At 45.7% G+C, this 144,179-nt stretch overlaps 1 protein-coding gene across 4 annotated transcripts; it reads right to left on the reverse strand.

The window, feature by feature from the left end:
• Positions 1–29,069: 29,069 nt before the first annotated feature.
• Positions 29,070–81,492, reverse strand: caly (calcyon neuron-specific vesicular protein). Of its 4 annotated transcripts, none has more exons than XM_063070308.1 (5): positions 81,077–81,492; positions 57,617–57,770; positions 49,007–49,126; positions 48,800–48,913; positions 29,070–34,457 (listed from the first exon to the last, which is right to left on the reverse strand). In XM_063070308.1, the coding sequence occupies exons 2-5, from the start codon at positions 57,743–57,745 to the stop codon at positions 34,254–34,256; spliced, it is 567 nt and encodes a 188-aa protein (XP_062926378.1). In that variant the 5' UTR covers positions 57,746–57,770; positions 81,077–81,492; the 3' UTR covers positions 29,070–34,253. The 4 variants fall into 4 exon arrangements, with proteins under 4 accessions (XP_062926378.1, XP_062926380.1, XP_062926381.1 ...); XM_063070310.1 differs by lacking the exon at positions 81,077–81,492 and adding an exon at positions 80,944–80,962; XM_063070311.1 differs by lacking the exon at positions 81,077–81,492 and adding an exon at positions 80,547–80,748.
• Between the last annotated feature and the right edge of the window lie 62,687 nt (positions 81,493–144,179).

The raw sequence follows: 144,179 nt of genomic DNA on the forward strand, positions 1-144,179 counted from the left end.
GTGCGGATATTCAGACCAGTTCAACAACGTGAACAATAACAGGGCAGAATGTAGCTGGGGACATGGAAACAATCCAAGAATGCTTACTTTAATTTTTAAGATCTATGAGAAATTGGATTACTACAAAAACTGCTGACAGGACCTATGCACTACAGAACATTCAAGGTCAATTCATGATTAATTGGTCGATTAATCTGGTTGTCTATCATATCCGATGATGGCAGTTAGATTTCAGATGAAGTGAATTGCACGAAGAAACCTGTGCGGGAGAGTTTTTGAAGTGGAAAAGCCATTGCTCTAGGACAGTGCTTCCCTCTCGACCTCAGAAGTCCAGGTCCAGTGGTACGAACAAGAGTCACAAACTGGGGACTTCCTTGGTTGGAGTGGATGACCGTGACATCTTCTGTGGCTGGTCCAGCCCTTCGCTCTCCACATGGTGTTGCAGAACCATTCTTCTGGCTGTTGGATCTCACAGTTGCTCTCATCCACCCAGTCTGCTGGAGTTGACTTCACATGCTAGGACAGACATGTCCTTATCTCACCGGGTATGAGGCCCACCTGCTACCATCACCTCATTTAGCCCACCTGTCAGAGCGGTGTACCGGGCTTTGGCTGCTGTCACATGTAATACAGGTGAGAACTGAGTGTCCAGTGGGGACCAAAGCTGAGTGAGTTGCCTCAGAATAGACACGACAATTGAATTGAATTGACTTTATTTCTTACATTCTTCACATACATGAGAGGTAAAAATCTTTACGTTATTTCTCCATCTTAATATGCAATGTGCAATCATAATTTATAATAAATAGAACAGTCAATGTAATATAGCTCAAATCAATGTGAGTTCATCAATCAGATGGCCTGGTGGAGGAAGCTGTCCCGGAGCCTGTTGCCTGGCTTTTATGCTGTGGTATCGCTTTCCAAATGGTAGCAGCTGGAATAGATTATGGTTGGGGTGACAGGTTTCCAATGATCCTTTGGACCCTTTTTACACACCTGTCCTTGTAAACGTCCTGAATCATGGGAAGTTCACAACTACAGATGCGCTGGGCTATCCGCACCACTCTCTGCAGAATCCTGTGATTGAGGGAAGTACAATTCCCATACCAGGCAGTGATGCAGCCAGTCAGGATACTCTCAATTGTGCCCCGATAGAAAGTTCTTAGGATTTGGGGGCCCATATCAAACTTCCTCAACCATCTGAGGTGAAAGAGGCGCTGTTGTGCCTTTTTCAACACACAGCTGACGTGTACAGATCTCGCGAGGTCCTTGGTGATGTGGCTGCCGAGGAACCTAAAGCTGTTTACCCTCTCAATCCCAGATCCATTGACGTCAATAGGGGTTATCCCATCTTCATTCCTCCTATAATCCACAAGCAGCTCCTTTGTTTTTCTGACATTGAGGGAGAGGTTGTTTTCTTGACACCACTGTAGGACACCTCGTTATTATTTGAGATAAGGTCAATCAATGATGTGTTATCAGCAAATTTAATTAGCAGATTAGAGCAGTGGGTGGTGATATATAGTCATGGGTATACTGAGAGTAAAGGAAGGGACTCAGTACGCAGCCCTGAGGGGCTCCTGTATTGAGAGTCAGAGGGGTGGAGGTGAGGGAGCCCACTCTTACAACCTGCTGGCAATCTGACAGGAAGTCCAGGATCCAACTGCCACAAGGCAGGGTCAAGGCCGAGGTCTCTGAGCTTCTTGTCGAGCCTGGATGGAACTATGGTGTTGACTGCTGAACTGTAGTCCAAGTACAGCATTCTCACATCAGCATCCTTCTCCAGAAGTGTAAGGACAGTGTGTAGAGCTGTGGCTATTGCATCATCTGTTGATCGGTTGTGTCGGTAGGTGAATTGTAGGGGGTCCAGTGTGGGTGGTAGCAAGCTGCAGATGTAATCCTTGACCAGCCTCTCAAAGCATTTGCTTATTATTGAATAGGATGTCAGTCGTTCAGGCATGTTACCTTGTTTTTTTTTGGTACAGGGACAATGGTGGATAATTTGAAGCAGGAGGGCACTCTACACTGGGGGAGGGAGAGATTAAAAATGTCTGTAAACATCCTGAGTACTCGCCCTGGGATGCCATCCGGTCCTGCAGCCTTGTGACTGTCCACTTGTTGGAAACACCTGCGTACCTCAGCCTCAGAGATGGCCAGGTTGCAGGTTTGGTGGAGGACGAGCACCCCCTCCCTGGACACCCCTTATTTCCCAAGGTGCACTTTGTACAGCGACATCAAACCAGATGAAGAAACACTGTCTAAGATGAAGTTTCTGCAGCATTTAAAGGCAGTCTTTGGCTGTCTTTTGCTCCACTTTGCCCATGCTCTCTGCAGTTGGTACCAATCTATTCCTATCCAGGACTCTGTCCTACATAGCAGCCACCCAGCCTCCTGTGGTTGTGCACACAAGGACGAGCTGGTCTCCTGGCTGATATTGTTGTGGACATGGCACGCCTGATAGTCCTGATCTATCTCCTGAGAACAACGTAGGCAATGCTGTTTGTATAAAGCAAATGCATCAACTGAGTACCCAAGGAAAACGCTGTTCTGCTCTGTATTGCTTTATGAACAACATTAGCCCAAGGAATGGTCCACACTGGTAACAAATGGAGTTATTACGGAGAGTGGGCTATACTGGCAGGGCGTGACAGCTTATAATGGTGGTTGATTATTGGGTCTGACGATGACAGGAAACCTGCAAAGTGGAAAAGCCACTGATCTGAGGCAATTCCACTTTCTCAATCTCAGAAGCCTGGGTCCAGTGCTACAAACAGGCGTCACAAACGGGGATCTTCTTTAGTTGCACTGGATGACCATGACACCTTCTGTGCCTTGTCCTGCCCTTCGTTCTCCACGGAACGTCACAGAACTGCTTTCCTGCTCATTGGATCTCACTGTAGATCCCATCCGTCCAGTTCACCAGAGCTGACTTCACCTGCCAAGACAGGCATGTCCCTATCTCAGGGAGGTGTGAGGCTACCAGCTACCCTCACCTGGTATAGCCCGCCTGTTGGAGTGGTGTAACGGGGTGTGGCCGCTGTTGCATGCAAACAGCTTATGCTGTGTAACAAGAAATCTGACCATGAGACATTGTCTAGAGCAGACTTGGGCTATTCAGCCCATCAAGTCTGCTCTGCCATTCCAGCATGGATGATTTCAAAGATTCAAAGATTCAAAAAACTTTATTGTCATTCTAACCGTACATCAGCTCTGCAGGGCAGAATGAGACAGCGTTTCTCTGGAGCAGTGCAATCATAACATAACAAACGCAACACTAAATAATAAATATAACAATAAATAGCAAAACACAACAGCCACATGTCAGATAAAATCAAGTTAGAAGTGTCCAAAGCAGAGTCAGGTGGAGCAGCTATTTAGCAGTCTGACTGCTTGTGGGAGGAAGCTGTTTAGTAGCCTTGTGGTTTTAGTTTTGATGCTCCTGTAACATTTCCCCTCTCAAACCCACGCTCCTGCTTTCTCTCTGTAACTTACTAATCAAGAACCTATAAATCTTCACTTTAAATATACCCAGTGACTTGGCCTCCATGGCTGTTTGTGGCAATGAATTCTATTGATTCACCACCCTCTGGCTAAAGCAATTTCTCTGCATCTCTGTACTAAATAGAGGATGTTCCTCTCTTCTGAGGTTATGTCCTCTGGTCCTAGACTTTCCTACTAAAGGAGACATCCTCTCCACATCCACTCTATCGAGGCCTTTCAATGTTCAATAGGTTTCAATGAGATGTTCTCTTAGTCTTCTGATCTTCAGCGAGCACAGACCCTGAGCCTATGTGTTGGAATGCTTAATGCATACGTAAAAAATAAGCAGGGACTTAGTAGAAAGGTCTGAGATTCATAATAGGCCATTCAGCCCATTGTGTCTGATAGTTCATTGAAAATATTTATCCATTTGGATTCACGTAGGATCTCATCAAAATGGTAAGCCATAGAGTCACTGAATTCTAAAGCACAGAACCAGGCCCTAATCTATGCTGAACTATTATTTTGCGTAGTTGAATTGACCTGCACCCAGACCATAGCTCTCCATACCCCTCCCTGTGTTTTGATAAAGACAGGATTCACAATAAAACTGCCAGTAAACAATTATTTTGCTTCACCTGTGGGTCTGAAGATAGCAATGTTCTCATTTACTGTCCTGATCACAGTGATCCATTTACTTTCCAATCTGACTTGTAACTTGAAAACCCTGCAGACTGGTAGTTGCTGTGAGGACACACTCTTTCTGGCAGCCGTTTTGAAAATAAAGCAGTGATGAAGCTACTACTAAAGTGCGTGACCATGCATTTTCCAACATTTTATTTCATTTGCCACTTCCTTGCCCATTCTCCTAATCTGTCTAAGTCCTTCTGCATCCTACCTGTTTCCTCAACACTACCTGCCCCACCACCAAACTTCATATCATCTGCAAACTTGGCAACAAAGTCATCTATTCCATCATCTAAATCATTTATATACAGCAGAAAAGGAAGCGGTCCTAACACTGACCCTTGCGGAACACCACTAGTCACTGGCAGCCAACCAGAAAAAGATCCTTTCATTCCCACTCGCTGCCTCCTACCAATCATCCAATGCTCTAACCATGCCAGCAGCTTTCCTGTAATACCATGGGCTCTTAACTTGGTAGGCAGCCTCATGTGTGGCACCTTGTCAAAAGCTATCTGAAAGTCCAAATATACAACATCCACTGCATCTCCTTTATCAACCCTACTTGTAATTTCCTTAAAGAATTCCAACAGGTTCATCAGGCAAGATTTTCTCTTCAGGAAGTCATACTGACTTTGTCCTACCTTGTCCTGTGCCACTAAGTACTCCATAACCTCGTCCATAACAATTGACTCCAACATCTTCCCAACCACTGAGGTCAGGCTAACCTGTCAATAATTTCCTTTCTGCTGCCTTCCTCCTTTCTTAAAGAGTGGAATGACATTTACAATTTTCCAGTCCCCTGGTACCATGCTAAGGTCCAATGATTTATGAAAGATCATTTCTAATGCACCCACAATCTCTACGGCTACCTCTTTCAGAACCCTAGGGTGCAGTTTATCTGGTCTGGGTGACTTATGTATCCTTAGGTCTTTCAGCTTTTTGAGCACGTTCTCCCTCGTTATTATTTCTCCAGCCTCATTTTCTAGTGGTCCTATATCCACTCTCATCTCTGTTTGATTTTTGACATACTTGAAAAAGCTTTTACTATCCACTTTGATATTGTTTTCTAGCTTGATTTTATATTTCATCTCTTCCCTCCTAATGATTCTTTTAGTTGCTCTCTGTAGGTTTTTAAAAGCTTCCCCATACTCTGTATTACCATTAATTTTTGCTTTGATGTATGCCCTCTCTTGCTTTTACATTAGTTTTGACTTCCCTTGTCAACCACAGTTGTACTATTTTGCCATTTGAGTATTTCTTTATTTCTGGAATATATCTATCATGCAACTTCCTCATTTTTCCCAGAAACTCACGCCATTGCTGCTCTGCTGACATCAGTGCCAGCATCTCCTTCCAATTTACTTTGGCCAGCTCCTCTCTCCTATCACTGTAATTTCCTTTACTCCACTGAAATATTGCTATGTCAGACTTTACTTTCTCGCTATCAAATTTCAAGTTGAACACAATCATATTGTGAATCCTGCCTGCTAAGGGTTCTTTTACCTTAAGCTCCCTAATTGCCTCTGGTTCATTACATAACACCCAATCCTGTATAACGGATCCCCTAGTAGGCTCAATGACAAACTGCTCTAAAAAGCTATCTTGTAGGCATTCAACAAACTTATTCTCTTGAGATCCATCACCAACCTGATTTTTCTAATTGACATGCATGTTGAAATCCCCGATGAGTATCATAACATTGTCCTTTTGACAAGCCTTTCCTATTTCCCATTGTAATCTGTGGTGTAATCCCGGCTACTGCTGGGAGGCCAAACTGTCACAGCAACAACCTGGCACTCAATGTCAGTAAGATGAAAGAGCTGACTGTGGACTTCAGGAAGGGTAAGACGAATGAGCACATACCAATCCTCATAGAAGGATCAGACGTGGAGAGAGTGAGCAGTTTCAAGTTCCTTGGTGTCAAGATATCTGAGGATCTAACCTGGTCCCAACATATCGATGTAGTTATAAAGAAGGCAAGACAGTGGCTATGCTTCATTAGGAGTTTGAAGAGATTAGGTATGTCAACAAATACACTCAAAAACTTCTATAGATGTAGTGTGGAGAGCATTCTGACAGGCTGCATCACTGTCTGGTATGGAGGGGCTACTGCACAGGACCGAAAGAAGCTGCGGAGGGTTGTAAATCTAGTCAGCTCTATCGTGGATACTAGCCGACAAAGTACCCAGGACATCTTCAAGGAGTGATGTCTCAGAAAGGCAGCGTCCATTATTAAGGACATCCAGCACCCAAGGCATGTCCTTTTCTCTCCGTTACCATCAGGTAGGAGGTACAGAAGCCTGAAGGCACACACTCAGCGATTCAGGAACAGCTTCTTCCCCTCTGCCATCTGATTTCTGAATGGACTTTGAAACCTTGGACACTACCTCACTTTTTTTTAATATACATCATTTTTGTTTTTTGCACAATTTTTAATCTATTTAATATATGTATTGTTACGTACCCCGTAACTGGGTTGCCAAACCAGCAGAAATGGATCACTCAGTTGGAGTCTGGATTACTAGAACTAAGAAAGTTTTATTAAAGAAACAAGCAACACAGTACTCTAATCAAAAGGATAATGAATGCAACAGTTCAGCAATGATAAACATACATGTCCACAGAATTAAGATAACAGGATCAATCAAGCTCTATCGTTGTCTAGGGGTAAATGACCAGTTTCAAAGTGACGCAAAGTTCAGTTCAATTCAGTTCAGTTCAGTTCGCAGTAATCGCTGCCGTGGCGATGGACAGTGGGGGGAAGGAGAGAGAGAGCAAAAACGAATGAATATTCAAAACGGCTTCCACACAGACCTTCGCAGTCAGCTTTCGGGCGAGCCCTTTGTGATGTCATCTGAGGTCACCGACCATGACCCCTCTGTTTCCTGATACGATCGTTTCCCTGTGGTGAACCCGGCACCCAGGCAAGGGTGGACACACACCAGGTTCCCACCGACTTGTGAGAGGCGCACCGCTTCCAGGGTCTCGTTACCTCGGGTGTCGTGTGTGCCTTTCCACCCTGAGCGTCTATGGCTTGATCCCGCGACCAGCCATCCAAAAGCTTCCACCGACTTGTGAGAGGCGCACCGCTTCCAGGGTCTCGTTACCTCGGGTGTCGTGTGTGTCCTGCCTTAGCGAACCTGTCCCTTTTTATCCCCCTGCTGGGGTATCGCCTGTCCATCACTTCAAACAGTTCAGGGTTCAAAGGGCGAGCCGCTCTTGACAGCTCTCTCCTTCTGTTACTCTCTCTCCCGTCCCTTCGTTACACATCTCCAAATGCTGCTCCATTGTTTTCCTTATCTCTCTCTCTCCTGAAGACTGGTGGCAGACCAACTGCTGATCCCACTGGTGCCAGCACAGGACAGCTACATGGTAATCTATGTGTATTCTTGTCACAGTATATTGTATTTGATTTACTTATTTATTACTATTATTATTATTTTTTCTTCTTCTATATTATGTATTGCATTGAACTGCTGCTGCTAAGTTGACAAATTTCATGACACATGCCGGTGATAATAAATCTGATTCTGATTCCGATACTATTCATCGGGGTCCTCTTACCCTCGCAGTTTCTTAATTCAACCCACAAAGATTCAGAATTTTCTGATCCCACGTCACATCTCCTACTGATGTGATGCCATTCTTTACCAACAAAGCCATGCTACCTCCTCTGCCTACTTTCCTATCCCTCTGATACAATGTGTAACCTGTTTTTCTGTTTTTTGCATGTTTTTAATCTATTCTATATATGCATACTGTAATTGATTTACTTACTTATTTTTTTCTCTTCTAGATTATGTATTGCATTGAACTGCTGCTGCTAAAAAAGGGGAGGAGGGGTGGCATTACTGGTCAGGGATACTATTACAGCTACAGAAAGGGTGGGTAATGTAGCAGGATCCACTTTCGAGTCAGTATGGGTGGAAGTCAGGAACAGGAAGGGAGCAGTTACTCCATCGGGAGTATTCTATGGGCCCCCTGGTAGCAGCAGAGATACAGAGGAGCAGATTGGGAGGCAGTTTTTGGAAAGGTGCAAAAATAATAGGGTTGTTATAATGGGTGACTTTAACTTCCCTAATATCGATTGGCACCTGATTAGTTCCAAGGGTTTAGATGGGGCAGAGTTTGTTAAGTGTGTCCAGGACGGATTCCTGTCACAGTATGTGGACAGGCGGACAAGGGGGAATGCCATACTAGATCTAGCACTAGGTAAAGAACCAGGTCAGGTCACAGATCTCTTAGTGGATGAGCATCTAGGGGACAGTGACCACTGCTCCCTGGCCTTTAGCATTATCATGGAAAAGGATAGAATCAGAGAGGACAGGAAAATTTTTAATTGGGGAAGGGCAAATTATGAGGCTATAAGGCTAGAACTTGTGGGTGTGAATTGGGTTGATGTTTTTGCAGGGAAATGTACTATGGACATGTGGTCGATGTCTAGAGATCTCTTGCAGGATGTTAGGGATAAATTTGTCCCAGTGAGGAAGATAAAGAATGGTAGGGTGAAGGAACCATGGGTGACAAGTGAGGTGGAAAATCTAGTCAAGTGGAAGAAGGCAGCATACATGAGGTTCAGGAAGCAAGGATCAGATGGGTCTATTGAGGATTATAGGGAAGCAAGGAGGGAGCTTAAGAAGGGGCTGAGAAGAGCAAGAAGGGGGCATGAGAAGGCCTTGGCGAGTAGGGTAAAGGAAAACCCCAAGGCATTCTTCAATTATGTGAAGAACATAAGGATGACAGGAGTGAAAGTAGGACCGATTAGAGATAAAGGTGGGGAGATGTTCCTGGAGGCTGTGGAAGTGAGCGAGGTCCTCAATGAATACTTCTCTTCGGTATTCACCAATGAGAGGGAACTTGATGATGGTAAGGACAATATGAGTGAGGTTGATGTTCTGAAGCATGTTGATATTAAGGGAGAGCAGGTGTCCGAGTTGTTAAAATACATTAGGACGGATAAGTCCCCAGGGCCTGATGGAATATTCCCCAGGCTGCTCCACGAGGTGAGGGAAGAGATTGCTGAGCCTCTGGCTAGGATCTTTATGTCCTCGTTGTCCACGGGAATGGTACCGGAGGATTGGAGGGAGGCGAATGTTGTCCCCTTGTTCAAAAAAGGTAGTAGGGATAGTTTGGGTAATTATAAACCAGTGAGCCTTACATCTGTGGTGGGAAAGCTGTTGGAAAAGATTCTTAGAGATAGGATCTATAGGCATTTAGAGAATCATGGTCTGATCAGGGAGAGTCAGCATGGCTTTGTGAAGGGCAGATCGTGTCTAACAAGCCTGATAGAGTTCTTTCAGGAGGTGACCAGGCATATAGGTGAGGGTAGTGCAGTGGATGTGATCTATATGGATTTTAGTAAGGCATTTGACAAGGTTCTACACAGTAGGCTTATTCAGAAAGTCGGAAGGCATGGGATCCATGGAAGTTTGGCCAGGTGGATTCAGAATTGGCTTGCCTGCAGAAGGCAGAGGGTCATTGTGGAGGGAGTACGTTCAGATTGGAGGATTGCGATTAGTGGTGTCCAACAAGGATCTGTTCTGAGACCTCTACTTTTCGTGATTTTTATTAACGACCTGGATGTGGGGGTAGAAGGGTGGGTTGGCAAGTTTGCAGACAAAGGTTGGTGGTGTTGTGGATAGTGTAGAGGATTGTTGAAGATTGCAGAGAGACATTGATAGGATGCAGAAGTGGGCTGAGAAGTGGTAGATGGAGTTCAACCCAGAGAAGTGTGAGGTGTACACTTTGGAAGGAGAAACTCCAAGGCAGAGTACAAAGTAAATGGCAGGATACTTGGTAGTGTGGAGGAGCAGAGGGATCTGGGGGTACATGTCCACAGATCCCTGAAATTTGCGTCACAGGTAGACAGGGTAGTTAAGAGAGCCTGTGGGGTCTTAGCTTTCATAAGTCGAGGGATAGAGTTTAAGAGTCATGATGTAATGATGCAGCTCTATAAAACTCTGGTTAGGCCACACTTGGAGTACTGTGTCCAGTTCTGGTCACCTCACTATAGGAAGGATGTGGAAGCGTTGGAAAGGGTACAGAGGAGATTTACCAGGATGCTGCCTGGTTTAGAGAGTATGCATTATGATCAGAGATTAAGGAAGCTAGGGTTTTATTCTTTGGAGAGAAGGAGGATGAGAGGAGACATGATAGAGGTGTACAAGATAATAAGAGGAATAGATAGAGTGGATAGCCAGCGCCTCTTCCCCATGGCACCACTGCTCAATACAAGAGGACATGGCTTTAAGGTAAGGGGTGAGAAGTTCAAGGGGGATATTAGAGGAAGGTTTTTTACTCAGAGAGTGGTTGGTGCATGGAATGCACTGCCTGAGTCAGTGGTGGAGGCAGATACACTGGTGAAATTTAAGAGACTGCTGGACAGGTATATGGAGGAATTTAAGGTGGGGGGTTATATGGGAGGCAGGGTTTGAGGGTCGGCACAACTTTGTGGGCCGAAGGGCCTGTACTGTGCTGTACTATTCTATGTTCTAAGATAATAAACCTGATTCTGATTCTGAACGTTGGACATTCAGCTCCCAACTATAACCATCCTTCAGCCACTATTTAGTGATGGCCACAGAATCATACCTGACAATCTGTAATAGTGTAACCAGATCATCCACCTTATTTGTTATATTCCATTGTTATATTCCATTGAGATATAACACTTTGAGTATTGTATTTGCTATCCTTTTTGATTCTGCATCCCTAATGCACTGATACTCACCCTGCTGGCTACAATTTTATTCTATCATCTGCCTGCCCTTCCTGACAGTCTGACTGCACACTATCTTTGTGCAGTTTTTTACCATCTGTCCTATCCTGAGACCCTACACTCCAGTTCCGATCCTCCCTGCCAAATTAGTTCAAACCCTCCCCAACAGCTCTAACAAACCTGACTGCTAGAATATTGGTCCCCCTCGGGTTCAGGTGCAACCAATCACTTTTATACAGGTCATACCTCCCCCAGAAGAGATCGCAATGATCCAAGAACCTGAAGCCCTGCCCCCTGCACCAGCTTCTCAGCCACGCATTAATCTGCCAAATCATCCTGTTTCTACCCTCACTGGCACATGGCACAGGCAGCAATCCAGAAATTACTACCCAGGAGGTCTTGCTTCCCAGTTTTCTGCCTAGCTCTCTAAATTCTCTTCTCATGACCTCTTTGCTTTTCCTTCCCATGTCGTTGGTATCAATCTGTACCGAGACATCTGGCTGCTCTCCCTCCCCCTCCAGTTCATGGTCCATTCCATCATGAATACCAAAACACTGAGATTTCTCAGTCCATCCTATCATGAATACCAGAATACTGAGATTTCTCTCTGTCTATCCTATCATGAATACCAGAATACTGAGATTTCTCAGTTCACCTAACAGCGAATACCAAAATCCTGAGATTTCTCAGTCAATCCCATCACGAGCAACAGAATACTGAGCTTTCTCAGTCGACTATTGTTCTGCATTATTGTCTTTCTCGATTGGACATTGCTTGCTCTCATCTCATTGGTCTGTTCCTCTGTTTCCGTAGCAACTGTTATCTCCAGTGAGTTTTGTTCAGAGTGAATTTCCCTTTTCATCTCCTACCCTGCCACACATTTTCCCATATTGTCACGGCAACACTAATTCATTTTATTTTTCCTTTCTGACCACACTGTTGTTTTAATGTCTCTGTGGCTCATTTTATCCTTTTACCTGTGAAGAATAAATTACTGTTAACATCTGTGCACCCGCAGCTGCTCAAGTTGCAGTATTTGCATGACTTCACCCATTTGGTATGATTTACCTCCAGAACACAATCACTCTCAGCTAATCTTGACAAATCTCAAGTCAATTCCATAGTACAAGAACACATGAAGCCAATTCCTGTTTTCTGTTTAATGTGGAATTCATGCATTGGGCATTGTCCAGAGGGATTTACCACTTAGTTGCTTACATTGGATTCCTTTCCCACACCACAGCCTCCATTTTCCCCCTGGACATCAGACTCCATTTGACATACTTCCCCTCAATAGAGAAAGGAGGCACTTGGCAAGAATCTTGCTATACCTTTAATTTCATCATTTGCTGCCAAAGCCAAACTCACAGCCCGCCTCCATAGAAAAATAATAAAAGCCACAAAGGAGGAACAGGAAGTTGATGAGGGAGGAGAAAATGCAGAAATGGGACGTGGAAATCCAACAGCCAAGAAAGCAAACATGGAGAGCAATCTCCTCCTGGCAAAAAGCCCAAATTGGAAACTATGTAGGTTTTCATTAATGGTTTGCATTTGACCCAACTTGTCTGAACATCAGTCACAAAACTAGGGGAGGATCATCTGCTTAAGTTATTGGCTGACACTAAAAAGATGTCCCAAAGCGAACTTACCCCATTCCTTGGGGAGGAAATAAGAAATTAAATAGAGAGCAAATTGAGGAAAGACTTAAATAAAATGAATGAACAAGGCAGGAAAGTATGCTCCAAAAGGGCTCATTTCAATGGAATGAATGTATTAGTTGGTGATTTCTCATTTCTTGCACATTGTTCCCCAGTGAGTGTTTATTCTCCATGTTACCCAGTCTCACTATTACACATGGACTGAAATGCAAGAATATAAGTCAGAGTTTTAGTTAAACCTTTCAACCAGATCCAATTAATTCAAACATGTCAGGAAATAAACGACATATCGCACTCATGTAACCAAAAACTTCAACAGAGCTAGCTACAACTTGTAAAGACTGAGATGTGAGAACTGAAAGTGCATTTGTACCATTGTGTCATCAGGGACTCCCAGCATCCAGGCCATGCTCTCTCCTCACTGCTGCCACCAGGAAGAAGGCACAGGAGCCTACAGTCCCACATCAACAGGTTCAGGAGCAGTTATTACCCCTCAACCATCGGCGTGGATAACTTCATTCACCATATGTATTTACATGGATTAGAAATCTGTTAGTCAGGGGCCAACAAAAAAGCAGTGACATTCAACAATTATATGGAATATATTAAATCTAGAGTTAGAGATCAAAGTAGGGACACAGAATTAAATGTGCAAAATATATTAACACCAGCATGAAGCCAATCTAAGGAGATGATTGACCATGTACAAGTATAGTTAAGAAACTCTTTTAGGTGATACAGTAGACTTCGTAAGGCAGATCAGGGGGCAGGCGATGGAGACATGAGACTATCACAGCTCACGGTGTTGGAGTTCGGAGTTGAATTCCTGCGTCCTCAATACATCCTCCCTGTGGAATGCAGGGGTTCTCTTCGCACCCTCCAGCTTCCTCCCACTGTCCAAAGACGTACCAGGTAGGTTAATTGTTCATTGTAAATTGTCCCGTGATTAGGTTAAATCAGGTTTTTTGGGGGTGCAGTTTAAAGGGCTGGATGGGCCTGTGCTTGCTGTATCTTCAAATAAATGAACAGAATTGAGCCAGGAGATGGCAGATGATGGAAACTGGAACTCAGCATGTCAGGTAGGAAATGGACAGTCAGGTCAGGACCTTCATCTGGACCAGAATTGAGCCGGGGTGAGATCGTTAACCAAACTAGAAGAGTTTAGTCTCCATTGTCCGGTCTGAACTCTGTTGTCCTCGTATTAGATAAACTGGACTGACAGAGTACATGACAGTAGAACTCATGCATGCAGCACATCACACTGGAATGGAGATACTTGGACTGGTTGTGTACACCTCATATTGCCTGCTTTACAAACTTAGCCTGAGCGAGCACATGATCCTCACCAAATATTAACTGTTTAACCATGTAATCCCTCCTGCCACTCAGGGCATTGTTGGAATTTATTTTAATCATTTCACTGATGTCTCAGTTACTGAAAGACTCCTAAACAAAGAATTATTTGTCGTTATAAAAGCAGTAAGGCTACAGGAATAAAAAAAAACAGAGGCAGCCAAGAACAGGGTATGAAGCAAAGACAGGAAGAAGAAGTGATGGCTGTTTAAGTTTCCAGCTGCAGACTGCAGTCAGCAGTTACTGTGCAATGTTTGAGTCCAACAGATACTGTATTTAAACTATTGTACAGAGCCCTGGAGTAATGATTCTGAGATTTTAACTTCAGATGGTGCACTAGTCATCCTGTGCTGGGTACCATGGTGGTGTAGCAGTCAGAGCAACTCCATTAAAGCTCAGAGCACTGGCGTTCGTAGTTCAGTTCCAATGCCATCTGAATGTCCTCCAATGGAATGTGGGGTTTTCTCCAGGTGCTCTGGTTTCCTCCCTCAGTCCAAAGGTGTACCGGTCAGTCGGTTAATTGGTCATCATAAGGTGACCTGTGATCGGGCTCGGGTTAGACGGAGGTTGCTGGGTGCTGAGCTCAAAGGGCTGAAGGGCCTTTTCCATGCTATATCTCAATCAATCAATAGAAACTGTTTGAGAATTCAGATCTGTTTTGTTAAACTAATTAGTGACATGACTTTGCAGCTCCTGGATTACTGGCTAAGTTCTGACCAGGCTGCTGGTGTCAGTTGGGGAAGGGGACCTGACTGGACCCAGCTGGGTCTGATCCCATGAATCTGAGGGACATGTTCCTCAGCCTTGGGAATACATGAATGTTCTCCTGCCAGATGCAAACCACAAACTGCTGGAAAAATTCTGTACATCAGGCAGCATTTGTGATGGGAAATGGATGGCTCATGGTTCAGGTCAAGACCCTGCCTCCGGACAGGCTGAGAAGGGGTAATGCCAGAGATGGACTTCTGCCCATAGTTGATGGAAAGGTAGGTGTAGCTGAGACTCCTGGCACATTTTGAAGGATCTGAGAGGAGTTATAAGAGAGATTTCGGGGTAAGCACAGGCTCTGTCAGATGGAGGAGGGTCATAGTAGAGAGGGAGACTAGTACATGAAGATAAATTTTGAAAATAGTCCTGTTAATTATATATGTATACACTAGGAATTATATACACACTATATAAATGCTCTGGTAATTATATACACACTTCTAATCCAGTTTAAGATAACGCTGCTGAAGACGTGTGACAGCTTTCTGGTAAATCATAAGGCAAGAGACTTGACTAAAGCGTTATTACAGCATCGTTTCTGAAGGAAGTGTGGTGAACTCTTGGCACAGATGTGCGGAGTTCACTGGAGGTTTGGGGGATGAGCCATACTGAGGCACACTAGGTTCACACTAGGCACACCGTGTTCGAGCTGCAGGGGCCACAGGCCCGGAGCTGGTATCGCTGCCGGAGATGGAGTGAGCGATTTGGAGAGGTGTCGATGTGGAAGAGCTTCGATGCCCGTCCTCCTCACCCGGGTGCGAGGTTGAATCGCTCCAAATGCTGAGCCGATTTGGTGAGATTGAGAACAGCTTTGGGCTGTGTGGCCTAAGCATACTGGGGTGCTGGGATCCAGGTCCTAGAACCTGGCACTGCTTGGTGCTGTGACAAGTTAAACGTCGGCCCAGAAAGACTGGAAGTCTGATTGTCAGTACAGAGGTAAGGGTCGGGCTGATTTCACTCACTCTCCTGCAAATGTCATTCCCTTCTTCGCGGCACCGAGGCTGTGAACTGATCCTGCAGGTGTGTGCTTTTGACCCGCTGGTTTGGTGAAATGGGAACCGAAGTTTGGCTTGTGCCTGTGCCGACTCCAGCTGCTCGTGTGTGTGTGTGTGTGTGTGTGTGTGTGTGTGTGTGTGTGTGTGTGTCTGCGTATGTGTGTGTGTGTGTGTGTGTGTCTGTGTATGTGTGTCTGCGTATGTGTGTGTGTGTGTGTGTGTGTGTGTGTGTGTCTGTGTGTGTGTGTGTGTGTGTGTGTGTGTGTGTGTATGTGTATATGTATGTGTGTGTGTCTGTGTATGTGTGTCTGTAACTGTGTGTATGTGTGCCTGTGTCTGTCTGTCTGTCTGTCTGTCTGTGTGATTCTCTCTCTTTCTCTGTGCTGTGGTTTTTGGTCTCTTTTTTAATTGGGTTATTTGGGTCTCTTGCTTTGTGGCTGCCAGTAGGCAGACAAATCTCACGGTGTATAACTTATACACCCTTTGATAATAAATGTACTTTGAATACTTGAATAAAATATACACTGTTAATTTTATAAACACAGGGCCATTCTTCTTAAACCTGGGCACCATCCCAAAACCTAACACCCAACATCAAACACATATTAACCAGGTTGACTCAGTAACTCACATTAACCAAGCTGACCCAGTAACTCATGTTAACTAGGTTGACTCAGTAATTCACTTCAATAGCTCACATTAACCAATCTGACTCAGTAACCCCCATTAAAAGGATTTACCTGTGACAGTCACACACGTAACTTTCTCAAGGATTCCGGATGAATCCAGCATGCCAGTGAGACTCCATACCTTCTCAACACACGACAGGTCTGTAGAAAATAGTCATAGTCATACTTTATTGATCCCGGGGGAAATTGGTTTTCGTTACAGTTGCACCATAAATAATAAATAGTAATAAAACCATAAATAGTTAATAGTAATATGTAAATTATGCCAGTAAATTATGAAATAAATCCAGGATCAGCCTATCGGCTCAGGGTGTCTGACCCTCCAAGGGAGGAGTTGTAAAGTTTGATGGCCACAGGCAGGAATGACTTCCTATGACGCTCTGTGTTGCATCTCGGTGGAATGAGTCTCTGGCTGAATGTACTCCTGTGCCCAACCAGTACATTATGTAGTGGATGGGAGACATTGTCCAAGATGGCATGCAACTTAGACAGCATCCTCTTTTCAGACACCACTGTCAGAGAGTCCAGTTCCATCCCTACAACATCACTGGCCTTACGAATGAGTTTGTTGATTCTGTTGGTGTCTGCTACCCTCAGCCTGCTGCCCCAGCACACAACAGCAAACATGATAGCACTGGCCACCACAGACTCGTAGAACATCCTCAGCATCATCCGGCAGATGTTAAAGGACCTCAGTCTCCTCAGGAAATAGAGACGGCTCTGACCCTTCTTGTAGACAGCCTCAGTGTTCTTTGACCAGTCCAGTTTATTGTCAATTCGTATCCCCAGGTATTTGTATCTCGTATTCCTCGTATCCCCAGGAAAATGATGAATTTCAAACCACTGCTGACACAGGCGATGTTCTGCAGAGACCTGGAGGTAGCACTGAGCTATTGCGAACTGGAGCAGGAGTCAGCATGTGCCAGTCACAACATCTGCTGATCGCACAGGGAGCACATTGGTATTCCGTGTAAAGTGAAAATTAGAAGCAGATTGGGCATTTTAAAAATAAACTGACACCACCGATAACGGGGCTCTGAAATGTGTGCATGAATGATTTGTAATTTGTATTCCAAACTACAAGACCAATTTAAAAATAATATCCAAAGTAGTGCTTGGACATGTTTCTTGTCGAATGGTAGTCAAGATGGTTTTCCTTTCTGATATGGTGTTACAAGCAGTAACTTACCTGAATTTCTAAAGAACCAGGCTGAAGGTCTGCTGGAGTTTCACACCCACTGCAGAATCATTGGATTTGGCACCTTGATTATTGTCTTCAAGAAAGAATCACATCAGCCAGTTCCATTGCAGGGTCTAGCCATCACCACCATTGAAGAGATCTTCAAAGACAATGCCTCAAAACGGTGGTATCCATTAGTAAGGAACTTCACCATCCAGAGTGTGTCCTCTTCTCATTGAAATCATCAGGGAGGAGTTACGGGAGCCTGAATACACACACTCAATGTCTTACAAACAGCTTCTTCCCCTCTGTTATCAAATTTCTGATGGAATTATGAACCCATAAATATTCCTCACTCTTCTGCTCTCGTTTTGAGCTACGTATTTTTTTTATACTTATTGTAACTTAGAGCATTCTAATGTCTTGCACCATACTGCTGCTGAAAAGCTACAAGTTTCACGACATACCTCAGCGATAATAAACAATTCTGATTCTGATTCTAAAGGAACCGGGGGAGGATTAGAGGTGGAGAAATATCCAACACAGAGTTTGGCCACGCACAAAGACATTTTCAGGGTGCTATATCTGTCCTTTCAAGACCCTAAATAGTCCTTCCAGGTGAGCAGGCACTTCACTTGCAAATCTGTTAGGGTCATCCACTGTATCCAGTGCTCCCAGTGCTCCCAGTGCAGCCTCCTCAACGTTGGTGAGACCCGATGTAGATTGGGGGATCTCTTTGTCAAGCACCCTGCTCCACCCACAAAAAGTAGAATTTCACAGTGGTCAATAATTTCAACTCCTATCCCTATTTCTGTTTTGACATGTCAGTCCATAGCTACCCACAGCTCCAATCTGCTAATTAAATTTGCCGATGACACTACATTGATTGGCCTTATCTCAAACAATAACAAGGTGGCCTACAGGGAAGAAGTCATCTCTCTGACACAGTGGTGTCAAGAAAACAACCTCTCCCTCAATGTCACAAAAACAAAGGAGCTGGTTGTGGATTACAGGAGGAATGGAGATGGGCTAACCTCTATTGGCATCAATGGATCTGGGATTGAGAGGGTAAACAGATTTAAATTCCTCGGCATAAACATCACCGAGGACCTCACATAGTCTGTACACACCAGCTGTGTGGTGAAAAGGCACAACAGCGCCTCTTTCACCTCTGACGGTTGAGGAAGTTTGATATGGGCCCCCAAACCCTAAGAACTTTCTACAGGGACACAATTGAGAGCATCCTGACTGGCTGTATCACTGCCTTAATCGCAGGATTCTGCAGAGAGTGGGGCGGACAGCCCAGCGCATCTGCAGTTGTGGACATTTACAAAGACAGGTGTGAAAAAAGGGCCCAAAGGATCACTAGGGACCCGAGTCACCCCAACCACAATCTATTCCAGCTGCTACCATCCAGAAAACGGTACCACAGCATAAAAGCCAAGACCAACAGGCTCCGGGACAGCTTCTTCCACCAGGCCATCAGACTGATTAACTCACGCTGATTAGAGTGTATTTCTATGTTACATTGAATGTTCTATTTATATTAAATTTCTAGACAGAGGTGGAGCGAAGTGACAATGGTGTTAAACGGCGACTCCTTCGCTTGCATCTCCAGAAACAGCTCTGTTTCCATCTTTAATATCTTTATCTTTTCCTTTCAGGGTTCTTTTGAAGACCCTGACCTGGAGTTACACACTGACTTCATTTTTTTGCAGGAATGGGACCTGCTCTCGGGGTGTCATGACTGGCCATTATCCAACGTGCCAAGGGTGCGGCCTATGAGCTCGGCTCACCTTTGGAGACCTAGGATCTCGAGACTCTGGAGACGAGTGGATCGAAGGTCGGTGTCCCAAACCAGTGTGTCGTGTGAGCCAGGAGATGTTTGGTTGTGTGCCCAGAGACCTGAGATCTTTGGGCACAGAGCTCAAAAAAAGCAACGCATTGGACTTTTAACATCATAAACCAGCGAGCTGTTTGTTATGTCTACCCCTTCGCTGTGAAATGGAGACATTTCTTTCTCCCTTATTAGGAGAGAGAGAGCCTGTGGTATGTTGAATACCGGGTGAACAAGTAGTCTTTGGAGTACTGCAAATCTATGTCTTTGCTGTTGCTTTGCCCACACTTGAGTGCTCGGTGACAGGTGCCGATGCTTTTTTTCCGGTGTGGGGAGGTGGGATTGTTGCTTGCTGTGGCTTACACATGGGAGGGAGGGGAGCTGGAGGGTGGGAACTTTGACTGTCACTCGTTCTTTGGGACACTCCTCTGTTTTCATGGATGGTTGTGAAGAAAAAGCATTTCAGGATGTATATTGTATACATTTCTCTGACATTAAATGTACCTTTGAAACCTTTAATTGCACATTGCACATTTAGACGGAGACATAACATACAGATTTTTACTCCTCATGTATGTGAAGGATATAAGAAATAAAGCCAATTCAATTCAATTAAGCCTTCTCTTCTACAATGATGAAGGCATTCTCAGGCTGGAGGAGCAACTCCTCATATTCTGTCTGGGTAGCTCCAACCTGTTGCCATGAACATCAATTTCTCCAACTTCTGGTAATTTTCCCCTCCCCCTTCCCTCTTCAGTTCCTCAATCTGGCGTCTTCTCCTCTCCTGCCTATAGCCTTCCCCGGGTTCCTCTCCTCCTTCCCTTTTTTCCATGGTCTACACTCCTCTCCTATCCGATTCCCTCTTCTCCAGCCCCTTACCTTTTCTGTCTATCACCTCCCAGCTTCTTACTTCATCCCTCCTCCCCCACTCACTAGATTTCACCTATCACCTTCTAGCTTGTCCTCCTCCCCTCCCCTCCCCTCACCCTCTTATTCCGGTTTCTTTCCCCTTCGTATCCAGTCCTGATGAACTTCGGCCTGAGAAGTGCACGTATGTTACCACGTACTACTTTGACATTCATTTTTGTAGGCATTTACAGGAAAATAAATAAATATAATAGAATAAATGAAAAACTACACCCAAAAATGACTGACAAATAACCAATGTGCAAAAGAAGGCACACTGTGTAAATACAAAAAATATAATACTAGGAACGTGGGTTGTGGAATCCGTGAAAGTGAGTGCATAGGTTTTGGGAATTGGTTCAGGAGCCTGATGGTCGAGGAATAATAACTGTTCTTGGACCTGGTGATGTAGGGCCTAGAGCTCCCGTACCTCCTATCTGATGGTTGTAGGAGAAGAGAGCACGGCCTGGATGGTGGGGTCCCTGCCGACGGTTGCTGCTTTCTTTTGGCTGTGCTCCTTGTAGACGTGCTCAGTGCTGGCGGGACTGGATGATGGCCTGGACACGTTCTGTAGCCTTTTCTTTTCTTTTGGCGCAGGCCTGCGTGCGTGTGCGTCTGCGTGTCCGTGCGTGCGTCTGTGATGATGTCTTTTTCATGGCTTTTACCAGGCGCGGAGCGAGAGAGAGACTGTGTGGCCCGCCACACCTCACACAGACACTTTCGCAGTATTTTCCCTTTATTTTATGAGGTCGAGTTGCGATCTCGACACTCAACCCGGCGCGGATGGAAAGCGTACTTGGGAGCGGACCCGACTAGTTTCAAACGCGGGAACCTCTGCTCCCAGGTCCGGCGCCGATGTCGTTGCGCCACCAGCCGGCCCTCTGTAGCCTTTTCTGTTCCTGGTCATTGATGTTCTCCGCATAGTACTCCACGTAGGTGTACTCAATGGTGGGGATGGCTTTGCCCATAATGGACTGGGATGTTTCCACCACTTTCTGTAGCCTTTTCTGATTCTGGGCATTGGCGTTTCCATACCAGGTCATGATGCAACCAGTTAGGATACTTTCCACTGTGCACCTATAGAAATTCATCAAAGTTTTAGGTTAGACACCGAATCAACACAAACTTGTAAGAAAGTGATGAGTTGAATTTTGGCTTGTGCTTACGGTCATGTGTTGTTTATTTTGTGCCTATAAGCTGTGTGCTTTGTTGTTTATACGCAAACAACAGGAATTCTGCAGATGCTGGAAATTCAAGCAACACACATGAACATTGACTTCTCTAACTTCCGCTAAGGCCCCACCTCCCCCTCGTACCCCATCTGTTACTCATTTTTATGCACACATTCTTTCTCTCACTCTCCTTTTTCTCCCTCTGTCCCTCTGAATATACCTCTTGCCCATCCTCTGGGTCACCCCCGCCCCCCCCCGTCTTTCTTCCCGGACCTCCTGTCCCATGATCCTCTCGTATCCCCTTTTGCCTATCACCTGTCCAGCTCTCGGCTCTATCCCTCCCCTCCTGTCTTCTCCTATCATTTTCATCTCCCCCTCCCCCTCCAGCTTTCAAATCCCTTACTCACTCTTCCTTCAGTTAGTCCTGACGAAGGGTCTCAGCCTGAAACGTCGACTGCACCTCTTCCTATAGATGCTGCTTGGCCTGCTGCGTTCACCAGCAACTTTGATGTGTGTTGTTTGTTGTTTATATCTGTGTTTCTTGTATTTGTGATTTTAGCTACCTGTTATGGATTGTACAGCACTTTGGTCAACATGGGTTGTTTTTAAATGTGCTTTATAAGTAAATTTGACTTGACTTGACTTGACGACTTGAATGGCCAATTTCTCTGCTGTAGCTTGGTATGATATATCAGCATAAAGTCAGTGGGTTTTGACCTGAGGAGCTGAGGCAAGGACAAGTTGTGGACCCAGTGGGTCAACATCCCTGGATGAACAGGGTATAAGGATGGCTTTCCATAACCAGAGTGAATAAAGACCGGGGGTGAGTGAGGAGTGAAATGGACAGTACCCCAGGCAGCCAGCAGACTCTTCACGTCCACCATACGACCCACACAGCTGGTGTAAGATTTCATATTCAAATGAATAAAACCCCTTGTGGTCAACCCAAGATTGTCTGCTGTGTGGATTTTAATTTAGCAAGTTAGTTTTTTTTGTTTGTTAACACTTGCAGGGATGATAATTATGATATTTTATTAAACATTCACTTAATCAGAAAAAACAGATGTTTGTAGAAAATCTTCAGAATATTCAGTAATAAAGATGGTAATCTGATTTCAATAAATTGAAAATGATCTTGTTCACAATATTGACTAGAGGTGAACAATGTGGCAGGTTAACATTTCGGAAGCATTTTTAATTGATGTTACGTTGTGCAGCAGAAGAGTGGTTTTGTTCTGCTGGGTGGTGTGATCGTCCAAGATCGTTCAGTGATGGACTGAGTCTGTTCCAGGGTGCCCGGGCTGTGTCGTGCCTCATGGTCTGTTCAGTGATGGACTGAGTTTGTTCCACAGTACCCAGCTGGGTCGTGCCTCATGGTCTGTTCAGTGATGGACTGAGTCTGTTCCAGGGTGCCCGGGCTGTGTCGTGCCACGTGGTCTGTTCAGTGATGGGGATTGGTGGGGCAGCCTTCAGAACACAGAATCGAAGGGTTACCCTCAAAGGTGGAGATTTATCAGTATATAGGAAGGAGATTGAAAGTCTGGTTGAATGGTGCTACAACAACAACCTCCTAATCCATATCGTATCCATTAAATAGGGGCCGTGGACAATTCTGATTTGATGGAGACAGACGCGAAAGCACAGAGGAACATCTGGAGAAATTTCTGAAACACAGGTCTGCTGCTGTTGTTACTGTGCGGTCGGGAATCTTCCGGAGGGAAGGCCTCAAAATCTTCGGCTTTGCCTGCTGTTGGTGACCGAGATTGAGGTCGAATCGTTCGGATAGAGATGGTGCTCGGCACTCAGTGTCGGAGGGCTGGTCGGAGGCTCGAAGTTTTTGGATGACTCAGAGTCGGACCGTGGTCGGGCATGGCAGGGAGAGTTTCTCATCCTTCTCCTGTCTGCTTGAGATGTGGGATATTTGAGAGACTTTGAACTTTTTTACTGTGCTCATGGACTGTTCTTCATCAAGTTATGGTATTGTTGCACTGTTGTAACTATATGTTATAATTATGTGGTTTTGTCAGTTTTTTCAGTCTTGGTTTGTCCTGTGTTTTGTGATATCACACCGGAGGAAATAATGTATCATTTCTTAATGCATGCATTACTAAATGACAATAAAAGAGGACTGAGTGTCTTCATAATCTAATCAATGTAGCAAAACCAAAGAGCTGATTATGTACTGCAGGAGGTAACAGCCAGAGGTCCGTGTGCCAGTCCTCTTTAGGGAATCAGAGGTGGAGTGGGTCAATAGCTTTAAATACTTCAGAGTTAGCGTATCAGAGGATCCTTCCTGGGATGCAGTAAGTGCTATCACAGAAAGCATAACAGCACTTCCACTTTCTTAGAAGTTTGCGTAGATTTGGCATGTCAACCAAAAACTTTGACAAACTTCTACAGATGCACAGTGAAGAGTATCTGGACTGGTTGGATCATGGCTTGGTATGGAAACACCAATAACCAGGAATGGAAAAGTTTACAGTCCAGTTCTTCACAGGCAAAGCTGTCCCACTATTGAACACATTTACACAGAGCACTGCCACAAGAAAGAAGCATCCATTATTAAGGACACCACCCCCCCAGTCCAGATCATGTTCTCTTCTCACTACTACCTTTGGGTAGGATATACAGGAGCCCTTGGTTCCACACCACCAGGTTCAGGGACCTACAACCTACAACCATAAGATTCCTGAAAATCGGTATGGATAACTTCATTCACCTCAACTCTGAACTGATTTACACAATATGTCTTGCGAAATAAACAAAAAAGAAAAGGTGGATATTATGTACTTGGATTTTCAGAAGGCTTTTGACAAGGTGTCACACATGAGGCTAGTTAACAAGCTAAGAGCCTTTGGTATTATAAAAAGGTACTAACATTGATAGAGTATTGGCTGATTGGCAGGAGGTGAAGAGTGGGGATAGAGGGAGTCTTTTCTAGCTGGCTGCCAATGACTGATGGTGTTCCACAGGGGTCTGTGTGCGGGCTGTTTCTTTTCACATTAGATGTCAACGATTTAGATGATGGAATTGATGGTGTTGTGACCGAGTTTGCAGATGATATGAAGATAGGTAGAGGGGCAAGTAGATTTCAGTAAGTAGGGAGACTACAGATGGATTAGACAGATGAGGAGAATGGATAGGGTGGCAGAAGGAATAGGGTGTTGAGAAGTGTATGGTCATGCACTTTGGTAGAACAAATAAAAGGGTTGACTATTTTCTAAATGAAGAGAAAATTCAAAAATATGAGGTGTAGGGGACTTGGGAGTCCTCGTGCAGGATTCCCGAATAGGTAGTAAGGATTCCCAAAAGGTTGATTTGCAGATGGAATCGGTGGTAAGGATTCCCGAAAGGTTGATTTGCAGATGGAACTGGTGGTAAGGAAGGCAAATGTGCCATTAGCATTAATTTTGAGAGGACTAGAATATAAAAGCAAGGATGTAATGTTGAGACTTTGCAAAGCACTGGTGAGGTCTCACTTTGAATATTGTGAGCAGCTTTGGGCCCCTTATCTAAGAAAGAATGTGCTGACATTGGAGAGGGTTCAAAGGAGGTTCGTGAAATAATTCCAGGATTGAATGGCTTATCATATGAGGAGCTTTTGATGCCTCTGTCCCTGTATTCACTAGAATTCACAATAATGAGAGATGACCTCATTAAAACCTATCAAATGTTGAAAGGCCTAAATAGAGTGGCTGTGGAGAGGATGTTTTCTATGGTGGGAGAGTCTAAGACCACAAGACGCAGCCTCAGAATAGAGGGACATCTTTTTAGAATGAAGATGATGCGGAATTTCTTTAGCCAGAGGGTGCTGATTCTGTGGAAGTCATTGGGCATATTTAAGGCAGAGGTTGATAGATCCTTGATTAGTCAGGGTATGAGGGAATACAAGGAGATGCCAGGAGACTGGGGCTAAGAGGGAAAGTGGATTGGCAATGATGAAATGCTGGAGCAGGGTCGATGGGCCAGATGCCCTAATTCTGCTCCTTTATCTTAAGGTCTAATGGTCTTCTTTCGCACATTGGTTGTTGGTCAGTCTTTGTTTCTACACAGTGCTTATAAAAAGTATTCACCCCCCTGGAAGTTTAAATGTTTAATTGTTTTACAACATTGAATCACAGTGGATTTAATTTGGCTTTTTTTGGCACCGATCAACAGAAAAAGACACTTTTGTGTCAAAGTGTAAACAGATCATAGGTCTCTTGGTGGTCTCCCTCTCTAGTCCCCTTCTTGCATGGCCACTCAGTTTCTGAGGACAGCCTGCTCTAGGCAGATTTACAGCTGGCCATATTCTTTCCATTTCCTGATGATTGACTAAACTGTACTTTAAGGGATATTCAGCGACTTGGAAATCTTCTTCTGTCCATTTCCTGACTTGTGCTTTTCAATAACCTTTTTGCGGAGTTGCTTGGAGTGTTCTTTTGTCTTCAAGGTGTCGTTTTTGCCAGGATACTGACTCACCAGCAGTTGGACCTTCCAGATACTGGTCTCCATTTAACTGATTACGTGACTTCTAAAACCAATCGGCTGCACCAGTGGTGATTTGGAGTGTCATTTTAAAGTGGGGGTGGGGAGTGAATACTTAGGCAATCAATTATTTTGTGCTTTATATTTGTAATTAATTTAGATCGCTTTGTGGAGATCTGTTTTCACTTTGACACAAAAGAGTCTTTTTCTGTTGATCAGTATCAAAAAAAAGCCAAATTAAATCCGCTGTGATTCAATGTTGTAAAACAATAAAACATAAACACTTCCACAGGGGGTGAATACTTTTTATAGGCACTGTGTGTGTGTGTGTGTGTGTGTGTGTGTGTGTGTGTGTGTGTGTATATATATATATATATATATAGAGAGAGAGAGAGAGAGAGAGAGAGAGAGAGAGAGAGAGAGAGAGAGAGAGAGAGAGAGAGAGAGAGAGAGAGAGAGAGAGAGAGAGAGAGAGAGAGAGAGAGAGAGAGAGAGTGCACGCGCGCGCACTGGTAGGCAACCCACACAGTCATGGTGAAAATCTACAAGCTCCTTACTGGTGCTGCCGTGTAATTCCGGCCACTACACTACCGTATAAGAGCTCCAGATGATGGAGCGCCAGATCTGACTGCGATGCCAAAGATAGCTAAGCCGTTTGAGAAGTGCTGGCAGCCTCCTGTTAACACAGCGGCAAAACCATAAACAGTTTGTCAGCCCATAATAACACCAAGAAACTTCCAGGTCAGATTTACAGGAAAGCAAAATTGTCACTGCCTATGGTTTGATTTTGCTAGGGTTGTGAGAGTACTGCAGCCAGTCGTTCAGAACCCTTGAGATCTCAGAGTAGGCTATTGGGCAGCTTCTGTTTGAACTAATTAAACTGCATTACAACAGAAATACAGTTTATATCACTCCTAATCTGAACGGAAATCTCAATTAAAAAATAGCACATTTTTCCTGCGTTTCAGGAAGTCTTTTGAAGTCCAGCTTCCAAGTTTCAAAACACCTTTTAGCTACTGATTATACAGGAACGAGATTTCCTTCACCTCAATGGCATGCTGATTGAGGGGAAAGATCTGATTAAAAGCCCAAACCAGACTTTATTCCTGCTGTAGGAGCAGGTGGGTTTCCACCGTCACGATGTGCGCTGGCAATATTGGAAGCCAAGAGTGGAGTAAAGGCAGACTGTGATGTAGAGATGGTGATGATGAGGGTTTTTCATAATAATGCCAAAAGAACATTGATGACACAGCCGAGCGACACAGTGAGAAGTAACATTCTCAAACCTAGGACCCTGTGATTAGAACTTTTCCGGCATCCGCTTAAATAATACAAAGAACACAGAACCCCTGAGCCTATCAAATAAATTTAACAAGCCTAAAGGGAAAGCGCCAGGAGACCACATTATAAAGAGCAAGTCACTTGAGAAAAACACAGGAAACTCTAAACTATTAAAGACTCTTGTTAAACAATAATTAACCATTTCAGGTGCTTTAAAAACCTCGGAGCCCAATGTTCTCTGGCTCCCTGCACAGGCCTGAGGCACTCAATACGGCAGCAGCTAAGGAAAATGATTTGTGTAGGTGAATAACAAAGAATGACTTGCATCTATTTAGCCATTCTTATAAAACATAGAACAGAGAACATACTATGGAATTTAAAAATAAAACAGTACAACGGAACCCTTTAAGCTACTCCAAGATCAATCTAACCCTTCCCTCCTACACAGTCCTCCATTTTTCTATCATCCCGATGTCTATCTAATAGTACAACACCGAACAGGCCTTCAGCCCATCACCTCTGCACTGACCGTGATCCCAATTAAAACCAATCCTACTTTCTTTCACATGTCTGCATCGTCCATTCCCTGTCTGTATAAACGCCTCAGTGTAGTTCATGAATGCAATATATGCTTATCCAATACCCGATACCCACCGGCCTCAGTACCCGATACCCGCTGGCCCCGGCGCCCGATACCCACAGGGTTCAGTATCCAACACTCACCGGCCTCACTACCCTATACCCACTGGCCTCAGTACCCGATACCCGTTGGCCCCAGTGCCCGATACCCACAGGGTTCAGTACCCGATACCCATTGGCCTCAGTGCCCGATACCCGCAGGCTCCAATATCCAATACTCACCGGTCTCATTACCCTATACCCACCGGCCTCAGTGCCCGATACCCGTTGGCCCCAGTGCCTGATACCCATCAGCTCCAGTGCCCGATACCCACAGGTTTCAGTACCCGATACCCACTAGCCTCAGTGCTCGATACCCACAGGGTTCAGTACCCGATACCCACCGGCCTCAGTGCCCGATACCGACAGGGTTCAGTGCCCGATACCCATAGGGTTCAGTATCCGCAATCCACCGGCCTCAGTGCCCGATACCCACTGGCCTCACTACCCTATACCCACTGACCTCAGTACCCGATACCCGCAGGCTCCAATATCCAATACTCACCGGCCTCACTACCCTATACCCACCGACCTCAGTATCCGGGATAGTGAGGTGTGGGTTGGATAATTTTGCTCCTTCTTCCGTGAATGTTTATTCCTTTCTCTGCAGTGTCAAAGCTGTGAACTGATCCGCTGCTGCCCATTTCTGCCCTGCTGGTGTGATGAACTGGGAATTGAGACTTTGGGCCCACTCCAGGACTGGATCCTGGACTCTGTCTGGTTGAGAATGTTGTAGGCTTGCTTCTATTGTTTGCCTGATGTGTGTGTTTTCTCTCTGCACAGTGGGTTTTGGTCTTTTTTTTTAGATTGAATTATTTGGGTTTCTTGCTTTGTATCTACCTGTAAGCAAGCTATATAATTTATACATTCTTTGATAATCAATGTGCTTTGTAATTTTGAATCATACACAAGAACAGCCACATGTCTCTGAGGGAACTACAGTATACTTGGTGGCTGTGTAGTCAATAGCCTGGGCAGAACCTGAACAGTTATGTCGGGGACCAGGCCATCTATCCCCCTCACATCTCTACAAAGCTTCCCCTTCGATGTGTTGACGAGTTGCTGACAAAGGGCAGCCATTTTGTGCCCTTTACCTGGAGTGTCAGGTCAGTAATTCTGGCTGCTGCTTCACGTGGATACTAAGAGTTCTGGAGGAGCAGTTCCTGCAGATTAATAAACTGAGAGACTCGTATCTGAAGAGAAAACTGTTGATTTATTTTACTGGTTTCAAAGCAGGTAATCACTATCTCCATTTGGCACTTTAAACACTCCAATGTGCTGGCAGCAATGTGAAAGTCACAAGATCTATAAATACATACAAAGTGTTGCTAAATTAACAGTGTCACACTGTGAACATTGCCGGTACTAAGGACAAGTGCTGATAGAGGTACCACAACAGTATTACAACATTCATTATACTTATTAGAAGCAACCTCATTAGATTTTTAGACAAACCAAGGCAACCTGCTGCAACTTAATTAAAATCCTGTCGGTTCTTGTACAGCTCCTTGCAGGCGAAGGAGCGAAATGTTTCTGTTCCACGGCAGCTCAACCTGATGTTCATGTCATGATGCAGCTTGGCCATTTCTCCAGACTGCATGCTCCTCATGGCTGCCTGGATCACAGCTGTCCAGTTGAGGTCTAGTCCCCAACCTGTCTTGAGATGTGACGTGCCAGAGGTGTACAAGATGATGAGAGGCATAGATAGAGTTAACAGCCAGAGACATTTTCCCAGGGTGGAAATGGCTAATAGGAGAGAGCATATTTTAAAGTGATTGGAGGAAAATTTATGGGGATGTCAGAGGTTATTGATTTATTTTACACAAGAATGGTGGGTATGTGGGTCACATGTGCTGGAAGAGGCAGATACATTAGGGACATTTAGGAAACACTTAAATAGGCACACGTGGCGCGTGGCCAAGTGGTTAGGGCGTTGGGCTCACGATCTGAAGGTCGTGGGTTTGAGTCTCGGCCGAGGCAGCGTGTTGTGTCTTTGAACAAGGCACTTAACCACACACTGCTCCAGTCCACCCAACTGAAAATGGGTACCGGCAAATGCTGGGGGTTAACCTCGTGATAGACTGGCGTCCTATCCGGGGGGCAGTCTCGTACCCTCAGTCGCTTCACACCACAGAACCCCGGCATAAGCACCGGCCTGATGGGCCACAAGGCTCGGGACAGACTTTAACTAAATAGGCACACAGATGATAACAAAAATGGAGAGCTATGTCAGGGTTAAGTTGTTTTTTCTTTTACACAGATGGTGGGTGCGTGGAATAGTCTGCCTGTGGTGGAGGCGGACACGATAGGGTCTTTTAAGAGACTTCCGGACGGGTACATGGAGCTCAGAAACATAGAGGGCTATGGGTAACCCTAGGTAATTTGTAAGGTAGGGACATGTTCGGCACAGCATTGTGCCTGTATTGTGCTGTAGGTTTTCTATGTTTCTGCGTGGGAGGTAAGGGTTAGATTGGTCTTAAAGCAGATTAAAAGGATGGCACAACACTGTGGGCCGAAGGGCCTGTACTGGTCTACAAAGCAGCTGCTAGAGGCTTGCAGAGGTGTGGGGTTCTGTTTTCTCAGATACCCACACAATGCAGTCTGCTAGTCTTTGGTGATCCCCAAAGCCACCCAGCTGGTACTGTCCGTGTCAGTAGGTCCAGCGGACCCATGGAAAGCCAGCTTAACAAGACTAGGCAGAGTGCAGTGCTGATTCCAACTTGCACACTCTTGCAAGAACTAGTGTTGAATTCAAGAATCTATGCTCAGAGCAGCTCCAAGTGATGTGATCGATTGACCCAACTTCGTTGAATCTAATTATTTGGGAACGTGAAGGCTATGATCAGGGTCAGGGCTGTCTCTCTACCCTATAGCACACAATTGTGTTTCTTTGGATGGTACCTTACTCTCACCTCTGTTCCTAAACCTGCTGTTACACAACAGTGTCCTTTACTTTTCTCTTTTGTGACAGAGATACTGTTCTTCCAGAGATTTCCCACATGATGGAATTAACTCCATTGTATATAGCCTTTGTGAATCTACTGTGAGAACAGTTATCAATTCTACTGGAATCTACTTGTAGACATGTTCACATGAACCATATCAACCATATCACCCATCTACAAAAGAACTCACCAGCTCACCTGTACAACATCTGAAAGGTGGAATGCCTACTACTTTGTGTGAAAGCTAACACATCTAATGCCTATTGAGGTCCAGGAGATCTGTACTCACCCCTAGCATGGCTCAAGCAAGGCCATTACTGAAAGCTGTGCAGTGGAAACATTGAAGGAAGAATGCAAAGCCGTGGAATGGAAGTGGTCATGTGGTAGACTTCGCTGTCTCTGTAGAAACATACAGGCCGGTAACACAGATGCTCCAGCCAAGAATGAGGAATACATCCCCTCATTTTCTACATACACATGGAAGGCAATAGCAGTGACCGGATTCACAGGGAATTAAACAAAATACAGAAACACTCAACATTGCAGGCCGTATCTGTGGATTAAGGTCCAGAGTGTGTCCCACAGCCCTGAGCTTCACTTCACAGCTAAATGACGAGAGTGTGTCCCACAGTCCCAATGTGCACGTCACAACTTGTGTGTGTTCACTTGTTGGCTCTATCCTCCTAACAACCCCATTAACTTTATCAGCCAGATGCCTGATCCCCACAACCATGAGCTCCCTGACCCACTCATCTCTCTCCAATCTCTGCAATGTAAAATTAACCTGTGTTCATTTCCTTTCCTGGTATTGAGAACAGGCCATCCTTGAGAGTAATATCTGTTCCTTTTCCACAGACACTGTTAACCTGCCACCTTCCTGCAGCTTGATTTTATTTCCCGTTTCCACCACGTGCAGCTCTTCTAATCTTGAAGAAGCATGTTCACACGAGAGGTGAAACCCAAACTTCCTCCACATTCCTCCTTACTCCCAACAGATTCCAATTTAAAGGCAAGGAATTTGGAAGAGAAGGATTACCAAATTATCCAAATGATGTCAAGTCCTAGTTTCTGCTGAGACTCAGGAAATGGAACTTGAAATTAATGAAGAACAAAATTGCTTTTAAATGTTAAATACAAATTACTGCAAACCAATGTCTTGTTGCTGATTGGCTGACATGACGAAGGCACAGTTAGTAACTCACTGGGATTCTGACTTTGGACCAAAATGTTAATCCCTATGTGGTGATCCAGCCACAAACCACAGACCAGTTACCAAGGGACATTAGCTCATTCAGTGGGAAAACTAGAAGGGAAAATAAAACAAATAACATCAATTATTTCAATGAAGGAATAGGGTAATAAAGACAAGTCCAGAGCAACATGAAAAAATTCAGAAGGAACTCAGCAGGTCAGGCAGTATCTATGGAGAGGAATAAATAGTCTATGTTTTGGGCCGAGACCTTTCATCAGCCCTGATAAAGGGCCTGGTCTGAAACGTCGACTGTTTATTCATTTCCATAGATGCTTCTTTTCCAATCCTGATGAAGGGTCTCGACCCAAAATGTTGACTGTTAATTCCTTTCCGTAGATGCCGCCTGACCTGCTGAGTTTCTCCAGTATTTTGTGTGTGTTGTTCGGTTCATACAGAAATCCTTTGCTTACAAAGAGGTAACTCTTTATCCAAGGTTGTCAAGCCAAGGGGTGGTAGTAGGGAACAAACTCCCACTACCTAAAAGTGCTCCTCGCGGCATGCACCTCAAATAGCCTCTGACAACCAAGTCCAACTCCTGGCTTAGCCTCTAGGCCCAGCGGAACTGCTTCTACTGACAGGAGAAGGGACGAAGGCAGGTCCTGGCGCCTTAAAACCAGTGCTTCAGGTAGATGGAGCAACTCAGCCTGGGAAGGCAGTCCACCTAAGAGAGGAAAAACTCTGATTTCAAACCTGCGCTGCCTTGCAGCCATGCCCACTCATGGGAAAGGCTTTGGGAGTAAACCCTGAGGACAAATCTGGAGCTGGAGTCCCTAAGGCAGTCCGACGTTGCCTTCAACCTCGTTCTGGCAACTCCTGCGACGACACCGGTGCCAAGCTGTATCGGCCCTTGCCCTTCCCTTGGACAACATCGGTGGCATGGAGAGGCGAGAGTTGCTGCTTGGGCAACTGCCGGTCTTCCATACAACGTCGCCCAGGCCTGCGCCCTGGAGAGACTGAAGCAAGACTTTCCAGGCGCAGATCTATGGTCTCACGAGACTAATGGCCATTTACAATTCTTGGCATCTCAGGACTAATGAAGGATCACGGCGCAAAACGTCGACTCTGTATCCCTTTCCACAGATGCTGCCTGAGCTGCTGTTCCTCCAGCACAAAGGGTTAATAAACATTATTTACACACTTTCTCCAGCATCTGCAGTGCCAGGATTCCATTCACTGTTGTCCGAGCAAATCATTCTCTCCCACCCTTGTAGCCGTACTATCTGTGGTTAGCTCAGTTACCAGGGCAAGGCCACAAGGGATCTGGCTGGTTGACTGAAAGCTTTCTATCTGGGGCTCATCTATGAATCAATGGATGATTCTCTTTCAACCTCTGGGTGTTTATTTCAGACACCATCTCATCCTCTGACAGTGGGCTCCAAAGGGAGAACAAAAGTTTTGCCATACAATAATAAAGCTGGGACTTAAGGGGAAGTAACCAAAGAGCATTGGGAATTGGAGTCAGGTCAAACAATGCAAACAACAAACAATCATTACGCAGATACGTTAGAGTGTTAGAAACAGCTAACATGGCCACAATGGGAAAATGTGCTCAGTTTCACGGGCCTTTTTCAGACCTGGTCCCTAAAGCCAATTTACAGAAAAATGTTTTAACAGTACTGCCCTGTTATTTTGTTACCTACTGAGAGTTGGATTTGATTGTTCAAGAATGAACAAATTAACCTTCACTTTAACCCCCAACAGCAGCTTGGAAAAACCAACTAAATTTGATTATATAATGCGATTTGATTGTGGTTGTCTCACCCATCTCTCTGTCTCTCACTCACTCAGATACACTGACATATATTCACACAGACTCAAGTCAACAAAAATACACGTGGATAGATACTCAAATACTCTCCCTGTCTCTCTCACACTCATACATACACAAACATACACTCTCTAACATACATGTATACACACATGAACTCTCTTTCATACACACATGATTGCACAAACAGAACAAATTACCATACACACTATGCATGTGTGTGTACATCTCTATTGTACAGTCGCAGAGATAGACCCCCACACATGAATATGTACATACACACACACACACATACACAGGCACACACATATACCCCGCCACCCCCAACAAGAGAAAGACTTGTCCTGCTCAGGACATTGATATAATGCTTGAGTATTTCAATAACCAATGAGATGAGTTTATTTTTCTTCTTGACTCTTCTATTGCTGAGGCTTGTTAGGCTCCTCGTTTGACGACGCAGCTCCTTTCAAGGCAGGAATGCCCGGTAGCCATGGTGATGAGAGATCAGGAATGGTTCTCTTAGCCTGACGTAAGTGGCTAATGGCTGTGTAGAGGCTTCCGCGGGGCCCTGCCTCTTGCTCAGAGTAATACATCTCCAGAGCGGCAGGGGTGCAGTGTTTATGCTGCAAGAGGAAACAGAACATACCATGACAACCGCTTGGCAGGCAGAATTATCCCTCCCCAGATCTCACAGAGTGATTCCCAGGAATTTTCCCATTCTGGAGAGGGAAAGTATTTTTATCCATAATAAATTTCATTCATAATAAAAAATGTTTAGTAGAATAAACCACGCAATGGTTTTTCATTCTTACATACAGAGACAGAGAGCACTACAACCCAGAACAGGCCCTTCAGCTGATCTAGTTCAAGCCAAACTGTTGTTCTGCCTAGTCCCACTGAAGTGGACCATATCCCTCCATACTCCTCCATCCATGTACCAACACAAACTTCTAAATGTTGCAATCAGACTCACATTCACCACTTCTGCTGGCAGCTCATTCCACACTCTCACTGCCCTCTGAGTGAAGACATTCCCCCTTATATTTCACCTTTAACCCTTAACCCATGACTTCTAGTTAGAAACATAGAAAAACCTGCAGCACAATACAGGCCCTTTGGCCCACAATGCTGTGCCGAACATGTACTTACATTAGAAAATACCTAGGGTTACCCACAGCTCTCTATTTTTCTAAGCTCCATGTACCTATCCAGTAGCCCCTGAAAGGACCCTATCGGATCTGCCTCCACCACCGTCGCCGGCAGACCATTCCACGCACTCACCACTCTCTGCATAAAAAAAACTTACCCAACCTCAGTGGGAAAAACCCTACTTGCATCTACCCTATCAATACCCCTCGTAATTTTGTCTACCTCTATCAAATCTCCCCCCATCTATGTTCCAGGGAATAAAGTGCTAACCAACCTTTCCCTATAACTCCAGTCCTCATGTCCCGCCAACATCCTTCTAAATTTTCTCAGTACTCTTTCAATCTTATTGATAGCTTTCCTGGACATAGGTGACATACCAAATCTCCTCAAACTCCCAATGAAATCTAAAGCTGCAGAGAATACTCCAAATTTGGCCTCACCATTGTCGTATACAACCTCAATATAACATCCCAACTTCTGTACTCAGAACTTTGATTTATGAAGGCAAATGTGCCAAAAGACAATGCATTAATCGACAATTCATTAGGTAATATTTAATTACATTTCTTGAAGTTTCTTAACAGTCCTTGATGACCCAAATGGCCTAACCTGCTCCTATATCTTATGAACTTAAAACCAAAAGCACCATTGGTACTTCATGTGCATGTGGAGTTGGAACAATAATCGAGAGGCTTCCTCACCCAACTTGGCCCCTCCCTGTCTAATAGTGGTAGACCATGGTGTTAAGAAAGTTGAACTAGCTTTGACTCAGGTGAAGCTGCGAAGATCTTGCCCAGATTTCCCGCATTCAATAGGTGAGAGACCTGTTACAGGTGCAGGGTATGCAACTGATCTAGACATTATATAAACTTCTCATATTTCCATATCACAGACAAGCCCAGCTGTGCAAAGGGCGAGCGGTTTCAAGTTCCTGGGTGTCAATATCTTGTGAAGATCTATCCTGGGACTAACATACTGATGCAATCACAAAGAAGGCAAACCAGTGGCCATGTTTCATTAGGAGTTACCAAAGACTCTAGCAAATGTCTACAGATGTGGAGAGTACTCTGCCTGGTTGCATTACGATCTGGTATGGACGGGCCAATGCACAGGATCAGAAAAGGCTGCAGAGGGATGCAAGTTCAGCCAGCTCCATCATGGGCTCTAGCCTCCCCATATGAAGGACATCTCCAAAAGACAAAGCTTCAAGAAAGCGGCATCCGCCATTAAGGACCTTCGCCCTCCAGGTCTGCTCATTACTACTATCAAGCAGGTGGTACAGGAGCCCGAAGATGCACACTCAACAGGTTCTTCCCCTCTGCCATCAGGTTTCTGAAAGGCCCACGAACCCCCGAACACTGCCTCACTACTTCTGCTCTTTCTGTACTACGTATTTATTCGTATCTGTATTTTTATTTGTAATTTATAATGTATTTATGCTGTGCTCTGTACAGCTGCTGCAAAACAACAATTTTCATGAGATATATCAGCAACAATACACCTGACTCCGATTCTGATGCCATTTGGCCACCCAGTCTCTACTGTCCATATACTTGATATAACTACACAAAAGATGGACAATATTGACCATGCAAACACGAGGAATTCTGCAGATGCTGGAAATTCAAGCAACACACATCAAAGTTGCTGGTGAACGCAGCAGGCCAGGGAGCATCTCTAGGAAGAGGTGCAGTCGACGTTTCGGGCCGAGACCCTTCGTCAGGACTAACTGAAGGAAGAGTGAGTAAGAGATTTGAAAGTGGGAGGGGGAGGGGGAGATCTGAAATGAAAGGAGAAGACAGGAGGGGGAGGGATAGAGCCAAGAGCTGGACAGGTGATTGGCAAAAGGGATATGAGAGGATCATGGGACAGGAGGCTCAGGGAGAAGGAAAAGGGGGAGGGGGGAAAAACCCAGAGGATGGGCAAGGGGTATGGTGAGAGGGACAGAGGGAGAAAAAGGAGAGAGAGAGAAAGAATGTGTGCATATAAATAAATAACAGATGGGGTACGAGGGGGAGGTGGGGCATTAGCAGAAGTTTGAGAAGTCAACATTGACGAAGGGTCTCGGCCAGAAACGTTGACTGTACCTCTTCCGAGAGATGCTGCCTGGTCTGCTGCGTTCACCAGCAACTTTGATGTGCAATATTGACCATGATAGTAACACAACACATGCATAAGGGATTTTGTTCTGATGCATTGTGTTTGAACAACAGCATTGCAGGAAATCTCACAACACCTCCCGGGCACCCACTAGCATACCAGTCACACGACGATATCGCAGTGTTTGCATTGACACCAACAGGGCTCTTGTCCCTGAATAATTTATTTATAAATTTACGTTCCAGAGGTAACTAGCTCGCTCACCCTGTCATCTGTTACACCACTGTTGCCATGGTGAATCATGAATTTTCAAACAGTTTCACGACACGACACATCTCATTGCTGTGTGAGTTGTAAAAGAACGATGTTAGGAAGGCTCTGTTTTTAAGACATGAGAATACGATGCTCTTCTAATCCTTTATAGTATCTCCTTCACTCTCGCTCAACCAATCAGATGGTGCAACAGTGAGATGCAGACATTCTCGTTTAGCACAGCTCTCTGACTGAGAGGCAATTGGGGCTTTTTGGAATGCTGCTGAGAGAGGACGATAACACACAGGAGCACAATTAGGCCATTCGAGTCTGCTCTACTATTTCATCGTGGCTGATATATTAAACCTCTCAACCCCATTCTCTTGTCTTCCTCCCACATCCTCTGACACCCTGACTAACCATCAATCTCGAAACTATCAACCTCTTCTTCAAATATACCCAAAGACTTGGCCTCCATAACTGTCTGTAGGAATGAATGCCACAGATTCATCACCCACTAGCTAAATAAATTCCTCCTCATCTCTGTCCTAAATAAACGTCCCTCTATTCTGAGGCTGTGCCCTCTGGTCCTAGACATTGCCACTACAGGAAGCATCCACTCCATATCCACTAGCGAGGACTTCTTATATTTGATAGGTATCAATGAGATGCCCTCCGCATTGTTCTAAACTTCAGCAAGTAGACACACACAGCAATCAAATGCACCCCACGCATTAACCCATTCATTCCAAAATATACTGGGCTCAGGGAAGGAGCTGCAGATGACGGATTTGTACCATCACTTCTGCAGTATCCCCTGATCCCACTCCACCCAGCTCACACACTGCACTGAAACCGTCAGTCCGCACAGCTCACACACTGTACTGAAACCGTCAGTCTCCCCAGCTCACACACTGTACTCAAACCGTCAGTCCGCCCGGCTCACACACTGCACTGAAACCGTCAGTCCCCACGGCTCACACACTGTACTAAAACCGTCAGTCTGCACGGCTCACACACTGTACAGAAACCATTAGTCCGCACAGCTCGCACACTGCACTGAAACCTTCAGTCGTCACAGCTCACACACTGTACTGAAACTGTCAGACTGCCCAGCTCACAGACTGTACTGAAACCATCAGCCCACACAGCTCACACACTGTACTGAAACCGGCAGTCCACACAGCTCAAATACTGTACTGAAACCGTCAGTCCCCACGGCTCACACACTGTACTGAAACCGTCAGTCCGCCCAGCTCACACACTGTACTGAAACCGTCAGTCAGCCCAGCTCACACACTGCACTGAAACCGTCAGTCCACACAGCTCACACACTGTAGTGAAACCGTCAGTCCACCCTGCTCACACACTGTACTGAAACCGTCAGTCCGCACGGCTCACACACTGTACTGAAACCGTCAGTCCGCACGGCTCACACACTGTACTGAAACCTTCAGTCTGCCCAGCTCACACACTATACTGAAACTGTCAGTCCGCCCAGCTCACACACTGTACTGAAACCGTCAGTCAGCCCAGCTCACACACTGCACTGAAACCGTCAGTCCACACAGCTCACACACTATACTGAAACCGTCAGTCCGCCCTGCTCACACACTGTACTGAAACCGTCAGTCCGCACGGCTCACACACTGTACTGAAACCGTCAGTCCGCACGGCTCACACACTGTACTGAAACCGTCAGTCTGCCCAGCTCACACACTGTACTGAAACTGTCAGTCCGCACGCCTCACACACTGTACTGAAACCGTCAGTCCCCACAGCTCACACACTATACTGAAACCATCAGTCCAAACAGCTCACACACTGTACTGAAACCGTCAGTCCGCACAGCTCACGCACTGCACTGAAACCGTCAGTCCACCCAGCTCACACACTGTACTGAAACCGTCAGTTGTCACAGCTCACACACTGTACTGAAACCGTCAGTCGTCACAGTTCACACACTCTACTGAAACCGTCAGTCGTCACAGCTCACACAATGTACTGAAACCGTCAGTCCCCACAGCTCACACACTGTACTGAAACTGTCAGTCCGCCCAGCTCACACACTTTACTGAAACCGTCAGTCCGCACAGCTCACACACTGCACTGAAACCGTCAGTCCACACAGCTCACACACTGTACTGAAACGGTCAGTCTGCCCAGCTTAAACACTGTACTGAAACCGTCAGTCCGCACGGCTCACACACTGTACTGAAACCGTCAGTCCGCACGGCTCACACACTGTACTGAAACCGTCAGTCCGCACGGCTCCCACACTGTACTGAAACCGTCAGTCTACCCGGCTCACACACTGTACTGAAACTGTCAGTCCGCACGGCTCACACACTGTACTGAAACCGTCAGTCCCCACAGCTCACACACTGTACTGAAACCGTCAGTCCACACAGCTCACACACTGTACTGAAACCGTCAGTCAGCCCAGCTCACACACTGCACTGAAACCGTCAGTCCACACAGCTCACACACTGTAGTGAAACCGTCAGTCCGCCCTGCTCACACACTGTACTGAAACCGTCAGTCCGCACGGCTCACACACTGTACTGAAACCGTCAGTCCGCACGGCTCACACACTGTACTGAAACCTTCAGTCTGCCCAGCTCACACACTATACTGAAACTGTCAGTCCGCCCAGCTCACACACTGTACTGAAACCGTCAGTCAGCCCAGCTCACACACTGCACTGAAACCGTCAGTCCACACAGCTCACACACTATACTGAAACCGTCAGTCCGCCCTGCTCACACACTGTACTGAAACCGTCAGTCCGCACGGCTCACACACTGTACTGAAACCGTCAGTCCGCACGGCTCACACACTGTACTGAAACCGTCAGTCTGCCCAGCTCACACACTGTACTGAAACTGTCAGTCCGCACGGCTCACACACTGTACTGAAACCGTCAGTCCCCACAGCTCACACACTGTACTGAAACCGTCAGTCCACACAGCTCACACACTGTACTGAAACCGTCAGTCCGCACAGCTCACACACTGCACTGAAACCGTCAGTCAACCCAGCTCACACACTGCACTGAAACCGTCAGTCGTCACAGCTCACACACTGTACTGAAACCGTCAGTCGTCACAGTTCACACACTGCACTGAAACCGTCAGTCGTCACAGCTCACACACTGTACTGAAACCGTCAGTCCCCACAGCTCACACACTGTACTGAAACAGTCAGTCCGCCCAGCTCACACACTGTACTGAAACCGTCAGTCCGCACAGCTCACACACTGCACTGAAACCGTCAGTCCACACAGCTCACACACTGTACTGAAACCGTCAGTCTGCCCAGCTCACACACTGTACTGAAACCGTCAGTCCGCACGGCTCACACACTGTACTGAAACCGTCAGTCCGCACGGCTCACACACTGTACTGAAACCGTCAGTCCGCACGGCTCACACACTGTACTGAAACCGTCAGTCCGCCCGGCTCACACACTGTACTGAAACCGTCAGTCCGCACGGCTCACACACTGTACTGAAACCGTCAGTCCGCACAGCTCACACACTGTACTGAAACCGTCAGTCCACCCAGCTCACACACTGTACTGAAACCGTCAGTCGTCACAGCTCACACACTGTACTGAAACCGTCAGTCCCCACAGCTCACACACTGTACTGAAACCGTCAGTCCGCACAGCTCACACACTGCACTGAAACCGTCAGTCCCCACAGCTCACACACTGTACTGAAACCGTCAGTCCGCCCAGCTCACACACTGTACTGAAACCGTCAGTCCGCACGGCTCACACACTGTACTGAAACCGTCAGTCCACACAGCTCACACACTGTACTGAAACCGTCAGTCCGCACGGCTCACACACTGTACTGAAACCGTCAGTCCCCACAGCTCACACACTGTACTGAAACCGTCAGTCGTCACAGCTCACACACTGTACTGAAACCGTCAGTCCGCACGGCTCACACACTGTACTGAAACCGTCAGTCCGCACAGCTCACACACTGTACTGAAACCGTCAGTCTGCCCAGCTCACACACTGTACTGAAACCGTCAGTCCGCACGGCTCACACACTGTACTGAAACCGTCAGTCCGCACGGCTCACACACTGTACTGAAACCGTCAGTCTGCCCAGCTCACACACTGTACTGAAACCGTCAGTCCCCACGGCTCACACACTGTACTGAAACCGTCAGTCCGCACGGCTCACACACTGTACTGAAACCGTCAGTCCGCACGGCTCACACACTGTACTGAAACCGTCAGTCCGCACAGCTCACACACTGCACTGAAACCGTCAGTCCCCACAGCTCACACACTGTACTGAAACCGTCAGTCGTCACAGCTCACACACTGTACTGAAACCGTCAGTCCGCACAGCTCACACACTGTACTGAAACCGTCAGTCGTCACAGCTCACACACTGTACTGAAACCGTCAGTCGTCACAGCTCACACACTGTACTGAAACCGTCAGTCCGCACAGCTCACACACTGTACTGAAACCGTCAGTCCGCACAGCTCACACACTGTACTGAAACCGTCAGTCCACACAGCTCACACACTGTACTGAAACCGTCAGTCCGCACAGCTCACACACTGTACTGAAACCGTCAGTCGTCACAGCTCACACACTGCACTGAAACCGTCAGTCCGCACAGCTCACACACTGTACTGAAACCGTCAGTCTGCACAGCTCACACACTGTACTGAAACCGTCAGTCCGCACGGCTCACACACTGTACTGAAACCGTCAGTCCGCACGGCTCACACACTGTACTGAAACCGTCAGTCCGCACAGCTCACACACTGTACTGAAACCGTCAGTCTGCCCAGCTCACACACTGTACTGAAACCGTCAGTCCGCACGGCTCACACACTGTACTGAAACCGTCAGTCCGCACAGCTCACACACTGTACTGAAACCGTCAGTCCGCACAGCTCACACACTGTACTGAAACCGTCAGTCGTCACAGCTCACACACTGCACTGAAACCGTCAGTCCGCACAGCTCACACACTGTACTGAAACCGTCAGTCGTCACAGCTCACACACTGTACTGAAACCGTCAGTCCGCACAGCTCACACACTGTACTGAAACCGTCAGTCCGCACGGCTCACACACTGTACTGAAACCGTCAGTCTGCCCAGCTCACACACTGTACTGAAACCGTCAGTCCGCACGGCTCACACACTGTACTGAAACCGTCAGTCCGCACAGCTCACACACTGTACTGAAACCGTCAGTCGTCACAGCTCACACACTGTACTGAAACCGTCAGTCCGCACGGCTCACACACTGTACTGAAACCGTCAGTCCGCACGGCTCACACACTGTACTGAAACCGTCAGTCCGCACGGCTCACACACTGTACTGAAACCGTCAGTCTGCCCAGCTCACACACTGTACTGAAACTGTCAGTCCGCACGGCTCACACACTGTACTGAAACCGTCAGTCCCCACAGCTCACACACTGTACTGAAACCGTCAGTCCGCACAGCTCACACACTGTACTGAAACCGTCAGTCTGCACAGCTCACACACTGTACTGAAACCGTCAGTCCACCCAGCTCACACACTGTACTGAAACCATCAGTCGTCACAGCTCACACACTGTACTGAAACCGTCAGTCGTCACAGCTCACACACTGTACTGAAACCGTCAGTCGTCACAGCTCACACACTGTACTGAAACCGTCAGTCGTCACAGCTCACACACTGCACTGAAACCGTCAGTCCACCCAGCTCACACACTGTACTGAAACCGTCAGTCCGCACAGCTCACACACTGTACTGAAACCGTCAGTCCACACAGCTCACACACTGTACTGAAACCGTCAGGCTGCCCAGCTCACACACTGTACTGAAACCGTCAGTCCGCACGGCTCACACACTGTACTGAAACCGTCAGTCCGCACAGCTCACACACTGCACTGAAACCGTCAGTCCGCACAGCTCACACACTGTACTGAAACCGTCAGTCGTCACAGCTCACACACCGTACTGAATCCGTCAGTCTGCCCAGCTCAGACACTGTACTGAAACTGTCAGTCCGCACAGCTCAGACACTGTACTGAAACCGTCAGTCCCCACAGCTCACACACTGTACTGAAACCGTCAGTCCACACAGCTCACACACTGTACTGAAACAGTCATTCCACACAGCTCACAGACTGCGCTGAAACCGTCAGTCCACACAGCTCACACACTGTACTGAAACCGTCAGTCCACCCAGCTCACACACTGCACTGAAACCGTCAGTCGTCACAGCTCACACACTGTACTGAAACCGTCAGTCGTCACAGCTCACACACTGCACTGAAACCGTCAGTTCCCACAGCTCACACACTCTACTGAAACCGTCAGCCCGCACGGCTCACACACTGTACTGAAACCGTCAGTCCGCCCAGCTCACACACTGTACTGAAACCGTCAGTCCGCGCAGCTCACACACTGCACTGAAACCGTCAGTCCACACAGCTCAGACATTGTACTGAAACCGTCAGTCTGCCCAGCTCACACACTGTAATGAAACCGTCAGTCCGCACGGCTCACACAGTGTACTGAAACCGTCAGTCCGCACGGCTCACACACTATTCTGAAACCGTCAGTCGTCACAGCTCACACACTGTACTGAAACCGTCAGTCGTCACAGCTCACACACTGCACTGAAACCGTCAGTCCCACAGCTCACACACTGTACTGAAACCGTCAGTCGTCACAGCTCACACACTGTACTGAAACCGTGAGTCGTCACAGCTCACACACTGCACTGAAACCGTCAGTTCCCACAGCTCACACACTCTACTGAAACCGTTAGCCCGCACGGCTCACACACTGCACTGAAACCATCAGTCCGCCCAGCTCACACACTGTACTGAAACCGTCAGTCCGCGCAGCTCACACACTGCACTGAAACCGTCAGTCCACACAGCTCACACACTGTACTGCAACCGTCAGTCTGCCCAGCTCACACACTGTACTGAAACCGTCAGTCCGCACGGCTCACACAGTGTACTGAAACCGTCAGTCCGCACGGCTCACACACTATTCTGAAACCGTCAGTCGTCACAGCTCACACACTGTACTGAAACCGTCAGTCGTCACAGCTCACACACTGCACTGAAACCGTCAGTTCCCACAGCTCACACACTGTACTGAAACTGTCTGACTGGGTGGCTCAGTTCTCCCTGTAACTTGGAAGGCATCTCAAACCCTGTCACCCCTGGGCTCGGTACTTTAACAAGAGATCCTCCGATGAAAAAATTCATAGTTCAAAGTAAAATTATTCTCATAGTATATATGTATATGTCACCATATACAACCCTGAGATTTATTTTCTTGCAGGCATTCACAGTAGATTCAAAGAAACACAACAGAATCAATGAAAAGCAGCGCATGACAGAGATGGACAACAACCAATGTGATAAAGACAACAACTGGCAAACACAAAACGAAAATCTGAAAAATAAATAAAGCTATTAATATTAAAAACACAAGTTGTAGAACCCTTAAAAGCGAGTCCATAGGTTGTAGCATCAGATCAATGTTGGGGTGAGTTTTGGTTCAAGAGTCTGACAGTTGAGGGGTATTAACTGTTCCTGAACCTTATGATGTGAGTTCTGGGTTTCCTGTACCTTCCTGATGGCAGCGATGAGAGGAGAGCATGGCCTGGGTGCTGGGAGACCCTGTTGATGGCTGCTGCCACTCTCCTGTAATGACTTACCTTGTAAATGCTACCCACCTTCATCCCTACCCATTTGTCACTGTTCCTCCTGTGACTTTAGCAGTCCCTCTTACCATGAAGAGTGTAAATCATGATGGCAAGAAATAAAGTAATTAGTTTTACTTGTCACACGTGTCGAAATAGAGAAACATACAGTGAAATGTATCGCTTGCATCAAATCAAATGAAATCAGCCAGGTTGGTAATGGGCGGCCCACAAGTGATGCCATGATTCCACTGCTGACATAACATGCCCACTGCTCAGAAACCCCAACCGGAATATGTTTTTGGAATGTGGGAGGATACAGGAGCACCCAAAGGGAACCAACGCTGTTATGGAGTGAGCAGACATCAGTGGGAATTGAAGCTCCATCTTCCAGCAAACACTAAGCAATGTAGTAACTGCTTTACTGCTGTGCCACTCCCGCCTTGCACAGTTCCTGCCACAACCTCATCAGTCCTTCTTGCCACGAACACTGTGAACCACAAACTCACAACATAAAGAGGTTGAGCTTTATTTCTCACATCTGCATTGAAACACAGTGAAATGAGTCGCTTGGATCACCGACCAACACAGTCCGAGGACGTACTGGGAGCAGCCCACAAGTATTGCCATGCCTCCAGTACCAGCGTAGCCTGCCCACGACCCACTCGTCCGTATGCCCACGACTCACTAGTCCGTATGCCCACAACACACTCGTCCGTATGCCCACAACTCACTAGTCCGTATGCCCACAACTCACTAGCCCGTATGCCCACAACACACTCGTCCGTATGCCCACAACTCACTAGCCCGTATGCCCACAACACAGTCGTCCGTATGCCCACAACTCACTAGCCCGTATGCCCACAACTCACTAGTCCGTATGCCCACGACTCACTAGCCCGTATGCCCACAACTCACTCGTCCGTATGCCCACAACTCACTAGTCCGTATGCCCACAACTCACTAGCCCGTATGCCCACAACACACTCGTCCGTATGCCCACAACTCACTAGCCCGTATGCCCACAACTCACTAGTCCGTATGCCCACAACTCACTAGTCCGTATGCCCACGACTCACTAGCCCGTATGCCCACAACTCACTAGCCCGTATGCCCACAACTCACTAGTCCGTATGCCCACAACTCACTAGCCCGTATGCCCACAACACACTCGTCCGTATGCCCACAACTCACTAGCCCGTATGCCCACAACACAGTCGTCCGTATGCCCACAACTCACTAGCCCGTATGCCCACAACTCACTAGTCCGTATGCCCACGACTCACTAGCCCGTATGCCCACAACTCACTCGTCCGTATGCCCACAACTCACTAGCCCGTATGCCCACGACTCACTAGCCCGTATGCCCACAACTCACTAGCCCGTATGCCCACAACTCACTCGTCCGTACGCCCACAACTCACTAGTCCGTATGCCCACAACCCACTCGTCCGTATGCCCACAACTCACTAGTCCGTATACCCACAACTCACTCGTCCGTATGCCCACAACTCACTCGTCCGTATGCCCACAACTCACTAGCCCGTATGCCCGCAACCCACTCGTCCGTATACCCACAACTCACTAGACCGTATGCCCACAACTCACTATCCTGGATGCCAGAGCAGCCCCAGGAAACTCATATGGACACGGGAAGAATGTGTAAACTCCTTACAGACAGCGGTGAGAATTGTACCCAGGTCACTACTGCTGTAAAATGCTACTCTAGCTGCAATGCTACCATGCCATCTTATCGACAACAACTCCAAGAAAATACACTCACAACTTTAATGACATTCAGTGTAGGCAGTCTACCCCAAATCTAGGACACGTCATCCTTCAAGGTTAGCTCAGAAAAAAAGCCCTTTTCCATTGGCACCAATGCTAATTTGGACTCTCGGCCTGACCTGATTCTGCAACATGGTGGAACCTCGCTCTGGTGGGGAGTTCCTTCAGTTACCTGCAGTAAATCTATGCAGAGACAAATTGCAGGTGGAACAAGTGCTACACCTCCTCCCTCACTACCAGTCACGGCAGCAAACAGTCCTTCCAGGTGAGGTGACACTTCACCTGGGAGCTTGTTGGGAACATCTACTGGATCCGGTGCTCCCAGTGTGACCTCCTGTACACCAGTGAGCTCCAATATATATTGGGAGACTGCTTCTCTGTGCACTAGAAAAAGCAGGATATCTCAGTGGCCACCCATTTCAATTCTACTTCTTATTCCCATTTCGACATGTCAGTCCATGGCCTCCTCTACTGCTGCAATGAGGCCACACTCAGGCTGAAGGAGAAACACCTTATATTCTGCCTGCGAAGCCTCCAACCTGAACATTAATTTCTCAAATGCCAGTAATTGACACTCCCTTTCACTTCACCATTCCCCCATTCCTGTTTCCCTCTCTCACCTTATCTCCTTACCTGCCCATCACCTCCCTCTAGTGCTCCTCCCCTTCCCTTTCTTCCATTATCTTCTACCTCCTTCTGCAGCCCTTTATCTCTTTCACCAATCAACTTCCCAGCTCTTTACTTCACCCTCCTCCTCTCTTGGTTTCACCTAGCACCTACCACCTTGTCCTTCTTCCTCCCCTCCTCCCACATTATTGCTCTGACTTCTCATCTTTTTTTCCGGTCCTGATGAAGGGTCTCGGCCCGAAACCTCGACTGTACTTTTTTCCACAGATGCTGCCTGGCCTGCTGAGTTCCTCCAGCATTTTGTGTGTGTTGCTTGGATTTCCAGCGTCTGCAGATTTTCTCTTGTAGGCACTATCTTAGTTCCTTAATCTCTCTCGTTGCATAGTGGACCTCCATCATTATCCGTTCCACTTTCTTTTGTTCTATCAACTCTTAATAAAATGATTGTGAAGCAACTTGTTTTGTGCCTCTTTCCTGACTTCTGAAAGAACCTTGGATTTAAACATCAAAATCCAACAACCTGTAATGAAATGAACTCCTGTATATTTAGATAATCTCACAGGACCTGGGGGAATTAAACCCAGGTGATAATAGCCAGCTTGGATTCATTCTGTCTGTGGAATAGAGCATCAGGATTTGGGAATATGAAATGATCCACCCAACCACAAAGATATGAAAAGCCACCGTGGTCTTAATTCTCAGTACTCTGAAATGGCTATAACGGAAGAGGTCGTTATTTGGCAGGTAGAAAATACACAGAGTACACAACACGGTAATGTAGTGATGTTATCACAGCTCGGGTCATCGGGGTTCAGAGTTTTATCCCAGTGTCCTCTGTCGGGAGCCGCCAAATGCGTTCCTCGTGGAATGTGTGGGCTTCCTCTGGGTCCTCCGGTTTCCTCCTACACTCCTGAGACCTACTAGGTAGGTCTATATTATGGTACACTATAACACACTAGACACAGTTCACTATTTTAATGAAACCTTTCTCCACAGAGCCCTGTCCTCCAGTTATCTGTTAACATGCTCGTGTTGTTCTGCACTAATCTGCAAGAGGTGGATAAACTCCCTTAGGGTGAATGGCTAGGATCCCGCAATCCACTGTCCTCTCTACTCATGACGTATCTCACCAGTGCGTGGCTGGAAGAGTTAGCTATGTACGAGAAACACATCGTACAGACTTCTGGATCTCTTCGCATTGTTGTGACAGACAACTGAAGTATCTGAAGATTTTTACTGTGACAACATGCCCTCGTTCCCTACAACACTGCCTAATGATATTTCCATCATCCCTATAATCAGTACTGCAACGTACGAAATTAGCAGAAATGCTGACAGTGCGCTTACCTTAAATACGAAACCTTCGGGGCAGCTTAACTGATCGTACCAGAATGCCTTGTACATGACGAGCATCAAGAGGCAGGCGAGGAACGCCATGGTGATGATGATCAATCCCGTGAGCTGTACGGATCAAAGCAGATCTCCCGTGAGGAGGACACAGAGCCATTCAACAGGCAGAGAATGAGAACCAGGGCAATGAGCAGTGTCACCTACCTTGACTTTCTCAGAGACTTCATCATAAAGATTAATGTTCAGCTTCTTAATCCCCGGGATGTGCAGCTTCCTCTTCTTCTTCTGCTGGATCTGATACTCAGTCCTGGTCTTCACTACCACCTGGGCAGTGCATGAAAGCAAGAGAGATCAGGAGCAGATTGAGGTAGCAGCAAAGTGAAATGGGACTCATTAAGTTCTCCTCACTCTCCATATCTCTATGAAGCAGTCTTCACTTTCTGTCTAAGGGATGCGAACATAATAGATGGGCTGAATGGCCTCTATGCTAGTACTATTTGACCCCATGAATCAGTGTGACATCCTGCCGCAGCCATTAGTTAGACGGAGAGGAAGGGAGCTTCAGTGCAATGCTTTTTGAAACTGTCTGTTAAGTTCAGACAGAGCAGACAGGACCACAAGTGCACAGTTCATTGAAAGTGTTGTCACAGGTACCGAGGTGATGGAAAAAAGCATTTTGTACGCTGGCCACCATCAGTCAGGGCACTAAGTGTAAGAGTTGAAACATTATGATAGATGATAGGACACAGCAGCAGAATTAGGCTGTTTGACTCCTCAGGTCTGCCCTGCCATTCAATTATGGCCGATTTCCCTCTCAACCCCATTCTTATGCTTTCTCCCTGTAACCTTTGATGCCCTGCGTAATCAAGAATCCATCAACCTTCACTTTAAATATTCCCAGTGAGCTGGTTTCCCTGGCCATGTGTGGCAATGAATTCCACAGATTCACCACTCCTCATTTCTGTACTGAAGTGATTTCCTTCCTTTCTGAGGCTGTGTCCTCTGGTGCAAGATTCCCAGCATTACTGAAGACTCACAGTATTTATTACAGATGTACAAGTTATTAGTGAGGCCACACAGTGCACAGTTTTAGTAAGCTTGTTATAGGAAAGTAGTGGTCAAACTGGAACCAATGAGATAAGATTTTCTCGGGTGTTAGCAGGATTAGAGGACTTGAGTTTGAGGGAGATGTTGGCCAGGTTATGTCTTAAGGAAATTCCTTGAAATGTAGGACAATGAGGAGTGACCTTACGCAAAGATAAGGTGGATGGTACAGGCTGGGGGCGGGGTATAAAACTAGGGGCCATTGATTTAGTGTGAGAGGAGAAAATTTAAAAGGGCCCTGAGAGACAACTTTCTTCACACAGATAGTAAATACACGGAACGAGCTGTCAGAGGAGGTGGACAAGGCAAGTCCAGTAGTATCATTTTGGAAGCATTCGAAGAGGCAAATGGAGGGGCAGGGCTTAGAGAGGTACCGGCCAGGCACAGGACATTAGGACGAGCTGAATGGGTACTGTGGTCAACACGGAGTGGTGTGGCCAAAGAGCCTGTATTACTCAGGTTTATTACCACTGACTTACAAGATGTGAAATATGCAGTTCTGTGGCAGTAGAACAGTGCAAACATGTAAAAATCACATGAATAAATAAATAGCACAAAGAAAGGGATGAGAAGGTAATGTTCATGGGCTCACTGATTGTTCAGAAATCTGATGTTGGAAGGATGAAGCTGTTTCTGAAGCTACCTCTGACGTAAGACCATAAGACATAGGAGCAGAATTAGGCCATCTGGCCCATCGAGTCTGCTCCGCCATTCAATCATGGCAGATCCTTTTTTTTCCTCCTCAGCCCCACTCCCTTGCCTTCTCCCTGTAACCTTTGATGCCTTGTCCAATCAAGAAACTATCAATCTCTGCCTTAAATACACCTAACTGCCTCCACAACTGCTTGTGGTAATAAATTCCTCAAATTCACCACCCTCTGGCTAAGAAATTTCTCTGCTTCTCTGTTTTGAAAGGGTGCCCCTCTATCCTGAGGCTGTGCCCTCTTGTCCTAGACTCCCCCATCATGGGAAATATCCTATCCACATCTACTCTGTCTCGGTCTTTCAACATTCGAAAGGTTTCAATCACATACTCCCTCATCCTTCTCAGATCCAACAAGTACAGAGCTATCAAACGTTCCTCGTATGATAACCATTTCATTCCTGGAATCATCTTTGTGAACTTCTCCTGGACTCCCTCCAATACCAGCACATCTTTTCTAAGTTGAGGGGCCCAAAACTATTCACAATACTCAAGGTGAGGCCTCACCAGTGCCTTATAAAGCCTCAGCATCACATCTCTGCTCTTGTATTCTAGACCTCTTGAAATGAATGCTAACGTTGCATTTCCCTTCCTCAGCACCAACTCTACCTGCAAGTTAACCTTTAGGGTTTCTGCACAAGGACTCCCAAGTCTCTTTGCATCTCAGATTTTTGTTTTTTTTTCCCCATTAAGAAAATAGTCTGCACATTTGTTTCTACTACCAAAGCGCATGACCATGCATTTTCCAACATTATAGTTCATGTTCCCTTCTCCTAATCTGTCCAAGTCCTTCTGCATCTTACCTGTTTCCTTGACACTACCTGCCCTTCCACCAATCTTCGTATTGTCTGCAAACTTGGCAACAAAAGTCATCTATTCCATCATCTAAATCATTTATATACTAGAGAAAAAGAAGTGGTCCCAACACCAACCCCTGTGAAACACCAGTAGTCAGTGGCAGCCAACCAGAAAAGGATCCTTTTAATCCCACTTGCTGCCTCCTGCCACTCAGCCAATGCTCTAATCATGTTAGTAGCTTTCCTGTAATATCAAGGGTTCTTGACTTGGTAAGCAGCCTCATGTGTGGCACCTTGTCAAAGGCCTTCTGAAAGTCCAAATATACAACATCTACTATACTTTACTCTTTTAACCTTATATTTTCTTCCTCTTTTGATCTCTTTCTGTATTATAATCAAATGGTTGCTTCCCAGTTCTGCCGGTGAGCTGTCGAGTGTCTGTGGACACTCACCTGTCATTACCTGCTTTTCTCTGGGGGAAAAGTTTCCTCAAGGCAGCTGACCTGATTGAAAGACTGAGACAGGGAAATGGCGACGGCTGCAGCCACCAAAGGTATTTTAGTATCAGTGGCAAAAAGGTAGGATCTCCTGTTGCTCACCTATTTCAGTTTGACTTCCCATTCACATTCTGACATGTCACACCAAGGCCCCTACAGCCATGCTGAGGACATACTCCGGTTGGATGAGTAAAACCTCATATTCCATCTGGGTAACCTCCAATCTGACAGCATAAACATCAGTTTTTCCAACATCTGGTAATCTCTTCCCCTCCACCTTCTCTCTTTTTCCATTCACCATTATGGTTCCCTTCTCACCACTTTGTCTTCTCCTCACCTGCCCATCACCTCCCTCCAGTTTCCCTCCCTTTCCCTTTCTCCCATTGTCCACTCTCGGTTCCTTTTTTTTCAGCCCTTTCCCACCTATCACCTCCCAGCTTCTCACTTCATCGTCCCTCTCCCCCACCCACACACCTTCCCCCTCACCTGGTCTCACCTATCACCACCCAGCTTCTCACTTCATCCCCCCCTGTCCCCTCCCCGACGCACCTTCCCCCTCACCTGGTCTCACCTATCACCACTCAGCTTCTCACTTTATCCCCCCTCTCCCCTCCCTCACGCACCTTCCCCCTCACCTGGTCTCACCTGTCACCTCCCAGCTTCTCACTTCATCCCCCCTCTCCTCCACCCACCCACCTTCCCCCTCACCTGGTCTCACCTATCACCACCCAGCTTCTCACTTCATCTCCCCTCTCCCCCACCCACCCACCTTCCCCCTCACCTGGTCTCACCTACCACCACCCAGCTTCTCACTTCATCCCCCTCTCCCCCACCCACCCACCTTCCCCCTCACCTGGGCTCACTTATCACCACTCAGCTTCTCACTTCATCCCCCCTCTCCTCCACTCACCCACCTTCCCCCTCACCTATCACCACCCAGCTTCTCACTTCATCCCCCTCTCCCCCACCCACCCACCTTCCCCCTCACCTGGTCTCACCTATCACCTCCCATTGTCTCACTTCATCCCCCCTCTCCTCCACCCACCCACCTTCCCCCTCACCTGGTCTCACCTATCACCACCCAGCTTCTCACTTCATCCCCCCTCACCTGGTCTCACCTATCACCACCCAGCTTCTCACTTCATCCCCCTCTCCCCCACCCACCCACTTTCCCCCTCACCTGGTCTCACCTATCACCACCCAGCTTCTCACTTCATCCCCCTCTCCCCCACACACCCACCTTCCCCCTCACCTGGTCTCACCTATCACCACCCAGCTTCTCACTTCATCCCCCTCTCCCCCACCCACCCACTTTCCCCCTCACCTGGTCTCACCTATCACCACCCAGCTTCTCACTTCATCCCCCTCTCCCCCACACACCCACCTTCCCCCTCACCTGGTCTCACCTATCACCACCCAGCTTCTCACTTCATCCCCTCCCCCACCCACCCAACTTCCCCCTCACCTGGTCTCACCTATCACCACTCAGCTTCTCCCTTCATCCCCCCTCTCTTCCACCCACCCACCTTCCCCCTCACCTGGTCTCACCTATCACCACCCAGCTTCTCACTTCATCCCCCCTCTCTTCCACCCACCCACTTTCCCCCTCACCTGGTCTCACCTATCACCACTCAACTTCTCACTTCATCCCCCTCTCCCCCACCCACCCACCTTCCCCCTCACCTGGTCTCACCTATCACCACCCAGCTTCTCACTTCATCCCCCTCTCCCCCACACACCCACCTTCCCCCTCACCTGGTTTCACTTATCACCACCCAGCTTCTCACTTCATCCCCCCTCTCCTCCACCCACCCACCTTCCCCCTCACCTGGTCTCACCTATCACCTGTCAGCTTGTACTCCCCCCTCCCACCAGCTTCTTATTCTGACTTTCTCCCCTTCCTTTCCAGCCTGATGAATGGTCTTGGCTTGAAACATCAGCAGTTTATTCCTGTCTGTAGATGTTGCCTGACCTGCCGAGTTCCTCCAGCAAATTCTGCCAGCTCTGCTATGGGCATTCACCACTCTCCCAACGTCAAAGGCATCTGCCTCAGAAAGGCAGCTCCCAACACTCAGGACATGCCCCCTTCTCATTGCTCCCATCAGGGAGACGATGCAGGAGCCTGAAGGCACACACTCAACATTTTAGGAACAGCTTCTTCCCCTCTGCCACCAGATTCCTGCATGGAGAATGAACCCAATAACACTACCTCATTATTTCTGCTCTCTTTTTGCACTCCTGATTTAATTTTATTTGTAACTTAGAGAATTTGTTGTATATTGAGCTATGCTGTTGCCGTAAAACAACAAATGCCGTGACAAATGATATTAAACCTTATTCAGATTCTGCTGTGCAAGTTGCTCAAGATCTCCAGCATCTGCAGAGTCTTGCGTGCTTAAGCTTTTACACTGTGTCATTTTAAAATTCTTTCCTAAAGGATTTATTGTGTTAGAAACATAGAAACATAGAAAATAGGTACAGGAGTAGGCCATTCGGCCCTTCGAGGCTGCACCGCCATTCAGTATGATCATGGCTGATCATCCAACTCAGAACCCCGCCCCAGCCTTCCCTCCATACCCCCTGATCCCCGTAGCCACAAGGGCCATATCTAACTCCCTCTTAAATATAGCCAATGAACTGGCCTCAACTGTTTCCTGTGGCAGAGAATTCCACAGATTCACCACTCTCTGTGTGAACAAGTTTTTCCTCATCTCGGTCCTAAAAGGCTTCCCCTCTATCCTCAAACTGTGACCCCTCGTTCTGGACTTCCCCAACATCGGGAACAATCTTCCTGCATCTAGCCTGTCCAATCCCTTTAGGATTTCATACGTTTAAATCAGATCCCCCCTCAATCTTCTAAATTCCAACGAGTACAAGCCCAGTTCATCCAGTCTTTCTTCATATGAAAGTCCTGCCATCCCAGGAATCAATCTGGTGAACCTTCTTTGTACTCCCTCTATGGCAAGGATGTCTTTCCTCAGATTAGGGGACCAAAACTGCATACAATACTCCAGGTGTGGTCTCACCAAGGCCTTGTACAACTGCAGTAGTACCTCCCTGCTCCTGTACTCGAATCCTCTCGCTATAAATGCCAGCATACCATTCGCCTTTTTCACCGCCTGCTGTACCTGCATGCCCACTTTCAATGACTGGTGTATAATGACACCCAGGTCTCGTTGCACCTCCCCTTTTCCTAATCGGTCACCATTCAGATAATAATCTGTTTTCCTATTTTTGCCACCAAAGTGGATAACTTCACCTTTATCCACATCAAATTGCATCTGCCATGAATTTGCCCACTCACCCAACCTATCCAAGTCACCCTGCATCCTCTTAGCATCCTCCTCACATCTAACACTGCCGCCCAGCTTCGTGTCATCCGCAAACTTGGAGATGCTGCATTTAATTCCCTCATCCAAGTCATTAATATATATTGTAAACAACTGAGGTCCCAGCACTGAGCCTTGCGGTACCCCACTAGTCACTGCCTGCCATTCTGAAATGGTCCCGTTTATTCCCACTCTTTGCTTCCTGTCTGCTAACCAATTCTCTATCCACATCAATACCTTACCCCCGATACCGTGTGCTTTAAGTTTGCACACTAATCTCCTGTGTGGGACCTTGTCAAAAGCCTTTTGAAAATCCAAATATACCAGATCCACTGGTTCTCCCCTATCCACTCTACTAGTTACATCCTCAAAAATTTCTATGAGATTCGTCAGACATGATTTTCCTTTCACAAATCCATGCTGACTTTGTCCGATGATTTCACCACTTTCCAAATGTGCTGTTATCACATCTTCGATAACTGACTCCAGCAGTTTCTCCACCACCGACGTTAGGCTAACCGGTCTATAATTCCCCGGTTTCTCTCTCCCTCCTTTTTTAAAAAGTGGGGTTACATTAGCCACCCTCCAATCCTCAGGAACTAGTCCAGAATCTAACGAGTTTTGAAAAATTATCACTAATGCATCCACTATTTCTTGGGCTACTTCCTTAAGCACTCTGGGATGCAGACCATCTGGCCCTGGGGATTTATCTGCCTTTAATCCCTTCAATTTACCCAACACCACTTCCCTACTAACATGTATTTCGCTCAGTTCCTCCATCTCACTGGACCCTCTGTCCCCTACTATTTCTGGAAGATTATTTATGTCCTCCTTAGTGAAGACAGAACCAAAGTAATTATTCAATTGGTCTGCCATGTCCTTGCTACCCATAATTAATTCACCTGTTTCTGTCTGTAGGGGACCTACATTTGTCTTTACCAGTCTTTTCCTTTTTACATATCTATAAAAGCTTTTACAGTCAGTTTTTATGTTCCCTGCCAGTTTTCTCTCATAATCTTTTTTCCCCTTCCTAATTAAGCCCTTTGCCTTCCTCTGCTGAACTCTGAATTTCTCCCAGTCCTCAGGTGAGCCACTTTTTCTGGCTAATTTGTATGCTTCTTCTTTGGAATTGATACTATCCCTAATTTCTCTTGTCAGCCACGGGTGCACTACCTTCCTTGATTTATTCTTTTGCCAAACTGGGATGAACAATTGTTGTAGTTCATCCATGCAACCTTTAAATGCTTGCCATTGCATATTCACCGTCAATCCTTTAAGTGTCATTTGCCAGTCTATCTTAGCTAATTCATGTCTCATACCTTCAAAGTTACCCCTCTTTAAGTTCAGAACCTTTGTTTCTGAATTAACTATGTCACTCTCCATCTTAATGAAGAATTCCACCATATTATGGTCACTCTTACCCAAGAGGCCTCTCACGACAAGATTGCTAATTAACCCTTCCTCATTGCTCAAAACCCAGTCTAGAATAGCCTGCTCTCTAGTTGGTTCCTCGACATGTTGGTTCAAAAAACCATCCCGCATATATTCCAAGAAATCCTCTTCCTCAGCACCTTTACCAATTTGGTTCACCCAATCTACATGTAGATTGAAGTCACCCATTATTACTGCTGTTCCTTTATTGCACACATTTCTAATTTCCTGTTTAATACCATCTCCGACCTCACTACTACTGTTAGGTGGCCTGTACACAACTCCCACCAGCGTTTTCTGCCCCTTAGTGTTACGCAGCTCTACCCATATCAATTCCACATCTTCTCGGCTTATGTCCTTCATTTCTATCGCGTTAATCTCCTCTCTAACCAGCAAGGCCACCCCACCTCCCCTTCCATCATGTCTATCCCTCCTGAATATTGAATATCCCTGAACATTGAGCTCTCATCCTTGGTCACCCTGGAGCCATGTCTCTGTGATCCCAACTATATCATAATCATTAATAACAATCTGCACTTTCAATTCATCCACCTTGTTACGAATGCTCCTTGCATTGACACACAAAGCCTTCAGGCGCTCTTTTACAACTCTCTTAGCCCTTATACAATTATGTTGAAAAGTGGCCCTTTTTAATGCTTGCCCTGGATTTGTCGGCCTGCCACTTTTACTTTTCTCCTTAGTACTTTTTGTTTCTACCCTCACTTTACACCCCTCTGTCTCTCTGCACTGGTTCCCATCCCCCTGTTGTGAACTAACCTCCTCTCGCCTAGGCTCTTTAATTTGATTCCCACCCCGCAACCATTCTAGTTTAAAGTCACCTCAGTAGCCCTATACAATAGAAATTAATACAATCACAGGGCTAGTTATTTAAATTATGCGTACATATAAACTTTCAACCAGTGGTCTGCCTGTCGGAGGTGTGACATACATACCTTCTCGGGGAGTGGCTGCTGAAGTTGATTTACATCGAGTGGAGTTATCAAAGGGATGTTATCAAACCCATCGTCTGTACCCTGCTGTTTCTCTGCCTTCTCAGAGAAATTGCATCCAGGCTTCACCATGTCTGATTGGAACGATTAATCCCACCTGTAAGTGAGCGAGGAAGTTAATCAGGTGCTTTCTCTGATCCACAGGCTTCTGATGTTCTAACTCAACTCGGAGTTCGCAGTTAAAGAACATATTCTGTTATACTCTGGGGCGATTGTTAATTCAAGTCAGGCAGCACATATGGAGAGGAAAGAACTGTCAAGGGTTTGGGTTGAGACCCTTCATCAGGAGCCAGAATAAGAGGCTGAGAAAGGGAGGGAGTACAAGCTGACAGGTGATAGGTGAGACCAGGTGAGGGGGAAGGTCAGTGGGCAGGGGGTGGGGATGAAGTGAGAAGCTGACAGGTGATAGGTGAGACCAGGTGAGGGGGAAGGTCAGTGGGCAGGGGGTGGGGATGGAGTGAGAAGCTGGGAGGTGATAGGTGAGACCAGGTGAGGGGGAAGATCAGTGGGCAGGGGGTGAGGATGAAGTGGGAAGCTGGGAGGTGATAGGTGAGACCAGGTGAGGGGGAAGATCAGTTGGCAGGGGGTGAGGATGAAGTGAGAAGCTGACAGGTGATAGGTGAGACCAGGTGAGGGGGAAGGTCAGTGGGCAGGGGGTGGGGATGAAGTGAGAAGCTGGGTGGTGATAGGTGAGACCAGGTGAGGGGGAAGGTCAGTGGGCAGGGGGTGGGGATGGAGTGAGAAGCTGGGAGGTGATAGGTGAGACCAGGTGAGGGGGAAGATCAGTGGGCAGGGGGTGAGGATGAAGTGGGAAGCTGGGAGGTGATAGGTGAGACCAGGTGAGGGGGAAGATCAGTTGGCAGGGGGTGAGGATGAAGTGAGAAGCTGGGAGGTGATAGGTGAGACCAGGTGAGGGGGAAGATCAGTGGGCAGGGGGTGAGGATGAAGTGGGAAGCTGGGAGGTGATAGGTGAGACCAGGTGAGGAGGAAGGTCAGTGGGCAGGGGGTGGGGATGAACTGAGAAGCTGGGAGGTGATAGGTGAGACCAGGTGAGGGGGAAGATCAGTGGGCAGGGGGTGAGGATGAAGTGGGAAGCTGGGAGGTGATAGGTGAGACCAGGTGAGGAGGAAGGTCAGTGGGCAGGGGGTGGGGATGAACTGAGAAGCTGGGTGGTGATAGGTGAGATCAGGTGAGGGGAAGGTCAGTGGGCAGGGGTTGGGGATGAAATGAGAAGCTGGGTGGTGATAGGTGAGACCAGGTGAGGAGGAAGGTCAGTGGGCAGGGGGTGGGGATGAAGTGAGAAGCTGGGAGCTGATAGGTGAGAACAGGTGAGGGGGAAGGTCAGTGAGCAGGGGGTGGGGATGAAGTGAGAAGCTGACAAGTGATAGATGAGACCAGGTGAGGGGGAAGGTCAGTGGGCAGGGGGTGGGGATGAAGTGAGAAGCTGGGTGGTGATAGGTGAGACCAGGTGAGGGGGAAGGTCAGTGGGCAGGGGGTGGGGATGGAGTGAGAAGCTGGGAGGTGATAGGTGAGACCAGGTGAGGGGGAAGGTCAGTGGGCAGGGGGTGGGGATGGAGTGAGAAGCTGGGAGGTGATAGGTGAGACCAGGTGAGGGGGAAGGTCAGTGGGCAGGGGGTGGGGATGAAGTGAGAAACTGGGAGGTGATAGGTGAGACCAGGTGAGGGGGAAGGTCAGTGGGCAGGGGGTGGGGATGAAGTGAGAAGCTGACAGGTGATAGGTGAGACCAGGTGAGGGGGAAGGTCATTGGGCAGGGGGTGGGGATGAAGTGAGAAGCTGACAAGTGATAGATGAGACCAGGTGAGGGGGAAGGTCAGTGGGCAGGGGGTGGGGATGAAGTGAGAAGCTGGGAGGTGATTAGTGAGACCAGGTGAGGGGATAGGTCAGTGGGCAGGGGGTGGGGATGAAGTGAGAAGCTGGGTGGTGATAGGTGAGACCAGGTGAGGGGGAAGGTCGGTTGGCAGGGGGTGAGGATGAAGTGAGAAGCTGGGAGGTGATAGGTGAGACCAGGTGAGGGGGAAGGTCAGTGGGCAGGGGGTGGGGTTGGAGTGAGAAGCTCGGAGGTGATAGGTGAGACCAGGTGAGGAGGAAGGTCAGTGGGCAGGGGGTGGGGATGGAGTGAGAAGCTGGGTGGTGATAGGTGAGACCAGGTGAGGGGGAAGGTCAGTGGGCAGGGGGTGGGGATGAAGTGAGAAGCTGGGTGGTGAAAGGTGAGTCCAGGTGAGGGGGAAGGTCAGTGGGCAGGGGGTGGGGATGAAGTGAGAAGCTGACAGGTGATAGGTGAGATCAGGTGAGGGGGAAGGTCAGTGGGCAGGGGGTGGGGATGAAGTGAGAAGCTGACAGGTGATAGGTGAGACCAGGTGAGGGGGAAGGTCATTGGGCAGGGGGTGGGGATGGAGTGAGAAGCTGGGAGGTGATAGGTGGTAGATTTCTGCAGATGTTCCGTGGACAGCATTCTAACTGGTTGCATCACCGTCTGGTATGGTGGGGCCACTGCACAGGATCAGAAAAGGCTGCAGAAAGTTGTAACCCCAGTCAGCTTCATCATGGGCACTCGCCTCCCCAGCACTGAAGACATCTTCAAAAGGCGATGCCTCAGAAAGGCGGCATCCGTCGTGAAGAACTCCCTCTCCCCCCATACCATCATTCGGGACATGCCTTCTGATCGGGTGAGGTACAGGAGCCTGAAGAAACACACTCAACATTTCAGGAACAACTTCCCCTCTGCCATTGGATTTCTGAATGGACAATTAACCCATGTACACAACGTCACTTTTTTTGCTCTGTCTTTTTGTACGACTTACTTAATTTTTTTATGTATTATATATGCTGCAAGGTAGTCATAGCCAGGAGTGGTAATGGGGACAAGCTCCCATTATCTATTACATGCTCCCAGTGGCGTGTACCTCAAATAGCCTCTGAAAACCCAAGTCCAGTTCCTGGCCTTCACATGTGGTTTAGCTACTAAGCTTGGCGGAACTGTTTCTACTGACAGGAGAAGGGGGAAAGGCAGGTTACTGGTGCCTTTAAACCAGTCGCTTTGGGCAGATGGGGCTCATCAGCCGTGGTTGGCAGTTCATCTGGAAGGAAAACTCTGATCTCACATCTCCGCTGCCTTGCAGCCATACCCACTCATGGGGAAGGCTTCGGGAGTAAACCCTGAAGGAAAAATCCGGAGCTGGTGTCCCTAAGGCAGTCCTACATTGAGTTCAACGCTGACTGGCAACTCCTGTGACAGTGCTGGTACCAAACTGTATCGGTGTCTACCGTTCCTTTGGGTTCATCAGTTGCGTGGAGAGGGAGCTGGCTACATGGACAACAGCTTGTTGTACTGCCCAGGATTGTGTAGATAGCTAGGACATAACATCCATGTTAAACTCTGACCGATGGAGGCCTTATTCTATACTTAGAATTTATAGTTTTTAACATTATATATTGCAAAGTACTGCTGCGGCAAAACAGGAAATTACGTGACATATACTCATGACGCTAAATCTGATTCTGAGAAGTTCAGTTGCACAGCACTGTTCAGGGACATAAATCTGCTATTTCTGGAATGGGACAAATCTCCAAACATCTGCAGGTTGCATGTCCCACATGAGAAATTCATCGGGGCACATCTGCCCATGAATCACGTCTCCACCAACGACACACGTGTTCTATGTGGAATGAGGTCACTTGCTGTGCAAAACTCCACTGCTAGTTTGCTTATGAAATTGGTTCAGGAGTGTATGAGGACATCTGTTGTAGAGCTTTCTCAGAACACCCACCTTTCCAGCTTGCTGCCACATTCATTTCTAAAGGGTTTCCCTGAGCAGGACCCATCCTGATCTACAGATACTGATTCAGATGGGCGGTCAATAATGAAAAAAACAGATACAGGGGCCTACAGATACTCAGCAGGTCAGGAAGTATCTGTGGAGACTGAAACACTTAACTGAAAAGCAGTTCAATTCAAGTCAAAATCGAGATTACATCACAAGTACATAAATGCACAGTCACAATGAAAAATTTCACACTCACAACAAAAACACAAATTAAACATAAATTACACACAACTTCTTTGAGAAAAAAATAATTCAAACAGAAAAAGTCAATGTTAGTGCAAGGTCATGACAGGATGCTGGTGTTGTTAAACGATTTGGATTAGGGTTGTGCCAGATGGTTCACAAGTCCATAAGATACAGGAGCCAAATGAGTCAATTTGGCTCTTCGATTCTGCTATGCCATTCAACCATGGCTGATTTACTTTCCCTCTCAATCACATTCTCCTTGCCTTTTCCTATAACCTCTGACACCCTGATGAATCACTAGGCTAAATGCCCTAATCCAATGTCTTATGCTTTTATGATGTGGGAAACAGACAAAAACCTTCCTACTGATCCACCTGCTTCCACCCCGCATTGACATCAGCCCAACATCAATAACACGGTCATTTTGGTAGAACTGAGATATTCCGCCTGAATCGCATTATCAGTAGAGTTCATTATTACCACACACACTAGTGATTTCATAAGAAGTGTATTTATAATCTACCACACACACAGACACACACCATCACACACAGACACATACACACCATCACAAACACACACACATGCACACCATCACACAAAGACTCACACACTCTCACAAGCACAGACACACACACATACCATCACTCACAGATACACACACCATCACACACACACATCATTACACACAATCACACACAAACACACATGCACACTATCACACAGACTCACACACACACTATCACTCACATGCACACACAAACACACACACATCATCACTCACAGATACACACACCATCACACACAGACTCACACACAGACACACCATCACACACACCTTCGCCTCAGATCTCATGATGTGATCTGAGCTCACTAACACTCACACCTTCAGAGTCCTGTGTTGTTTGGATCACAGTTGGTCACACTGGGATGTTTTGGAAGTCATTATCATCAGAGTCAAACAGACAGTCTTGTTCTGGGATATGAGGGTTCTGTGGTATTAAAGTTTCCTTTAATTTGGGGAGAACTTTACTTAGTTCTGAATGGAAGCACATAATTCATCAACTGTCAACTCATCAACAATATTTTTATCCAGGGTTGAAATATCTAATACCAGAAGGCATGCAATTAAGGTGAGAAGGGAAATTTCAAAGGAGATGTGAGGGGCAAGTTTTTTTAAAAATCACAGAGAGCAGTGAGCAACTGGAAGTGCTGGTGGTCCAGGCAGATACATTAGGGAATTTTAAGACACACACACAAAATGCTAGAGGAACTCAGTAGGCCAGGCAGCATCTATGGAAAAAAGAACAGTCGATGTTTCGGGCCAAGACCTTTTGACAGGACTTTGGGTCACATTTATTCCTTATAGTCCTGGTGAAGGCACTTGGCCCAAATTATCGACTGTACTTTTTTCCACAGGTGCTGCTGAGTTCCTCCAGCATCTTGTGTGTGTGCTTGAATTTCCAGCATCTGCAGATTTTCTCTTGTTTGCAGAGGGAATTTTAAGAGGGAACGTGAGGGAAATGGACATTTAGACAGATGAACGTGAGGAAAATGGACATTTAGACAGATGAATGTGAGGAAAATGGACATTTAGACAGGCAGATGAATGTGAGGAAATTGGACATTTAGACAGGCAGATGAATGTGAGGAATTTGGACATGTAGACAGACAGATGAATGTGAGGAAAATGGACATTTAGACAGATGAACGTGAGGAAAATGGACATTTAGACAGATCAATGTGAGGGAAATGGACATTTAGATAGACAGATCAATGTGAGGAAATTGGACATTTAGACAGATGAACGTGAGGAAAATGGACATTTAGACAGGCAGATGAATGTGAGGAAATTGGACATGTAGATAGACAGATCAATGTGAGGGAAATGGAAGGATATGGACATTGTGTAGACAGAAGGGGCTAGCTATTTGATTATTAATTTAATTGGTTCAGCACAATACTGTGGGCTGAATGGCCTGTTTCTGTGCTGTTCTCTTCCATGTTCTATGTTGGTCACAGCGCTCCTTCCCCTGGTTTGATGTCCTGGGTCATAGACCTCAAGGTTCATTTGCCTTTACTTTCCATCAGGCTAAGGGCTTGGAAATCTGGGTTGGTACCATTCACCAGCCAGAGCTGCACATCACACTCACAGACAGTAATAATCCAAAACTTGGCCTTGGTGAGAAGTCTCTCCACAAACCAGAAATTGTGGTTGCTAAAGGACTGGAAGTTTCCCAGTGGTGAAGTGAAGTGTGGTTCCATTAGACAGAAGCAGCATGGATTTAGAAAGGGCAGATCCTGTTTGACAAACTTACTGGAGTTCTTTGAGGGCATAATGAGTGCAGTGGATAGAGGGGAACAGATGGATGTCGTATACTTGGATTTCCAGAAGGCGTTCGATAAGGTGCCGCACAAGAGACTTATAAATAAGATACGGATGCATGGAGTCGGAGGAAGTGTATTGGCATGGATAATGGATTGGTTAACCAATAGAAGGCAGAGAGTTAGTATAAATGGGTGTTTCTCCAGTTGGCAGTCAGTGGTGAGTGGGGTGCTGCAGTGGTCGGTGCTGGGCCCGCAGCTGCTTACCATTTACATTGATGATTTGGAAGAGGGGACTGAGCGTAGTGTAGCAAATTTGCTGATGACACTAAACTGAGTGGAAAAGCAAATTGTACAGAGGATGTGGAGAGTCTGCAGAGGGATATAGATAGGTTAAGTGAGCGGGCCAAGGTCTGGCAGATGGAATACAATGTTGGTAAATGCAAGATCATTCACTTTGGAAGGAATAATAGAAGAGCAGATTATTATTTAAATGGTGAAATATTTCAGCATGCTGTTGTGCAGAGGGACTTGGGAGTGCTTGTTTACGAATCGCGAAAAGTTGTCTTGCAGGTACAACAGGTTATTAAGAAGGCAAACGGAATGTTGGCTTTCATTACTAGAGGGATTGAATTCAAGAGCAGGGAGGTCATGCTGCAACTGTACAGGGTACTGGTGAGGCCGCACCTGGAGTACTGTGTGCAGTTCTTGTCTCTGTACTTGAGGAAGGATGTACTGGCTTTAGAGGCAGTGCAGAGGAGGTTCACCAGTCTGATTCCAGGGATGAAGGGGTTGACTTATGAGGAGAGATTGAGTCACCTGGGACTATACCCTCTGGAGTTCAGAAGGATGAGAGGGGATCTTATAGAAACATACAAAATTTTGAAAGGGATAGATAAGATGGAAGTAGGAAAGTTGTTTCCATTGGTAGGTGAAACTAGAACTAGGGTACATTGCCCAAGGTTCAGGGGAGAAGATTTAGGATGGAGATGAGAAGAAACTGTTTTTCCTAGAGAGTGGCAAATCTGTGGAATACTCTGCCCAGGCTTCCTCACTAAATATTCTTAAGAAACATTAGATAGGTTTTTACATAGTAATGGAATTAAGGGTTATGGGGAAAAGGCAGGTAGATGGAGCTGAGTTTACAGACAGATCAGCCATGATCTTATTGAATGGCGGGGCAGGCTCAATGGGCCGGATGGCCTACTTCTGCTCCTATTTCTTGTGTTCTTATGTTTTTCTGCTGACAAGAAAATTATTAGAAAGAAAATAGAATTTGCCTGTCATGTCATCTTGACCGTGATGAATTAAAAAATACAATCAAAGTTCCCAATAGAATAAACTGTTTTCTAAATGGATTGAGCATGGCATTTAGAAAGTTCTGTTGAGTGGTTGCAATGTGGCTGCTGCTGAAAGTTCAGATTATGTTCTGGAATCAGCTAATTCATGTAATATACAACCAGGGGCCACTTTATAACGTACAGCAGTGGGACCCAGTGTAGTCTTCTGCTGCTGTAGCCCATCCACTTCAGGGTACAATGTGTTGTGCATTCAGAGATGCTCTTCTGCATACCACTGTTGTAACACATGGTCATTGGAGTTACTGTCACCTTCCTGCCAGTTTGAACTAGTCTGGCCATTCTCCTCTGACCTCCCTCATTAATAAGATATTTTCACTCACAGAACTGCTACTTACTGGATTTTTTTTTTGTGTTTTTTTTTTAAACACAATTCTCTGTAAACTCTATAGACTATTGTGTGTGAAAATCCCAGGAGATCAGCAGTTTCTGAGATACTCAAACCACCCCATCTGGCACCAACAATCATTCCCCAATCAAAGTCACTTAGATCACATTTCTTCCCCATTCTGATGTTTGGTCTGAACAACAGCTGAACCTCTTGACTGTGCTATGATGCATTGAGTTGCTGCCTTGTGATTGGATGATCAGAGATTTTCGTTAATGACCAGGTGATCACTGGGTGTACACTAACGTCTCAGGGCAGTGAAATAGTGCAGCAAGAGGTGCTGCAGCCACGGCTCCGCTGACTGGTGTTCAGCCACAGGTTCTGGTGCAGTCTGTGGGCGTTTGCATGGCCTCCCTATAATCTAAACTGGGCTGCTCTTCCCACAACCCAAAGTGGGGCACATGAGAGATAGGTGGGGCAACGAACTGATGTGTGTGCTCTTGGAGCCGGCACAGACTTGATGGGCTGAATAGCCTCCTTCTGTGAATTAAGAAAGCACGATGAATGCAATAGTGCTCCTTCTTCAGTGCTTACCTCTGCAAGCCCCCTGCCATCTTGGCGAGAACAAGGGCCTGGATTCAGTCCTGAGGCTAATTGACTAGACAACTTCATTCAGAGATATTCTCTGCTTCAAATAGTGCAGATGGATGGTCCTCGGATGAAGAAGTGGTGATGTTCAGTGTAGCCTCCCCTAAACTGCTGCCACTTAGAACATAGAACAGTGTAGCAGTACAGGCCCATTGACCCACGATGCTGTGCCGACCTCAATCTACTCCAAGACCAATCTAAACCTTTCTTCCTACATAATCCTCCATTTTTAGGAGAGGTACCCAGACAGGCACATTGACAATAGAAAAATGGAGGGTTATGTGCAAGGGAAGGGTTATATTGATCTTAGAGTACATTAAAGCATTTCGAAGGGCCTCTACTATGCTGTAATGTTCAAAGTAAAGTCTGTTTGTCAACCCCTAAGACAAAGACCATGAGGCCTTAAGACATAAGAGCAGAATAAGGCCACTTGGTCCATCAAGTCTGCTCTGCCATTCGATCACGGCTGATTTATTTTCCCTCTCAACCCCATTATCCTGCCTTCTCCCCATAACCTTTGACCCCTTACTGATCAAGAATCTATCAGCCTCTGCTTTAAATATATCCAATGACTTGGCCTCCACAGACATCTATGACAATGAATTCACCACCCTCTGGCTAAAGAAAGTCCTCCTCTTCTCTATTCTACAGTGTCCTCTGCTCCTAGACTCCCCCACTATAGGAAACATACTCTCCGCATCCACTCTATCTAGACCTTTCAATATTCAGAAGGTTTCAATGAGATCCCTCCACATTCTTCTAAGCTCCAGCAAGTACAGGCTCAGAGCCATCAAACACTTCACCCTCTGCATCCTCAGGGTTTTTATTCCACAGTTCTGCCTCACACCTTCTCCATTGCCCCTCCAAACTGATGTTCCCCGTCCCTGTGAAGGTGCTCTGTAGGTAAGCAAAACATGAACTGTCGGAAAGACTCAGTGTGCCGGACAGCCTGTGGGGAGGCAAAGCAATGTTGTTGATGTTTCAGGCCAAAGACCCTTTGTCTCCAGTGATGTTGCCTGACCCACCAAGCACTCGCAGCTGTTTGTAGCTCCAGGTTCATAAGAATGATCCCAGGAATGAAAAGGTTAACGTAAGAGGAGCAAGGCGTCAAAGGCTATGGGGGCATAGCATGAGATAGTTTTGAGAGGGTGGAGCAGACTTGATGGGCCGAATGGCCTAATTCTGCTCCTATGTCTTTTGTGTTATTGCAGCATCCATAGCCTTGCGTTTTTCCAGTTTCTAGGTGTGGGATTTTATTCCCTGTATTCAGCAGTTTATTCCCTCCTGTAAAGATTAGGAACTGCATCAGAACACAGATTAACTCAGTGACTCCCACTCCTAACAATGAAGCCTTGAGTGTAAAAAGGTCCAGCATACGTCATCAGAAACAGCTCGAACAGCTTGTCCTAACCTTCACACATTATCTAGGTCAAATGCACTTCATAACACAAAAGTAAAATGATCCCAAATACAGATACTAAAAGTGAAATGTTGCTGTTATTTGAGAAGAGTGTCGGAACACTTGTGTGTGTGTGTGTGTGTGTGTGTGTGTGTGTGTGTCTCTCTCTCTCTCTCTGTGTCAGAACAGAGTTACAGTCTTGTGTGTGTGTGTGTGTGTGTGTCCTTCCTGACTATGGAATCTAACTCCCTTCTCTCAGATTTCACTACCTTCATGCAGTATCCGTCTACAGACCATGCCACTCAGGAGTAGGGTATATATATATTTATATTTTTTGTGGCTGTATGTTTTTCTGCTATTGGAACTGTATGTGCTGTGTACTGTGTGTGACTGTAGGTACTGTGTCGTGCACTTGGCACACTGTTTCATTTGGCTGTATTCATGTGTATGCATGAATGACAATTAAACTTCAACTTGATAGTCCCTGTGGCCTGACTTACAATGGAAACTGTAAACTTTGTCCACACTAACTCAGACCAGTGACATTAATGCCTCAGCGTCGTCACCCTGCTCTCGTTCCAAACCAGCGCTGCTTTTCAGCATTCCAGCATTCCAGCACTCCGCTAGGAAAAAGGTCTCTGTGGTGACCTAACTCAAGGGCCAAAGGGAAAAGGCAATAAATGCCAGTTGCGCCCACATCTCTCGACAAAGAAGCCTCCATTGCCCACATCTGTGCATCCAGTCTGTGGAAGACTTGTGCTTCCTGTGAAAGGTATTTTTTGCTGACCTTTGTGTGAGTCCAAAGACTGTCCTTTTCTCAACCTGAGGCTGTACACCATGTGAAAAGCACCTCATGGGTGGTCCCATACCTGATTCCCCACAGTCTACCTATGATAGCTCATTGAAAGCAGTTGCTGAGAGATGTATTGTTGGAATTATTATTTAATTACAGTACTTAAATAATTTTCATAACTTTTAAGAATTTATAGTGACTTGATAGAGATGTACAAGATGATAAATGGCATAGATCGTGTGGACAGCCAGAGATATTTTCCCAGGGTGGAAAGGAGACAAATATTTTAGGTGGTTGGAGTAAAGTATAGGGGGGATGTCAGAGATAAGTAGTTTTTTTTACATGGAGAGTGTGGGTGTGTGAAACTCTCTGCTAGGTGTGGTGGTCGAGGCGGGTACAATACGGACATTTAGGAAACTTGGATAGGCACATGCATGATGGAAAAATTGAGGACTATGTAGGAAGGAAGAGTTAAATTGATCATAGAGCAAGTTAAAAGGCCAGCACGCTTCCCAACTCTGTATTCCATCAGCCACTTCTTTGCCCATTCTCCTAATCTGTCTAAGTCCTTCTGTAGCCTCCCTATTTCCTCAAAACTACCTGCCCCTCCACCTATCTTCATAACATCTACAAACTAGGCCACAAAACCATCAATTCCATCAAATCATTGACATGTAACATAAAAAGCAGTCCCAACGCAGATCCCTGAGGAACACCACTGGTCACCATCAGTCAACCAGAAAGGACTCTCTTTACCATCTACCCCTATTCCTCACTCTCTTCATTGCTTTCCAGTTCCCTCACTTCCCTGTCAGGTACCGGGCAGATGCTAAGAAATTCTAGTACGTTCAGTCCTTTTTATGCCTAGTGTTCGAAGGCGGAATAAAACACCATTTGTGGCAGTTCTGGTATCTTTTAGCAGGTGCATATCCATGTGCAGAACCATTTTGAGAGACCATTCCCTTTGTTATTGAGACTAGGCTCATTTTCACTACCGGAGAGATGGGGTGGTGACTGGAATCCATCAAAAATTAGAAAGCAGTCTGCACGTTTTGGCACCCTGACACTGTCAGGCTATGCGCTGTTTCTTCCACACTTAACCCCCATACACACACACCCACATCAAGTCTGTGGTTGAAATATAGTCTGTATACAGAGAAGTGGTTCCACTTAGCAGAATAATTAGTTCTCCAGCTCTGTTTCTACTCGAAATTTTCAATTTAATGCCAATTTAGATTAGATTTTAGATTCTGAGGACACACAGTCCTTTTTTATTGTCATTTAGTAATTTCAATTTTAGTATACTCAATTTCTGAGTATTTCTAAATTTGAGCAGATCGTACACACTTGGAAAGAAATGTTTCATTTCTCAAACACACTTGTTTCATCACTCAGTCACAAGATCTAGACGACTGACCAAACAACTGTTACTCTGCTTGACCACTTCACCGGACCAGTTCTGCAATCCAATAAGGAAGGAGGATTTTGTTCCCTGTTAGTGGACCAAATGGGTTTTTATAACAATCAATAGTTTATCAGTCCCATTCGATAAAAGTGCAATTAATTCCAGAATATTTTTACATAATTAAATCTAAACATTTTGACTGATGCTCTGGGTATTTGAACATGTTGATTAATCTGTGTGACATACGCTCTCCCTGTCTACAATCCAATTCCATTTGGAAACACTTAAAGCCTCACCCCCTCTTTTAAATTATTTAAAATACAGTCTATTTCTGTTCTATTTAATGAATTGAATCAAAATGCAAATAGATTTTTTGCTTTTACTCACGTAATTTTGACTGAAAATGGTTGCCAGAAAGTGGCAGAAGTTGTGTGAACTTCTGTTCGTACTGTAATCCTTTCCTTACAGAAGAGGCTTTTTTTTATCCTAACGCTGTTCCCAGCTCATCTGCAGTAAAATCACATCTTATGCATGGAGGGAACCACTGCTGACAGGTTCAGAGATATCGGTCAGGATTATACATGCCAGAATTTTTATGGCAATAACTTTCAAAGTTTACATGGGAAATTTAGGGTTAGGGTCAGTCTCCGAAACAGAATGAAAAACAGGAGAGTTGACTTGTGTAATGTTGCATTTTTAAATAATTCCTTTAAAAATAGTTATATCACTACACTCTGACACTCAGCTGGAAAGCAGTTTTGATATTTGTTGTTTGTATAAGAGAATCTTCAGAATAAAAAGGAATAAGATGAAAGTCTTGAAAAGAATGCATTGACTCTGCAAAGCATGACAAATCTCCACACCATGAGATTCTTAAAATTCCACTGCCTTATACCTTCATCTAATTAGTTTCTGTTTGATCTCACAATAACAGTTTATGGCTATGAAGCTTTAGCTTCAAGCAACAAAGGGGTGAATATTGTCTCACCAATTTATGCAGGCGAGAGGCACTAATGAGAAACAACTTCTTCAGGTCCTCTGGAGAGAGTGGGTGACCTTCTCAGCAGGGTATTATATCATAGCCTGTCCTTTTGTTACTCTGCATCTAGTTTATCTTCAATCACCACAATGATATCCATCCACAAATTTCACATTGTAAGCTCCGAAAATCATTATCATAATAATCCTGGCATTTAGGATCTTGGCTGGTACCTCCAAATCTTTTAGAAAGTGACAACAGTACACTTGAATATCACTTCTGTGAATCCTGTAATAATTCACAATGGTAGCTTCTTTGTGATGATGCTCTGTTAGCAGTGGATAGACCGGCAGTTCAACCTCACTGTTGTGCTCACTCAACCACGTTAACTCCTTACCAGACAATGCTTGGATTTTAAAAACCTTACCATCTTGTTCAAAATGCAACTCTGATCAACCTTGCCGTCCAGAATCACAACACATCTAAATTTTTAGAATCTGAATCTATTAACAAATTGGAACGTACCTCATTGTGGCAATCTACACTCAGTGGCCACTTCATTAGGACATCCTGTACTGAGTGTGTGTTTGTGGTCTTCTGCTGCAGCCCATCCACATTAAGGTTTGACATGTTGTGTATTCAGAGATCTCTTCTGCACCATAGAGACATAGAAACATAGAAAATAGGTGCAGGAGTAGGCCATTCAGCCCTTCGAGCCTGCACTGCCATTCAGTATGATCATGACTGATCATCCAACTCAGAACCCTGTACCTGCCTTCCCTCCATACCCCATGATCCCCGTAGCCACAAGGGCCATATCTAACTCCCTCTTAAATATAGCCAATGTACTGGCCTCAACTGTTTCCCGTGGCAGAGAATTCCACAGATTCACCACACTCTGTGTGAAGAAGTTTTTCCTCAACTCAGTCCTAAAAGGGAGCTAGTGCTTTACTCTTTAGAGAGAAGGAGGTTGAGAGGAGACATGATAGAGGTGTACAAGATAATAAGAGGAATAGATAGAGTGGATAGCCAGCGCCTCTTCCCCAGGGCACCACTGCTCAATACAAGAGGACATGGCTTTAAGGTAAGGGGTGGGAAGTTCAAGGGGGATATTAGAGGAAGGTTTTTTACTCAGAGAGTGGTTGGTGCGTGGAATGCACTGCCTGAGTCAGTGGTGGAGGCAGATACGCTCGTGAAGTTTAAGAGACTACTAGACAGGTATATGGAGGAATCTAAGGTGGGGGCTTATATGGGAGGCAGGGTTTGAGGGTCGGCACAACATTGTGGGCCAAAAGGCCTGTACTGTGCTGTACTATTCTATGTTCTATGTGCTAAAAGGCTTCCCCTTTATCATTAAACTGTGACCCCGCGTTCTGGACTTCCCCAACATCGGGAACAATCTTCCTGCATCTAGCTTGTCCAATCCCTTTAGAAATTTATACGTTTCAATAAGATCCCCCCTCAATCTTCTAAATTCCAGCGAGTATAAGCCTAGTCGATCCAGTCTTTCATCATATGAAAGTCCTGCCATCCTAGGAATCAATCTGGTGAACCTTCTTTGTACTCTCTCTATGGCAAGAATGTCTTTCCTCAGATTAGGGGACCAAAACTGCACACAATACTCCAGGTGTGGTCTCACCAAGGCCTTGTACAACTGCAGTAGTACCTCCCTGCTCCTGTACTCGAATCCTCTTGCTATGAATGCCAGCATACCATTCGCCTTTTTCACCACCTGCTGTACCTGCATGCCCACTTTCAATGACTGGTGTATAATGACACCCAGGTCTCATTGCACCTCCCCTTTTCCTAATTGGCCACCATTCAGATAATAATCTGTTTTCCTGTTCTTGCCACCAAAGTGGATAACCTCACATTTATCCACATTAAATTGCATCTGTCATGAATTTGCCCACTCACCTAACCTATCCAAGTCACCCTGCATCCTCTTAGCATCCTCCTCACAGCTAACACTGCCGCCCAGCTTCGTGTCATCCGCAAACTTGGAGATGCTGCATTTAATTCCCTCGTCTAAGTCATTAATATATATTGTAAATAACTGGGGTCCCAGCACTGAGCCTTGTGGTACCCCACTAGTCACAGCCTGCCATTCTGAAAAGGTCCTGTTTATTCCCACTCTTTGCTTCCTGTCTGCCAACCAATTCTCTATCCACATCAATACCATACCCCCAATACCATGTGCTTTAAGTTTGCACACTAATCTCCTGTGTGGGACCTTGTCAAAAGCCTTTTGAAAATCCAAATATACCACATCCACTGGTTCTCCCCTATCCACTCTACTAGTTACATCCTCAAAAAATTCTATGAGATTCGTCAGACATGATTTTCCTTTCACAAATCCATGCTGACTTTGTCCGATGATTTCACCGCTTTCCAAATGTGCTGTTATCACATCTTTGATAACTGACTCTAGCATCTTCCTCACCACCAATGTCAGGCTAACTGGTCTATAATTCCCCGGTTTCTCTTTCCCTCCTTTTTTAAAAAGCGGGGTTACATTAGCCACCCTCCAATCCTCAGTTACAACCACTGTTGTAATGAGTGGTTATTCGAGTTACTGTCACTTTCTTCTCTGGCCATTCTCCTCTGAACTCTCTCATTAACAAGACTTGTTCGCCCACAGAACTGCCACTCACTGGATGTTTTTTTTGGTTTTCACACTATTCTCTGTAAACTCTGGAGATTGTTCTGCGTGAAAATCTCAGGAGATCAACAGTTTCTGAGATATTCAAACCACCCTGTCTGGCACCAACAATCATTCCATGGTCAGTCACTTGGATCACATTTCTTCCCCAGTCTGATGTTTGGTCTGAACAACAACTGAACCTCTTGACCATGTCTACATGCTTTTATGCATTGAGTTGCTGCCACATGATTGGCTAATAAAGTGGGCACTGCGTGTGAATACAAATGGCTGTGATGTTCTGTTATAGTATAGCCTCCTTCTGCTACATCCCAAAATGTTGGGACGTTGCTTTGGGCAGGAATATTGCAATGTTACTTTACATCATTCCAGGCTCTAGTCTTCTATGGCAATCAAAGATTGTGTATACTTCTCCTTTCACAGGCTGCCTGCATCGTGTATTATCTTTGGAATGAGAGCTGTGCTCCATCTACCCATAAGCACAAGAGATTCTGTAGATGCTGGAAATCCTGAGCAACACACACAAAATGCTGGAGGAACTCAACATCTATGGAGAGGAGTGAAGGGTCTTGGCCTGAAAACAGAAAGTTTATTCCCCTCCATAGATGCTGCCTGACCTGCTGAGTTCCTCCAGCATTTGGCGTGCGTGCCACATCTAGGTTGTGTGTTATTTCTCCAGGTCGCTGAGTGCAACTTAAAACAGGACTTCTGGCACTGAGAGAGGACTTTCCTCCTCTCCATTCGGGACACTTATTTATTTACTTAGAGATATGCATGGGACAGACCCTTCCAACCCAACCAGCCATGATGCCCAGCAACACACCTATTTAACCCTAGCCTAATCACTGGGCAATTTACAATGCTCAATTAACCTACTAACCAGTACGCCTTTGGACTGTGGGAGGAAACCGGAGCACCTTGCGCAAATTCAGGCAGCTACAGGGAGGACATACAAACTTGTAACAAAGGATGCCAGAATTTAACTCAAACTCTGACGACCCAAGTTATCATAGTGTTGTGCTAATTTCCACGTTACCATGGCGCTACTCAGTAAAAACCAGTCATATACGCAATCGGCTCATCTCTATAGACAGGGCACATCAGAAGTGCAGCATACACAGTGACCCTGGCAATACACATTCCCAAAGACACTTCCCATCCTTCCCACAATCTCTCTGACCTCCTACCATCAGGCAGAAGGTAGCACTGCACAGGAATCAGAACTGTCAGGCTGGGTAACAGCTTCTGCCATCAGGCTGTTGAGACTTCTTAGCACCCTGCTGCCACCCGGCACACATGTACCCCCTGTCTGAATGCCCTGCTGTCCCTCCTCCTCCCCTACATCCAACTCACCAACACACTCCCATCCTGCACTGGTCAATTTTCATCTTTTATTGCTGCTGTTTCACATATTCATATGACTGCTTGTTTTATTACAATAGTGACAGTAACATTACACTGTCTTACGAAACATGCACCTCACACTTTATGTCAATCTCCCGGCCCTGTTATTTTGTGACCGTATGCGCTGGATCGTAACTACATCTGCTGTGTGTGACTATATGCACTATGTTTTGTACCTTGGTCCCAGAGGAACAATGTTTCGTTTAGCTGTAGATATGTGTAAGGGTGAATGTTTCGTTTAGCTGTAGATATGCGAAGGGCGTGAAGGTGAGCTGATTGCTGAACAAGGATGTGATATTGGGAGCGCTGTATGTTTGGATAATGAGCATCATCTTGGCATCAGCAGATACTGAGCTGCTCCGGTGCCTGGTGAACACCGTCTGGTGTTTGGCGCCACGTTCAATCAGTGAAAGCAACTTGCAGTCACATTGCACTTCGAAAGGAAAACATCCCAAGCAGTTTCACCACAGGGTAAACTGACAGAAACCAGCAAAGTAGCAAGGAAGGGGAGAGCTGAAAACTTAATCAAATGGGTATGTTCTAATGGGGAGGGGGTGAGGGGCTTCAGGCCTGAGGTTCAAGGAGAACTCTGGGTGCCACAGTAGTGTAATGGTTAGCATGACTTTATCACAGCCTGGGGTGTTGGGATTCAGAGTTCAATCCCAGCGATCTCTGTATGTCTTCCCCATGGAATGCATGTGCTTTCCCCAGGTACACCAGTTTCCTCCCACAGTTCAAAGACGTCCCGGTTAGGTTAGTATGCCATTGTAAATTGTCCCGTGATTAGGTTAGAGTTAAATTGGGTTTTTTTGGGGGGGGGAGGTGGTTGCTGTGCAGTGAGGCTCGAAGGGCCAGAAGGGCCTATTCTGCATTGTATCTCAAAATAAAATAGAAATAAGTAAAAACATTCCAGAACTAGGGTCATCTCTCATGGGAGGCATGTCTGCAGCAGTAAGGTACAGAGAGAATTTAGAGCAAGCGTTAAGGTTACAAGTTGTTCTGAAAGGCTGTGGGTCAGGAAGGCAGCTGGTACAGAGGGTGCGACCTATGGGCGGTTGAGGTGGACATTGGGAGAATTGTATAACTAGGGCACTGGGAATCCCAGGAGGTTCTGTAAGCTGGAAACATAGCACTGATATGGAAGCAGGTGAGGGACTGGCCAGGGATCAGATAGCTACAGCAGGGCTCTCAATAGGATCGGGTGAAATATAGGTGTGCCAGCTGGGAGGCTGGGGGCTGGGAGCTGCACCAGACCTCTGAGGTACACATTGAGCCAGACAGTTTCTAGATCAGTCGAGGCATCAAAGGTTATGTAGAGAAGGCAGGAGACTGGGGCTGAGAGGGACAATAAATCAGTCAAAATTTGCTGATGCACAACCACTGACCCCACTGGGAGGTATAGGCACTGAGCTCAGCACCCATTGCCCGTTCTTCCTCCTCATAAGTAGCCATCCAAAAATACTCCATCAGCAGCTTCTTCTCACCTCTATGCACCCGCGTCTTGGGTCTATGCACCTGCCTCTTGGGTCTATATAACCATAAGACATAGGAGTGGAGGCCATTCAGCCCATCGAGTCTATTCCACCATTCCCCTCATGGCTGATTTATTTTCCCTCTCAACCCCATTCTCCTGCCTTCTCCTCGTAACCTTCAAAGCCCTGACTAATCAAGAACCTGTCAACCTCTGCTTTAAATATATTCAATGATTTGGCCTCTACAACTGTCTGTGGCAATGAATTCCACAGATTCACCTCCCTCTTGCTAAAGAAATTCCTCCTCATCTTTGTTCTAAATGGACATCCCTCTGTTCTGAGGTTAAGCTCTCCGGTCCTAGACTCTCACATGATTAGAAATATACTTTCAACGTCCACACTATTCAGGTCTTTCAACATTCGGTAGACTTTAATGAGATCCTTCCCCCTGCCCTCCCCTCCCCCCATTCTTCTAAACCGCAGCGAGCACAGATCTAGAGCCATCAAATGCTGCTCATATGTTAACCCTTTCATTACTGGGATCGTTTTCACAAACCTCCTCTGGACCCTCTCCAATGCCAGCACATCCTTTTCAGATATGGAACCCCAAACTGCTCACGATATTCCGAGTGAGGTCTGACCAATGCCTTACAAAGCCTCAGCATTACATTCTTGCTTTTATATTCTTGTTCTCTCGAAATGAATGTTAACATTGCATTTGCCTTCCTTACCACCGACTGCACCTGTAAGTCAACCATCAGGGAACCCTGCACGAGGACTCCCAAGTTCCTTTGCAACTCTGATTTCAGAATTTCCTCCCTGTTGAATCCTCAACCAATTCGTGACATTAACCAATGACAAGATGAGGGTATTTGAAAAAGTTCTGAGCCAATATTGTTTTTTTAGCATGAAACTAATGCCGAGTGTTCAGGAATTGAGCTGCTTCTTGACTGGTGGGCCACAGGTGTCAGTCGTGCCACACACACAAACTGCCACAAGCCCTTTAGTAGCTGTACCCATCTCAGTGCCCACCATACTCCATAGAAGAGCAGCCAAAACTCAGCGTCTAGACCACACTCTCACCCCAAGCACTCAGCAGTACAATGTGAATTCCTTTGTCTACCCCCTCACTCCCCTCTCCCCCGGGAACAGATAGAAGCAATTCCATGCAACACCCACACAAGACACGAGAGCAGGAGGCAGCCATTCGGAAGTTCCCAGCTCATCCCCCACCTCAGCCCCACCTCCCACAGTAGCTCCCGGCTCCTCGTTCCCATGAATGTCCACATTCCACTGGCCTTGATGCTGAATTTTACACTCAGACCTCATCACAGCAAAATGCACACCTACCCACACCAGCATCCAACATCCCGGCTCTACAGGAGGTGGGGAACCCTGACTTCTCCCCCTCAAACTTCTTGTTCGAGACAAATCCAGCTCCAGCCTCACTGTGGAGATCCCTCTCCCAGTTAAAACAGATGTTACAGTTCTCCAGCAGTGTGGTCTCATTGTTCGACAGAACAAGCTTAGAATGAACAGTGTCTGTCTCACTTCAGGGAGCAACTACTCTCTGTCACCCCCTCACCTCCCCTCCCATCCCTGCACTCTCCTCTCAGTCACCCTCAACTCCCCTCCCTGCACTCTGTCTCACCTCCTCCCCCTCTGCACTCCCCTTTCTCACCCCACTCCCTTACCAGCCCCTCCCTGCACTCTCCTCTCCTCCCTGCAATCCTTTTTCTCACTCCCATAAGACATACCAGCAGAATTAGGCCATTCAGCCCATCGAATCTGTACTGCCATTCCATCATGGCTGATCTCAGATCACACTCAATATCATACACCTGCCTTCTTGCTCTATCCCTTGATGCCCTGAAAACCATCAACTTCCCCTTTAAATATACCCATGGACCTGGCCTCCACATCTGACTAAAAAATTCCTTCTTACCTCTGTTCTAAAAGATCGCCCCTCAATTTTCATGCTGCACCCTCTAGTTCTGGATACCCCCACCATAGGAAACATCCTCTCCACATCCACCTTATCTAGTCCTTTCAATATTCGGTAGGTTTTAATGAGATCCCCCCCCCCCACATTCTTCTAAATCCCAGTGAGTACAGGCCCAAAGCTGCCAAATGCTCCTCATATGTCTCCCCCTCCTGGAATCATCCTCGTGAATCTTCTCTGAATTCTCTCCAGTGGCAACACATCCTTTCTGAGATATGGGGACCAAAACTGTTGTCAATACTCCAAGTGCAGCCCGACTAGTGTCTTATAAAGGCTCAGCATTATCTCCTTGCTTTTGTATTCTAATCCCCTTGAAATAAATGCCAACATTGCATTTCCCTTCTTTACCACAACTCAACCTGTAAATTAACCTTCTGAGAGTCTTGCACGAGGACTCCCAAGTCCCTCTGCACCTCTGATGTTTGAACCTTCTCCCCATTTAGATAATTGACCATACTATGTTCCTTTTACCAAAATGCATTATTGTACATTTCCCAATACTGTATTCCATCTGCCACTTTTTTGCCCATTCTTCCAATTTGTCCAAGTCCTGCTGCAATCACATTGCTTCCACTTTGCCACAAAGCCATCAATTCCATTATCTAAATCATTGACAAACAATGTGAAAAGTAACGGTCCCTGAGGAACACAACTAGTCGCCAGCAGCCAACCAAAAAAGCCCCCTTTTATTCCCACTCACTGTCTCCTGCCTGTCAGCCATTCTGCTATCCATGCCAGTATCTCTCCTGTAATGCCACAGGATGTTATCTTGTTAAGCAGCCTCGTGTGTAGCACCTTATCAAATGCCTTCTGATAGTCTAAGTAACTGACATCCACTGCCTCTCCTTTGTTCACAACAAGGATTCTGCAGATGCTGGAAATTCAAGCAACACACATAAAAGTTGCTGGTGAACGCAGCAGGCCAGGCAGCATCTCTAGGAAGAGGTACAGTCGACGTTTCAGGCCGAGACCCTTCGTCAGGATTTGTTCATCTTGTTTGTTACTTCCTCAAAGAACTCCACCAGATTTGTCAGGCAAGATTTCCCTTTACAGAAACCATGCAGACTTGGACTTATTTTATCATTAGTCTCCAAGTAACCTGAAACCTCATCCTTAATAATATACTCCAACACTTTGTCAACTGCAGTAACTGGCCTATAATTTCCTTTCTTCTTGTCATCCTCCCTCATTAAAGAGTGGAGCGACACTTGTAGTTTTCCAGTCCTGCTCCCCTCCCCTCCACTCCCCTCTTTCACCCCTCCCCTACCACCTCTACCCTCTCCTCTCTCAACCCCCTCCCTTCTCTGCAATCGCCTCTCTCAACCCCTCCCCACCTATCCCTCCTCTCCCAACCTCCCCCTCTCACTCCCTCCCCTCCCTGCCACCCGCTCTCACTCCCTCCCCTCCCATCCCTGCCTCCCCCTCTCACACCCTCCCTCCCCTCCCATACCATCCCTAAACTCCCCCCACCCCTCCCCTCCCCCTCACCCCTCCCCTCCCCTCCTCCCCCCTCCCCTACTCCCCTCCCCTCCCCCTCCCCCCTCCCCTACACCCCTCCCCTCCTCCCCCCTCCCCTCCCCCCTCCCCTCCCCCCTCCCCTCCTCCCCCTCACCCCTCCCTCCCCCTCCCCTCCTCCCCCCTCACCCCTCCCCTCCCCCCTCACCCCTCCCCCCTCCCCCTCTCCCCTCCCCCTCTCCCCCTCTCCCCTCCCCCTCTCCCCTCCCCCCTCACCCCTCCCTTCCCCTCCCCTCCCCCCCTCACCCCTCCCCTCCCCCCCCCACCCCTCGCCCCTCCCCTCCCCCCCCACCCCTCGCCCCCTCCCCTCCCCCCTCACCCCTCCCCTCCCCCCTCACCCCTCCCCTCCCCCCCTCCCCCCCACCCCTCGCCCCTCACCCCTCCCTTCCCCTCCCCCCCTCACCCCTCCCCTCCCCCCACCCCTCCCCTCCACCCCTCACCCCCCTCACCCCTCCCCTCCCCCCGTACGTGGAATGGCCGTTAATCCATCAGTTGCTCCTTTTCACGCTGAATTTATTGGGAGACCCGTCGCTCTGCTCCGCGGCGGTTCACCTGAACTCGCCCTTCGTCCACAAGTGGGGGTCACTGGGCAGGTCCATCCTCTCGCCCGCCCGCCCTCGGTCCGGAGGTGGGGGACATCGGGCACTCAGTAACGGACGGATCTCCGTCTCCCGGTTGCACGGTGCAGGAGAGACCCCGGTATTCCGGGTTCAGAGGATGGAGGCTCAACTGCCGCCTTCTTCCCCTCGGAGCCGGCGGGGAGCTCACCCCCTGCCCCTGCCCCTGCCCCTGCCCCAGCCCTGCCCCTGACCCAATTGTCTCACATCCGCATGGGCGGAGGCTGGCTCTGCTCTCCCGGTGTCAGTCCACCGGGTCGGGCCGCAGTGTACGGTGACTTCGCTCCCACCCCGTTACCGACTACCGACCGCCGCCCACCGCACGATGTTACCGAGAACCCGGGGCAAACGTAACCTCTCCCTCTCGTCCACACCAAGCAACCGGCGGCATCAACCCTCAGCAGCGCAGGACACAGACATCCGCCCCTCAGCCTGAACAACCCACGGGATTTGCCCGGTACTCACCAGCGGCAGACGGCGAGGAACAGGAGACCTGCTCCTGTCTGAGAGAAGATGTTGAATGAGCGAGGTAGACGGCTGGGGTGGGGGGAGGGTGGAGTGCGAAGAGTTGCCGAGGCGATCTCTGTCAGCGTTAATTGCTCCCCAGAGTTGGGGTGTCAAACTACCTGTTAGTGTACCGGAGAAGCGAGCGCGGCGCGGACCCCAGCACCGCCCTGGAGGCTCGGCGCCGTCCCAGCGCAGATGCTGTCCGATTAGTATTCGGGGCAGGTAAAGCTCGGGGCTTCGAGGGAGATCGGTCGTTAATTACAGACACAAGAGATTCTGCGGATTCTGCAAACACGGACGCAAAACGCTGGAGCAACTCAGCCGGTCAGGCAGCGTCTGTGGAGAGAGAGTAAGCAGTTGACGTTTCAGGCAGAGACCCTTCCTTCCTCAGGACTGGACAGGAAGGGAGCAGAAACCAGCATGAGAACATGTTGGGGGGGGGGAGCAGTACAAACTGGCAGGTTAGGGGGTGGGGATGAGAAAGGAGTCTAGGTGACGGGGAGGATCACACTGGAGAGACCCAGACACTATGGGACACCCGACCCCGACAACAAAGTACCTCAGATACCCCACAGAGTGTACCACCCCCTATAGTCTCACTATGTGTGTGTGCCACCCATACTTACAGTCAGTGTGTGTACCACTCCCACATACAGTCACAATGTTTGTCTACCACCCCCACCTACAGTGTCAGTCTCTGTGTGTGCCATTCCCAGCTACAGTTTCAGTGTATGTGTGTACCACCCACACCTACAGTCTGTGTGTACCACTCATATCTACAGTCTCCGTGTGTGTGTCACTCCCACTTAAAGTCTCAATTGCAGTCTGTGTGTGTGTGTGTGTACAATCTGCTCCTGCAGTCTCAGCATGGGTGTATCACTCCTAACTACAGTCTCAATGTGTGTGTACCACTCCCACTTAAAGTCTGAGAGTGTGTAACATACACACCTACAATCTTAGTGTGTGTGTAGCAACCCATCTACAGTTTCAGTGTGCCTGTACTATTCCCACCTAGTCTTAGTGTGGGTTGTACCACTCCCATCTACTGTCTCATTGTGTGTGTACCACCCACACCTACAGTCTCACAGTGTGTTTACCACTCCCACTTGCAGTCTGTGTGTGTGTACAACCCTACATGCAGTCTCAGTGTGACCAGCTCCACTTAGTGTGTGTCCCATCCACACTCAGTCTCAATGTGTGTGTACCACCCCACATACAGTGTCAGTATCGCCCCACCTACAGTCTCAATGTGTGTGTACCACCCCCACATACAGTGTCAGTGTGTGTATCGCCCCACTTACAGTCTCAAAGTGTGTGTACCACCTCCACTTACAGTCTCAGTGTGTACTTCCCCCACATACAGTGTGTGTGTGTACCAGCCCACCTACATTCTCACTGTGTACCACCCTCACCTATAGTCTCGGCATGTGTGTGCGCCTCCCCCACCTACAGTCTCAGTGTGTGTGTACCACTCCCCACCTGTAGTTTCAATGTGCTGTACCACCCCCACCTAAAGTCTCAGTGTGTTTACCACCCTCAACTACAGGCTGTCATGCGAACCGTTACGTTATGTGCTGTTACGTGTCATGCTAACCGTTATGTTACACACTGTCATGCCTCATGCTAAATGTTACCTTATGCACTGTCACGTGTCATCCTAAACATTATGTTACGCGCTGTCATGTGTCATGCAAACCGTTACATTACGTGCTGTCACATGTCATCCTAACCTTTACATTGCCCTATTGCCCAAATTTTATTATCACTGACGTACATCATGAAATTTGATGGTTTGCAGCAGCACTACAGAGCAATACGTAAAAATTACCATAAGTACAATAACAATATATAAAAAATAAACGGTAATGCAACAGGAAAGCTCAATATCGAGGGCTCATGGGTTCATGGGTTCACGGACTGTTCAGAAAGCTGATGACAGAGTTGGAAGATCCAGCAAGAGTTTTTCCTTTCGGGTGCCAGTCAAATGTCAGTTCAAGGGGACCCTGGCATCCAGCAGCTGAGATCTCATCAAGCTGCCTCAACAATTCACACAGACTGTTGAACAGGACACAATTTTAATTAACTTTTCAAATAGAGAGCTAAATAAAGATTTGGATCATGTGCCTGTGACTGAGTTAATTCTTGGAGTATCATAATCATACTGACTTCTTAAAAACAACCATCAGACACTGAGATACTGTAAAATTAATACCTTAGTTCTGGCAAGTTTGCTCAGATCTAACTATGACTGCCTTACTTACTGCGTGTCACACTTGCTGCTGTTTAGGGCAGCAATGAATGTCCTACACCTTGCCCATCTTCTCTCTGGTGCCCGGGTGTGGCTCAGGGTCAGGGCAGCAATGAATGTCCTACACCTTGCCCATCTTCTCTCTGGTGCCCGGGTGTGGCTCAGGGTCAGCCATGCAAGGCCCGGGTGGAGAAGCAGGTGCACCATCACACATAGATGTAGAAGCATTTTTCCATGACAGTTTTGTCTGACCAGTCATGCTTGTTAACACAGAGCTGGACCACAACTGAGAATATTATTAAAAACTTATTTCCATCTCAAGAAGTAGAAGATATGATTTCCAGGCCTTTCTCAGAAGGAATAATCTGCCTATAGCATAAATTCAGGTTAGTTCAAATCATTTCACTTAAACATGCTGGAGAAGGCCAGAAACAGGCCATTCAGCCCATCTAGTTGATACCAAACTAAATAAGCAACAGAGCACCCTTTCGAACAAACTCATTCAACTCTGCTGTCACAAGGATCGTTACAGAAAATCTTTCCTAACAAATGCAATAAGCATATACAACAGTTCATCTCTGTGCAACAGGAGAACATGCATCATAGTACAATAGTCTCTGCTCTATAATTGCGTACATTATTATTGTACATTGGAAAATTATTATTGTGTATATTATTATTCTGTATATTATTAGTTAATTCTGCACACTGTTAAGAGCTAAAACCCTCACTAATTTTTATAGATGCACCGTAGAAAGCATTCTTCTAGGGTGCATCACAACCTGGTATGGAAGTTGTCCTGTCCAAGACCGAAAGAAGCTGCAGAAGATTGTGAACATGGCGCAGCACATCACACAAACCAATCTTCCGTCCTTGGACTCACTTTACACCGCACGCTGTCGAAGCAGTGCTGCCAGGATAATCAAGGACACGACTCACCCAGCCAACAGACTTTTTGTCCCTCTTCCCTCCGGAAGAAGGCTCAGGAGCTTGAAGACTCGTACGGCCAGATTTGGGAACAGCTTCTTTCCAACTGTGATAAGACTGCTGAACGGATCCTGACTCGGATCTGGGCTGCACCCTCCAAATATCCGGACCTGCCTCTCGGTTTTTTTGCACTACCTTACTTCCCATTTTTCTATTTTCTATTTATGATTTATAATTTAAATTTTTAGTATTTACTAATTTTAACTATTTTTAATATTTTTAATATTTGTAATCCAGGGAGTGTGAAGCCCAGAATCAGATATTGCTGTGATGATTGTACGTTCTAGTACCAATTGTTTGGCGACTATAAAGTATAAAGTATAAGTGTGTTTTTAAATGTTGCTGCTGCAATGAAAGGATTTCCCACTCGGGATCAGGAAAGTATTTATTATCATTATTATTATTGATCTGTCTAGTCCCATCAACCTGCACCTGCACCATATCCCTCCATACTCCTCCCATCTATGTACCTATCTAAATTTATCTTAAATGTTGAAATCAAACCAAGAGTGATGGAGTCATACAACATGGAAAGAGGCTCTAAGAGGGTCTATACCCTCTTTTTGTATCTTTTAAGTCATGTGAATCTGATCCACTTTTGTGAGGAGTTATATTTAATTCATCACAATGATGTTTAGAAAGTGCCATTCTGAATTTTAGTCTATCTACCCCTTATCTAAGCAAGGATGTGCTAGCATTGGAGAGGGTCCAGAGGAGGTTCACGAGAGTCATTCTGCAAATGAAAGGGTTAATGTACGAGGGGAGTTTGATGACCCTGGTCCTGTACTTGCTGGAGTTTAGAATAGTGGGGGGATGTCATTGAAACCTATCAAGTATTGAAAGCCTCTTCCCTTATGGGAGTGGGACAAAGTCCATGAGCAGGGTGGTTGGGATCCTTTTGGGACACCTTTCTGTATATACGTCCCTGATGGTGGATAACTTCTCCCTCTGCACAGTAGGATTTTGCCTTTGCTATTCGCCACCCTCATTGTCCACGTCAGGCCATTATGATGTTCCAAACCTGATCTGTGGTGTGGGAAGTCGATTCAAGCTGTTTCCACATTGCTTAATCAACACGTAATCGACACTTTAATTTTCAGATTAATTTCTTGATCACAGTACATCAACACGTACTGCACAGTGAAACGTATCATGTACGTTCACATCCAACACAACCCAGGGATGTGCTGTGGCCCTACTGCGAGCGTTGCCACACGTTCCAGCACCAAAATAGCGTGCCCACAAAGCTCGGCAGACCATCACAGGACACAACAAGCAACAGGACAATAACAATGAGATAAGCCCCTTTCCTTCCTCCCCCCCCCCCCACACACACACAGACAGTCCTCCAGCTCGAGAACAGGCCACCAGCTGTGAGTCTCCAGGCTTCGGCCTCCTTGAACACAAATCGACATTTAGCCTCCAGTATTCGGTATCAAGCTGCAGACTAGCCGATGACAGGGCACACCGAGCTCCAGGCTTGAAATCTGGGTGTGCTGACCGACTAACCTTCATGCATTCTCATGCCTCAGATTCACATGCACTCCTGGTCACTGGCCTTCAAGCCGGAGACGAGGCCTGGACTGTGCATATCCTTTGCCACCTAATGTTCAGAATTCTGCGATTGATTTTGTGTTCCCCACAGTGGGAGGGTCACATTTGGTGCTATTTTACTTTCAACTCATCACAAGGACAATAGTTAGAACTTTGGAGAGGACTGACACTGATAATGGCCCACTCTCTCACTTTAATCCCAACTAGGTCTCCTTGGTAGCATTAAAAAAGTGAGGATGTCAAACGAACAGTTTATATGAAATTACACTTTGGAGTGGAGAGAGTAATGCTCACATAGTGTACAACATTACTAAAGTTTATCCAACCATCATGAAGGATCCCAGCCACCCTGCTCATGGACTGTTTGTTGCACTTCCATCAGGGAGGAGGCTACGTAGCATCCACACCAGGACTACCAGACTCAAAACAGTTCCTTTACCCAAGCAGTCAGGCTGATCAAACAATTTTCAGAAACATTAGTTTCCCACTGTAGGAACCAACTAACCCACTAACCCACCCAACTACCACTAATTTATTATTTCCTGTCAGGCACCTAGTGTCATTTTATGGGTATACAATCTATCTATGTATACATACTATCTTACGTACTTATATCTACTGTATTTTTATTAGCATGGTGTTTTTGTGCTGCATTGGGTCTGGAGTAACAACTATTTCATTCTCCTTTATGCTTGTGTACGGGGTTACTTGCTTACTTACTGCCCATTACACCGCTGGCAGCTGGGGCAGCAGTGAGGCTCCTCCATCTCTGGGGCGGTGTTCAGGGCTTCCTTCATCATGTCAGTAGCTTCTTCTCGGTTTTCACTACTGTCAGTCCAGCGTGAAGACTCAGGAATACCATTGCACTCAGATGTAGAAGGATTCTTCATTGCTACTCCTGTAACAATTTTGTTTTACCAGTCACGGTTGTTAGCCCTGAGCTGAAGCTGGAGGACTATTCGACCATGCAACACCTTCAAAATGCTGGAGGAACTCAGCAGGTCAGACAGCATCTATCGAAAAGAGTACCATCGACGTTTCAAGCCGAGACCCTTCTTCGGAATTGAAAAAAAAGATGGAGTCAGAGTAAAAAAAAGTAGGGGAGGGGAGGAAGAACCACAAGGTGATAGGTGAAACCAGGAAGGGAGGAGAGGGGAGAAGTAAGGAGCTGGCGTTTAGGGCAGCAAGGAAGTCCTCCATCTCTGGCGGTGTTCAGAGCTTCCTTCATTGTGTCAATAGCTTCCTCTCGGTTTTCACTACTGTCAGATATACAAGTCCCAGCTGGAGAATACCATCACACTCAGATCTTGCTCTTTCTGTAACAGTTTTCTTTTACTAGTCAGGTTGAACCCCCGACCAGGACCACTTTTAGTCTGGCCTCTCCCTTTGACCTGTTTGGCGGGGGTCACCTTACCAGGTCGTTGGGTGACAGTCAGAGGGGGGAAAGCGAAGGTGAGCAGACAGGTAGTGCAGAGCACCCCTGTAGCCATTCCCCTGAATAATAAGTTTACCGTCCTGGATACTGTTGGCGGGGACGACCAACCAGGTGTGAGCCACGGTGGCAGGGCCTCCGGCACTGAGTCTGACCCTATGGTGCAGAAGCGTGGGACGGAGAAGAGGAGAGCTGTCGTCATTGGAGACTCTATAGTCAGGGGAGCAGACAGGAGATTTTGTGGATGTGAGAAGGACACCCGCATGGTTCTGTTGCCTCCCGGGTGCCAGGGTCCAGGATGTCTCTGGCTGGGTGCACAACATCCTGGTATGAGAGGGAAAGCAACCAGAAGTCGTGATACATGGAGGGACCAACGACAAAGGCAAGAAGAGGGATGAGGTCCTGAAGTGTGAGTTTCGGGAACTAGGCAGAAGGCTGAAGAACAGGACCTCAAGGGTGGCGTTCTCAGGATTGCTGCCAGTGCTACGTGATGGTAAGAATTGGAGGAGATGGCAGTTGAATGTGTGGCTGAGGAGTTGGTGCAGGGAGCAGGGTTTTAGATTTTTGGATCATTGGGATCTCTTCTGGGGAAGGTGGGACCTGTACAGATTGGATGGTTTGCACCTGAACTTGAGGGGGAGCAATATCCTTACAGGTAAGTTTGCTAGCATGATTCGGGAGGGTTTAAACTAATTTGCGAGGGGGATGGGACCGAGAGCAATAGAGCAGTGAAAGAAGTGCATGGAGTAAAGCCAGATCTAACATATAGAGAGGCTTTGAGGAAAGAGAAGCAGAATAAACAGTGTAAAGACAGTAAGGTAGAAGGGCTGAAATGTGTGTACCTCAATGCAAGAAGCATCAGGAACAAAGGTGATGAACTGAGAGCTTGGATACATACATGGAATTATGATGTAGTGGCCATTACAGAGACTTGGCTGGCACCAGGGCAGGAATGGATTCTCAATATTTCTGGATTTCAGTGCTTTAAAAGGGATAGAGAGGGCGGGAAAAGGGGAGGAGGGGTGACATTACTGGTCAGGGATACTATTACAGCTACAGAATGGGTGGGTAAAGTAGCAGTATCCTCTTTTGAGTCAGTATGGGTGGAAGTCAGGAACAGGAAGGGAGCAGTTACTCTATTGGGGGTATTCTATAGGCCCCCTGGTAGCAGCAGAGATACAGAGGAGCAGATTGGGAAGCAGATTTTTGGAAAGATGCAAAAATAACAGGGTTGTTATCATGGGTGACTTTAACTTCCCTAATATTGATTGGCACCTGATTAGTTCCAAGGGTTTAGATGGGGCAGGGTTTGTTAAGTGTGTCCAGGACAGATTCCTGTCACAGTATGTGGACAGGCCAACCGGGGGAATGCCATACTAGATCTAGCACTAGGTAATGAACCGGGTCAGGTCACAGATCTCTCAGTGGGTGAGCATCTGGGGGGCAGTGACCACCACTCCTTGGCCTTTAGCATTATCATGGAAAAGGATAGAATCAGAGAGGACAGGAAAATTTTTAATTGGGGAAAGGCAAATTATGAGGCTATAAGGCTAGAACTTGCGGGTGTGAATTGGGATGATGATTTTGCAGGGAAATGTACTATGGACATGTGGTCGATGTTTAGAGATCTCTTGCGGGATGTTAGGGATGAATTTGTCCCGGTGAGGAAAATAAAGAATGGTAGGGTGAAGGAACCATGGGTGACAAGTGAGGTGGAAAATCTAGTCGGGTGGAAGAAGGCAGCATACATGAGGTTTAGGAAGCAAGGATCAGATGGGTCTATTGAGGAATATAGGGAAGCAAGAAAGGAGCTTAAGAAGGGGCTGAGAAGAGCAGGAAGGGGGCATGAGAAGGCCTTGACGAGTAGGGTAAAGGAAAACCCCAAGGCATTCTTCAATTATGTGAAGAACAAAAGGATGACAGGAGTGAAAGTAGGACCGATTAGAGATAAAGGTGGGAAGATGTGCCTGGAGGCTGTGGAAGTGAGCGAGGTCCTCAGTGAATACTTCTCTTCGGTATTCACCAATGAGAGGGAACTTGATGATGGTGAGGACAATATGAGTGAGGTTGATGTTCTGGAGCATGTTGATATTAAGGGAGAGGAGGTGTTGGAATTGTTAAAATACATTAGGATGGATAAGTCCCCGGTGCCTGACAGAATATTCCCCAGGCTGCTCCACGAGGCGAGGGAAGAGATCGCTGAGCCTCTGGCTAGGATCTTTACGTCCTCGTTGTCCACGGGAATGGTACCGGAGGATTATGGAGGAGAATGTAGTCCCCTTTTTCAAAAAAGGTAGTAGGGATAGTCCAGGTAATTATAGACCAGTGAGCCTTACGTCTGTGGTGGGAAAGCAGTTGGAAAAGATTCTTAGGGATAGGATCTCTGGGCATTTAGAGAATCATGGTCTGATCTGGGACAGTCAGCATGGCTTTGTGAAGGGCAGATCGTGTCTAACAAGCCTGATAGATTTCCTTGAGGAGGTGACCAGGCACATAGATGACAGTAGTGCAGTGGATGTGATCTATATGGATTTTAGTAAGGCATTTGACAAGGTTCCACACAGTAGGCTTATTTAGAAAGTCAAAAGGCATGGGATCCAGGGAAGTTTGGCCAGGTGAATTCAGAATTGGCTTGCCTGCAGAAGGCAGAGGGTCATGGTGGAGGGAGTACATTCAGATTGGAGGATTATGAGTAGTGGTGTCCAACAAGGATCTGTTCTGGGACCTCTACTTTTCGTGATTTTTATTAATGACCTGGATGTGGGCGTAGAAGGGTGGGTTGGCAAGTTTGCAGACGACACAAAGGTTGGTGGTGTTGTAGATAGTGTAGAGGATTGTCAAAGATTGCAGAGAGACATTGATAGAATGCAGAAGTGGGCTGAGAAGTGGCAGATGGAGTTCAACCTGGAGAAGTGTGAGGTGGTACATTTTGGAAGGACAAACTCCAAAGCAGAGTACAAAGTAAATGGCAGGATACTTGGTAGTGTGGAGGAGCAGAGGGATCTCGGGGTACATGTCCACAGATCCCTGAAAGTTGCCTCGCAGGTGGATAGGGTAGTTAAGAAAGCTTATGGGGTGTTAGCTTTCATAAGTCGAGGGATAGAGTTTAAGAGTCGCGATGTAATGATGCAGCTCTATAAAACTCTGGTTAGGCCACACTTGGAGAGTTGTGTCCAGTTCTGGTCACCTCACTATAGGAAGGATGTGGAAGCATTGGAAAGGGTACAGAGGAGATTTACCAGGGTGCTGCCTGGTTTAGAGAGTATGGATTATGATCAGAGATTAAGAGAGCTAGGGCTTTACTCTTTGGAGAGAAGGAGGATGAGAGGAGACATGATAGAGGTGTACAAGATAATAAGAGGAATAGATAGAGTGGATAGCCAGCACCTCTTCCCCAGGGCACCATTGCTCAATACAAGAGGACATGGCTTTAAGGTAAGGGGTGGGAAGTTCAAGGGGGATATTAGAGGAAGGTTTTTTACTCAGAGAGTGGTTGGTGCCTGGAATGCACTGCCTGAGTCAGTGGTGGAGGCAGGTACACTAGTGAAGTTTAAGAGACTACTAGACAGGTATATGGAGGAATTTAAGGTGGGGGCTTATATGGGAGGCAGGGTTTGAGGGTCGGCACAACATTGTGGGCCGAAGGGCCTGTACTGTGCTGTACTATTCTATGTTCTATGAACCAAAGCATAAAGCCCTATCTCCATCGAACATAGCTCTCGAGGTCACTGAGGCACCTTGTATACTTGAAATTACATTAACCAATCTTGAATCTTGAATAATCTCTGACATTGGTTCTGAAAGTCCCTCCATTTCTCACTTTCACACTCATTTTTTAAAATTACTCCTTAAAATCTCTTAAATGCATGGCCTCAAACTCTACCATGCCAAATTGTAGCCAATAACACACCAATGAAATGTCCTGGGAGTTGTCAGCAAATAATGAGTGTTTACAAATAAACGAGGCATGGCATTGCATTGCAATGAGCCAAGACGAGGGTAAGACACAAATTCCATGTCTTTGCAAGTTGAAGTGTTGCACAATTATAGTGCCCAGCAGACTTCCGGGCTCATTTCCAAGTTTTGGTCTGCAGACATTCACTCGTGGAAACTTTAATGGTTTGTTAAGGATTAAGGAGAAGATTCACTGCTTTTTCCTAGCCGTGAGCTATCTGAAGTTGGCACGTTTTTGGTTCCTACAGTGGGGAGCTAACGTTTCTGAATATTGTTTGTTTTTCAGTTTGTGTAGTGAATTCTGGTTAACTGTTTAGAATCCAAATCAGAATCAGGTTTAATATCACTGACATATACCGTGGAATGTGTTGATTTGCGGCAGCAGGACAGTGTAGTACATAATAATAAAAACTATAAATTACAGCAAGAACATGTGTAAATTAAATAAGTAGTGCAAAAGGAGAGAAAATAAACAGTGTTCATGGGTTCATTGTCCACTCAGAAATCTGATGGTGAAAGGGAAGAATCTGTCTCTAAAACGTTGTGTTTGTGGCTTCCGGCTCCTGTACCTCCTTCCTGATGATATCAAAGAGAAGAGGATATGTCCTGGGTGATGGGGTCGTTATGCCGCCTTTTAGAAGCATCACCTTTTGAAGATGCCCGAGATGCTGGGGGGTGGGTGGGTCTGGTGCCCAGGACAGAGCTGGCAGACCTCGCAGCTTTCTGTAGCTTTTCCCCGTCCTGTGCAGTGGCCCCTCCATACCAGACAGTGATACAATCAGTTAGAAAGCTCTCCACAGTACACCCGTAAACATTTGTGAGTGTCTTTGGTGACGTACAAATTCTCTTCAAACTCCTGATGAAATATAGCCACTGGTATGCTTTCTTTGTCATGGCATCAATATGGTGGGCCCAGGATAGATCTTCAGAGATGTTTCCACACTGTTCAACCTTTCCACTGATGAGGACGGTGTGTTTTCCTCCACTTCCACCTCCTGAAGTCCACAACTGTTTTCTTGAAACAGTGTCTGAAGAAATCAAAGGTTCACTTTAAGCTAAAGCCTCTCCTGAGAGAAGAGTCATTGAAACAACACAATTACAGGACCTGCATTTTACAAATGTTACAGGCAGTTCCACGAGCTCCTGTGTGGGAAACTGGTGAGCAGAATGAAGACGTATTCAGGAGAACCATTCATCCCAGCCACACCCCATGGGCCTAACCTTCACAATCAAGCTTATTATCACCGACATAATGCCAGAAATTTGTCGATTTGCGGAAGCAGTACATTACAAGATATAAAAAGTTACTATCAGTTACAAATATAAAGAGTAGAAAAGAGCAATAAACAAAATGCTGGAGGAACTCAAGCAACACATATCAAAATTGTTGGTGAACGCAGCAGGCCAGGCAGCATCTCTAGGAAGAGGTACAGTCGACGTTTCGGGCCGAGACCCTTCGTCAAGACTAACTGAAGGAAGAGCTAGTAAGAGATTTGGAAGTGGGAGGGAGAGGGGGAGATCCAAAATGATAGGAGAAGACAGGAGGGGGAAGGATGGAGCTAAGAGTTGGACAGTTGATTGGCAAAAGGGATATGAGAGGATCATGGGACAGGAGGCCCAGGGAGAAAGAAAAGGGTGGGGGGAGAACCCAGAGGATGGATAGGGGATATAGTCAGAGGGACAGAGGGAGAAAAAGGAGAGAGAGAGAGAGAAAGAATGTGTGTATATAAATAAATAACGGATGGGGTACGAGGGGGAGGTGGGGCATTAGCGGAAGTCAGAGAAGTCAATGTTCATGCCATCAGGTTAGTGGCTACCCAGACGGAATATAAGGTGTTGTTCCTCCAGCCTGAGTGTGGCTTCATCTCTACAGTAGAGGAGGCCGTGGATAGACATATCAGAATGGGAATGGGATGTGGAATTAAAATGTGTGGCCACTGGGAGATCCTGCTTTCTCTGGCGGTCAGGCAGCATCTATGGAAATGAAGGAACAGTCAACGTTTTGGGCCAAGACCCAGTCCTGGAGAAGGGTCTCAGCCTGAAACATCCACTGTTTATTCATTTCCACAAATGCTGCCTGAGCTGCTGAGTTCCTCCAGCATTTTGTGTGTGGTGCTCTGGATTGCCAGCATCTGCAGAATCTCTCGTGTTTATTATATACTACAAAAGAGGATCACTTTGCAGAGCCTGCATTCAGGGTTAATTTCTCAGTGCTGTTTGTAAGGAATTTATCCATTCTCCCTGTGATCACATGGGTTTTCTCCATATGTTCCACTTTTCTCCCATGTTCCAAAAGTTGTGGCATGCTGTATTGGTGCCAGAGGCTGCCCCCAGCACATCCTTGGATTGTGTAGGTCTGTGATGCAAATGATGCATTTCACTGCATCTTTCAATGTTTTGATGTACATGTGTCAAATAAAGCTCATCTTTAATAGTGTGACAAGGTAGTGTTCATGGATCCATGGACCATTCTGAAATCTGATGGTGGACGGCAAAAACCTGTTCCTAAAATGTTGGGCGTGTGTCTTCAGGATCCTGTACCTCCTCTCCGATGGTAGTAATGAGAAGAAGGCATGTTCTGGGTGATGAATGCCATCTGGACCTAATGTTTTGTAAGTCACGCAGAAACCATCACACAGAGGAAGAGAGAGGAAGATGGTGTGGTCACTGATCACATCTGCTAGATTTTAGATCACACGGTTACAGATGTTTTGACATCTGTGGCTTGGTGACCACCTTCCCAAGGTGTATTTACGAGGCTTACATCATACCAGCATTGAGGTGTCATCCCTCAGCAATAGCGAAGCTGTTGCAAAAGGGACATATTGAAACATAGGACAATATAGCACAGTTAAGCCCTCTGGCCCACAATGTTCTGCTAGATTAAATGAGACCATAAAACATAGGAGCAGAATTAGGCCATTCAGCCCATCGAGTATGCTCCGCATTCTACCATGGCTGATTTATTTTCCCTTTCAACCCCATTCTCCTGCCTTCTCCCTGTAGTACTAAACTAGTAATTAAAAGCCTAACTGAAACGTTCTCTTCTGCCTAAACAATGTCCATATTCCTCCATTCTCCACACATTCATATACACTTAAACCCCTATTGTATTTGTCTCCTCCACCAGCCCAAGCAGAACAATACAGGTGCCTACCACCCTCTGTGTGAAATAAAATTTGCCCTGCAGGTTTGTTTTAAATTGTTCCCCTCTGATCTTAAACCTGTGCCCTCTGTTCTTAGACTCCCCTCCCAGAGGAAAAGTCTGTAACTATCCACACTGTTTATGCTACTCAGAATTTACAATCCCCATGAAAAGATGTTTCCAACCTTTTATATGCCATGGACCCCTGCCATTACCTGAGCAGTTCATCTATAAGTTTAACCCTTGCCCTCCTACACTCCTAGAATAACAGTGGCAGATTATCCAATGTCTCCTTATTACCTAAGCCCCCCCGTCCAGACAGCATTCCTGTGAATCTTCTCCACCACTCTCATCCTTTCTATGGTGTGGAGACAGAAGCACACATAAAACTCCACATATGGCCTAGCCAACGGTTTGTACAACTATAGCACCATGTCAATGATCAGCTACGAAGGCAAACAAACCATACGCCATCTTGTCTACCCATGTGACAACTTTCAGACAACTGTGTATTTGTACCATGATCTCTCTCTGTTCGGTAACACTCCCCAGGGTCCTGCCATTCATTGTGTCCATCCTAGCCAAATTTGATTTTCCAAAATACTTTGTACATCATTTCACTCTTGAGTAAGTTAAATTCCATCCTTGCCCATTTTCCCAGCTGGGTCTAGATCATAAGACCATAAGACAAAGGAGAGGAATTAGGCCATTTAGACAATCAAACCTTCTTGCAATTTGATCATGGCTGATTTATTATCCTTCTCTGCCAAGTGTGTGTACGGAACCAGAGGAGGTAGCGGAGGTACTTATGAATACTTTGCTTCAGTATTCACCAGTGAAAAGGACCTTGGCAATTGTAGGAATGAATTACAGCGGACTGAAAAGCTTGAGCATATAGACATTAAGAAAGAGGATGTGCTGGAGCTTTTGGAAAGCATCAAGTTGGATAAGTCACTGGGACTGTACAAGATATACCCCAGGCTACTGTGGGAGGCGAGGGAGGAGATTGCTGAACCTCTGGCGATGATCTTTGCATCATCAGTGGGGGCGGGAGAGGTTCTGGAGGATTGGAGGCTGCAGATGTTGTTCCCTTGTTCAAGAAAGGAGGTAGAGATAGCCCAGAAAATTATAGACCAGTGAGTCTTACTTCAGTGGTTGGTAAGATCCTGAGCGACAGGATTTATGAACATTTGGAGAGACATAATATGATTAGGAATAGTCAGCATGGCTGTGTCGAGGGCAGGTCGTGCCTTATGAGCCTGATTGAATTTTTTGAGGATGTGACTACACACATTGATGAAGGTAGAGTGGTAGATGTAGTATATATGGATTTTAGCAAGGCATTTGATAATGTACCCCATGCAAGGCTTATTGAGAAAGTAAGGAGACATAGGATCCAAGGGGACATTGCTTTGTGGATCCAGAACTGGCTTGCACACGGAAGGCAAAGAGTGGTTGTAGACGGACAGGGGCGTATCTATGGAAAATAGCGCCTATGGCAAGCACTGAAATTGCGCCCCTGTCCAAACATCTGACACCCAGCTTTTAGATAACTTTACCATAATATCAGCTCAAAGATACAAGTCAAGCTCGCTAATCTTTTAATTAACAAATTATGGCACTACATGAAAATTATAACTGCACCTTCCTTGCTTTCACTGATGCAAGTTGGTCTATGATGTGATGAAAGTCAGTTTTTTCATTTTCTTCTCTTTCTACACTCAGCAGAGCAAGATCGCAGAGTCTGCCTTGACCCATGGAGGCTCTCAAATACGAAAGTGTTAGTTTTAACTTGCTGAATGATCTTTTCACAGCTGGCGATGGAAACTGCGATGGTTAGCACTATCTGAATAGCAATGCGAAGATTGTGGAAGACGCTCTCATCTCCATACCAAACAATAAATTCAAGAAGCTCTTCAGGTCTTGATATTTTCATGTTGACCCACCTTGATAGCAACATTCTGCAATCCAAAATTTCTTCATACAGCTGCTGTCTATCAACATCTATTATGTCCTAGAGAACTTGAAGTATCTCCTCAAGGTATTTGTTGACGGACTTCACTGCTTCTATCCTTGCACTCCACCTGGTTTTGGACTCTGACTTAACAACCACAGGCACAGGCCTCTCGTTTTTGAGTTTTTCCCAGTGCTGTGTTGAACGAGAGAAAAACACGTAAAGAGTTTCGATGGTTCCAAAAAATCCTGCCTGGCTGCATGTACACCCACCAAGTTGAGTGAGTGATTGTCGCAATTCACAAACACTGCCAGGTTATTTTTCTCACTTATTCTTTGACGAACACAACTTCTGTGTCCAACCATCACAGCAGTGTTGTCATAGCACTGTGGCCGACAATCTTGTAGCTCCATTTCATCCTTCTCTAGTTGTTTCAAGATGTCTTCAACCAAGCTCTCAGCATCCTTCTGGCTTATCTGGATAAAAGCAAGGAAGGACTCTCTAACATGGATTGTTTTCCTCTCAAAATCAACTTCCACATACTTCACTACTTCTGACATCTGCTCATGGTGTGCCTGATCAGGAGTCGAGTCGAACATGAGACCATGCTTCTCAGTAAACTCTGGTGAACAGTGGATGCCATCACGTGGATGAATTCGTTCTGGACACCAGGTGAAAGATAAGACGTGGATCCAGGATGACTTTCCAAATGAGTGAGGTGTTCTTTTATGACAGGGTCAAGGATGGCCAGTAGTTTCAGTAAGCCAAGGAAATTTCCCACATTGGAGTCATCGTCTAGCTGAAGTGACTCCCTGCATCCTCGCAAAGCCAGGTTCTGAGTCGCAAGGAATTTTGTGCAGTGAAGGATTCTCGTCAAGATATCACACCACTTCTGCTTTTCCTTCTCAATCTGTGACTGAAATACCGCGTCAATAACTCCTCCGTTTCCAGCTAAATTTCTTTCCATTTCTTTCCACTGTGTGAAGCATTCCTGATGGTTCTTGGCATTTTCATGAACACTAATCCTTTCGGGTGCTTTCCACTGGTTGAATCCACTTTCCTACTCCAATGAGGATTGATGGTCTGACCGGGAATGGAGAAGACAACAGATACAAAATGCAGACTTTTTAGAAGGGGAATAGTCCAGCCATGAGCAAGTCACTTCCTCACCACAACCATTTCCCAATTTCCTCTTGAACCAAGTTTTGTTCATTGAGCGGTTATTTGTTGGTAGGAAAGGCCCCTCACTGTTCTGGAGATACTTTGAACCCAGCTTCATTATTTCTGTTCTCAACGCATCGGGCAGAATTGCTTTTCCAGTATCCTTGTCGAACTTCAGAAGTCCAATGTCATGCTGTTCAATCACTTCTGGTTTGACAGTTCGAGGCCCTTTAACACCATCCAGTTCACTAGGTTCAGTGTCGTCAGGTAAAATCTTGTCAATAAACTCAACATCACCACTACCACCATTGTCTTCCCCTCCTGTCACGTCCACCTACTCTGTGGCAGTCTCACTCTTAATCTCGTCATACTTGGATTTATCTGACTTGTCTTCCTCCTTGGTTTGTGACGCATTTGTACTTGATCCACCTTCAGATTCTAACAAACTTGTGGAACGTGTCAAACTACTTGTTCCGGGCTTTTCAAAGAAGGGCATGAAGAACTTGCTCGACTTCTTGGCTTCCTCCACCTCTAACTTTCGTCTCTTCCATCCTTCAGCTCCACTTTCCTTCTTCTTCGTGAAGAAACGTTTCATGATCTTCTTACACAATGCTCTGAAATAAGGCCATCCTGGTGCTTCTCACCCATGATAATCAAAGACAGATCATACATCCGAAGAAAATTCTTTTTTCACTATCCGAGGATGGCTTGTCTGACTTTAATAGAAACTGCTCAGTGGCGCCCCCCCCCCCCTTCAAGTGGTGCCCAGGGCACGTGCCATACCTGCCATACCTTAGATACGCCACTGTAGACGGGTCATATTCTGCATGGAGGCTGGTGACCAGTGGTGTGCCTCAGGGATCTGTTCTGGGACCCCTTCTCTTCATGATTTTTATAAATGACCTGGATGAGGAAGTGCAGGGATACGTTAGTAAATTTGCTGATGACACAAAGGCTGGGGGTGTTGTGGATAGTGTGGAGTGCTGCCAGAGGTTACAGCGAGACATTGATCGGATGCAAAACTGAGCTGAGAAGTGGTAGATGTAGTTCAACCCAAATAAGTGTGAGGCGGTTCATTTTGGTAGGTCAAATATGATGGCAGAATATAGTATTAATGGTAAGACTCTTGGCAGTGTGGAGGGTCAGAGGGATCTTGGGGTCCGAGTCCATAGAACACTCAAAGCTGCTACGCAGGTTGACTATGTGGTTAAGAAGGCATATGGTGCATTGGCCTTCATCAACGGTTGGATTGAGTTCAAGAGCCGAGAGGAAATGTTACAGCTATCTAGGACCCTGGTCAGACCCCACTTGGAGGATTGTGCCCATTTCTAGTTACCTCACTACAGGAAGGAAGGGAAACTATAGAAAGGGTGCAGAGGAGATTTAGAAGGATGTTGCCTGGATTGGGGAGCATGCCTTATGAGAATAGGTTGAGTGAAATCAGCCTTTTCTCCTTGAAGCGACAGAGGATGAGAGGTGACCTGATAGAGGTGTATAAGATGATAAGAGGCACTGATCGTGTGAATAGTCAGAGGCTTTTTCCCAGGGCTGAAATGGGTAACACAAGAGGACAGGTTTAAGGTGCTGGGGAGTAGGTACAGAGGAGATGTCAGGGGTAAGTTTTTTACACAGAGAGTGGTGAGTGCATGGAATGGGCTGACAGCAACGGTGGTGGAGGTGGATACGATAGGGTCTTTTAAGAGACTCTTGGATAGGTACATGGAACTTAGAAAAATAGAGGGCTATGGGTAACCCTAGGTAATTTCTAAAGTAAGTACATAGAAACATAGAAACATAGAAAATAGGTGCAGGAGTAGGCCATTCGGCCCTTCGAGCCTGCACCGCCATTTATTATGATCATGGCTGATCATCCAACTCAGAACCCCGCCCCAGCCTTCCCTCCATACCCCCTGACCCCCGTAGCCACAAGGGCCCTATCTAACTCCCTCTTAAATATAGCCAATGAACTGGCCTCAACTGTTTCCTGTGGCAGAGAATTCCACAGATTCACCACTCCCTGTGTGAAGAAGTTTTTCCTAATCTCGGTCCTAAAAGGCTTCCCCTCTATCCTCAAACTGTGGCCCCTCGTTTTGGACTTCACCAACATCGGGAACAATCTTCCTGCATCTAGCCTGTGCAATCCCTTTAGGATCTTATACGTTTCAATCAGATCCCCCTCAATCTTCTAAATTCCAACGAGTACAAGCCCAGTTCATCCAGTCTTTCTTCATATGAAAGTCCTGCCATCCCAGGAATCAATCTGGTGAACCTTCTTTGTACTCCCTCTATGGCAAGGATGTCTTTCCTCAGATTAGTGGACCAAAACTGCACACAATAGTCCAGGTGTGGTCTCACCAAGGCCTTGTACAACTGCAGTAGTACCTCCCTGCTCCTGTGCTCGAATCCTCTCGCTATAAATGCCAGCATACCATTCGCCTTTTTCACCGCCTGCTGTACCTGCATGCCCACTTTCAATGACTGGTGTATAATGACACCCAGGTCTCGTTGCACCTCCCCTTTTCCTAATCGGTCACCATTCAGATAATAATCTGTTTTCCTATTTTTGCCACCAAAGTGGATAACTTCACATTTATCCACATTAAATTGCATCTGCCGTGAATTTGCCCACTCACCCAACCTATCCAAGTCACCCTGCATCCTCTTAGCATCCTCCTCACATCTAACACTGCCACCCAGCTTCGTGTCATCCGCAAACTTGGAGATGCTGCATTTAATTCCCTCATCCAAGTCATTAATATATATTGTAAACAACTGGGGTCCCAGCACTGAGCCTTGCGGTACCCCACTAGTCACCGCCTGCCATTCTGAAAAGGTCCCATTTATTCCCACTCTTTGCTTCCTGTCTGCTAACCAATTCTCCACCCACACCAATACCTTACCCCCAATACCATGTGCTTTAAGTTTGCACACTAATCTCCTGTGTGGGATCTTGTCAAAAGCCTTTTGAAAATCCAAATATACCACATCCACTGGTTCTCCCCTATCCACTCTACTAGTTACATCCTCAAAAAATTCTATGAGATTCGTCAGACATGATTTTCCTTTCACAAATCCATGCTGACTTTGTCCGATCATTTCACCGCTTTCCAAATGTGCTGTTATCACATCTTTGATAACTGACTCCAGCAGTTTCCCCACCACCGACGTTAGGCTAACCGGTCTATAATTCCCTGGTTTCTCTCTCCCTCCTTTTTTAAAAAGTGGAGTTACATTAGCCACCCTCCAATCCTCAAGAACTAGTCCAGAATCTAACGTGTTTTGAAAAATTATCACTAATGCATCCACTATTTCTTGGGCTACTTCCTTAAGCACTCTAGGATGCAGACCATCTGGCCCTGGGGATTTATCTGCCTTCAATCCCTTCAATTTACCTAACACCACTTCCCTACTAACATGTATTTCGCTCAGTTCCTCCATCTCACTGGACCCTCTGTCCCCTACTATTTCTGGAAGATTATTTATGTCCTCCTTAGTGAAGACAGAACCAAAGTAATTATTCAATTGGTCTGCCATGTCCTTGCTCCCCATAATCAATTCACCTGTTTCTGTCTGTAGGGGACCTACATTTGTCTTTACCAGTCTTTTCCTTTTTACATATCTATAAAAGCTTTTACAGTCCATTTTTATGTTCCCTGCCAGTTTTCTCTCATAATCTTTTTTCCCCTTCCTAAATAAGCCCTTTGTCCTCCTCTGCTGAACTCTGAATTTCTCCCAGTCCTCAGGTGAGCCACTTTCTCTGGCTAATTTGTATGCTTCTTCTTTGGAATTGATACTATCCTTAATTTCTCTTGACACAGCATTGTGGGCTGCAGTGCCTGTATTGTGCTGTAGGTTTTCTATGTTTTTATGTTTCTGGCCAATAATATTAAAGAGGATACGAAAAGTTTCTTCAGATACATAAAATGTAAAAGGGAGGCGACAGAGGATATCAGACCACTGGAAAACAATGCTGGAGGAGTAGTAATAGGGGGCAAGGAAATTGCAGATGAATTGAATAAATATTTTGCATCAGCCTTCACTGTGAAAGACACTAGTAATATGGTGGAAGTTCCAGGTGTCAGGGATAATGAAGTTTGTGAGATTACCATAACTAGAGAGAAACTTCGTGGAAAACTGAAAGGTCTGAAGGTAGATAAATCATCTGGACTAGATGATGTACACCCCAGGATTCAGAAAGAGGTGGCTGAAGAGATTGAGGAAGCACTTGTAATAACCTTTCAAGAATCACTAGATTCTGAAATGGTTCTAGAAGACTGGAAAATTGCAAATGTCACTCCACTCTTCAAGAAAGGAGAGAGGCAGAAGAAAGGAAACTATAGGCCAGTTAGTCTGACCTCAGTGGTTGGGAAGATGTTGAAGTCAATTGTTAAGGATGTAGTTTCGGAGTACTTGGAGGCTCATGATAAAATAGACTGTAGTCAGCATGGTTTCCTCAAGGGAAAATCTGCCTGACAAATTTGTTGAAATTTTTTGAAGAAATAACAAGCAGGATACACAAAGGAGAATCGGTTGATGTTTTGAACTTGGATTTTCAGAAGGCCTTTGACAAGGTGCCACACATGAGGCTGCTTAACAAGATATGAGCCCATGGTATTACAGGAATGATTCTAGAATGGATAAGGCCGTGGTTGATTGTGACAGCTGTGGAGGCCAAGTCTTTATGTATATTTAAGGTAGTGTTTGATAGTCTTGATTAGTCACGGCATGAAGGGATACAAAGGGTAGGAAGGCAGAAGACTGGGGCTGAGAGGAAAAATGGATCAGCCATGATGAAGTGCTGGAGCAGACTTGATGGGCCAAATTGCCTAATCCTGCTCCTATATCCTATGGTCTTATAGGCACACGGATGATAGAAAAATAAAGGGCTATGTGGGAGGGACGGGTTAGATTGATCTTGGAGTAGGCTATAATATCAGCACAACATGGTGGGCCGAAGGGCCTGTGTGTTACTGATCTACGTCCTGGAGCCTCCAGGTTTACAATGCAGCCCCCTGTCAACAAACCAGCCGGTCTGTCAGCACTGTGTCATCCTGGCAATGGTGTTCATTAGACTGAGTCCACTTCCCTGACTTTATCTTCTTGGTGTCATCACAGTTTTCCCTAAAGACTGCACGCATTTGTACAGGAGGACCTGACCTGGTTCCATCGTCATAACAACTGATAAATGCCCTAAAAACTTATGGAACAACAAGGAGTACTTCAGGTCATGAAGGGAAATGTGTGATAAAACTGATTTCTGGGCGAGCCAGAGACCTCAGCTTGAATCAAGGAGGCAGCCAGATAATTTAAACACAGTCAGAGGTAAGATACAAAATAAGTCTCAGTTAGAATATCTTCGAGACCAAAATCAGGTTAATATGCCTGGTACATGTTATGAAATTTGTGGTTTTGCAGCAGCAATACTTTGCGATACATATTGACAAAAACTATAAATTATAATAAGTGTATATAAAAAAAGAAAATTAAATAATGAGTGCAAAAAGGGAGCAGAAAAAACATTGAGGTAGTGTTCATGGATTGATTGTCCATGGTAGAGGGGAAGAAGCTGTTCCTGAAACAGTGAGGTAGTGTTCATGGATTGATTGTCCATGGCAGAGGGGAAGAAGCTGTTCCTGAAATAGTGAGGTAGTGTTCATGGATTCATTGTCCATGGTAGAGGGGAAGAAGCTGTTCCTGAAATAGTGAGGTAGTGTTCATGGATTGATTGTCCATGGTAGAGGGGAAGAAGCTGTTCCTGAAATAGTGAGGTAGTGTTCATGGATTGGTTGTCCATGGTAGAGGGGAAGAAGCTGTTCCTGAAACAGTGAGGTAGTGTTCATGGATTCATTGTCCATGGTAGAGGGGAAGAAACTGTTCCTGAAACAGTGAGGTAGTGTTCATGGATAGATTGTCCATGGTAGAGGGGAAGAAGCTGTTCCTGAAATAGTGAGGTAGTGTTCATGGATTCATTGTCCATGGTAGAGGGGAAGAAGCTGTTCCTGAAATAGTGAGGTAGTGTTCATGGATTGATTGTCCATGGTAGAGGGGAAGAAGCTGTTCCTGAAACAGTGAGGTAGTGTTCATGGATTGATTGTCCATGGCAGAGGGGAAGAAGCTGTTCCTGAAATAGTGAGGTAGTGTTCATGGATTGGTTGTCCATGGTACAGGGGAAGAAGCTGTTCCTGAAATAGTGAGGTAGTGTTCATGGATTGGTTGTCCATGGTAGAGGGGAAGAAGCTGTTCCTGAAACAGTGAGGTAGTGTTCATGGATTCATTGTCCATGGTAGAGGGGAAGAAGCTGTTCCTGAAACAGTGAGGTAGTGTTCATGGATAGATTGTCCATGGTAGAGGGGAAGAAGCTGTTCCTGAAACAGTGAGGTAGTGTTCATGGATTGATTGTCCATGGCAGAGGGGAAGAAGCTGTTCCTGAAATAGTGAGGTAGTGTTCATGGATTCATTGTCCATGGTAGAGGGGAAGAAGCTGTTCCTGAAACAGTGAGGTAGTGTTCATGGATTGATTGTCCATGGCAGAGGGGAAGAAGCTGTTCCTGAAATAGTGAGGTAGTGTTCATGGATTCATTGTCCATGGTAGAGGGGAAGAAGCTGTTCCTGAAACAGTGAGGTAGTGTTCATGGATTCATTGTCCATGGTAGAGGGGAAGAAGCTGTTCCTGAATCGTTGAGTGTGTGGCTTCAGGCCCCTGTATCTCCTGCTTGATGGTAGTAATGAGAAGAGGGGCATGTCCTGGGTGATGGAGCTCCTTCATGATGATTTTATGACACAATTATTTTCTCACAATCACCAAATTGTCATGAAAGAATCTTTGAGATTCACTAAGTCCTTCAGGGAAGGAATTCAGCTACCCTTTTCCTCCCAGCTGTCAGAGAAAGACATGAATTCTGTCTCAGCAACAATGCCCATGACTTTCCGTTCATTATTAATGTAGAGACACAGTGTGGAACAGGTTCTTCTGGCCGAATGGGCTGTACCGTCCAGCAACCCACCAATTTTTACCCTAGTCTAATCATGGGACAATTTACAATGACCAATTAACCTCCTAACAGGTACATTATTGGAAAGGAACTGGAGCAGTCAGAGGAAACCCACTCAGTCATGGGGAGAGTGTACAGACTCCTTCCAGACAGTGCCAGAATTGATCGCCAAACTCCAGAATACCCTGAGCTAACTGCAATAGTGTTGTGCTAACTGCCGCAATATCGTGTCGCTTGTGAGTAAACAGGTTTAGAAATTAATCAGTAAATATGGACTGCACTTCAATGTCCATGCTGCTTCAGTCTATTCAGAACAACTGCCCAGTGCAGCTTCGCACAGTGTTATAAGCGGTGGCACTCTCCGTCTGGTAAGTGACCAGGGTCCAGAGGAAGAATCAGCTTCAATATCATCGGCAGACATTGTGAAATTTGTTTTCGTTATGGCAGCAGTACAATGCAATATATAATAATGGGAAAAAAACTGAATTACAGTAAGTACATTTATAGCAAATAGTTAAATGATATAAGTGGTGCGAAAATAGAAATAAAAATGTAGTGAGGTAGTGTCCATGGGTTCAATGTCCTTTCAGAAATGGGATGGCAGAGAAGAAGAAGCTGATCATAAAATGTTGAGTGGGTGCCTTCAGGCTCCTCCCTGATGGTAGCAATGAGAAGAGAGCATGTCCTGGGTGCTGGGGTTCCTTATGACGGATGCTGCCTTTTTGAGGCATCGCCTTTTGAAGATGCCCTCGATACTGGGGAGGCTAGTGCTAACAATGGAGTTAGCTCAGTTTACATCCCCCTCAGGCTTAGTGACAATTTGAAATTATTGACTGCTCAAGTTCCATCAAGTTTCATCAAGTTCCAAAAGTTGCTTTCTTTTCTCCAGTTAATGTTAAACTCCACAGTTTAACTTCCTTGTTAAACTTCTCCTGTAGATTATCAAACTTTAACGATCCCTCCCCAATAAATTACATGAAATAGTTTTACAATTGTGGCTGGCCCTTGCCTTTTGAAAATGAGTCATTGCCTCTTGGCCCTGTACTCTGTGCCCTGACACAACAGAACTAAATAGCTTCTCCCCAGTTCATTGGTGTTCCATGAAACTTTGAACTTTTGGGCATGGTTTGAAAGTTCCAAAGCAATAAAAGCCCTACATTGTTTGTTCAGGTGAAGCCGCCTAAGAGTGGAGTGTAACCGGACGTTCCACAATGGCGAGGTAATATCACTCTGTTACTATAGTATGTCGTTTGATACTGTGTTGGATGAGTGAACTGGATGCCTGTATGAGAGTTATGGACTAAAGGATATCTAGAATACTTCTGATTTTAAGATTTGTGTGGGTTCTGGGTTACTGAAACCAGATACCAGCTGCCAACACAAACTCACAGGGTGACCGTTCACCCGAATGGGTGTGGAACAGGACCGCGGCTCTTGTCCACACTAATATTTCTGCTTTAACTTTGGAGAAAGCTTTCTAGTCATACACTGTCATCTTTGTGCGACTTTATGGGCGGCACTATAGTGAAGGTGTTACCATAACACTATTACCGTGCCAGCGAGAAGAGCTCAATTCCCACCATTGTCTGTAAGGAGTTTGTACATCCTTCCCGTAACCAAATGGGTTTCCTCCAGGTGCTCTGGTTTCCTGACACATTCCAAAGATGTATGAGGTTATAGAACATGGAACGTAGAACACTACAGCACAGTATAATCACTTTGGCCCACAATGTTGTGTAAATCTTATAATTCACTTTAAGATCAATCTAGCCCTTTCCACCTACATAATCCTCCATTTTTATTTCATCCATGTGCCTCTCTAAGAGTTTCTTAAAATTCCTCAGTGAATCTGCCTCTCTCACCATCTCTGGTAGGGTGTTCCACGCACCCTCCACTTCCATGTATAAAAAACTTACCTCTGACATCCCCTCTATACTATCCTCCAATCACCTTGTGCCCCATCGTATTAGCCATTTCCACCCTGGAAAAATTAGTCATGTGGTGTAATTGGTCAGCGCGGGCTCACTGGGCAGCATGGGGTCATTGAGCAACACAGGGTCACTGGGCAGCGCGGGGTCATTGGGCAGCGCGGGGTCAATGGGCAGTGCGGGGTCATTGACAATGTAGGGTCATTGGGCAGCGCGGGGTCATTGGGCAGTGTGGGGTCATTGGGCAGCACAGGGTGATTTGGCAGCATGGGGACATTTGGCAACATGGGGTCATTGACAATGTGGGATCAATGGGCAGCATGGGGTTATTGGGCAATATGGGGTCATTTGGCAGCACGGGGTCATTGGGCAGTGCGGGGTCATTGGGCAATAAGACCATAAGACCATAAGACATAGGAGCAGAGGTAGGCCATCTGGCCCATCGAGTCTGCTCCGCCATTCAAATCATGGCTGATCATTCTTTTTTCTGCTCCTCAACCCCGGCTCCCGGCCTTCTCCCTGTAACCTTTGATGCCATGTCCAATCAAGAACCTATCAATCTTTGCCTTAAGTACACCCAACGACCTGGCCTCCACAATGCATATGGCAACAAATTCCACAAGTTCACCACTCTTTGGCTAAAAAAATCTCTCTGCATCTCTGTTTTGAAATGAGGCGTGCCCTCTTGTCCTAGACTCCCCCACCATGGGAAACATCCTTTCCACATCTACTCTGTTTAGGCCTTTCAACATTCGAAAGGTTTCAGTGAGATCCCCCCCTCATCCTTCTGAATTCCAGCGAGTACAGACCCAGAGCCATCAAATGTTCCTCATATGGTAACCCTTTCATTCCTGGAATCATCCTTGTGATTGGAAGTCTGTGTGGGGCACCATTCCTCGCACAGACACTAGAGCAATGTGTGATTAAGTGCCTTGCTCAAGGACACAAACGTGCTGCCACAGCTGAGGCTTGAACTAGCGACCTTTTTCAGATCACTAAATGAACGCCTTAACCACTTGGCCACGTGCCCAACACAAGGGTCTTGGCCCGAAATATCAACTGCACCTCTTCCTATAGATGCTGCCTGGCCTGCTGCGTTCACCAGCAATTTTTATGTGTGTTAGATGGATTACAGTGTTGGGAAATGTGTGATCATGCATTTTGGTTAAAGGAACAATAGTGCAGACGATTATTTAAATAGGGAGAAGGTTCAACCATCAGAGGAGCTGAAGAACTTAGGGTTCCTCATGCAAGATTCCCAAAAGGTTAATTTACAAATTTTCCGTGGTAAAGAAGGCAAATGCAATGTTAATATATGAAGAGTGTTTGGCAGCTTTGGGCCTGTACTCACTGGAATTTAGAAGAATGCAGGGTAATCTCATTGAAACCTACCAGATGTTGAAAGGACTAAATAGGGTGGATGTGGAGAGGATGTTTCCTATGGTGGGGGTATCCAGAACTGGAGGGCACAGCTTCAAAATTGAGGAGCGACCCTTTAGAACAGAGGTAAGGAGGAACTTTTTTTTAGCAGAGGGTAACAAATCTGTGGAATGTTCTGCCACAGACTGCCATGGAGGCCAAGTCCATGCATATATTTAAGGTGGAAGTTGATAGTTTCCTGATTGGTCTGGGCATCAAAAGATATGGAAAGAAGGCAGGTGTATGGGGTTGAGTTGGGTCCAAGCTCAGCCATAATGGAATGGTGGAGCAGACTCGATGGGTTGAATGGCCTAATTCTCCTCCTATGTTTTATGCTCTTATGGTCTTCCGGAAGACCCATGTCCTTCAGCAGATCACATGCAGGAGAAATATTGACCATTAGATCATAAGACCATAAGACATAGGAACAGAATTAGGCCATTCGGTCCATTGAGTCTGCTCTACCATTCCATCATGGCTGGTTTAATATCCCTCTCAATCCAGTTCTCCTGCTTCCACTCAAAACCTTTGACCCCCCCCCCGACTAATCAAGAACCTATCAACCTCTGCTTTAAATATACCCAATGACTTGGCCTCCACAGACATCTGTGGCCACAAATTCCACAGATTCACCACTCTCTGCCTTTGAAAATTCCTCATCATCTCTGTTTTAAAGAGACATCCCTCTAGTCTGATGCTGTGCCCTCTGGTCCCAGACTCACTCATTATAGAAAGCATCATCCTCATGTCCACTCTATCCAGGCCATTCAATATTTGATATGTTATGGTAATGTCCATCCATAAAACCAATAATTTGTTTTTACAGATACATGCATTGATTCTACATTTTTTGCTCTATATCAGACAGTGTACTAAGTAACAAGGATGGTCACAGTGCTGCGTTCATCTCTGGGAAAGAACTTCCCTGTGAGGAGCAGTCGTCGTTTTAATGTAATCAGTGCTTGTGGACTTACAGCAGGTCTGATCCCTTCAGGACTAATGAGCTGTCACTGTCGTCTATGCAGCCTGTCTATAAAACCGTGCTCACTTTTTGCCCGCAGTTGCCCTTTTACATAAATCTGACTAAAACCATAAATCTTGCTTGTGCATCATGAAAAGATATGTCCCAACCACCCAAAGCATTTTACAGACAGGAAAGCACTCTTTGAAGTGTAGCCATGTTGTAACGTAGCAACAGCAGCCATAATCTCACTGTGCAAAGGAAGATCCTACAAAGCACAAGATCGCCGTTGAAGTTGATTGAGGGGATCATCTTGTCCCAGGAAACTGAGGGGAATTCTCATCCCCTTCTTTAAACAATGCTTTAGGAACTTTTGCAGGTCAGCTGGGAGAGTGATAGGGCCCCAGTTTAAACTATAATACATTTGACAGTACAGCACTCTTTGTCAACCCACAGCCCAATGGCTCTGATGTGAGTATGGCCACTAAGCCACAGTTAACTCCCAACATGACTCTTATTAACGTACATTATATCTGTACTAGCCGTGGCTTAGTACTTGACATTTGTAAATCTCTTTCTCTACATTGGACTTCACTGACGTTCGTGCACTGAGTTGAGTGACTTGGATTGGAGCTGAACTAATAGGAGACTTAGAATATAGAACAGTACCGTGCAGGAACAGGCCATTCAGCCCATCATCTCTGTGCCAAGCACGATGCCATATTTACCTAATCTCATATCCTTTCATTTTCATAGAAACATAGAAACATAGAAAATAGGTGCAGGAGTAGGCCATTCGGCCCTTCGAGCCTGCACCGCCATTTATTATGATCATGGCTGATCATCCAACTCAGAACCCAGCCTTCCCTCCATACCCCCTGACCCCTGTAGCCACAAGGGCCATATCTAACTCCCTCATGTTTCATGTGACTATCCAAAATCTGCTTGTGTCACAATGGTATCTGGTTTCAGTACTGCTTCAGGCAGCACACTGAGGACAGCTACGAATCACTATGTAAAAATAATTAGCCTCACACATCCCCTTTAAATCTTCCCCCTCTCACCTTAAAGCTATGTCCTCTAGTATTTGACGTTTTTTTATCCTGGTTGAAAAATACAGAGCTCCTTCCTCAATCAGAGCTAATTGGACCCAAATGGGCCTCGGGCATTCCAGAGTTCAGTTCAATTCCAGAGCTTGTACTTTCTCCCTGTGAACCGCATGGGTTTCCTCCAGGTGCTCTGGTTTCCTCCCACAGTCCAAAGTTGCACCAGTCAGTAGGTTAATTGGTTATTGTAAATTTTCTGCTATTTCAGCCAGGGTTAAAAAGGTCAGTTACAGGGTAGCACGGCTCAATGGCCCTGAAAGGCCTGTTCCACGCAGTATCTCTAAATAAAATTTAAAAATTAAAAATAATGTGGGTGCGCTGGGCACGCTGTGTGGACTTGCTGCATTCCCCAACAAGTAGTGCTGACCTATCAGCTCGAGAGTCACCAGAGTATCCGCTGATATACGTGAACAAGTGATTGATACTGACATCCTGTCGAGGAATGAGGCATCAGTCACATGCCACCCAGCTTACCATTAACAAAAAAAATCACTGTCTTGTGGCTTTGGATTTAATGTTACGTGGACCTTAAAAGACATTATGTTAATCTAAACACCTTAAACAAAAAACTCCATTAAAATAGAGGGCAATAGTGCAGTTATTACCTGCATTTGCTGGCATTAGTAGTGCGTAGGTTCAAGGCATTAAAAATAACCATGAATTTGTGACCCTTACACTTGTCTCCTGACACTGCACTTTCACTCTAACTGTAACATGACTGTACATTCTGCATTCTGACTCAGAGACAGATCCAAGATCAATCACTCAATAGAAACATCACATGAAAATCCCCATCAGCAGTAGCTGTTATTGTGACCATCTGCACCACCACTGTTAACAAGAAGGTGTGAGCACTGCAATCTCTGACAGGAAATTAGAACTAATATTAAGATGTTTGTGCAGGAAAGAGGAAATGAACTAGAAATCATACTCTGCTAACACCACTTGATAAAGATATCACTGAAGATCAGATTCATGTTTAACATCACTGGCATACATCATGGAATCTATTGTTTTGTGGCAGCAGTACAGTGCAATATGTACATAATGATTAATAACAATAAATTACAATGAAATATGAGAAAATCTGCAGATGCTGGAAATCCAAGCAACACACACAAAATGCTGGAGGAACACAGCGGGCCAGGCAGCATCTATGGAAAAGAGTACAGTCAGTGTTTCGATCCAAGACCTTTCATCAGGACCGATGAAAATACAATAAGAACTATATATAAAAAATTAAATTAAGTATGTATTGCAAAAAAAGAGTGGATAAATGGAGAGGTAGTGATCATGGGTTCAATGTCCATCCACAAATCTGAAGGCAGAGGGGAGGAAGCTGTTCCTGAGTGAATGTGTGTCTTCAGGCTCCTGTACCTCCTCCTCGATGGTAGCAATTAATCTACCAGATCAACAAATCTACAGAAAAGTAGCACTGCTCTGAAATGGAGGGAATAGCATTACAGATGCTAGAGATGCTGGAGAATTTGAGAGAGATGCTGCAAGAACGATTACCTCATAATCTCAGAGCATAAACATTGTACATGAGCATTTTGGCGTCATAACTGGTTTGACAACAGACAGTAAACAATAGGTGTAGGAGTAAGGCATTTGGCCCCTTCGAGCCAGCACTGCCATTCACTGTGATCATGGCTGATCATCCACAATCAGTACCCTGTTCCTGCCTTCTCCCCATATCCCTCGACTCCCCTATCATTAAGAGCTCTATCCAACTCTTTCTTGAAAGCATCCAGAGAATTGGCCTCTACTGCCTTCTGAGGCAGAGAATTCCACAGATCCACAACTCTCTGGGTGAAAAAGTTTTTCCTCAACTCTGTTCTAAGTGGCCTATCCCTTATTCTCAAATTGTAGCCTCTAGTTCTGGACTCCCCCAACATTAGGAACATGGTTCCTGCCTCTAGCGTGTCCAATCCCTTAATAATCTTATATGTTTCAATCAGATCCCCTCTTATCCTTCTAAATTCCAGTGTATACAAGCCCAGTCGCTCCAATCTTTCAATGTATGACAGTCCCGCCATCCCGGAAATTAACCTTGTGAACCTCTGCTGCACTCCCTCAATAACAAGAATGTCCTTCCTCAAATTTGGAGACCAAAATTGTACACAATACTCCAGGTGTGGTCTCACCAGGGCCCTGTACATCTGCAAAAGGACCTCTTTGCTCCTATACTCAACTCCCCTTGTTATGAAGGCCAACATGCCATTAGCTTTCTTCACTGCCTGCTGTACCTGCATGCTTACTTTCAGTGACTGATGAACAAGGACACTTAGATCTCGTTGTACTACCCCTTTTCCTAACTTGACACCATTCAGATAGTAATCTGCCTTCCTGTTCTTGCTACCAAAGTGGATAACCTCACATTTATCCACAGTAAACTGCATCTGCCATGCAGCTGCCCACTCACCCAACCTGTCCAAGTCATCCTGCATTATCTCAACATCCTCCGCAAATTTCACACTGCCACCCAGCTTTGTGTCATCTGCAAATTAGCTAGTTACTTTTAATCCCTTCATCTAAATCATTAATGTATTTAGTAAATAGCTGCGGTCCCAGCACCGAACCCTGCGGTACCCCACTAGTCACCGCCTGCCATTCTGAAAGGGACTCGTTAATCCTTACTCTTTGTTTCCTGTCTGCCAACCAATTTTCTATCCATGTCAGTACCCTACCCCCAATACCATGTGCTCTAATTTTGCCCACTAATCTCCTATGTGGGACCTTATCAAAAGCTTTCTGAAAGTTCAGGTACGCTGCATCCACTGGCTCTCCCTTGTCCATTTTCATAGTTACATCCTCAAAAAAATTCCAGAAGATCAGTCAAGCATGATTTCCCCTTCGTAAATCCATGCTGACTCGGACCAATCCTGTTACTGCTATCCAGATGTGCCACAATTTCATCCTTTATAATTGACTCCAGCGTTTTCCCCACCATCGATGTCAGGCTAAACTGGTCTATAATTCCCTGTTTTCTCTCTCCCTCATTTCTTAAAAAGTGGGATAATATTAGTTACCCTCCAGTCCTCAGGAACTGATCCTGAATCTATAGAACATTGGAAAATAATTACCAATGCATCCACGATTCCTAGAGCCACGTCTTTAAGTACCCTAGGGTGCAGACCATCAGGCTCTGGGGATTTATCAGCCTTCAGTCTCATCAGTCTATCTGACACCATTTTCTGCCTAATGTGAATCTCCTTCAGTTCCTCTGTTACCCTAGGTCCTCCGGCCACTATTACATCTGGGAGATTGTTTGTGTCTTCCCTAGTGAAGACAGATCCAAAGTACCTGTTCAACTCGTCTGCCATTTCCTTGTTCCCCATAACAAATTCACCCGTTTCTGTCTTCAAGGGCCCAACTTTGGTCTGAACTAATTTTTTCCTCTTCACATACCTAAAGAAGCTTTTACTATCCTCCTTTATATTCTTGGTTAGCTTGCCTTCATATCTCATCTTTTCTCCCCGTATTACCTTTTTAGTTATCCTCTGTTGCTCTTTAAAAGTTTCCCAATCTTCTAGCTTCCCGCTCATCTTTGCTATGTTATACTTCTTCTCTTTTATTTTTATACTGTCCTTGACTTCCCTTGTCATCCACGGTCGCCCCTTACTCCCCTTAGAATCTTTCTTCCTCTTTGGAATGAACTGATCCTGCACCTTCTGTATTATTCCCAGAAATACCTGCCATTGCTGTTCCACTGTCATTCCTGCTAGGGTATCTTTCCAGTCAACTTTGGCCAGCTCCTCCCTCATGGCTCCATAGTCCCCTTTGTTCAACTGTAACACTGACACTTCCGATTTTCCCTTCTCCCTCTCAAATTGTAGATTAAAACTTACCATATTATGGTCACTACCTCCTTATGGCTCCTTTACCTCGAGTTCCCTTATCAAAATCCGGTTCATTACACAACACTAAATCCAGAATTGCCTTCTCCCTCGTAGGCTCCAGTACAAGCTACTCTAAGAATCCATCTCAGAGGCACTCCACAAACTCCCTTTCCTGGGGTCCAGTACCAACCTGATTTTCCCAGTCTACCTGCATGTTGAAATCCCCTATAACAACTATAGCATTACCTTTGCAACCTGCCAATTTTCACTCTTGATTCAACTTACACTCCACATCCAGGCTACTGTCTGGGGGCCTGTAGATAACTCCCATTAGGGTCTTTTTGCCCTTACAGTTTCTCAGTTGCATCCATACTGACTCTACATCTCCTGATTCTATGTCGCCCCTCGCAAGGGACTGAATTTCATTCCTCACCAACAAAGCCACCCCACCCCCTCTGCCCATCAGTCTGTCCTTTCGATAGGACGTATACCCTTGAATATTCATTTTCCAGGCCTCGTCCACTTGAAGCCATGTCTCTGTTATTCCCACAACATCATACTTACCAATTTCCAACTGAGCCTCAAGCTCATCCACTTTATTTCTTATACTTCGTGCATTCATATATAATACTTTTAATCCATTACTCCCCTCACTTTTCACATCAATTCCTATTGCACTTGGCCATACTCTCTGATCCCTTCCTGAGCTTTCTGCCCCGTTAATTCTGTTGTCTTTCTTAACTTTCTTATTCTCGTTTTCCCTTTAACTCCATCCTTATATTTCCTCCCCCCCCCCCCCACTACTTAGTTTAAACACACCCGTGTTGCAGAGGCAAACCTGCCTGCCAGAATGCTGGTGCCCCGCTTATTAAGGTACAATCCGTCCCTTTTGTACAATTCATCCTTACCCCGAAACATACCCCAGTGGTCCAAGACTCTAAATCCCTGCTTCCTGCACCAGCTCCTCAGCCACACATTCAGATCCCCTGTCTCCCTGTTCTTGCCCGCTCCAGCACGAGGAACTGGAAGCAAACCGGAGATGACCACCCCGGAAGTCCTGCTTTTCCACCTTCTTCCGAGATATCTGAAGTCACGCTGTAGAATGTCTTTCCTCTTTTTCCCCCACGTCATTTGTGCCGACATGCACCGCCACTTCCGGATGTTCACCTGACATCTGTCTCCTCGGCTTCGCTTCAGCGCCAATTGTTGACTCGCAGACCCATCCGCCTCTCAGGCTGGCATCATCTTCTGTCCCAACAGCTTCCAAGAGGGCGAACCTATTTTCAAGAGGCACATCCCCCAGGGTCTCCTGTACTCCAAGCATCCATACCTTCCTCATCATCGCCCCCCTTCTCTCTTCCGTTGTCTTTGGTGTAACGATCTCGCTGTAGGTCCTGGCCAGAAAACTCACGGTTTCCCGGATGAAACTGAGGCCATCCAGTTGCTTCTCCCGTTTGGCCAAGATGATTTGACCCTGACCCTGGTTTCAAGAGTTCCGTCTCCAGATATAAACTGGAAGCAAGTTTCCTGGACAAGAACTATCCTTAAATTGTTGGAACAGTAACAGCGTTCTTAAAGCAAGTCAAGAAAGGCTCTCCGAAGCCCGAAGTTTTGCGTAAGACACTCTAGTTAGACAAAACCAACTGTGTAGGAAGAATTTAATGCTTATATTATATATAAGGCAGAAGAAATATTTGCGTTGACTATTTACTCTTGTCCATAGATACTGCCTGGCTTGCTAAGTTCCTCCAGCATTTTGTGTGTGTGTTGCTTCCATTTAGTTAATTTGAAATTGTGGAATGTATTTAACTACTAGCCTTGACTGTGATTCTGTGTGTTGGTTGTGTATGGTTATAAATAATATAGATAATATGGAGAGAGTCCAGAGCAGGCTCACAGGAATAATCCCAGGAGTTAAAGGGTTGCGTGTGAGGACTGTTTGATGGCTCAAGGCTTGTACTTGCTGGAGTTTAGAAGGATGAAAGAGGAGCTCATTGTAACCTATTGAACACTGAGAGGCCGAGATTGATTGGATGTGAAGAGGATGTTTCCTATAGTGGGTCAGTCTAGGAGCAGAGGGCACAGCTTCACTATACAGGACATCCCCTTTGAACAGAGATGAGAAAGAATTTTTTTTAGCTAGAGGGTGGTGAATCTGTGGAACTAATTGCCACAGATGGCTATAGAGGCCAAGGCATTGGGTATATTTAACGAAGGGTCTCGGCTTGAAACGTCGACTGCACCTCTTCCTAGAGATGCTGCCTGGCCTGCTGCGTTCACCAGCAACTTTTATGTGTGTTGCTTGAATTTCCAGCATCTGCAGAATTCCTGTTGTTTGCGTTTCAGAAAGACATGCTCTTTTTTCATTTCCTGTGTAAGGTTTATTTTGGTGATAACAACCAGCCCACTGAGCATTCCCATTGGGATGCGTTCACCCGGGATGTGCACTGCACGTGTCCTGTCATCAGCTCAGCGGACAAGTCCCCCAGCCTCGACGCTGGCAACTTGGCCTGATGAAGGGTCTCGCTCGAAACGTCGAATTCCTCACCACAGATGCTGCCTGACCTGCTGGATTCTTCCGGCATTGTGTGTGTGTTGCTCTGGATCTGCAGAATGCGTTGTGTTTATTGTTGGGAACCACGCCGCCCCAGTGGCTCAGGGCCCGGCGGAGATGCGAGACTGAGCAGCGGAATGCCGCAGTGTGCGACTGTGGTAGTCCGAAGCGGAGACGTTTTTATTCAGACGTTTTTATTATAAACATAACCCGCTTGAACTCCCTTTACAAGTGGCAAAGGATACAAATCCAATATTGATCGGGATGTCGCAGAATATGTTTCTAATCTGGCTGTTATTTTTTATTTACGAGCGCACGATGAAATTGCTTCATCAGTTTGTCTTGAAAGAATTTAATGACGCGCCCAGCGGCATAAATGGTTTCACTTTAATTACCGAGAAGCCTTCTCTTCCGTTAGTGAAACTGCTCGTCCTCAGGTACGAGTCGGTGCTGTGATGTTCAAATTAATTTCGTATCTTCCATGCGCACCGAGCTGTTCTGTCGAGACAAACAAGGCTATGAACGCGAGAAGGAAGCTGTAATTCGCATTCCGGATCACACTCCGAGCTGACAGCTGTGTCCTCGCACCGCTCTCGCTTTTCATAACAGACCACTGCCGTCTAAAATTGGTTGTGAAGCGACAATACTCATAACTACGGCAAAGATCGTTAATTATAGTCTGCAGACACAAACAGTAAGGCAGTGCTTTCCATTTTAGCTTGCCTGACGCAGACTGTTTAAAGATATCACTGTGATAACAAATACTCCATGCACTCTTCTACATCTTTTGTCCCAGTACGTATCAGAAGAGGGCTTTTGGGCTTTTCTCTTTGGAGGAAGGAGGATGAGAGGTGACTTGACAGAGGTATACAAGGTGAAAAGACCGTAAGATACAGGAGCAGAATTAGGCCATTTGTCCAATCAAGGTGCTGCACCATGCTGATCCAATTTCCTCCCGGCCCTGCTCCTGCATCTCCCTGTACCCCTTCATGTCCTGACAAATCAAGAATCTATCAACCTCTGCCTTAAATATACCCAATGACTTGGCCTCCACAGCGGCCTGTGGCATCAAATTCCACAGATTTACCACTCTGGCTGAAGAAATGTTTCCTCATCTCTGTTCTAAATGGACATTCCTCAATTTTGAGACTGTGTCCTCTGGTCTTAGACTTCCCCACCAAAGGAAACTTTCTCTCCATGTCCACTCTATCAAGACCTTCCAACATTCAATAGGTTTCAATGAGATTCCACCCCCCCCATTCTTCTGAATTCCAATAAATACCATCCCAGAACCAACAAATACTCCTTTGAAATACCCTTTCAATCCCAGAATCTTTTTCGTAAACCTCTCCAACGTGAGTACAACCTTTCTTAGATAAGGGGCACAACTTGCTCATAATACTCCAAGTGAGGCCTCACCAGTGCTTTAATTAAGCCTCAACATTACATTCTTGCTTTTATATTGTACTCTCAAAATGAACACTAACATTTGCCCTTCTAACCACGATCTCAACCTGCAAATTAACCTTCCAGGATCCCTGTACAAGGACTCCCAAGTCCCTTTGTACCTCTGATTTTTGAATTTTCTCTCTGTTTAGAAAGTAGTCTATGCTTTCATTTCTTCTACCGAAGTGCATGATCATACACTTCCCAACACTGTATTCCACCTGCCACTTCTTTGTCCATTCTCCTAATCTGTCTGAGTCCTTCTGCAGCCTTTGTGCTTCCTCAACGTCAACTGCCCCTCCACCTATCTTCATATCATCCACAATCTTGGTCACAAAGCCATCAATTTCATCATCCAATCATTGACACATAATGTAAAAAGAAGCGGTCCCAATACAGACCCCTGTGGAACACCACAAGTCACCAACAGCCAACAAGAAAGGGCTCCCCTTATTCCAACTTTTCATCCCCTGCCAATCAGCCATGCTAGAATCCTTCCTGTAATACCATGGGCTCATAGTTTGTTAAGCAGCCTCATGTGTGGCACCTTGTCAAAGGCCTTCTGAAAATCCAAGTACACAACATCAACCGATTCTCCTTCGTCTATTCTGCTTGTTATTTCTTCAAAAAATTCCAACAGATGTGTCAGGCAGATTTTCCCTTGCGGAAACCACGATGACCATGGACTATTTTATCATGTGCCTCCAAGTGAAACCACATCCTTAACAATTGACTCCAACATCTTCCCAACCTCTGAGGTCAGACAAACTGGCCTATAATATCCTTTCTTCAGCCTCTCTCCCCATTGAAGAGTGGAGTGATATTTTCAAATTTCCTGTTGTCCGGAACCATGCCAGAATCTTCTTACTAACGTCTCCACAATCTCTTCAGCCACCTCTTTCAGAACACTGGGGTGTACATCATCTGGTCCAGGTGACCTATCTACCTTCAGACCTTTCAGTTTCCCAAGCACCTTCTCCCTAGTAATGGCAACTTCACACACTTCTGTCCCCTGACACTCCTGAACTTCTGGCATGCTGCTAGTGTCTTCCACAATGAAGACTGATGCAAAATACCTAGTCATTTTGGCTGCTATTTCCTTGTCCCCTATTACTACCTCTCCAGCGTCGTTTTCCAGTGGTCCGATATCCACTCTTGCCTCTCTTTTACACTTTATCTATCTGAAGAAACTTTTGGTATCCTCTTTAATATTATGGCTAGCTTACTTTTGTATTCCATCTTCTCCCTCTTTATGACTGTTTTAATTGCCTTCTGTTGGTTTTTAAAAGTTTCCCAGGCCTCTAATTTCCCATTAACGTTTGCTCTATTATATGCCCTCTCTTTGGCTATGATGTAGGCTTTGACTTCCCTTGTCAGCACTCACCACACTGCCTTTAGAATACGCCCCACGAACAAGAGAAAATCTGCAGATACTAGAAATCCAAGTAACACATGCAGAAGAGTGTGCTAGAGGAAATGCGGGCTGCTGAAGAGTCTCAGCCAGAAACGTCGATTGTTTACCCTTTTCCACAGATGCTGCCTGGCCTGCTATGTTCCTCTAGCATTTCGTCTGTGTTATTTAGAATACTTCTTCTTTGGGATGGATTTCTCCTGCACCTTCCAAATTGCCCCCAGAAACTCCCATGATAGAATAGACAGTCAGAGATTTTTTCCCAGGGCAGAAATGAATTATACAAAGGGGCATAATTTTAACATGATTGGAGGAAAGCGTAAGGGGGATGTCAGGGGTAAGTTTTTTACTTAGAGAGTGGAGGGTGCATGGAACGTGCTGCCAGGATGGTGGTGGAGGCAATACATTAGGGGCATTTAAAATACTTAGATAGGCACATGGATGATAGAAAATTGGCGGGCTATTTAGAAGGGAAAGTTTAGATTAACCTTAGAGCAGGTCAGCACAACGTTATGGACCGAATGGCCTGTACTGTGCTATAATGATCTAAATCTAAACTGGTGTTGGCATCACTGCAAGCCTTAATAAGCTCTCATCCTGACAGTAACAGGGAGATAGCAAGGGGGTTCACTGAGCATATACAGATGCCCCAGGGTGTGATCAGAATTCGAGTCAGCAATTTCCTTGTACCTGTTGCTAAGATGAGATAGAGAATCCTCACAGCCCTTCACCCTGTGTTTCAGGTGAGGCCTCACAGTTTGAACTAGCCCTGTGTGTCAGACTCTGACCAGGTGAGATCTCACAGTTTGATACCAGCCCTTCTCCCTGTGTGTCAGACTCTGACCAGGTGAGGTCTCACAGTTTGACACCAGACCTTCACCCTGTGTATCTTGATGGTAATAATTAGTACAATCTGTGTCGGTTAGTAACTGTGAGATAAAAGTAAGTAGCTAGCATGAGGAAGCTACGATTTCTCATTGCAGTTCCAATGTAGTTGCTGTTCCAGTTTCAATGTATTCTGTTGAATTTTAGGATCTTTATTCCTGTGATTGGATTGGTCTTCCTTCTCCAAGCTGTCAGTGCCTTGCCTGTGGTGAGTGATATTCTGCTCCAGGAATTGAAAGTAGCAGATTTCTTTAAGGGATTTGCATGCATTTATTCTAATGGAATGCTGGGAATAGAATGAAATATCTTGTATATTTAGAGTTATAGAGTTATACATCAAGAAGATAGGCCCTTCAGCCCATCCTGTCTATGCCAACCAAGTTGTCAATAGGCCCTTTGGCCCAACAGGTCCATGCCAGCCAGTTGTCAATAGACACTTTGGCCCACTTGCCCGTGCCAGCCAAGTTGTTATGGCCCAACCAAGTTGTCAATTTGCTCTTCAGACCAACTAGTCCATCCCAACTAAGTTATCATGCCAGCCAAGTTGTCAATAGGCCCTTCAACCCAACTTGTCCATGCCATACAAATTGTCTATTTGAGCTATTCCTGTTTCCCCGCATTGGGTCCATACCCTCTTAATCTTTCACCTGTTCAAGTGCCTGTCTAAATATCCTATGAACATTATAATTGTAGAAATATAGATACTTTATTGATCCAAAGGAAAACTACAGTGGCATAGTAGCATTCCAAGTGCACAGATTTACAAATATTAGAAGAGAAGGAAGAAAGAATAAAAATAAGTTACCCTAAAAATAAAATGTACAAGATTTACAAGTCAAAGATTATAAGATCACTTCCCCGGCTATAGGTTGACTCAGTATAGAGCCTAATGGCCGAAAGTAAAAATGACCTCATATTGCACTCTTTGCATCTGCACTGTTGTCTTAGTCTATTACTAAAAATGCTCCTTTGTTCAGCCAAGGTGGTGTGCAGAGGGTGAGAAACATTGTCCAGAATTGCCAGGATTTTCTGTAGGGCCCTTTGTTCTACCACAGCCTCCAATATGTCTAGTTTGTCTCCTATAACACAGCCAGCCTTTCTAATCAGTTTATTGAGCTTGTTGGCATCACCTGTGTTGATGCCATTGCCCCAGCACATCACCACATAGAAGTTTGTACTGGCAACAACAGACAGGTAGAAAATGTGAGGGAGAGGCCAGCATACTCCAAAGGACCTCAGTCTCCTCAGGAAGTAGAGGTGACTCTGGCCCTTCTTGTACACAGCCTCTGTGTTGGTGCTCCACTCAAATCTGTCATTCAGAAGCAGCCCCAGGTACTTGTAGGTCCTCACCACATCCAGATCCTCACATCAATATTAACCGGGAGCAGTGCATGATTAGCCTTCCTAAGGTCCATCATCATCTTCTTTGTCTTACTGATGATGAGCTGCAGATGATTCCGCTTGCACCATTGGGCAAAGTCCTCCAGCAGGAGGCCCTGTATTCATCCTCCTGTCCCAACTCTACCACTTCCTCTTTCACATCCCTATTTACAGGACATTTGTAGTTTCAGAATCAAATCGGAATCAGGTTTATTATCATTGGTATATCTCGTGGAACCGATTTTTTTTGCTGCAAAAGTACATTGCAATACATAATAATAAAAAACTATAAATGACAGTAAAAGCAAATATAAAAAAGAAAATTAAATTAAATAAGTTGTGCAAAAAGGGAGGGAAATAGTGAGGTAGTGTTCATGGGTTTATAATCTATTCATAAATCTGATGGTAGAGGGGAAGAATCTGTTCCTAAATCATTGATGTGTGTCTTTAAGCTCCTGTACCTCCTCCTTGATGGTAGCGATGAGAAGCGGGGCACGTCATGAAGGTCCTTAAAGAAGGATGCCTCCTTTTGTGGTATCGCTTTTTGAAGTTTTCCTTGATGCTAGGGACGCCAGTGCCCATGACAGAATTGGTTCTTTACAACTTTCTGCCACTTTTTTTTCTGATCCTGTGCAGTGGCCCCTCCACACCAGACAGTGACGCAACCATTTAGAACGCTCTCCAACGTAGAAATCTATAGAAATTTGTGAGACAATTTGGTGACATATCAATTCTCCTCAAACTTCTAATGAAATATAGCCACTGTTGTGCCTTCTTTATAATTGCATTGATATGTTGGGCCCTGGATATGTATAGATCTCAGAGACGTTGACACCCAGAAGCTTGAAACTGCTTACGCTTTTCACTTCTGATCCCTTAACTTCCCCTTCCAGAAGTCCACAATCAATTCCTTGGTCTTGCTGACTTTAAGAGCAAGATTGTTGCTGTGACACCATCAACCAGCTGATCTATCTAGCTTCACATAGTTCTTTACACAATGGTATAAAATAAATGTGCATAGAATTTGAATTACCACTTTGTGTCAACAAAAACATCTATAAGCACAAACTCGATCAGATACTCCATCACTAGAGCACACCACAGCCCTCCTTCAAACACAAGCTCAGAGATGAGGTTCAAAGAATTTTGCTTGACCTTGAAGATTGTGAGGCATGAGTCAGTACCCAGAAGCCCTCCAAAAGCTGAACTATTAAGGCACGTAGGGGAATGTTTCCAATACCTAAGGCAAGGATAAAGTTGTGAGTGAATTTTGTGAACGTGGACATCACTGGTAAAGCCAGAATTTACCAACCAGTGAGGCATCTCCTGGAGTATCCTGTGCAATCTGCCTCTACTTGCCGTAGTGAGAGGGCCGAAACAGATACTCTGGAGATGGCAGGTCTGTCATATAAGAAGAAGATTGAGTGCACTTCAAAGGGTGTACTCTGGAGTTTAGAAGAATGGAAGCTGACCACAATGAGACATGTAAGGGACTTAGAAGGCTACATAAGAACATAAGAAGTAGGAGCAGGGATAGGCCATTTGGCCTTTTGAGCTGCTCCAGCATTCAATAAGATCATGGCACCATCTCCACCGACCTGCCTTTCCCCCACAACCTTTAATTCCCCTACTATGCAAAAATTCCGCTACTGTGCAAAATACTGTGGGAGGATGTTTCTCCTCAAGGTCTAGGACGAGCATCAGAGATTTAATATAAAGGGCAGGCCAAATAGAACTGAAATGGGGTGAAATTTCTTCACTCAGAGAGTGGTGGCTTGTGGAAAACTCTAACTCATGGCGTGCTCAACACTCTGTCATTGCACTCAAAACAGGCAGTTGCTAGATATATACAAGGGGAATCCAGAGATTTGAGGATGTGGAAGGAAAATGAGTTTTGAGGTAGATCAGGCATGATATTTTGTAAGGTCACTTGGCTTTTTTCAGCTCTGAATGTCTAAGGTTGGGTTTTTATGTACATGGAAAATGTGATTAAAAGGTCCACCATGCTCGACAGCATTTTATTTCACGTTATAGCCGAGTGTTGGTACAGCGTTCCCAGCATCTCCAGCATATTGCAGGACACTTGGCTGAAAATCTCCCAACACCAATGTTGCATTCCAGTGACTGCCTGAAGCTGGGAGCAAAGCTGCTGTAGATTCATGTCAAACTAGAAGGTGAGACCATTGGATGGGCATAAATAGACCTTATTCCAGATCACTGACCTGAGTGTTCTGAGTTGGAACATAGGATATAGAACACAACAGCACAGCACAGGCCTTTTGGCCCATAGTGTTGGACCGATCTTTCAGCTATTCAAATATCAAACTAACCCTTACCTCCACTTTTCTGTCTAAGATATAGGGACATTTAAATGTCCCTAATATATTTGGCTCTACCGCCACCCCTGGCAGGGTGTTCCACGCTCCCAACATTCTCTATGTAAAATATTTACCTTTGACATCCCCCCTATACTTTCCTCCAATCACCTTAAAATTATGCCCCCTCATACTAGTCATTTCTGCCCTGCAAAAAAGTCTCTGGCTCAGTCTATGCCTCTTATCATCTTGTACCACTCTATCAAGTTACCGCTCATCCTCTTTTGCTCCAAAGGGAAAAGCCCTCGCCCTAGCTCGCTCAACCTAACCTCATAAGACATGCCCTCCAATCTGGCGGCATCCTGGTAAGTTAACTGTGCACCGTCTAAATCTTCCACATCCTTCCTATAATGACCAGAACTGAACACAATGTGGTCTAGCAGAGTTTTATAGAGCTACGTTACCTCACAGTTCCTGATCTCAATGCCCCTATGAATGAAGGTCAACACACCACATGCCTTCTTAGCAACCTTATCAACTTACATGGCAACTTTGAGGGAGCTATAGACACTGACCCCAAGGTCCCTCTGATCTTCAACACTGCTAATAACCATGCCATTAACCCTGTATCTGCCTTCAAATTCGTCCTTCCCAAGTGAATTACCTTATAATTTTCTGGGTTGAATTCCATCTGCCACTTCTCAGTCCAACTCTGTGTCCTATCAATGTTACCCTTGACAACCTTCAACACTATCCACAACACCACCACAGATCGTAGGCACCAAACTTCTAAAATTAACAAGGAAGGTGAGATGCCTGCATCACTTTCATTTAAATCTGGTAAAGGTCATGGCTGTAGGAACTGGAGTTATCATTGATTTCCAAGAAGTAAAGTTAATTGTTACAACATGCCAAAGAAATGTAAGAACCCTTGTCCATAGCTAGAGAAGTCTGTGACCATCTGCTGAATCATCATTGCTCTAGCTCAGATTTCGTTCTTGGACTGACCGGCACCAAGTCAGTTAAGTGGGATTAAACACAGACATTGCAAAGTCGACAACACCCAAACTTCCTCTTCCTCGCTGTAATTTGTCAATTTACCATTGGTAATATTTTATTATTAATCATATCTGAGTTTTACAGTTATTGGTTCCAGGTATGGGCCCCAAATTGTTTAGTTCCCCTGTGATCTATGTTTTCTTTGACAGTTTGTATATTAATCAGCCATATGATAGCAACAGGGGTAAAATCAGAGCCATATCCCACATCCCTAGCAAAGCCTGCCATGAATTATTCTATTCAGTACAGAATGGGCTCTCTTGACCCAATGAGTCTACTGCCCAGCAACCCACCTATTTAACCCTCGTTCAATCACAAGACAATTTACAATGACTAATTAACCAACCCGGTACAGCCCTGGACTGTGGAGGAAACCAGAGCACCCAGTGAAAACTCATGCTTTTCCACAGGGATCCTTACAGAGATTGAACTCTGACACCAACACTCTAACTGCTACAGCACTGCGGCACCCACTTATGACCAGAGAACATGCCCATTTAAATTAAAGATTAAACCGAGGATACTTTACTTTTCTACCTCACCCAATCGTAAAGCTTGTATATGTAGAATTTATGATTCTGATAACAAGTTAAAGTCTATGTGTGGTAATGCCATCATTAAAATTAAATTTTTGGTAATGTGATGATGACTGTGATTTTTCTTTTCAAATCTTTTTATTGCATTATAATCAGTTAAATGAACATATCAATAATAACAATACCAAGAGAACAGGATTACAATAATACCAATAATATATACAAACATTAGTTCCAAATATCATATCCAGACAAGTCCACCCGATCTCTTGATAATTGAAAAAGGAACAAGTTCAAAAGATTTTTTCAAGAAAAAAAAACAAAAATCCCCTAAACTAAACAGAAAACAAAACATTGTTAACAAAATTAACAAAATTAAGTATTAGGAAAAAGGATTCCAAAAAAAAATCAACTTAAGTCATATGTATGGAAATATTGAATAAAAGTTTCCTCAAATTTAATCGAAGAATTAACCGTGCCACTCCTAATTTTTTCTAGGTTTAAACAAGCTATAGTTTGAGAAAACCATTGAAGTGTAGTAGGAGGATCAAAATCTTTCCATTGAAATAAAATGGATCTTCTGGCCATCAGCATAACAAATGCTATCAAACGGAAGGCTGAAGATGATAAATAAGTAGAATCAATCATTGGTAATCCAAAAATTGCAGTAATAGGATGGAGTTGTAAATCAATATGTAAAACTGATGAAACAATATCGAAGATGTCTTTCCAATATTTTTTCAAAAGAGGGCAGGACCAAAACCTATGGGTTAAAGAAGCAAGCTTAGAGTTACATCTATCACACGTAGGGTTTATATGGGAATAAAAACAGGCTAGTTTATCTTTTGACATATATGTTCTATGAACCACTTTAAATTATATTAAAGTATGTCTAGCACACATTGAAGAAGTATTAACTAATTTAAGAATCTTTTCCCATTCTTCTATGGATATACTTAATTGAAGTTCTCATTCCCATTCATTCTTTATTTTATCAGATATACCCGAAGGGGTTTTCATGATCAAGTTGTAGATAGTTGCTATTACACTCTTTTGTAAGGGATTTAAGACTGTGATTTTTCTGCAAGCTCTGTTCCATGTTTTCCTGTTCAGGGTACATGGAATGCAAACTAGCACAGTCAGTGGCCACTTTATAAGGTACACCAGGGCATAGGCTCGTTAATGCAAACATCTAATCAGCCTATCATGTGGCAGCAACAATGAATAAAAGCATGCAGACATGGTCAAGAGGTTCAGTTGTTGTACAGACTGAACATAAAAATGAGAAAAAATATGATCTAAGTGACCTTGATCATGGAATGATTGTTGGTGCCAGATGGGGTGGTTTGAGTAACTCAGAAACTGCTGATCTCCCGGAATTTTCACTCACAACAGACTCTAGAGATTACAAAGAAGGGTCTGGAAAACTAAAAGAAATCTAGTGAGTGGCAGTTCTGTGGGCAAAAACACCTTGCTAATGAGAGAGGTCAGAGGAGAATGGCCAGACTGGTTCAAACTGACAGAAAGGTGACAGTAACTCAAATAACCACATGTTACAACAGTGGTGTGCAGAAGAGCATCTCTGAATGCACAACACGTTGAACCTTGCGGAGGATGGTCGACAGGACCAGAAGACCATGAACATACACTGAGTGGCCACTTAATTAGGTACAGGAGGTAGCTAATAGTGTAGCTGCTGAGTGTATAATTTATTGATATTATTCAGCTAAAGATAGTTATTTTATAAGTGGACAAGGTATTCATGTCTCTGTAGTCCGTATTTACCTATCAGAAGGTTTATAATCTGGAGAGTAAGTGCATACACTAATTATTAACGCTGGATTATCCCATGCCTGTCATGAGCACAAGACCATCTAAACTGCCACAAGAATATTTTACAAACCCCTACTCAGATCAGGACAACCTGTTCCATTACTGTGACATTTTAACTCCATGTTGCTTTGTGCCCTTTGGAATACTATTCTGATTTTAACTCCAATCTGTGTCAAGTGTGTTAGAATTAAACTGACTTTGAATCATAAAGTTTGTATTTCCTCAGAATTCCTACAGCCTGTAGGAATGCAATTGGCAGCTGGATATTCAAGATCCATGTTGAGGAATAATGTGCTAGTTCGCAATGACATCTAGCCCTTCATTTACATTACATTTCCATATCCTTTTGTTCCCATGCTTCAGAAATCCCATTCAGAGGATGTTCCGTCTCCTGATCAGTTGAAGGATCAGAACTGGATCTATCCTAGAGTCCCAGATAATCCTCAACGCCAACTCCAGCCTGAGGATCTGCGTGAGAGTCCAATGAACGAGCCGGAGGAAGATCGGGATATGATCCATCATGGTTCAGATTTTCTTCAACAGGACCTTCTGCCGAGGATGAACCAACCAGCTGAAGCTTTAAGTCTTCAGGCACATCGCTTGCCGATGGTCTTACCTTATGAGCCAATGAATGAGCCGGAGGAGGATCGGGATATGATCTATCATGGGTTCTGATGGTCCTACCATGCTCTAATAGCCCAAGCTGAAGATCCTGTTCACCTTGGTAACACCTTCACAGAAAGCGGTCAATCAAAACCGTCACATTGATCTTGTCTAAAACATGAAAAATATGGGTGTAATCACAGTTTCTGAATGCTTCAACAATGATCAACAGAGAAATAAATGATCAATTCTTTATTAAATCATCACATTGTCAACCCAAACTGAAAATACTTTACTTGTAATAGAACTATTCAGAATCAGAATCAGGTTTTCTATCACTGGCATATGCTGTGAAATTTGCTCTGTTATGTGACAGCAGTACATTACAATACATTATTAAAAAAAACTGCAAATTACAGTAAGAAGTGTGTGTGTGTATATACATATACATATATATAGTGAAAAAGAGAAAAAAAGTAGTGAGATAGAGGAGTTGATGGGTTCAAAGTCCATTCAGAAATCATATGGCAGAGGGGAAGGAGCTGTTCCTGAATCGTTGAGTGTGTGCCTTCAGGCTCCTGTACCTCCTCACTGATGGTAACAGTGAGAAGAGGACATGACCTGATGATGAGAGTCCTTAATGGTAGATGTGCCTTTCTGAGGCACCACTCCTTGAAGATGTCCTGGATGCTGGGGAGGCTGTCACCCATGATGGAGCTGGCTGAATTTACCACTTTCTGCAGCTTATTTTGATCCAGTTCCGTGCCCCCGCCCCCACGTACCAGACGGTGATGCAGCCAGTTAGAATGCCCTCCGTGGTACATCTGTAGAAATTTGCAAGTGTCTTTGGTGACAGACCAAATCTCCTCAAACTCCGAATGAAATATAGCTGTATTGATAATGAAATTATTTCTGATTTTGCACAATGCACTCAGATATTATCAACTAGATAGCAATATCAGTCAATGCACAACATCCACCATATTTAACTCAATGAAGACAACATCTTGGGCTTGAAATTATCCCGTGGGATAACAGTGGAAATTTCCTCGGAGATGCTGAAACTGCACAGGAGGGAAACCATTGAAACACAGCAAGGAGCATGAATTCCCAGCAGCTTCTGCTTTCATTATAGGACAGGCCCTTTGAGTACAGCCCGTCACTCAGTATGAGGCCCCTTAACAAAGGATTTCAAAGAAGGATTTTACACAGGGTGTGATGGGTGCCGGGAACACGCTACCTGGGAGGGTGGTGGAAACAGATATATATTAAAGACTTTTAAGAGATGTTTAGATAAGCACATAAATGTAAGGGAAATAGGCATGGTGTGGGCAGAGAGTATGAGTTTAGTTGGCCATTTGTTCATAATTCAATTGATGCGACACAACACTGTGGGCGAAGGGCCTGTTCTTGTGCTGTACTCTGAGAGAAGGGGAAAGGAAGGTGGCCAACAGTGCAGAGAAACGAACAATTGGCTGTGACATTCTATGGGTTAAGCAGCATCACTGGGGGAGAAGGAATTGTCAAACTTCTGTATTCATACCCTGCATTATGACTGACAAGACAAATTAAAGGGAAGAGAGAGATGGCAGGTCTAGATACAAACAAAAACACAGATAAACTATCTAAAGATGGTGGGTTCACTGTCGATTACTACAGTCTACAATGCCCCCAGATGAAAGATGGGGACTTGTTCCATGAGCTTGAGTTGGTCTTGTTGCAGCAGTGATGGAGGCCACATACACACAGAGGTCAGAGTGGGAGTAGAACAGAGAATTAGATCGGAACGGGACTAGAGCCCGAGGTCACTCCTACGGACTGAGTGCAAGTGCTCTCTTCAAAGTGATCACCAAGTCTCAAAGTTCAAAGTAAAATTATTGTCAAAATTCATTTATGCCACCACGTACTGCCTTGGGATTTATTTTCTTGTGAGCATTTGCAGAAAAATGAAGAAATTCAATAGAATTTATGGAAAACCATACATAAACAAAGACTGACAAGCAATCAATGTGCAAAAGGAGACAAATTGTGTAAAACTAGATAGTTAGATTAGATATTCAGACAGACGGACAAATAACACTGAGATCATGAGTTGTAGGGAAGTGAAAGTGAGTCTGTAGATTCAGGTAAGTGAAGTTATCCATGCCAGCTCAGGAGCCTGGTGGCTGTAGGCTAATAATTGTTCCTGAACCTGGTGGCTTTGGACCTATGGTTCTTGTACCTCCTTCCCGACGGCAGCAGCGAGAAGAGAGCATGGCCCGGGTGGTGGGGTCCTTGATGCTCCATATAGATGTGTTCAATAATGGGGAGGCTTTCCTGTGATGGACTGGGCTGCATCCAGCAACTTCTGAATACCCCTCCATTCCTGGGTATTTGTATTTCCATACGAGTTCATAATACAACCAGTCAGGATACTCTCCAGTGTGCATCTGTAGAGGTGTGACAAAGTTTAAGATGAAAACAACAAGAATTCTGCAGATGCTGGAAATTCAAGCAACACACATCAAAGTTGCTGGCGAATGCAGCAGGCCAGGCAGTATCTCTAGGAGGAGGTACAGTCGACATTTCAGGCCGAGACCCTTCGTCAGGACTAACTGAAGGAAGAGTGAGTAAGAGATTTGAAAGTGGGAGGGGGAGGGGGAGATCCGAAATGATAGGAGAAGACAGGAGGGGGAGGGATGGAGCCAAGAGCTGGACAGGTGATAGGCAAAAGGGGATACGAGAGGATCATGGGACGGGAGGCCCGGGGAGAAAGACAAGGGGGGGGGTGAACCTAGAGGATGGGCAAGGGGTATAGTCAGAGGGACAGAGGGAGAAAAAGGAGAGTGAGGGAAAGAAGGTGTGTGTAAAAATAAATAACGGATGGGGTATGAGGGGGAGGTGGGGCATTAGCGGAAGTTAGAGAAGTCAATGTTCATGCCATCAGGTTGGAGGCTACCCAGACGGAATATAAGGTGTTGTTCCTCCAACCTGAGTGTGGCTTCATCTTTACAGTAGAGGAGGCCGTGGATAGACACGTCAGAATGGGATTGGGATGTGGAATTAAAATGTGTGGCCTCGTACCCCATCTGTTACTTATTTTTATGCACACATTCTTTCTCTCACTCTCTTTTTTCTCCCTCTGTCCCTCTGAATATACCTCTTGCCCATCCTCTGGGTCCCCCTCCCGCTTGTCTTTCTTCCCGGACCTCCTGACCCATGATCCTCTGGTATCTCCTTTTGCCTATCACCTGTCCAGCTCTTGGCTCTGTCTCTCCCCCTCCTGTCTTCTCCTATCATTTTGGATCTCCCCCTCCAACTTTCAAATCCCTTACTCACTCTTCCTTCAGTTAGTCCTGACGAAGGGTCTCGGCCTGAAACGTCGACTGCACCTCTTCCTACAGATGCTGCCTGGCCTGCTGCGTTCACCAGCAACTTTGATGTGTGTTGCTTGAATTTCCAGCATCTGCAGAATTCCTGTTGTTTGGCCACTGGGAGATCCTGCTTTCTCTGGTGGACAGAGCGTAGGTGTTCAGCAAAGCGGTCTCCCAGTCTGCGTCAGGTCTCGCCAATATATAGAATCCGTTATCCTTGTAAGCGGAAAAAGTGCTACACATGCCCTTACACTTCCTCCCTTACCACTATTAAGGGCCCCAAACAGTCCTTCCAGGTGAGGCGACACTTCACCTGTGAGTAGGCTGGGGTGATATACTGCGTCCGGTGCTCCCGATGTGACCTTCTATATATTGGCGAGACCCGACGCAGACTGGAAGACAGCTTTGCTGAACACCTACGCTCAGACCGCCAGAGAAAGCAGGATCACCCAGTGGCCACACATTTTAATTCCACATCCCATTCCCATTCTGACATGTCTATCCACGGCCTCCTCTACTGTAAAGCTGAAGCCACACTCAGGCTGGAGGAACAACACCTTATATTCCGTCAGGGTAGCCTCCAACCTGATGGCATGAACATTGACTTCTCTAACTTCCGCTAATGCCCCACCTCCCCCTCGTACCCCATCCGTTATTTATTTATATACATACATTCTTTCTCTCTGTCTCCTTTTTCTCCCTCTGTCCCTCTGACTATACCCCTTGCTCATCCTCTGGGTTCCCCCCCCCCACGTCTTTCTCCCTGGGCATCCTGTCCCATGATCCTCCCATATCCCCTTTGCCAATCACCTGTCCAGCTCTTGGCTCCATCCCTTCCCCTCCTGTCTTCTCCTATCATTTTGCATCTCCCCCTCCCCCTCCTACTTTCAAATCTCTTACTAACTCTTCCTTCAGTTAGTCCTGACGAAGGGTCTTGGCCTGAAATGTCGACTGTACCTCTTCCTAGAGATGCTGCCTGGCCTGCTGCGTTCACCAGCAACTTTGATGTGTGTTGCAAAGATTAAGATGACTTCTTTTTAGCCTGTATATCAATGATTTAGTTGATGGAATAGATGGCCTTGTTGCCAAGTTTGCAGGTGATACGAAGATTGGTGGAGGGGCAGATAGTTTTGAGGAAACAGGTAGAATGTGGAAGGACTTAGACAGATTAGGAGAATGGGCAAGAGAGTGGCAAATGAAGTACAATGTTGGAAAATGCATGGTCATGCACTTTGGTAGTAGAAATAAATGTGTAGACTATTTTCTAAATGGGGAGAAAATCCAAAAATCTGAGATGCAGAGGAACTTGGGAGTCCTTGTCCAGACACCTAAAATGTTGACTGGGCAGGTAGAGTCGGTGGTGAGGAAGGAAAATGCTATGTTTGTATTCATTTCAAGAGGTCTTGAAAACAAGAGCGGGGATGTGATGTTGAGGCCTTATAAAGCACTGGTGGGGCTTCACCTTGAGTATTGTGAACAGTTTTGGGCCCCTCATCTTAGAAAAGATGTGCTGGCATTGGAGAAGGTCCAGAGGAGGTTCACAAGGATGATTCCGAGAATGAAAGGGTTATCATATGAGGAATATTTGATAGCTCTGGGTCTGTACTCGCTGGAATTTAGAAGGATGCTGGGGGATCCCATTGAAATCTTTCAAATGTTGAAAGGCCCAGACGGAGTAGATGTGGAAAGGTTGTTTCCCACAATGGGAGAGTCTAGGACAAGAGGGCACAGCCTCAGGAAAGAGGAGTGTCCATTTAAAATAGAGAATTTCTTTAGCCAGAAGGTGATGAATCTATGGAATTTGTTGCCACGTGCAGCTGTGGAGGTCAGGTCGTTGGGTGTATTTAAGGCAGAGCTTGATAGTTTCTTGATTGGATATGGCATCAAAGGTTACAGGGAGAAGGCTGGGAAGTGGAGCTGAGGAGGGGAAAAAAATCAGCCATGATCGAATGGCAGAGCAGACTCAATGGGCCAATTTGCCTAATTCTGCTCCTACGTCTTATAGACTTATGGAAGTACTGAATCTGCAGAGATTAAGAACGCAAAGGCCTGTATCGTGCCTTCTTTATGAACCTGGGTTTGATTTTTTGCAGTGTAAAAGAGCTTTGCAGTGTGTGCACACTGAATACAGTTGGGCTGTAGGTCCCGTTTCTGTTCTGTATGGCTCTCTATCTCAATGCTGTGTGTGAGGGGAGGGAGAACAGTGAGCTTTATGAGAACCGTTCACTGCTCATCTCACATCACACTGGCTCTTCAAATCCTGCAACCAACAATTCTGGATTGAGCAATGTTTCCAGCATGCATTTCCTCTCTTTTAAAATATTAACGTGTTAACATTGTACCACAAAGTGGGTGACTGCTGTTACGTACCCCGTAACTGGGTTGCCAAACCAGCAGAAATGGATCACTCAGTTGGAGTCTGGAGTACTAGAACTAAGAAAGTTTTATTAAAGAAACAAGCAACACAGTAATCGAAAGGATAATAAATGCAACAGTTCAACAATGATAACCACACATGTGCACCGAATTAAGATAACAGCATCAATCAAGCTCTATCGTTGTCTAGGGGTAAATGACCAAATTTCAAAGTGACTCAAAGTTCAGTCCAGTTTAGTAGTTCAGTTCGCAGTAATCGTTGCCATGGCGATGGACAACGTGGGGGAAGAGAGAGATAGAACAGGAACAACTGATCATTCAGACACGGCTTCACTCACAGACCGGAGAGATGGCTCACAAGCAGCTTTTGGGCGGGTCCTTGGTGATGTCACCTGAGGTCACCAACTGTGACCCCTCCTCCAGATGCGGTCGATCCTCTGCAGTGAACCCGGCACCCAGGCAAGGGCGGGCACACACCGGGTTCCCGCTGATTGTACCTTTCCACCCCGGGCGTTGTCTGATACTTCTCACCGACTCGTGAGAGGCGTACCGCTTCCAGGGTCTCGTTACCTCGGGTGTCGTGTGTGTCCTGCCTTAGCGAACCTGTCCCTTTTTATCCCCCTGCTGGGGTATCGCCTGTCCATCACTTCAAACAGTTCAAGGTTCAAAGGGGGGAGCCGCTCCAGACAGCTCTCTCTCCCCCGTCCCTTCATTACACATCTCCAGACGCTGCTCCATTGTTCCTTATCTCTCCTTCCCCTGAGGGCAGGTGGCAGACCACTTACTGATGTCACTGATGCTAACCTAGGCCAGCAAACATCTTAATTTTATGTGTATTCTCGTCACACTGCGACAACTGCCCTGTGATTTAATGACTTGCCCTGCGATTTAATGACTTGCCCATATTTGCATTTTATACGACATGTTTGGGGTTTGAATTTAATCTAATTTTGATTGAGGGGCAATCCCCAATGCAGGATGCGGTGACTGAGACTCAGTGGATGAAGTTGGCCAATGTTTCCCTGATCCCAGGCAGTCAGGGCCAAACCCACAGACTGTTGGGAAACGTTTACCATGGTCCAACTCTCTGTGCCGTTTGCTGCCATTCTCTGCAAGCCATGGCCGATTGTGCATTTGAATGTAATTTTGGATGACCTTTCTATTTAAAAATACCTATGCACATTCTTTTTGTTTAAAATATGTGTGGCATGGTAGTGTAGTGGCTAGCATAATGTTTAACAGCACCAGGGATCTGGGTTCAATTGCTGCTGCAGTCTGTCAGGAGTTGTACGTTCCCCCTGTGTGAGTTTCCTCCAGGTGCTCCACACCTCCCCCGCGTCCCAAGGATGAACAGGTTAAGGTTAGTAAGTTGTGGATATGCTGCTCCATGTTGGTGCTGGAAGCCTGGTGACAGACGCGAGCTGCCCTCAGCACATCTCCGGACTGGGATGGTCTTTTGACACATTTCACTATATGTTTTGATGTTTCAAGGCACAAGTGACAAATAAAGCTCAACTTTATCATTAAAAAATTAATTCTGTCATACATTTTAAACACAGAAGATTTTGCAGATGCTGGAAATCCAGAGCAACACACACAAGATGCTGGAGGAACTCAGCAAGTCAGGCAGTACAGTATCTATGGAGAGGAATAAACAGTGACATTTCCGACTGAGACCCTTCATCGGAACTCTGTTGTACATTTTGCTCTTTTAGGTCCATCTGGGCTCAATACATTGCAGCTCAGAGTAATGTATCCTGCAGAATAATTCTTTGCTGATTCAGATGTGACTGATCTGTAAGCTAGCTTTGAAATATTACCTTTCAAATTGCGTATCCCTAATCTGGTTGTATGATTTGAAAAGGAAATGCAGAGTGAAATCAATAGGCAGCTGGGTGTCATTCCCAAAACCAAAAGATTAAGACCAGATTGAGCAGATAGCCAACACCCACAACAAGGCACTGCAGGTCCTCAAAGACAAGATGGGTAAATAAAGCTGCAATTGATGGTCAGAATCTTGCTGTCCCTGGTCTTAATTATCTGTTCAACAATAATTACCAATCTGAAACTCAGCCACATCTCTAACTTTTCATTCAAATTCCAATTATTTGTCCACGACTGGGGAAGAGCACCATCAATTTGGCTGTCCTTTGGAACCTTACGGCTTAGACAAGGCACCCATTTCCCTAGTGGTATTTAGCAGCGTTAGTGATAAAGAGCCCGCATGTAACCGAGTGCCAGCACCGGTTAGTGTGGTGCCCGGTACATTCAGGGGTTTCAGAGCACAAGCGCATTTCGAGGGAGCTCTACTGATTGCAAACTATTTCAGCTGAACGGCAGGGATGGTCAGTGTAATGAAAAATCACGCAAAGACTTGGAAAAGCGGAATGTGCGGCGTCTTTTTAAACAAAACCTGCTGACAGCGTAGATTTTAACTCTTACGTGTAAGGGTCGTTACGACACGCACCCCTCCGCGCCAGCTTCCGGGGTGTAGACGCGCTCGCTCCCCGGAGTGTGGATAGCTGGCGGTCTCCTTAAACATTCAAGACAGTCCCGCTAATTCGCAATCAGGTTTCAGGCGCCAAGGGTTGAGCGTTTAAGGAGCACCTGAAGTGAGGTTCAGTGCTCATCATTAGCCTACTCGTGATTTCGTCTAGTCTCTGTTTTGCGTTCAGAGTCTCGATCCCTGCCTCCGATACTCCAGCATTTGGGTCCAAGACATCCTCGTTAAAGACTCTCATCACAAAAGTTTTCACACATTAAGGTTTACGTCTGTAAAGTAAACTTCATAGAAAACGCTTCCTTTCGGACTGAAAATGTATTATCAGAACACGTATCTGTTACCTGTATTCGTTTCCTTGCAGGCATCCACGGGAAAATAAAGAAATACAATAGAAACTATTTTTAAAAAACTATAATCGACAAAGACTGACAAACAACCATTGTGGAAAAAAATAAATAACACCGAGAACGTGAGTTGTAAAGAGTCCTTGAAAGTGAGTCAATGGGTTGAGGTGGGTAAAGTTACGCACGCTGATTCAGGAGCCTGATGGTTGAGGGGTAATAACTGCTCCTGAACCTGGTGATGTGGGACCTGAGGCTCCTGTCCAACGCTAGAGAAGCAAGGAGACAGCGTGACCTGGATAGAGGGAGTCCTCCACTACTGCTGCAACAAACCAAATCAAATATCACTCCACTACTTGGGTATTCGGACCAGAACATGTGGTGTAACAGAGTGGATAGCTGCAAATCTCCTAGCAACAGAGTTCACTCACATGCTCCAAGTAATCACATCCCTTCATCTATAGATGCTGCCTGACCTGCTGATTTCTGCCAACACTTTGTATGCATTGCATTTTATCCAACACTCAGCCTGGTTTACCCCTCCACATACCCCTCTCTGGTTGACTCTGCTACATATGTCACAAACCCCATGATGGGTTGAAAAGGACCAGTAGAAATGGAACAGCTCCGGAGTCTGGTTTACTATAAATTAAGACTATATTTATTACTACTATAAATTAATTACAATTTAATATCATTAAACTGAATAATACAATACAGTTTATAAACTATTTTATATATATATATATATATATACATACATATCCATAAATGTATGTGTGGATACAAAAATAAAAATAAATAATAGTCCAGGAGGCAGATATCAATCTTATGGTGTCAGGTAGGTTTAAGCAGTTCAGTTCACTTTGTGATGTGTCGAGTTGAATTGATGGAGAGAGAGGGGGTTAATTGAGTTGATGTTCAAGTTGGCAGCTTTAGCTGTTCTTGCTTCCAAAGTCTTCAGAGTCACTTCATGTGACCCCCACACAGACACAGATGGACAGAACCCCTTCAAGGGAACGGTCTACTAACCCACGGCACGGGTTCACCAACAGCAGACCCCCACAGGCAAGCTCTTACCCACACTGGTAATCAGGGGTCGAAAGTAATCGGTTTGTGGCCTCCAACCTCGTGGTGGTCTTAAACTCCACCAGTGGTTTCTTGGGTAGCTTCCCTAGTTCTCTCGTGTCATGTCTCCTCTGTCGTTATCAGACCGAAGGATCAACTTTTTATAATCCATCCAAAATTTCAGCGTCTGTTAACTCAACTGCTCTGAGCTGTTACCATGGTGACTTCACAGCTCGTGTCTCAGCTTGCGCCGTACTCTCTCTCTTTTAATTGCCTCCTTGTTCATTAGACTGCTGAACTTTCTAGCAGTTTCTCACCTGCGTGACACATACCTCTCCCCAGTTTACCCCCCTACATACCCCTTCCCAGGGAAATTTACCGTAGCCAAAGCACCTACCAGTCATCATTGCTGGTAATACAATATCTCAGAGGACACAAGAGATACTGTAGATGCTGGAAATCCAGGGTAACACACACAAAATGCTGGAGCAACTCAGTAGGTCAGGCAGCATCTACTCAGGGGAACAAATCCTGATGAAGGACATCAACTGTTTATTCCTCTCCATAGATGCTGCCTGAACTGCTGGTTCCTCCAGCATTTTGAATGATATTTCAATATATGTTTCCACATTTTTAAGAATTGTTTGTCTTTCCTCCATAAGTTGTATAATTTTGAGTTGCCTGGGACTAGATGAAAACATCTGTTATTTTACATTTTTGACAGTGAGTTAAGTCATTAAATCATACACAGTTGTTGCATTTTATATTCCTAACACATCCACACTCTGTTGAGGTAGAGAATTCTGGAAGATGAATGACACTTTGAATGTAGAAATTTCTCTTTGTCTCATTTCCAAATAGATGACTACTAGTCCTGCAAGAAAGTCCTCTCACTCCAGCCACACAAACCAGAAGAACCTCACTGCATCTACCTTCATTGACAAAGAAATGTCAGATGAACTTAATGGGTTCTTTGCATCTGTCTTCTCTGTGGAAGACACTAGCAGTGTGCTAGAGATCCGCAAGCAGGAGTGAGTGCCATTGCTATTACAAAGGAAAATGTGCTAGCCAAACTCAAAGATCTTAAGGTGGATAAGTCACCTGGGCCAGATGGACTACATGCCAGAGTCCTGAGAGAGGTTGCTGAAGAGATATTGGTTTGCATTTGTCATGATCTTTCAAGAATCACTTGATTCTGCCATGGTCCCAGAGGACTGGAAGATTGCAAATGTCACTCCACTCTTTAAGAAGGGAGGAAGGGAAAAGATAGGAAATTTTAGGCCAGCTAACCTAACTTGAGAGGTTGGGAAGGTCCAGAGGACTTTCACAAGAATGATCCCAGGGAGAGTACAGAGCATAGAACATAGAAGAGTACAGCACAGAAACAGGCCCTTCGGCCCACAGTGTTGTGCCAAACCAATTAAATTAAATTCCAATGTTCCTTGAATCACTGTCATAACACATAGTTCCCAGCAGATCTTCCTTACTTATAAGACTTTTAAAAAATCACCAGAAATCCTTTTCTTTTTGAAGTGTCAAGGTGAATTAAGTTTTAAACAAATGTCTTTGATACATTTCATTCATAACCTGGTGATTTACTCACTCCTGCAGACTGGATAACTGAGTCCACAAGTTCTCCAAGGTCTGAATAATGAGGATTGACATAAAAAATGCTTTTAAAATCTCTGCCATTTCCCGACTCTTGATTTTATTTCAACCCACCATCTTCTTTGAAGAACTCACTGTTAAAATAGTTGGGAGATATTAGTGGGAGATTTCAAATTTCTCAACATCATCTGGGCTACCCAGAGCACAAAAGAACTACATGGAACAGATTTTGTGTGGTATGTCCAATACTGTTTCCTCACACAACATATAAACCTTAAGACCTTAAAACATGGGACTAGAATCAGGTAATTCATCCCATTGAGTCTGCACATCATGGCTGAGTTATTATCCGTCGCAACCCCATTCTCCTGCCTTCTTCCCATGAGCTTTGACACCCTGACTAACCAATAACCTATCAACCTCTGCTTTAAATATACCCAGTGACTTGGCCTCCACAGCTACCTGTGCAATAAATTCCACAGATTCACCACCCTCTGGCTAAAGAAACTCCTCCTCAATTCTGTTCTAAATGGATGTCCTGCTGAGGCTGTGCCCTCTGGTCCTAGACTCGCCCCACTCCATCCTCTCCATGTCAACTCCATGGCCATTACAGAGACTTGGCTGGCACCAGGGCAGGAATGGATTCTCAATATTCCTGGATTTCAGTGCTTTAAAAGGGATAGAGAGGGCGGAAAAAGGGGAGGATGGGTGGCATTACTGGCCAGGGATACTATTACAGCTACAGAAAGGGTGGGTAATGTAGCAGGATCCTCTTTTGAGTCAATATGGGTGGAAGTCAGGAACAGGAAGGGAGCAGTTACTCTACTGGGGGTATTCTATAGGCCCCCTGGTAGCAGCAGAGATACAGAGGAGCAGATTGGGAGGCAGATTTTGGAAAGGTGCAAAAATAACAGCGTTGTTATCATGGGTGACTTTAACTTCCCTAATATTGATTGGCACCTGATTAGCTCCAAGGGTTTAGATGGGGCAGAATTTGTTAAGTGTGTCCAGGACGGATTCCTGTCACAGTATGTGGACAGGCCGACCAGGGGGAATGCCATACTAGATCTAGTACTAGGTAATGAACCGGGTCAGGTCACAGATCTCTCAGTGGGTGAGCTTCTGGGGGACAGTGACCACCGCTCCCTGGCCTTTATAATTATCATGGAAAAGGATAGAATCAAAGAGGACAAGAAAATTTTTAATTGGGGAAAGGCAAATTATGAGGGTATAAGGCTAGAACTTGCGGCTGTGAATTGGGATGATGTTTTTGCAGGGAAATGTACTATGGACATGTGGTCGATGTTTAGAGATCTCTTGCAGGATGTAAGGGATAAATTTGTCCCGGTGAGGAAAATAAAGAATGGTAGGGTGAAAGAACCATGGGTGACAAGTGAGGTGGAAAACCTAGTCAGGTGGAAGAAGGCAGCATACATGAGGTTTAGGAAGCAAGGATCAGCTGGGTCTATTGAGGAATATAGGGAAGCAAGAAAGGAGCTTAAGAAGGGGCTGAGAAGAGCAAGAAGGGGGCATGAGAAGGCCTTGGCAAGTAGGGTAAAGGAAAACCCCAAGGCATTCTTCGATTATGTGAAGAAAAAAAGGATGACAGGAGTGAAGGTAGGACCGATTAGAGATAAAGGTGGGAAGATGTGCCTGGAGGCTGTGTAAGTGAGCGAGGTCCTCAGTGAATACTTCTCTTCGGTATTCACCAATGAGAGGGAACTTGATGATGGTGAGGACAATATGAGTGAGGTTGATGTTCTGGAGCATGCTGATATTAAGGGAGAGGAGGTGTTGGAGTTGTTAAAATACATTAGGACAGATAAGTCCCCGGGGCCTGACGGAATATTCCCCAGACTGCTCCACGAGGCGAGAGAAGAGATTGCTGAGCCTCTGGCTAGGATCTTTATGTCCTCGTTGTCCACGGGAATGGTACCGGAGGATTGGAGGGAGGCAAATGTTGTTCCCCTGTTCAGAAAAGGTAGTAGGGATAGTCCAGGTAATTATAGACCCCGTGAGCCTTACATCTGTGGTGGGAAAGCTGTTGGAAAAGATTCTTAGTGATAGGATCTATAGGCATATAGAGAATCATGGTCTGATCAGGGACAGTCAGCATGGCTTTGTGAAGGGAAGATCGTGTCTAACAAGCCTGATAGAGTTCTTTGAGGAGGTGACCAGGCATATAGATGAGGGTAGTGTAGTGGATGTGATCTATATGGATTTTAGTAAGGCATTTGACAAGGTTCCACACGGTAGGCTTATTTAGAAAGTCAAAAGGCATGGGATCCAGGGAAGTTTGGCCAGGTGAATTCAGAATTGGCTTGCCTGCAGAAGGCAGAGGGTCATGGTGGAGGGAGTACATTCAGATTGGAGGATTGTGACTAGTGGTGTCCCACAAGGATCTGTTCTGGGACCTCTACTTTTCGTGATTTTTATTAACGACCTGGATGTGGGGGTAGAAGGGTGGGTTGGCAAGTTTGCAGACGACACAAAGGTTGGTGGTGTTGTAGATAGTGTAGAGGATTGTCAAAGATTGCAGAGAGACATTGATAGGATGCAGAAGTGGGCTGAGAAGTGGCAGATGGAGTTCAACCCGGAGAAGTGTGAGGTGGTACACTTTGGAAGGACAAACTCCAAGGCAGAGTACAAAGTAAATGGCAGGATATTTGGTAGTGTGGAGGAGCAGAGGGATCTCGGGGTACATGTCCACAGATCCTTGAAAGTTGCCTCACAGGTGGATAGGGTAGTTAAGAAAGCTTATGGGGTGTTAGCTTTCATAAGTCGAGGGATAGAGTTTAAGAGTCGCGATGTAATGATGCAGCTCTATAAAACTCTGATGAGGCCACACTTGGAGTATTGTGTCCAGTTCTGGTCACCTCACTATAGGAAGGATGCGGAAGCATTGGAAAGGGTACAGAGGAGATTTACCAGGATGCTGCCTGGTTTAGAAAGTATGCATTATGATCAGAGGTTAAGGGAGCTAGGGCTTTACTCTTTGGAGAGAAGGAGGATGAGATGAGACATGATATAGGTGTACAAGATAATAAGAGGAATAGATAGAGTGGATAGCCAGCACCTCTTCCCCAGGGCACCACTGCTCAATACAAGAGGACATGGCTTTAAGGTAAGGGGTGGGAAGTTCAAGGGGGATATTAAAGGAAGGTTTTTTACTCAGAGAGTGGTTGGTGCGTGGAATGCACTGCCTGAGTCAGTGGTGGAGGCAGATACACTAGTGAGGTTTAAGAGACTACTAGACAGGTATATGGAGGAATCTAAGGTGGGGGCTTATATGGGAGGCAGAGTTTGAGGGTCGGCACAACATTGTGGGCAGAAGGGCCTGTACTGTGCTGTACTATTCTATGTTCTATAACTCTACCTAATATGCAGTAGGTTTCAATGAGATCCACCTCATTCTTCTAAACGTCAGTGAATACAGGCCCAGAGTCATCAAACACACCTCACACGTCAACCCTTTTGTTCATTCTTGTAAACTTCCTCTAGTCCCTCTCCAATACCAGTACATGTTTTTGTAGATAAGAGGCCCAAAACTCCTCACGATATTCCAAGTGTGGTCTGACCAATGCCATATTAAGCCTCGGCATTACATCCTTGCTCTTACATTTAGGTCCTCGGGCAATGAATGCTAATATTTAATTGCCTACCTTACCACTGACTCAACCTGCAAATGAGCTCTTAGGGAATCCTGCACAAGGACTCCCAGGTCCCTCTGCAACTCCGATTTCTGAATTTGTTCTGCTTTCAGAAAATAGTCTCTGCCTTTATTCCTTCTACCAAAGTGCATGACAATACACTTTCCCTCACTGTATTCTATCTGCCACTTCTTTGCCCATTCTCCTAATCTATCCAAATTTTTCTGCAGACTCCCTGCTCCTCACCACTATCTTTATATCATCCACAAAGCTGGCCACAAAGCCATAATTTGTCATCGAGATCATTGACATATAACATGAAAAGCAGCAGCCGCAAAAGTGGCCACTGCGGAACATCACCGGCCATTGGCAGCCAACCAGAAAAGGCCCGTTATATTCCCACCCAACATATCGATGCAGTTACAAGAAAATACGACAGCAATTATATTTCAATAGGAATTTGAGGAGATTTGGTATGTCACCAAACACACACAAAAATTTCTACAGATATATCATGGAGAGCATTCTAACTGGCTGCTTCACCATCTGGTGTGGGGGAAGGGGGTGGGCAGCTACTTCACGGGATTGAAATCAGCTGCAGAGAGTTGTAAACTTAGTCATCTCCATCATGGGCACCAGCCTCTGTAGTATCCAGGACACCTTCAAGGACCAACGCCTCAAAATGACAGTATCCATCACTAAGGACCCCCATCACCCAGGTCATGCCTTGTTCTCATTACTAACAAAAGAAAGGAGGTACAGAAGCCTGAAGACACACACTCAAATATTCAAGAACAGCTTCTTCCCCTCTGCCATCTGATTCCTGAATGACATTGAACTCATGAACATTACCTCACTACTTTTTATTTCTATTTTTGCATTACTTAATTAATTTAACTATTTAATATATATACTCACTGGGCTCATACATAAGCTTGGTTTGTGAGTCAGCTCTGCTAACAACCACGGAACTCAGCAGGGAGAAGGCCACCTCTCATAAACAACGGGCATCTAGGGTCGGTGTGATCTGGGGTTCAACCAAATAGGAATGTCCTGATGTTCCTATTAATAGAACCTCAATTTGAGTGAATGCTGTGTAAATACTGCCCATACACAATTGTTGGTTGGCAAGACATAACAGATAGTACACCGCATAAAATTATAATGAAAATATATTTACAAATTTCAGCTTTATCAAGCAGTTTGTAGTAACAAAGACAAGAATAGACCCATTACAGTTAACCCAGTCCAACTGTGCACAAAAGGTTGGAGCACATCCTTTTACTTACACTCTGTACCCACGGTCTGCATGAAAGCACACACCACATTCCAAACGTTGCTCAAAATCCATCTCAAACAAATCAGCACTCTTTCAGGAATATTGGCCTTTCCTCCTTGGAGCCATTCATCTGCACAAAGCACTCCATGCAAAGGGGACTCTCCTTCCCACAGCATCC

This window comes from Mobula hypostoma, chromosome 18 (genome assembly GCF_963921235.1).
Source record: "Mobula hypostoma chromosome 18, sMobHyp1.1, whole genome shotgun sequence".
Classification (NCBI taxonomy): Eukaryota; Metazoa; Chordata; class Chondrichthyes; order Myliobatiformes; family Myliobatidae; genus Mobula; species Mobula hypostoma.

What these genes read in the sequence shown, in the direction of transcription:
- caly (XM_063070308.1), bottom strand. Translation starts at nt 57,745, where the DNA reads ATGGTGAAGCCTGGATGCAATTTCTCTGAGAAGGCAGAGAAACAGCAG. An exon ending in AGCAGCCACTCCCCGAGAAG is followed by an intron (nt 49,127 to 57,616) that starts GTATGTATGTCA and finishes TGCACTGCCCAG; the next exon opens with GTGGTAGTGAAGACCAGGAC. An exon ending in AAGTCTCTGAGAAAGTCAAG is followed by an intron (nt 48,914 to 49,006) that starts GTAGGTGACACT and finishes TGATCCGTACAG; the next exon opens with CTCACGGGATTGATCATCAT.